The following is a 143,692-nucleotide window of genomic DNA, read 5'->3' on the forward strand; positions in this document are numbered from 1 at the left end:
TTTCTTCATATATTCCTCATGATTGAGGTTCACTGAGCCTCTTGGGTTTTTGAGTTTATAGTTTTCACATCAAATTTGGATAATTTTTTATCATTTCCATTTTTCTTCAAATATTTTTGTATCTTCCATGTGTTAGCTTTTGGAATATATGTAATGCAGTCTACAATAATTATATTAATTACTTTTCTAATTCTAACATCTGCCTCAGTTCTAGGCCTCTTTCAGTTTATTGTTGTTGTTGTTTTTTTCTCATTTTAAGTCCTATTTGTTTTTTTGCCTGCCTGATTGGATGCCAGATTTTCTGAATTTCATCCTGTTGGGTCCTGGGTGTTTCTGTATTCTTGTAAATATTCTAAAGTTTTGTTCTGGGATGTAATTGAGTTTCTTGAAAACACTTTGATCTTCTTGAGTCTTGCTATTGGTGGGTTAACTTATATGCTGAGTACATAATGAGAAACACTGGGCTGGAGGAAGCACAAGCTGGAATCAAGATTGCTGTGAGAAATATCAATAACCTCAGATACGCAGATGACACCATCCTTATGGCAGAAAGCGAAGAAGAACTAAAGAGCCTCTTGACAAAAGTGAAAGAGGAGAGTGAAAAAGTTGACTTAAAGCTCAACATTCAGAAAATTAAGATCATGGCATCTGGTCCCATCACTTCATGGCAAAGATATGGGGAAACAATGGAAACAGTAATATACTTTACTTGTTTGGGCTCCAAAATCACTGCACATGGTGACTGCAGCCATGAAATTAAAAGCCACTTGCTCCTTGGAAGAAAAGTTATGATCAACCTAGACAGCAGGGAACCCTCTTACACTGTTGGTGGGAATGCAAATTAGTACAAGCCGCTATGGAGAACAGTGTGGAGATTCCTTAAAAAACTGGAAATAGAACTGCCATACGACCCAGCAATCCCACTCCCGGGCATACACATACACACTGAGGAAACCAGATCTGAAAGAGACACGTGTACCCCAATGTTCATCGCAGCACTGTTTATAATAGCCAGGACATGGAAGCAACCTAGATGCCCATCAGCAGATGAATGGATAAGGAAGCTGTGGTACATATACACTATGGAATATTACTCAGCCATTAAAAAGAATTCATTTGAATCAATTCTAATGAGATGGATGAAACTGGAGCCCATTATACAGAGTGAAGTAAGCCAGAAAGATAAAGACCAATACAGTATACTAATGCATATATATGGAATTTTAAAAGATGGTAGCAATAACCCTATATGCAAAACAGAAAAAGAGACACAGATGTACAGAACAGACTTTGGGACTCTGTAGGAGAAGGCGAGGGTGGGATGTTCTGAGAGAATAGCATTGAAACAAGTATACTATCAAGGGTGAAACAGATCACCAGCCCAGGTTGGATGCATGAGACAAGTGCTCAGGGCTGGTGCACTGGGAAGACCCAGAGGGATGGGATGGAGAGGGAGGTGGGAGGGGGGATCGGGATGGGGAACACATGTAAATCCATGGCTGATTCACGTCAATGTATGGCAAAAACCACTACAATATTGTAAAGTAATTAGCCTCCAACTAATAAAAACAAATGGAAAAAAAATCTAGACCGCATATTAAAAGGCAGAGACATTACTTTGCCAACAAAGGTCCATCTAGTCAAAGCTATTGCCTTTCCAGTAGTCGTGTATGGATGTGAGTTGGACCATAAAGAAAGTTGAGCAGCCAAGAATTGATGCTTTTGAACTGTGGTGTTAGAGAAGACTATTGAGAGTCCCTTGGACTGCAAGGAGATCCAACCAGTCCATCCTAAAGGAAATCAGTCCTGAATATTCATTGGAAGGACTGATGCTGAAGCTCCAATACTTCAGCCACCTGATGTGAAGAACTGACTCATTTGAAAAGACCCTGATGCTGGGAAAGATTGAGGGCAGGAGGAGAAGGGGATGACAGAGGATGAGATGGTTGGATGGCATCACTGACTCAATGGACATGAGTTTGAATAAGCTCCGGGAGTTGGTGATGATCAGTGAGGCCCTGCGTGCTGCAGTCCATGAGGTCGCAAAGAGCTGGACACGACTGAGCGACAGAACTGAATGAAACTGAAGAGCCTCATTTTAGTCCAGGGCACTTGCTCTTCATGACTAAGACAGGTGCTGGTACCCCGGGCCTCCTGAGGCTTTCCAGTTGGGCTGGAACAGGCTCTATTCCCAGACATGGGCATCCTGGTCACTGTCCCTCTAACCCTTCTTCTCCGGGTTGTGGGTAGTTTTCTCACATACATCTGCTGATCAGAAATCAGCTCAATACCTCATGGTAAGCTTGTGCAGACCTCCAGGGTTCTCAGCTCTGGTACAACACCCTATAAAATGTAGTTGCATTGGTTTCCCTAACCTCTAAACCCTTCTTCTCAACTCAGGGGGTCTGCTGGGGCTCTGGCTGAGGCCTCTTTCTGTGGGGTGGCCTGAAAGTCCAAGGCTCTTTGGGGGGGCTCCCCACGTTTCTCCACCACTCCCCAGGGATCACTGTCCATCATTGCTTGATTCCAGGGTCTTGAAAACAGTTATTTTCCATCTTTGGTCTGGTCTTTGTTTTTGTTTCAGGAGGAAGGGAGTGGTGAGGGCTTTCCTGTGTTTCTGTCTTCTCGATCCCCAAGACTCATCTTCCCCACCTTCCGCACTCCAGAGTCTGCCTCAGTGCCAGGCACTGCAGCAGGTACTGAAAACACGTTGAGTGCCTGCACACACGAATGTGCAGACTTAACCCGGGAGTCACAAACAAGGAGAAGCCTAGGGAGGACAGCCACAGCCACGCACACTTCTGTGTGTGTAGGTCTTGCTTCTTCTCGATGCAAATCTTGAGGCCAAGGAGCCTGTTGAATGTATTCTTAGAACATCCTTAGGGCCTGACAACTTTGTCTTGTGTACTTTAGTCTTTTAATAAATACTGGGTCAATGGAAAGACAAACAGGAGACACACATTTGTCAACGAATTTGGGTTGAGGTGAGAGTATCACAAACTTGTATCTAAGCTCCACAGCACTGTGTCTGTATTCTCCGCCTGGTACTGTGCCTTCAAAATACCAGTCTCCACCCATGACAAAAGGGTGACTTGAAGGATGCAGCAGTGCACTGCCGCAGTAACGTGATCACATGATGTCTTAGGCTTTTCAAGGTTCTCAGATTGTTCGGGGATGGAAAGAGCACGGGCTAGAGAAAGTGAAAGCAGAAATGTTGGCTGCCACTGAAAACTGGTCACAAACAAAATTATGATGCAAGTCAATTGGAAAATACAAGTCAGTCTCCACAAATGGAAAACTTAGGGCAGAGCCTGGTGGGTAGTCATGCTTACAACATCACCTGAATTTGGGAGACTGGGGCTGACATATACACATGGTTGTATATAAAATAGACAACTAATAGATAACGGCTGTATGCACAGGGAGTTCTGCTCACACTCTGTGGTGGCCAATGTGAGAAAAGAATCTAAAAAAGGAGGGGATTCATGTATATGTATAACTGATTCATTTTGCTGTATGCCTGAAACTAATACAACATTGTAAATCAACTATACTCCAATTTAAAAAAAAGCAAACAGTTACTATAAGCCCAGCCTTTTAGAAAAAACTCACTCATCTCAGGGACAATCTTTCATGCAGAATCCATGACAAGGCTGAAAGCAGGGGCTTTGAATCAAGGGTCCAGGTGTAAATGTGGGGAAGCAGGTGGGAGCAGGTGTTGGGGAGCAGGTGGTGGAGAGCAGGTGTGGGAGCAGGTATGGGAACAGGTGTGGGGAGCAGGTGTGGGAGCAGGTGTGGGGAGCAGGTGTGGGAGCAGGTGTGGGAACAGGTGTGGGGAGCAGGTGTGGGAGCAGGTGTGGGGAGCAGGTGTGGGAGCAGGTGTGGGGAGCAGGTGTGGGGAGCAGGTGGTGGAAAGCAAGTGTGGGGAGCAGGTGTGGGAAATAGGTGTGGGGAGCAGATGGTGGAAAGCAGGTGTGGGGAGCAGGTGTGGGGAGCAGATGGTGGAAAGCAGGTGTGGAAAGCAGGTGTGGGGAGCAGATGGTGGAAAGCAGGTGTGGGGAGCAGGTGTGGGGAGCAAGTGTGGGAGCAGGTGTGGGAAGCAGGTGGTGGAAAGCAGGTGTGGGGAGCAGGTGTGGGAGCAGGTGTGGGGAGCAGGTGTGGGAAATAGGTGTGGGGAGTAGATGGTGGAAAGCAGGTGTGGGAGCTGGTGTGGGAGCAGGTGTTGGCTTCAAAGGAGGGGAGCTCATGATCAACCAGGAGGACACGGTATGTGTGCTGCCCTGATGGGCAGCTGTACCTTTCAGTTGGAGGAGGATGCACTGGGACACAGGACACAAACGACCCCTCTGGCTGGACCAAAGGAGAAGTCTTGAGGACAGGAGGGTGGCCTGCTTGGGGGAGGAACTTCTCAGTGTATCTCGCCTTATGGACTTTTTTGCCTGTTTCCAGTCTGTTACAGAATGGTTCACCAGCACAGAGTTTCAGATGGTCTGTAGAGCGCACTGTGATGAAACCAAGCTCGTGGCAACGTGGTGAGCCAGGAAGAGCCTGACCCCCTCTGAGGTTTGGAAACTCATCATCCCAGAGTCTGCAAGCCTGAGGAGTATGACATTTGATTTTTAAGCCCTGGGCACTTCCTAGGTTACTTTGCAATGAAATCTGTGTGCGTACGTGTGTGTGTGTGTGTATATGTGTGTGTGTACAGTCACTCAGTTGTATCTGACTCTTTGAGACCCTATAGACTGTAACCTGCCAGGCTCCTCTGTCAAGGGGGTTTCCCAAGCAAAAATACTGGAGTGGGTAGCGTTTTCCTTCTCCAGGGGATCTTCCAGATCCACAGATCGAACCCAGGTCTCCTTTGCCTCCTGCATTGGTGGGTGGATTCTTTCCCACTGTGCCACCTGGACATACCCTGGATGGAGGTCAATACCTGAGTCTAAAATATTTTATAGCTAGTTTTATTGTTAAATGAATTCTATTTGGTGATAGATACTCTATTTTTAAATAGTCTCAGCTTATTGCTGCCTCTGTATGTGTCCTCAGTCCCTTGAAGAAACTGTGGCAGGCACTGAGCTCGAGAGAGAGACCCCAAAGTCTCCAGGAAAGAACAAACAGCAAATCTGGCTCCAATATGTGCTGACCAAATCCGCTGCCCGCACCGCCCTCTTGTGGTCACGCAGCAGATGAAAAACTTCAAAGGCAAGCTACAAGGAGGTTGTGATTTTGCACAAACGGAAACACTACATTCTCCATCAGGGAAAGCAGCGCCGCTGGGCACCTTTTTTTTCCATGCTGTGCATGCACACACAAGTGTAAGCAGGAGAGATGCTTCATCAGGATTACCTTCCTCTGTCAAAAAGAAATAGCATGAACATGGCATTATTACTACTTTTGAAAAAATGACAGAATGGTAGGTCATCACTCAGGCTGTCCAAAACCACAGGATGTCCAAGCTGGAAGGAATTTCTGAGATGATCTTGTTCAAATCCTTCCTTTGAAAAAATTAGAGAATTTAAAGTCTAGAGATGTGGGTATCTTCCCTGAGATCACACAGTGACCTGCTGGCGGTCTCGGGAGTGAAGCAGAGAGTGGTTCAGACAGGCAGACAGCTCGGTCCCTTCTCTGCCGCAGCACAAGACACGGGGGCGGTGCAGTCCAGGGACGGGGCCCAGGCATGGGTGCTGGGGGCCGGTCCCACAGGTAGGTGGTCACTTTCGCATCTGTGTCCATCTCTCTTCCTGACCTGACAGCATCTCCCCCGCCAGCCTAGCCTCAAGCAGAGCCTGTATGCCGGGACCCAACAGGAGAGACCCGAATGTCCAGGCAAAGGCCAGGACCTGGGTCCCTGGTCTTCTCGGGAAGTCTTCTCTTAGCTCTTCTGACCACTTGTCCTAATCAGAAGGTGGCTACTCTGTGGCCTCATGAGGCCATGAGTTCTGGTGCTTTTTTTTCACTTCGTCTTTAAAAATGTATTTTATTAAATTGTAGTAAAATATGAGTGCCTTTATAAAATGTGTCATCTTAACCAACTTTAACCACGCAGTCCACTGGCATTGAGTGTATTCACAAGGTTGAACCACCATCACCACCATCCTTCTCTAGAACCTTCTCACCATCCCAGCCTGAGACTCTGTCCCCATTGGACACTAAATCCCTGTCTTCCTCCACGACTCCCATTTGACTTTCTATCTCCATGAATTTGACTATTGCAGGGACCGCCTCAGAAGCATGCAGTGTTGGTCCTTTTGTGACTGTTTTAGTTCAGCGAGCATAAGGTCCTCAGGCTTCAAGGTTCTGTGTTGTGGCCTGTACCCAAGTGGCCTTCCCTTTCAGGCTGTGTAATATTCCATCATGTGCAGGGACCACCACTTGCTTTTCCATTTTTCTGCTGCTGGACACGTGGGTTGTTTCCACGGTTCCTGGCAGGAGAGCCACCATCTCATGAACTGCCAGCGACAGGAAGCCGGGCAATCACATCCACCTCTGGGAGGGGGTGTGTGTCCCCTCCCAGCCAGGCATCCAGGAGCCCCTCCCCTGAGTCACAGGTATGCTGATGCAGCCTGGATTCCCTCCTTCTTGCCTGGGAGCTCACCCATCCCGGCGTCTGGCATGGGCTGTACAGCCCGGGATCAGATGCTGTTTGAAATTTGGAATTGGATTAAAAAAAAAAAAAAATCCAGAACCTGTAAAGAACTTTTCACATGATCTGAAATCACAGAATAAGTGTCGATTTGCTGAAAAATGTACTTCTCCAATGGGCGGTTACTAAATGCACAAGACAGAGGTCATCAGAGCGGGTGGGGTGGGGTGATGGCTCCCCCTGCACAGTCTGCAGCTCATGGGGCATGTGCCCCATTCCAGGCACTCCCGCAAAGCCCCGTCTTTGTCCTGGTGACCGAAACCCTCCTGTACCTGTGCCGTTGCTCCCCTCTCCCCGCCCGCCCATCCTGAACGTAAGCGTAGAGCAGGGACCCGCAGCCTTCACGCCAGCCAGGCCCCCTCCCCGTGTCAGGATCACAGCCCGCGGCCAAAGTGAATGAGACTTGCCAAAGGCCAAAGGCCAAAGTGAGTTGCCCTTGCTGCAGTTCTTCCACACTTCCTGGCGCTAAGCAAACGTCCCTTTTAAATCCTGCACCCGGCTCACCCTTTCCTATGGGTGTTCCTTCCACACCCCTGAGTGCTCAGGAGAGAAAGGTCAAGCTCAGCCTGCCTCTGGTTTTACTGGGCATCCTTGGTCCAGAGAGGGCAGACCTGTGCCAGCCAAGTGCATGTGTCCAAACGCGGGCACAGCCCAGGACACACGGACAGCAGCTCCCAGGCAGCCCTGGTCCTCGCCCCTCTGGCTGCAGGCACCGGTGCTTTCAGCTCCCCAGAATCCAACAGGCAAAGCCCTAGGGGGTGGCCTGACGTTCAGACGAGCTGCTCAAATAGCAAGTTAAGTGCAGTGAGACAAAGTCACATACGGTTAAGTAAAATCCTCACAGGGAACCATAAAGCTGTTCTTCTCTTTATGAACTTCTGAAGCATATTGCTTCAGAAAATGAAAGTGTCATAAAAGATGGATTTCCATGGAAAACCTAGGGATGTGCTACATGAAACGGTCACTGAGAAATCATCTGGAGGACGAGCTATTTCCCTGACTTCAAGTTTTGATGTTGTTTGAAACTGCAGCCTCCGTTAACGATGACTATATTTTTTTTGCTACCTAGATGATATTCTCCTTAAATCTTTGAAAACTAATTTTTAAAACTGGGAATGTGTTCTCATAGCAATTCGTTAATTTCTAATAAACTCAGTATGGGCTCTTTTGTAGTTGGTGGAGTTCTTTTGAATATGAGCCTTTTATTTGCACTCCTTTGAGCTCTTGGAAAATTGCAAATTGCTAAATTTAAGCTTAAATGAATTTCTTCTTTACAATCCTTCAGAAGGTACCGATACCTTAGCAAACAATGTCACATCTAATTAAAAATAAATAATTTAAAATCATGCAGGAAAAGATATAGAGCTTCAAATCCTAGAGCATTCTTTAAAAAAACAAAATCTCTGGTTTAACTGAAGGCTCTCTTCAGACTTTACGTTTGGGTAACTTTGAGTGTATCTCCCTGAAAGGGTTTCCTCAATGAAAAAAGGCTTTCAATCCTACCTTCCTATCTCCACAGGAGTGTTTCTAACACAGCACGGTGATATTTTTTTTGATGAAAATGTCATCCCAAATCTCTAGGTTTTCCTGAATTTGTCTAGATAAAAGAGAAGGACAAAAATATTTTCCATCTGTAATTTTTTTTGAAGTTATAAGGCATTTTTTAAAACCTGCATTAAATTAGCAACAGAAATCACATTCTCTGTCTCCAAACATTTGTAAAATTGAGAATGATTTCATTTCTGTAATTCTGGAACGTATAACTCTTTTACAACATGTGTGCCCACATTGACACAGATACACAAACACAGTCATTGCGGAGTAGAGCGTGTTTCTAATATATATACCCACAGTGTTTAAAAGTGAGTGCTTTTGGCTCATCGACTTGTTACACAATAAAGGTTTTATGGGGAAAAAAATCAGGCTTCGGATTATTGCTTCTTTACCGAGCCGTGTTATAGAAAGTGTATCTTACAATGAGAAAACAATACAGCAGGAGTGAAAAGTTTCCTGAAACTAATTTGGTGCAATATTCCAGTGGACATTCTCTGCTTAGGGTAAAAACGCAGATTCGACCCCATCCAGCCTAAGCTCTGCCTTTAAGTGGTCCTGGATGTGTAGAGAATTGATTGTCCAGGCACGAGGAAGCCAGCCTCCCTGCTTGGGCTCCGGTGCGTTGCTCTGTCTTCGCAATTTCCTGGAGCTGTCTTCTTGAAGCAGGCGATGCACTCTCTTATTTTATCATGCAAGGTCTCCCAACAGATTTATAGCAGTGGACACACCTGCGGGGAACCACCCCCCGCCCCCACCCCCCCACCAGTCTCCAACCAAACACATCTGAAAACCTTGCCATGTCGCCTCTATCTTTAAGGGAAAACAAGTTGCGTCCTTTTTCTTCTGGATTCATTACAAGCATGGACTGCCCGAACTCAGTCTCCACACTGCTCCTGCTTGTAAAACTCTGCAGGTGCGCCGGCTGTCATCTAGTCCAGCAACAGAAACCGATTCCCAGGTCTCCCTGTAATTGGCAGGGCTTTCTTTGGCTCCTTTAATCAGTTGCTAACACCTCGCTGTTTAACATCACAGTGAGCATAGCTACAAACAAGGAAGGACACACTCCTGAAATAATAATAATAATTTTTAAAAAGCCCTCTGCTTAGTAACAAACATAAAATCCATCATTATTCAACGCAGAGGAATTATATGGTTTCATTGTAACAAAATAGCAGTTCTCTTCCTGATGCTTTATTTTGCTTGTGGAAACTCTCCTTTTTGACAAAGCAAGTTCCCTGTACAAAGAAACATTGTATCTTTTGTTTATTTTCATCCCTCTGATCTGACACAAACTAAGGAACAATCTTTTACTCAAGAGCAATTAGTCCTGTCCCTGTTTCAGAAAATGGTTGAACACATGGGCTTAGAGAAGAGAATATTCCTTCAAAAATTACTAGCCATTAAGTCGTAAAGACAACTTAGAGGTTATTTTCCTCTAGCAAATAACCATAATTTCCTTGAAATCTAGTGCTTTATGTAATTAAAGTTATTTATTTAAGGATTTAAATTTGCTTTAGCATTTTAAATGGCCTTAGTGTCTGTGTAAAATTCAATATTTTGAGCCTGGTCGGTGTTGGGTTCGACTACACATATAATTTTACCACTGCTCTGTAATGCAGGCCGTTCTTCTTGTAATAATAGTTTAAAATGCTAGCCTGCCAAGGGGAAGAATCAGGAGATAATTTGAGCTATACCCCGGCTGAGGCTTCTCTTATCCTGGACTCCTCCAGAGTCTCCTAAATGAGTCTGCAAGTCTGATTTCTAACGGCAAGGCAGCGAGAGGGTCTCGAGCATGTTTATTGATACAGAATGTTCGAGATCGACAGCCAGAGCTTCGCCTATGATCAAGCGACTTTCTGTGTGAGTCTTATGGAATGTGGCATTCCAGACTTTAAAGGGAAGGGGAGATCGCCATGGTAACGGCACAGGGGGGTTGGGGCTGGGGATCCCCCTGGGAGCTTAAAGGCCAGCAGAATTTTAAGCATTTGCAACTTAAAAAAAGAAGAGGAGGAAAGCTCCATCACTCTGCCAAGTCTGTCTATAGAAATGGATACGGTTAGAGGGTTCCTCGGAAAGATCCAAATAAACACAGCCCGAGCCTGCGTGATGTGAGCTGGAAAGGACACATGCTAAGAAAAACTACAGATCCTGGTCTCCTCTATCGAAGATGGAGCCGCTGTGGCTGCCTAACCTCCAAGAAGGAGCAGAGCTTGGGAAAGAGGCCAGTAACTGGTCCAGGCGGGGGGCCCGTCTGCCCTGGCCCCCTCCTGTCCCCCAGCTGAAGCACGCAGCACCTCCTGACACTGATGGAGACCCAGGCTGAGGACCCCGCCGCCTGGCCAGGGCACGGCACCGAGTCTCGCAGAGCCCGGCCGAGTGCAGCCAGCGGCTGGTTCGCGGCTTCGGTTGCTGATGTGTAGAAACAGTTTCGATTACCAGAGAAATCTCCTAGGATCGCAGAAAATAAACATAAGTGAGTGGAGTATAAAAGTGAGTGTAAACCAATGTGATTTGTGGTCGTTGCATCTGAGGGAGGAGAAAAGATAACAGATTTACAAATGGGGCTCAGACACAGTAGGAACTGAAATTTAGTATAGCCCCCACCAAGGCCATTCTGAAAAGCAAGAGTCCAGTGGTATCTGGCGGTCTGAATCAGCGGTGTTGGCTCCAGAGGGCCCCGTGGTCTGGGCAGCCCTCGCCTCTGCAGGGTCATGGGTGAAGGTCAGCCGGGTGGGAAGTGAGGGCCTGGCTGCCAGTTCCCTGGATGGCATGGTCAGGGTGCAGCTGGTCTGCACACCTGGGGGATGAGCGCAGCCCAGCTTTCCACTGGGTGCTGAGCACCCACATCCCACCCCTAACGCCACTGCGTCTGTTGCGCCAGGACTCTCATAGGCACAGGCCCCCACCCTTGCAAGCGAACACATCCCCATAGAGATGCTGAGCTGGGATCAGGGCTCCAGCGATCGGCTTCTTGGAGGAATGCAGCTGGGGGCTGGGGGAGTGAGGGGCTGGGGTGGTTGCGAGGGGTGGGGCGGGAGGTTCTGGCACCCCTAGCAGGGCAGCTGGAGTCCAGGCTTGCCTGCCCTCCTGGTGGCCTCAGGTGATGTAAGCTGCCTGTCAGTCTTCAGTTTATTGTCTGCAAAATGGACCTTATTGTATTTTACCCCCTCCATGGAGGACCCATCAAGGAGAAGCACAAAGGCAGGTGTGAATGGAGGTGACGGGTGGGGACAGAGGGCTGGGGGAGAGGGGAGAGAGTTCAGTAAATGGCCTAGAGTTGTCGTAAAAGTGCATCAAAAAGTATGGAGAGTGTAATGGAGGAAAGAAAGGTCGTTCCTCACCGAGGAGACACCAGAGACAGCCTTTGATAATCTCTCTCCTTCCTTCCTTCCGGGCTTGCAAATGGGTTCATGATATAAAACCTCAATATTTTGATAAAATGTACACAACAGATATACACACCACCTTACTCATTTGTAAGTGTATGTTCCATGGCCTTAAGGGCATTCACACTGTTGTACAACCATCCCCACCACCATCTCCAGAGCTTTGTCATCTTCCCAATCGGAAACTCGGCCCCGCTGAACACGACCCCCTGTCCCCTCCCCTCTCCCCTGGCCCCTGGCAGCCACCATTCTTTCTCTCTCCATGAACTTGACTGTTTTAGGTACTTCACATTCAGTGGAATCAGACAGATTTGTCCTTTTGTGAATGGCTTCTTTCACCAAGTATAACATCCTCAAGGCTCATCCATGTTGCCGCCTGCATCAAAATGTCTTTCCTTTTTAAGGCTGAGTGGTATTCTATTGTGTGGACAGACCACATTTAATTTATTGATCCATTCAACTGTAGATGGATTTTGGATCACTTCCAGCTCTTGGCTAGAGTGAATAATGCTGCTGGGAACATGGGTGCACACCCATCTGCTTAAATCCCCGTTTTAAATACTTTTGGCTCACACCCATGATTGGGACTGCTAGATCCTATGGTAACTCTATGCCTACTGCTCTGAGGAACTGCCATATTATTTCCCATGGGGCCTGCACCGTTCTGCGTTCTCACCAGCAGTGCACTAGTGTTCCAATTTCTCCACTTTTTTGCCAACACTTTGGTGTTTGTTTATAACAGCCATCCTAATAGACATGAAGTAAAAGTTATGAAGATTTGCATTTCCTGAATGATCAGTGACTTGGAGCTTCTTTTCATGTGCTTGTTGGCCACTTGCATATCTTCTTTGGAAAAGCATCCATTTAAGTCTCTTGTTCATTTTTAAATTGGATTGTTTGTTTTTGTTGTTGTTTGGTGTACCTAGATTTATAGTGGCTTCTTCTCACCTTATACACGGGGAACATCTTTCTTTCCCCGTAGATAAATGAACATCTATTTTCATGGTTTCCAGCTTATTTTTCTGCCTCCTCATGGTGCCTTCACCCATGAAACAGGGGGTCATGTAGTGGTTAAAAACACAGACATTGCCACAGACCTCACCCCACCCCTTACCAGCTGTGAATTCCTGGGCAAATGGCCTCCTGTGTACGTCGGTTTTCTCATGGGTAGGACGGAGATTCAGCAAGCGTGTGTGGATTAAAAGAGCCAATCTCCGTTAAATACTCAGAATCCTGCTCGGAGCACAGACGATGCCATGGGAGAGGCAGCCGTGTTGCTTGTCGTTTGCTGCTGCTGTTCCCCACTCCTCGCAGTGGGTCTCAGTTCCAGCTGAAATGCAACCCAGAATCTCAGGCCGAGGGCGGATTCCTGGGTGTGCTGACGCCCAGCTCAGGGACCGAGGGAGGCTGATGCCAACACACGCCTGGAGATGCCTCCCTTCTTCCCATCAGCTCCTCCCGTCCTTACACGCACTGCCCTCCTGGTGACTGTTCTCTCCCCCTGTAGCTGGGAGAACCCTAGGAAGGTCGAGTTGCTCACCCAGAGTCACTGAGCTTCCAGCGGCGTGGCCAGGACGCGACGCTGAGAGTCACATGCCGTCGGAGCCGTGTCGTTAGGCAGCCCTGCAGTGGTAGCAGCTTGTCCTGACCTTGAATTCACTGTGATAAACCAGAATTTTTGTCTTGATTGTGGTGGTGTGGTTTAGTTGCTAAGTCGTGTCTGACTCTTTTGAGACCCTGTGTTGTAAGTATGTGCATGCATGTTAAGTCGCTTTAGTTGTGTCCGACTCTTTGTGACCCTAGGGACCGAGGGACTGCAACCCGCCCCAGACTCCTCTGTCCTTGGAGTTCTCCAGGCAAGGATACTGGAGTGGATTGCCATGCCCTCCTCCAGGGGATCTTCCTGACTCAGAGACTGAACTCGCATCTCTTACATCTCCTGCATTGACAGGTCTCTTTACCACTAGCTGGCACCACCTGGGAAACCCATGTCATGTGTATATATTTGTCAAAAGAAAAAAGATGACTTTTACTAAATGCACACTGTGTTTTAATGAAAAAAAAATAGGCTACACAATTTCCCTGAGTTTGCAAGAACTCTTTCTTTTAGTTTGAACGCATATAGTGACATTTACTGTGCTGTTCGCTTGGTAAGAGATCTTCACCTTGCAGACGTGGAAACATCAGCATGTACGCAGCCAGCATGGCCGTTCCTGGGAAGACACGAGGCTGTCCAGGATTCCACATGCTGGCGCCAGAGGCTCCAGGCTGGGCTTTGCTGCATCACAGGACCTTCCTTTGCAGGTCTGTCTTGGAGCAAACACCTGCCAGAGAGCTGGGAGGCTGCGTCCTCCTGATTGCCTTCATTCTGAGCACTGTCCCTGAACCCAGAGGCCTGTCTCATCTGCCTCTAGATGCTACCCTTCTGTGAGAATAAAAAAGTATCATCTGACTCTGACTCGGTTCACACTGCTTTAACCCGAGAGGTCTCTGTGCTGCAGCTAGGTTCCGGAGGCCTTCGTGATGGCAGGCTTGCTTTTGGGGGAATGGCCTTTGCAGAGAAGAGTCACGTGTGTGATCACACACATGTGTTAGAAACAAAAACAGGTTGGCAAAGCGCTCTCCTGGTGGCCCTGTCATCGTCGTTGAGAGGCTGTATTCACACCCCTACGCTGGCCGGCTAGGCCCGGCCGCGGTGCGGAGCTGGCCCCTGCTCCCACCACCATCACAGCCTCCGCCGGGCCTCTCAGCCCAGGCCCCGGCCCGCTCAGCGTCTCCTGCCTTCTCTCCGCCCTGATCGCCTCTGGTCCGCCCCAGCCCTGCTCTGTGCCGGCTTCTCCCCAAACCCCTTCTGCTCCTCTCCCTTCATCCTGTAACCTTTCTCCTTTCTTCAGGCGCTAAGGCATTGGTGGTTCATCGGCAGCCTCCTCGCCTCCCTCCCCGGGGCCTAGTCCACTTCCGTCTAAGTGGAAATCCTCTGCTCTAAGTTCCGCAAAGGGACGTGCAACTCAACCTGGGTGGGCATTCAAGGACGTGGGGCTGTGAAATGCATGTTGGCAGGAGAGAGAATACTTGGGTGGCTTTTGAAGGCAATTTTGTTGAATTAGGATTGCTGGCGTTAAACACACGCACGCATTCATTTACTGGCCCCATTCTAAATTTGTTAAATTTAGACAAATTCAATTATAAATATGACGGAGGAGAACTGTGTTTCTTTGCGTATTAAATATTTTAAAACGAAATCTCATTTTTTTGATGAGATTATAGTTACAATCTCTGGTTATAGTTTCTTGATTCAAAAATAGGCTAGGGACTTTGGAAGGTGATGGAATTGTTTTATGTCTTGACTGTGCTGGTGGTCACGCAGCTTTATGCGTTTGTCAAAACCAGAAAGGATTACTTTTACTGAGTAAAGTATGCCTTAATAGAAAAATGGAGAAACAGTAGGTTACAAAATGAAGAGTTCAATGGATTTGGCAGATATTTGAGCCCCAGGACACCAACAAACCAGCGGCAACATTTTTTCATTTCATTAACTGACTCAGTGGCTATTCTGGAACCTTGGAAAGGACCAACGTTCAGTTCTAAACACAGACCAGACTGGGAGTGCACACTCTTCTCCTCTTTTCTCCTCCCTTTCCTGGCATCCATCCTCTCTCCTTCTGGGGAACTCATCCTCCCCTCAATGAACCAGTGGCTCTGGAGGGGCTAACCTTCCATGCAGGGGGACCTCAGGCCAGGGGGATGGGCATAAGACCCAGCAAGGCTGGTCAAAATGCTTCCCCTGGAGGTGAGAGGGGGCTGGTCTTCTGGGAGGGTGCAGTCACAGCTCTGAGCCAGCAGATTGCTGGTGGCCAAAGCCCTTTCCAGGTGAAAGGAGACAAGATGCAGGTGAAGGAGAAGGAACTCCTGAAAGAGTCCCACACAGAACCTCAGATCTGGTCCAAAGCAGAGGTGGTGGGGGTGGGATGGGCAGGGTGTGTCAGAGAAAGGAGGAGCTTCTAACAACTTCGGGGACAGGGAAGGTGGACTGAGAAGCAAAAAGGATGATGAAAGCGTGCTTTCCCCAGAAGAGAGCAGGTGTGATGTGCAAGAGGGGGGAGAGTCGACTCGCATGGCTTGCCCAGCTCCTCCTAGCTCTGTGTCTGTGCCAACTGTGTGGATGTGGAGCCTCGGGGAGCAGGTGCTGGGGTGACAAGACTAGAGCCAGCTGCTCAGCGAGGGGAGAGGTGGCCACACGGAGGCTGCAGGCCAATAGCGGACACGGCGGAGCCTGAGCTCCCCCACGCCCGATAGCGGACACAGCGGAGCCCGAGGTCCCCCTATAGTGGACACAGTGGAGCCCGAGCTCCCCTGCAGAAAGGTGAATCTGTAGTAAAGAAAATAAGCTTCTGAAATGTTATCTCAAAATGCAAATTAAAATAAGAAAATTATGAAACAGAAAATGACAAAGAAAACAGAGAATGAAGATCCATGAGACCTATGTTTTAAAAAAAAGGAAAATCAAAGTTATAATTGAAGAAAACTTTCCTAAGCCCTTTGAAAATACCTGAATAGGCAAATTTTGAAAATTGATCAACTCATGACCCAAAATGTTGCATATATTTGAACGAAAATTTTGAAGGAAAAAGAAAGTTTTAGAGGAAACAACAGAATGATGAGCATGGAACTTAGAGTTGATTGCACCATGTTTCTAAATAAAGAAGACTAAATATCCTATGAATAAAATTCCTCCTAAATTAATTCAAATTAAAATTCTCACAAAGTTTCTCTAATTTCACAAAAATAGATGCCTCTGAAAAAAAGTTATGTAAAAATGGGGGAAAAGGAAAGAGAAGAAGGGAAAAGAAAGTTAAGATTGGGAAGAAAAAGGACTTTACAGCAATTTTCAACTCATGATCATTAAGTAGATTTTAGTCCTTATAAAAGACTCAGCAGTCATGAGATTTGTTCATGCCTGTTCCAAACACTCAGAACTGCTGATTTAAACCTAAAATACTGAGCCAAGATAAAAGCAAGAAAGGCAAATCTCCAGCTCCCAGAAGTAAGGAGGAAAATCTCAGCTAAAAGCAGGAGTTTTGGCCTCATGTTCCACAGGGGGCGTGGGTTGGCATTTTTACAGCGACAGAGGCCACACGTGATCCTAAGCAGCGAGAATCTGAACTGCTCTTCTTATCTGAACCTAGGAGACAGAAACTAGAAAGTTCTTCTCCGCACATGAACGAAGAGCCAAGAAATCCCTGTGTTTTGGCTCCACGTCATACCCTAGGAGAAAACTTCCTTTAACAAGCTGTAAGATGAGAAGAAACTCAGCCTGCGCTGCGCTAGGCGTGAAACCCAGATTCACGTCTTCTCCCGGGGTATGAAGCGCCACGCTGAAATGAGTCCACAGGTGACAGTTGACTACAGATAAGGCCAGAGTCACCTGAGATGGATCACGGAATCCACTTCACAAAATGGGAGAAGTCACACCCTAAGAACTAGACTTAACGGAATAATATGAATGAAACTTTGAACCAGAAATGCTCTAAATATTCAAGGACTCAAAAAAGGTAAGAACATTTGAAACAAGAACAGGTGATAATGAAACAGAAAAAAATAATGGAAATACAATCAAGTAGAAACTTTAGGTTAGTGAATTTTTTAAAGTTCCAATAGTAGACATAATGTAGCTGAAGAAAGAAATAACAAACTGGAAAAGAGTCTAAAAACTCATCAGCACACAGCATGGGAAAATAGAGAAGTGGACATACAAGTAAGAAACTGGGAAACTTAGAGAATAAAATGTTGTTGTTCTTCCATCACTAAGTTGTGTCCAACTCTTTGTGACTGCAGTCCCCATGGACTGCAGCACACCAGGCTCCTCTATCCTCCACTATCTCCAGGAGTTTGCTCAAGTTCATGTCCATTGAGTTGGTGATGCTAGCCAAGTATCTCATCCTCTGCCGCCCTCTTCTCCTTTTGCTTCAATCTTTACCAGTTTCAGGGTCTAACCCAATGAGTTGGCTCTTCGCATCAGGTGGCCAAAGTATTGGAGCTTCAGCATCAGTCCTTCCAATGAATATTCAGGCTTGATTTCCTTTAGGATGGACTGGTTGGATCTCCTTGCAGTCCAAGGGACTCTCAAGAGTCTTCTCCAACACCACAGTTCAAAAGCATCAATTCTTCAGCACTCAGCCTTCTTTATGGTCCAGCTCTCACATCCATACATGACTACTGGAAAAACTGTAACTTTGACTACATGGGCCTTTGTAGGCAATTAAGATGCTTAAACATATATCCAATAAGACTCCTAGAAAGAGAGAATGTTGAAACTTGGGCACAAATAGTATACATAGAGATAACACCTGAAATTTTTCCAGACTTGAAAGAAAACATGAGTGCTGTGATTTTAAAGTATCCTCAGGAAGGATAAATATCATAGACAGGATAAATAAAAGCAAATTTAAATGAGGACAGAACATAAACTTCAAATATCAAGGATAAGGGGGAAAAAAATCTGAAAAGCTACCAGGGATAAAAAGACAGTTTATGAAAGATGTAAGTGATTGAAAGACACTCAGTGAAGGAATAATAGTGTGACAGTTGTCAAGGTCTTATTATTGACCAGATGTCAGAACACAGAGAAATAATACCCTTAACCATGATGTCGGTTGACTGATCTGGGACAGACAGACTGAAGGAATAGAATAGGTAATCCAGAAAGAGAGAAGAGATGCAAATATTTGACAAAGAAGGTATCACAAAGCAGGGATTGGGTAAGGGTAAGAGTTGGTCGCTCCGTGGTGTCTGCCTCTTTGGGACCCCAGGGACTGTAGCCCGCCAGGCTCCCCTGTCCATGGGGTTCTCCAGGCAGAACCCTGGAGTGGGCTGCCACTCCCTCCTCCAGTGGATCCTCCTGACCCAGGGATCGAACCCCAGTCCCCTGCATTGCAGGCAGATCCTTCACAGTCTGAGTCATCCAGCGAATGGTGCTCATAGAAGTCATCAGCTACTTAGAAAAACCCATTCAGCATCTCCCTTATACAGTCATCATCTTTAAGGTTAAGGAGTTCATTTTAAAAATAAGGGCAGTACAAAATGTGATGTAAGTTAAAAATATGTTTAACTTTGCTGATGTTCAAAGAAATGCAGATCAAAGCAATGTTATCATAATCAAAGTTTATTTTTAACGTTAATGTCCAATGCTGAGAGCAGGGTGGGGGGAATGGCAGTTATTTTCCTAGGTTTTGGCAGAGGTGGGGTTAGAAATTGATAAAACACTTTAGGAAAGTGATCAGGAGGTACATATTCACACTGATCAAGTGTCCATTGTCTTTGACCCAGACCTGCCATGCTGAGTCATCTCCTTTAGAGAAATAATCAAAAACAGAGACAATGATTTATGCCTGAAGATATTCATTACCACCTCATTTATAATAATGACATCTGAAAATAACCACAGTGTCCGTCATCAGAAATACATCTCCAAATAAATCATGAAAATTAAGTGATGAAATGTTGCATAGGCAGTATGAACAATTTCCTAAGAGTTTTGAATAAAAGAAAATGTACCTGGGATAAAGTTAAGTGGAAAAAAAGTAGGTGATGATACTGCACATAGAAAGGACCATGAGCACACAGCTCTTAATAGTTAGGGTGGTCATCTCTGAGCTTAAATTTTTGAAGACTCTTATTTTTTTAATCTTTTTACATTTTTATGCATTTTCCAAGTTTTCTACCGCAAGGCTGCTTTATAGTAAGCACAGAAAAATAGTGAATGTTGAAGAAAATTAAAGCCCCTGATAGGAGATTGACCTGAAGAATGGCTCAGAATGTTGCCTTCAGACCCTGTGTTGCTGGTGTCAGAAACTTTTCTCTAGTTAGATAGATCCTGTGTGATTTTGAGGACAGCAGTTCCCTGTTCTGGAACCCATCACTTGGTGAGAAGGTTCTAGAATAATAAGTGTAGTTATCCATGAGTTCTCTGCCCTTGACCAAGGTCACCTATCACCTTCTCTCCTTTCCACACAGAACTCAGCCTCACCTCCAAGAATTGGGGCCGTCACAGGGGGCTGCCAAGAGGGAGACCAATTAGTACAAAGCAAGCATTTCTCCGCTACGAAAATGGATGGAGGCCACCAGAGCCCGCGTCTGCAGGCAGAAAATCCGAGGTTTCCTACACCCTGGGCAGCCATGACCAGAGATAGAAGAGACGGGAGGACCCACTGCCTCCTGGGCCAGGGCTGACCGGGCAATCAGACCTCAGCATTTATTTATGGAGCTAATTTCGCATGTGTTGCTCCCATTTCCGCCTGCAGATAAAAAGCAGAGATAATAGACTTGACGCTGGCCATGGCTGCGGCAGGAGCCCCGTGTCGGGACCGCCTTAAAGCAGGATTCCAGAGAGCCTGGTTCTGAATTTGGTCAAAGAACGCACTCCACGGCAACCTCACAGACTCCCTTCTCGTCACTGCGTCCTCCTGCAACAGGTCTGCAGAGGGGATGTCTGCCGCACTTCCACCACATGTGGGAAGCACTTTTGAAAGGATAAATAAGGCCGTGATGTGCTTTCCTATTAAGAGCTCTTGGCCACCATCATTCCCCGCTAGGTCTCCAGTTCCTCTCTGAGGAAGCATCAAAGCTTTCCTGAATCTTTGTCCCACCACAGTTTGATCAACCAGCTCCTTTCCTGAGTGTGACTGTCTCAGAGATCATTAACAGTTAATAGGGAGAAAGCCCCCTCCTCAACTGTGTCGCAATTTCTCCTACAAATAGTGTCCCTTTAAGAGTGTTCGTAGAGCTTGGCACACACCCCCGCACAGGACAGATGCTGCCCGCCGCTCTGTGGGACCATTGGGAGTTTGGTCATGTAGTTTGTTCTCACAAAATTTCTTCACCTGTCATTGGACTTAATTTTATTAGCATTAAGGTAAATACTTAAAAAGAAAACCCAAGAAACTCACACCTTAAAAATCAGTGGAGTAGTAGCTGATGAAAGAAGTAACTATAAAATTAATTTTGTGCTAATTGAAAAGAGAATGGTCTTCCCTCCCCCTGCCTCAAAAGTAACTACTGTCTCTTCAATCCTGAAATTAAAATACCAGAGACAGAAACAGATTACCTAATATGTTTTGAGATTTAAACTTAATTTTGTTATTTTAAGAATTTAGAAGAGTATTTTTCCTGCTCAAACAATCATATATCCACCTCCCCTAGAAGTTTTCAGAAGTCCCCTCATACCAATGGTATTGCCTTTTTCAGTTAAAACATACTCAGAAGAAGCATGAAATGACTAGTTAATTCAAACATACTCTATTAATCAGTTCTACAGTGAAGACTTTTAATACCGATGAAAACACACTTTGTGGAACAAACAGACTCCTTCTCCACTACATCTCTCGGGGCGTGGGATCAGATCCAATAACTTGAGAAAATAAATATGACGAGTCTCCTACAGACCTTAAAAGCTGATTTGTGTGAGCTTTGCTGCATTGAAAAGTAAAATTAAATGGGCTTCAGACATAGAGTAGCCTTGTGATTTGAAGCAGGCAAGAAAAACGTGCAAGTCTGAAAGACTGAACAAGGATGGCAGGCCAGCAAACAGTTAATCGCAGTTTGCAGGGAGACAGGTTTAGGTGATTGAAAAAGGATACTCTCCTCTCATGTTGGTGCATTTCACCCCGAAGCCAAGGAAAGCACAGATGGAGGAGGGACCCTTCATCTTTTACACTTGCCCACTAGCCTTCCAAAACGCATAGGCGTGTCTAACTCATTTTTCTGTATTAGCTACGTCTTTAAACAGTTGTTAATCATTTTATGGTGGTTATTGTTATAAGCAGACTCTTATCTTTAAAATGACGAAGGAATTAAAAGAAACAGCTGCTTGGAAATTTGGTTGTGAGTATTTTGTAGTGAAGTGTCGCCTTGGCTGAAAGCAATCCGCTCTGGGCTCTCTGTTCATCTAGGGGAGGAAGCAGGACCTCTGAGCACTTGCTACCTGTGGCATGTAAGACACCTCCATCCCACGCACTTCCCAGGTGGCACTAGTGATAAAGAATCCACCTGCCAACGCGGGAGAGAAGCAGGCACAAGAGACGCGAGTTCAATCCCTGGGTCGGGAAGATCCCCCGGAGAAGGGAATGGCACCCCACTCCAGTATTCTTGCCTGGAAAATCCCATGGATGGAGGAGCCTGGCGGGCTACCATCCTTGCGGCTGCAAAGAGTAGGACACGACCGAGCAAGTGAGCACCATCCCACACCCAGGTAAAAATCCTCCCAAGTCTAAGTCTGATGCACATACACGGATGAAGGAGCAAGGGTCCACAGCGAGAGCCACCCAGCCTTTGGGACGGGGAGAGCCTCACAAATCCCGAACCAAGGGCCAAGCTGGCTCCCAGTCAGCGCAGGGAAGAGCGCCAGCGCCGTAGCTTGGCACCCCCACCAGCCCCTCGGCCCAGCTTTAGATTTAAATGCGTGCTCCAGAGTCCAGGGGCGTCCAGCGATCTGGGGGCTGACGAGCTGTTGCCGGGGGGCTGCTCTGACTCCTCCCTCCCTCCCACCTCCTAGAACAGCCCCTGACGGGAGCGGGCAGGGTGAGGCAGCAGGCGGGGCGCTGCCCAGGGCAGGGCAGAAACAGGGCAGGTCCCCCCTCAGAGCAAAGGAAAGGGATGGGCACCGCACCCCTCTTGGCTTCTCCCTGCAGTGATTTATCTGACTCTTGTCCAAGTTCTTTTTCCAGGAGTGGGGCCAGGGGTGGCGGTCTTACCTCGCACCGAGGTTCCACATCGGGGCATCTGCTAGATAGCCACCTACTCCAGAGAGTCACCGAGCACTTCATTTGGAGGCAGACACGTGCGTTCACGGGTGGCTTTAAACCGAGGAGAAGGTGATTTATCTCCAAGTGTACACCCAAGCTGCTGTCATAGCCCACCCCACGACGGGATGATGTAACTAACCTCTCCTGTCCCAGTGATATCACAGCCCCGTTCGCACTCTCTGGCATCCACTTTAAAGATGCAGTTGGTGCCACGGTACCCTTCTTAGAAGGTGAATCATCAGCCAGGGCAGGGCAATGACATTCTCCAGCTTATCAAGATGTCACTTATGTTTTACTGTTGAAGGACCTTTCTTCATCATTTAAAAGTTTAATGACACACAGCATACATTCGAAAGAGGACAGGTATAAATAAAGGTAAACATATCTCCGAAGCCAGCCATCAGAACTAACAGTGCCCAGAAGTCCCTCACACAGCCTGCTTCCAGGCCTTAACTGCGCCCGACACCACCCCCCCAAAAAAAAAACTCCACAATCAAAACTGTTAATAACACAGGTTAGTCTGGCCACAGATTTGTTTTTATACTTTGTAGGAATGAAATCACAGAGCATATATGTTTTGTGTCTGGCTTCACTCACTCACTCGGTATTTGTGGGGTTTGTATGTGCAGAGGTAGATTATTCTTTCTCATGGTGTATATCGCATGCCTGTGTGAATACGCCACCATATAGACATTAAGCTGTGTGGTGCTCTCAACACCAACATGAGTGTACATGTGAGTAGGTACCAGACAGGAGCAATAGTAAAGGCCCTGATGTAACTAAACTTCTTCACTGTTAATGTTTATATGGTGTTGTTCAGTCACTAAGTCATGTCCAACTCTTTGCAAACCCATGGACTGCAGCACGCCAGGCCTCCCTGTCCTTCACTATCTCCCAGAGTTTGCTCAAAACTTCATGTCCACTGAGTCGGTGATGCCATCCAACCATCTCATCCTCTGTCTCCCTCTTCTCCTTCCTGCCTTCAATCTTTCCCAGCATCTGAGTCTTTTCCAATGAGTCAGTTCTTTGCATCAGGTGGCCAAAGTATTGCAGCTTCAGCTTCAACATCAGTCCTTCCAATGAATATTCAGGCTTGATTTCCTTTATGGAAATGGAGGGACTGGTTGGATCTCCTTGCAGTCCAAGCGACTCTCAAGATTCTTCTCCAACACCACAATTCGAAAGCAACAGTTCTTTGGCTCTCAGCCATCTTTATGGCACAACTTTCATATCCATACATGACTACTGGAAAAATCACAGCTCTGACTGTATGGAACTTTGTTGGCAAGGTGATATCTCTACTTTGAAATGTACTGTATAGATTTGTCATAGCTTTCCTTCCAAGGAGCAAGTGTCTTTTAATTTCATGGCTGCAGTCACCATCCACAGTGATTTTGGAGCCCAAGAAAACCTAAAATCTGTCACTGTTTCATTTTTTCCCCATCTATTTGCCATGAAGTGATGGGACTGGATGCCATGATCTTAGTTTTTTGAATGCTGAATTTTAAGCCAGCTTTTTCACTCTCTTCTTTTACCCTCATCAAGAAGCTCATTTATCCTCATCCAGAAGTTCCTCTTTACTTTCTGCCGTAAGGGTGGTGTCATCTGCATATCTGAGGTTGTTAATATTTCTCCCAGCAATCATGATTCCAGCCTGTGGTTCATCCAGCCTGGCATATTTTCAAATTCTTTGTGAAATAGCTGAAAAATATTTCCATTGAGTTTATATCACTGAATGCATTGACTTTATAAAGTTTTTTATATTCAGATAAATCTGGTGCTTTTTATTGAGGCAAAATGATGACGGATACGTAATGCAATTGACTTAGATCATATCTTTATTTTCAAAAGACTATCAGTCAGTTCAGTTCAGTTCATTTCAGTTGCTCAGTCATGTCTGACTCTTTGCGACCCCCATGGACTGTAGCACACCAGGCCTCCCTGTCCATCACCAGCTCCCGGAGTTTACTCAAACTCATGTCCATTGAGTCGGTGATGCCATCCAACCATCTCATCCTCTGTTGTCCCCTTCTTCTCCTGCCCTCAATCTTTCCCAGCATCAAGACCTTTTCAAATGGTCAGCTCTTCGCATCAGGTGGCCAAAGTATTGTAGTTTCAGCTTCAGCATCAGTCCTTCCAATGAACACTCAGGTCTTATTTCCTTTCAAATGGACTGGTTTTATCTCCTTGCAGTCCAAAGGACTCTCATGAGTCTTCTCCAACACTACAGTTCAAAAGCATCAATTCTTTGGCACTCAGCTTTCTTTATAGTCCAAGTCTCACATCCATATATGACTACTGGAAAAACCATAGCCTTGACTAGATGGACCTTTGTTGACAAAGTAATGTCTCTGCTTTTTAATATGCTGTCTAGTTTGGTCATGGTTTTTCTTCCAAGGAGCAGTCAGTCACTCAGTCGTGTCCGACTCCTTGCGACCCCATGAATCGCAGCACGCCAGGCCTCCCTGTCCATCACCAACTCCTGGAGTTTACTCAAACTCATGTCCATCGAGTCAGTGATGCCATCCAGCTATCTCATCCTCTGTCGTCCCCTTCTCCTCCTGCCCCTAATCCCTCCCAGCATCAGGGTCTTTTCCAATGAGTCAACTCTTCACATGAGATGGCCAAAATATTGGAGTTTCAGCTTCAGCATCAGTCCTTCCAATGAACACCCAGGACTGACCTCCTTTAGGATGGACTGGTTGGATCTCCTTGCAGTCCAAGGGACTCTCAAGAGTCTTCTCCAACACCATAGTTCAAAAGCATCAATTTTTTGGCACTCATTTTTATTTCATGGCTGCAGTCACCATCTGCAGTGATTTTGGGGTCCAAAAAAATAGAGTCTGCCACTGTTTCCTCTGTTTCTCCATCTATTTCCACTGTTTCTCCATCTATAGTCAGAAGACCATATGTGCCTATTTTTCCTTTTGTGGTTTAAACCAGCATTCATTTGTTACTTCATAGTTCGTTTGGGTCAGGAATCCAGGCACAGCTTAGCTGGGTTCTCTTAGCTGAGCTGCATTCTCAGCGAGAGTGCAGAGTCCTCCTCTCAGCCCCTCCAAGTTGCTGGTGGAATTCAGTTCAGTGGTAGGACTGAGTCCTCAGCTCCTGTGGGCAACAGTTCACAAGAGCTTCTTCAGAGTCATCAGGAACATCTCTGACCTCTGGACCATCTTTTCCAGGGATCAGCTGATGAGGTCAGGCTGTTCAGGATAATGGCCCCACCCATCCGCAGAAGGTAGGAATAGCATCAGCATTGAGGCTGTACTGGAATTCTCCCTACTTCACCTTTCTGTCTTCATTTGGCGCTCTGTATGGCAGTTTCAGAGTAGTCAGAGTCTTATTTGCTGGCTCAGGGCTCCAAAATACTGAGATCCAGATTTTTGCTTTTTCAGTTCTTCTCTCTCCCTTCCTGCTGCTCCAAGAGTTTTTCCACTCTTTCTATTTAGAGGAATTCCTTTCTTTCAAAGCAGGGTTGCTGGCAGTCAATCCCTTTAGCTTTCCTTTGTCTGAGTGTGTGTTTTTCCCCTCTTCATTTCTAAAGGGTAGCTTTTGTCAGATACAGAATTTGCAGTTGAGTTCTTTTAGTTCAGCACTTGAAAAAATGTTGTACCATGTCCTTCTGGCCTCCATGAATTCTGTCCAGATACCCGCTGTCATTCACACTCTTTTTCCCTGGGTAAAACAGCATTTCTATCTCACTAATTTCAAGATTTTTGCTTTGTCTTAGTTTTCTGAAGTTTGGTTATGACATGTTTTGGCATTGGGTTTTTGAATCTATCTTATTTGGGTTTTTCTCAACTTCTTGAATCTGTAAACTTATATGTTTTGCCAAATTTGGGGAATTATTCAGCCATTATTTCTTTGAACACTTTTAGGGCTTTCCTCTCTCTTTTCTCCTCCTTAGAGACAAAAATGTTAGATCTTCGGTTGTAAGCCCATAGGTCCTGAGGCTCTCTTTTTTAGTCTGTTTTTTTTCTCCAATGTTTGGATGGAGGTAATTTCTACTGCTCTCTCTTCAAGTTCACTGATTCTTTCTTTTTCACTCTCCATTGTGCTATTGAGTCCATACACTGAGTTTCTAATTTTACTGTTTCAGTTATATTTTTTAAGCAGCCATTATTATGGATTGTATCTTTGTTTTAAATAGATTGCTGTTGTTGTTCAGTTGCTAAGACCTACTCTTTGCCACCCCATGGACTGCAGTATGCCAGATTCCTCTATCTCCACTATCTCCTGGAGTCTGCTCAAATTCTTGTCCACTGAGTCAGTGATGCCATCTGCTGCCCCATTCTCCCTTGGCTTTCAGTCTTTCCCAGCATCAGGATCTTTTCCATTGAGTCAGCTCTTCCCATCAGGTGGCCAAAGTATTGGAGCTTCTGCTTCAGCATCAGTCCTTCCAGTGAATATTCAAGGGTTGATTTCCTTTAGGATTGACTGGTTTGGTCTCCTTGCAGTCCAAGGGACTCTCAAGAGTCTTCTCTAGCACCACAATTTGAAAGCATCAATTCTTCAGCACTTAGCCTTCTTTATGGTCCAACTGTCATATCCATACATGACTACTGGAAAAATCATAACTTTGACTATATGGACCTTTGTTGGCAAAGTGATGTCTCTGCTTTTTAATATGTTGTCTAGGTTTATGAAAGTTTTCTTTCCAAGGAGTAAGCATCTTTTTATTTCATGGCTGCAGTCACCATCTAGAGAGATCCAGGAGCCCAAGAAAATAAAATCTGTCACTGCTTCCACTTTTTCCCTATCTATTTGCCATGAAGTGATGGGACCAGATGCCATGATCTTAGTTTTTTGAATGTTGAGTTTTAAGTCAGCTTTTTCACTCTCCTCTTTCACCCTCATCAAGAGGCTCTTTAGTTCCTCTTTGCTTTCTGCCATTAGAGTGGTATCATCTGCATAATCTGAGGTTGTTGATATTTCTCCTGGCAATCTTGATTCCAGCTTGTGATTCATCCAGCCAGCATTTTGCATGATGTACTCTATATATAAGTCAAATCAACTGGGTGACAACTTATAGCCTTGTACTCCTTTCCCAATACGGAACCAATCTGTTGTTTCATGTCGTTTTAACTGTTGCTCTTTGACCCACATACAGCTTTTGCAAAAGACAGGTAAAGTGGTCTATTACTCCCATGTCTTTAAGAATTTCCCACAGTTTCTTGTGATCCACACAATCAAAGGCTTTAGTGTAGTCAATAAAGCAGAAGTAGATATTTTTCTGGAACTCCCTTTCTTTCTCCATGATTCAACGAATGTTGGCAATTTTATCTCTGGTTCCTCTGACTCTTTGGAACCCTGCTTGTACATCTGGAAGTTTTCAGTTCATGTAGTGATGAAGCTTATCCTGAAGGATTTTGAGCATGACCTGGCTAGCATGTGAAATGAGTGCAATTGTACAGTCATTGGAATATTCTTTGGCATTGCTCTTCTTTGGGATTGGAATGAAAGCTTACCTTTTCCAGTCCTGTGGCCACCGCTGAGTTAAATAGACTACATATGACTTTTAAAATGGTGTATTTCTAACCATGTCCTTCCAAGTCATATTTCAAACCTTACCTAAGGCAGAAATACCTTTGAGTGAACATTGTACACTTTTAAAGCTGCAAAACCAGACCTCCATAAATAGTTAACTCACATGCACTGGTCCACCCTGAAGTGAGGAGGCCCCCTATATCCACAGGTTACTCAATCCATGATTTCCATGTTTGAACCTTTGGGGGCTTCTGCTCAGACACAGGTCCTGCCACCACAGGGCTTGAGGTCTGCCTGGTGATCAGATCAGGTGTGAGGCTTTCCTCACTATCACTAGGGTTGGTTCTAATCTAAGGATCCTAAAAGTAAAGCCTGGAGTCCTGGGGAAACCCACTTTTGGCGATTGGGTGCCTCCTCCTCAAAACAAATAAGACAAACTTCCTTCAGTTGTCTGTGTCCCTACTTTAGCTGAAGCCTGTGGATCTTAAGGCGAACACGGCAGATGCTTCATGACTCAATTTCTGGGTACTAAGCCTGACAGGTGTAGGTTCTGCTTTCTGGGGAGGCTGAGCCCCTGGCCCACCTCATCTGGGTGGGCCTCGGCTGGGCCCCACCAATGAATGTTGCTGGTCTCCCCCATCTGAGCCAACGGGACGGTGGTCAGAACAGTCATCCCCTCTCTCTGCTGTGTCAGAGCCTGGGCCACCTCCATCCCTTCTCTGCTGAAGCCCCCCTTGCACCCCTCCAGTGGGTCTAAGAGACAGGAAGGTGACCCCAGGGGCTTCTTAACTTGTCTGTGTTCTCTGTATTAGGCCTGTAATAAGTTTCCTGGGGCGACCATGAGGAAGTATCACAAACCTGGTGGTTTCAAATGCCAACTAAATGTTGGCTCTTGCCAAGGGCTCACCGAGTGGCTCAGCGGTAAAGAATCTGTCTGCAGTGCGGGAGACCCAGGAGATGCGGGTCTGATTCCAGGGTCGGGGAAATCCCCAGGAGAAGGGAATGGCTACCCCCTCCAGTATTCTTGCCTGGGAAACCCATGGACAGAGGAGACCTCACAGACGTGAGGTCACAAAGAGTGGACATGCCTTAGTGACTAAACAGCAACAACAACAGTGATCCGCCTCCACAAGGACTGAGTCACTGGCCACCACAGTCTCTGACCTTCAGCGTACCCTGAAGGGTTTGAGGTAGATACGAGGAATGAGGTGATCCCAAAGGAATGCATTCACTCACAGTTCTAGGCACCAGAACTCCAGGGCCTAGGTGTCAGGAGGGCCATGCCCCCTGAGGCTCCAGAGAAGGATTCTTCCTGCCTCTTCCGACTTCCAGAGGCTCCAAGTGCCTCTTTTCGTGGCTGCATTGCTCCTATCTCTTCTTCTGTCTTCACATGGACTTCTCTTCTCTCTGTGTCTCTCCTCTTCTGTATGAGATGAGATGGTTGGATGGCATCACCGACTCAATGGACATGAGTTTGAGCAAGCTCCAGGAGATAGTGAAGGACAGGGAAGCCTGGCATGCTGCAGTCCATGGGGTTGCAAAGAGTCGACACAAGTGAGTGACTGAACTGAACTGAATAATCAAGGGTGGTCTCATCTTGAAATCTTTGTCTTAATCTGCATAGTCCCCCTTTCCAAATAAGGTTGTGTTCACAGGTTCCAGAGTTTAGGGCATGGATATACTTTTTGGGGGCAACCATCCACCTTACTCTAAGACCCAATCATACCGAAGGAAAGACTTGACCTCTGGAGCCAGAAGGCCAGTTCTGAAGGCCCTCCTCAGATAGTCCTGTTTTCTCTGGAATTTCATGTTTCTGGTTTAGTTTGTTCCAGACCCCTTCCAAGAACAATAGAAAAGGCCCCCAGGCAGGAAAGATGGCCTGTTTCATTCTGACAGTCCCCCCACCCCACCATGTAGCAGGAAGTTTTCACCATCTCCTAAGGCTGATATGATACAGTCCAATGATTAAAAAAAAAAAAGTTGTGTTTTTTTTTAAAGTCATCTGGAAATCAGAACAAGAAAGTTCTCCACTTAACTCTGCCACATCTGGGTGTGAGTGATTCATGAAGACACAGCCTCGTTCTGGTTTTCATTTCGAATGATGTTTACAAGGAGTTTAAAGCGGTTGCCTCTCAAAGGGTCCTCTTTAATATATGGCCACTTGCTTCTCACAGAGCCTAGCTTCTCCGCTTAAAAGCAGAATAAGATTTTCCACAACCATATCTTAGGAAACATTGAAAGGATTAACAAAACTCCTATTTGCAAATCAATTTCAGATCTACTGGTCTGAGAGTGGAAGACGTTGTTATTTCATTTGCTAATTAAAACCATTTCCCTAAAATTCTGCTTTCCTCCCTAATTTGAATAACAAAGAGACACAGAGATAGAACCACATCTGTTGACTCTTCTCAAATATTTCTGAATACGGGGTGGAGGGAAAACATGAGACATCAAGAGCGTGACGCACAGACACGGACAGACATGGAGGAGGCGTAGACATGCTGATGGCAGGCGGTCCGAGCCCCAGGAGCAGAAGTGTCCGTTTCAGCTCTGCAGGCTTCAGTGCAGACCCAGGACTTGTGTTCCCTCTTCCTCTTTTGTCAGGATCAAATCAGCACTAACCCGGCCCACGTTCATTTTAAAGTATTCTTTTTTCTCCCCTCCATCCTCAACTTCAACATCAACTCCAAAAACAAATGTTGATTACATTAGAATGTCTAAGGATCAAACAGAAAGGGAAACAGATGGACGTGCAACAATTCATATTAATCCCAGTTTAAACCTAAATATGTAAATGGTCTTGCTGAATACAACATTTGTAAGATTTTTTTTAATGGAAACAATGCAAGTGGTGATTCCATATAGCCAAAGAAGCCAACAGATGTAGCTTTTCCACTTCCCATTTCAGCCATTTGGCATCTTAAGACACCAGTGCCCTTTCTGATGCTTTTCTTTGCCTTGACCTCAGCCACATCTGAGTACAGCTAGGAAGCACCATAGACCCGAGCGTGCCTGCAGCCTCTCAGCTCCTCATTCCTGGGCCAGGACCCACCTTCCCTGAGGCCAGGGTCTCCGAGTAAACGGCCTCAGCCAGAGGGCTCTTGCTTGTAACTTGCTTGTTCATGTTTGGAAACCTGAGTAAGAAACCCCGCTCAGAACAGCTCTCTGGAGGGGCAGCTATGGACGTGAGGCATGTGAACCAGCTCTCCGGCTTCTTTCCATTAGAGAACCATCCGAACAGACGGGGAGAGCTGGACATTTGGGAGATCAAGGGGGCAGGCTGGAGCTTATGCTGGTGCCCATAGACACTCTCCCTCTTTCAGACAGTGGCAGGGAGTCACACGCCCCCACTCAGCGTCCACTAAAAAGATGCACAACTGGAGACTTGTGAGTTAAGTTTTATTTGGGGCAAAATGAGGACTGTAGCCGGGAAGTAGCACCTCAGATAGCTCTGAGAGACTGCTCCCAAGAGGCAGTGCAAGGAAGGTCAGTATAGAAGGTTTTGGTGAAGGTGGAGTTCAGTAAGTACTCATTAGAAAAGGTTTTCTGCCAATCCCAAGGATCTGATGTCACCATGAAGGGATTTAGTGCTTCTCTAGATATGAGGAGATGCAAGGATGGAGATCATAAAATCTGTTCCTAAAAACATCCAACTATCTAAAGACCTGTCCCACCAGATTCCCTGGAGCACACAGTGCCTCAGTTCATCCTGAACTTCCTCAGGGGCTGCTGAAAGTCAACAGCTATAGGAGCATGGGGTTCAATCTCTGCAGAGGCAGACGGCAAACGCCTTTGTTGTTCAGTGGTTGGCAATTTGTAGTCGACATCACCTAGCGCTGGGTGAGGTGGGGGGACCACCCCCCCCCGCCCCCTTGCCCAGGAACTGTCCCATCCTTGGTTCCTATACACATGGCTTCAATGCACCCTGTGTGACCCCTTCTTTCAACCCTGCAGCCAGTGAGTCACTGGTCACAATGAGGCCTCCTGGATATGGACACCAGTGGTCATCTCTGTGCTTTCATTCAGAGCTATGTGCCAGCTATTTTCCTGGGCCCTTTACCTAGAACTTCTCATAAAGTCCTTGACACACACACACTTCTGCATGGCAGGAGGAGGAGCAGGAGGAAGAACATGGGGAGGAGTGGGATGGGGAGGAGGAGGATGGGGAGGAGCGGGAGGATCTCATAATTTAAAGATGAGGAAGCTGTGGCTCACAGCAGCTGGGCAGTCTGTGTGGGAAGCTGACAGTAACCAGGATTTGGACGAGCCTCCCTCTCTTTCCTGGCCCGCTCACTCTCCTGTTTCTTCCCTCTGTCCCTACATCCCCGTTTCATCAGACTCACATAACCTTCCTCTCCCCCAGGCTCTCTGAGTACCTTCCTGGCCAGCACCCCTATTCCCAGCATTTCCTAATGTAAGTCCTCCATCCATTGTCACCAGAAGCAGGTCCATCTCAACCTCTTTAAACGGTCGAGCTCAGAGCCTTGGTCCAGCTTCACGTCCCTCCTCAACCTGACCCCTTCCTGCATCCTGGCTGCTTCCCTTCAGCTCCCGATAGCAACTTCCTTCCCAGGGAGATCGTCCTAATCACTATCCCCGGGACAGCTCTCCTACCCCTTCTCAGGCATCTGGTCCCAAAGGAGAACCCAACGCCAGTCCCCGCTCCCGGAGGAGGGCTTTCCCACATACTCTCCTCCTGCGCCCATCCTGCCCACCCCGCTCCCTGAGAACCCATCTCTGGAGGCCTGTCCCCCAGTGCTCCAGGACGAAGGGGGCTCTGGGCATCCGTCCTGCCTCACTGGGCCACGCCAGAGGTCCTGTGTGACTCTCGGACTCTTCTCTGCGCTTAGTCTGAGCCTTGGTGAGCTCATGGAGTGGGCTCCCTTCTCTGTCTCCCCGTAGCCGTTTCTCAGCACGCTCTTCGACTATTAGACCCCCAGGCCCTCAGCATCACAACGCAGCTTTGCTGCCCTTCATCTGTGTCCTCCTTGATGTAAGGGGAATCTCTCTGGGATGCTTGTCTCTCCTTCTATCTGTCCTGGAGGTTTGAAACTGTGCTTCCAGAGCCTCTGAGTCCTCTGAGGTCCCCTGAGATGCTGGTATGGGATCCTTACTGTGGAGGTCTGTACCTCCACCGCTGACATCCTACATCCAACCAGAGCAGGAAGTCATCTTCTCCACTCCTGTCACTGAGCCATTGCCAACCTCCCTGGGTCCTTGCCTGGTCCAAGGCCTGGCCCTGCCTCTTCCTCTCTGCCTGGTCCTTGGGCAAGCACGTCGGTTGCGCTGCTGCCTCCCTTTCCTCACCTGCACATGGAGAGCATCGGCCCTGCCTTGAGGGTGCAGTGAGGATGGAGGGACGTGGAGAACCCTGAGCTGAAGCTTCGTGAGAGGACGAGCCACAGAGGGTGGCCTTGCTTCCTGCATCCCTCCCACCCTTAAGAGCTCACAGCCTCTTGGAGGTTATGGCACATCCTCGGCAAGAGTTCGGAGTGAGCTGCAGGCCAAGTCTGCCTCCTTGCTTCCTCTGGGGGAGCTAGAACCAGCCGCTCTGGCTGAGGGCACTCAGCAGTGGTTGAATCCTCGGGGAGGCAGAACGAGTGGTTACTGAGTGCTTGTTCTGCACCGGGTGCTGCCCACCTGGGCATCATGCACAAGCCCAGGTGGCCCCAGAGGCCACACCCCTCATCTCTGATGATGCTCATCCTCTGACACCATGCTGGGATCGGAGTGCTTCCCGCGGCCTGCCTCTCCAGATCCTGCTGGGCCACCATCTGGACCACTGTTGTCCTCTTTCAAAGAGCTGAACACGTGCCCTTGGACCAGGGTCAGCTGGCAATCTGATGGTGCGAAGTTGAGATACAGTTGGAGATGTGAGTATGGGTGGTGGGCTGAACAAGATTATGTGTGTAACAGTGGATCGTTCTTGGGGTTTAAGGAACAAGATTCAGACTTCAGATAAAAATCACTGGCAAAGCAAGTCTGCAAGAAAGCAAGTCCACGAGCTTATGAAGAAAGATGACTTCATCAGGTTTGGGGTGTGACTGACGGGTGGTGGTGTTGAGCAGGGATCCATTGCTGAGGACGATGGTGAGGGAGGTGAGTCAGCCTGAGGCTGCTAGAGCAGGTGCCCTCACGCGGTGGAACTGATCCAGGACAATCTGAAAGAATCCTGGCTCTGGTGTGCTTGCTTCTCTGTCATACTGTTCTGTTTTTCTTGGAGAAAAGATTTCTTGACTTTTATCTTCCAAATATTCTGTTGAAATGTTTATTTCAGTAATCATGTGTTGGTACTAGTTTTTTAATCATTCACACGTTTATTTACTTTTGCAATCAATCAACATTTTGTTGCTGTTTAGTCACTCAGTCATGTCTGACTCTTTGCGACCCCATGGACTGTAGCCCGCCAGGTTCCTCTGTCCATGGGATTTCCCAGCAAGAATACTGGAGTAGGTTGCCATTTCCTCCTCCAGGGGATCTTTCCCACCCAGGGATCAAACCCACATCTCATGTCTCCTGCATTGGCAGGCAGGTTCTTTACCACTAGTGCCACCTGGGAAGCCCCATGCTTGAGAGTTAGGAGCCTTCTATTCAAACTGATTCCAGCTGTTATTGGTTTCGTGAGCCTGGGGAAATAACTGGATCTTTTGAAGCCTTTTAGTAAAAGGATCTCAACCAGCCCATCTGATCTTACATGTTATGATGGCAAGTGGTGTCTTGGGGAAGGGATGGCATGGCAGGGGGAGCCGGGCATCCTGCCCACTCTGGCCTCAAAGATGCTTTCCTTTCCAGGGACCCCCTGTTTCTATCTACAAGGTGTTGTATTAATAACCAAGGCTTCCACGAAAGAAGGCTCATCATAACTTTAAAAAAGGGAGGCAGGAAATCATAATTTACTTCTGATTGCATCCTGCTCTGTTATCAAACTCTCACACTGGCTCTTCAAAGCAGACTTTGAAGAGAACTGTTTTTGAACATTTTTATTTGTCCAAAATGGAAAGAATGACCTCATTAAGGCCAGAGCTGTGATTTCACTTTAGGTTCAGGGGAGGATAAACTAGCTCCTTGGTAACAAAGCCGGTGGACATTGGCAGAACCTTTCTCATTCAGTTCTACAAAACGCTCTCGGTTCTGCATTGTAGACTTTAAAAAGAATGTGTCTGGGACATCGTTTCAAGTCGAGGACAGTGTGGTGAGCATGGACAGAAGGCGAGTGTTTGGTGCACTTGCTGGGGGTGTGGAGTGGTGCGTGTGGTAAGAGGCTTTTTCCCCTCTAGGGAGCACCCACCTTGTCTCAGAGATAAGATTGCCTCGCAGCTGTGTATCAGTGGTCATCACAGTGACCTTAATAATCACAGCAGCCAACACTGATTGGACACATACTTTGTCCCAGTCTCTGTCCACGGCCTTTTCCCAGGCTCGCAGGATGCCTGGCACTTGGGACTCAATCAACAATGTGAATTGCCTTCCTTGAGGCTTTGCTCGTGTGCCGTGTCCTAGAAGGGGCGACCCTGACTTGACAGTGACTGAAAAGACCTCAGATCTCCTCCGGGCCCTGGAAGCAGCTCCAACACTGGCCCCGAGGCCGACTCAGCACTACTGTTTCAGACAGGTATTACCACCATGGACGTCTTAGCTCCAAAGCCAGGCTCTGGGGCACTGGGCCTGCGTCTGCCTTTGCAGCTTAAAGAGGGCTTGACCCCCTGCTAGGAGGGCCCAGGGTGCTGCCTGGTGGCAAAAACCACACAGATCGCATGCACCCGGGCCTCCTAAAGGCCCAGGCGGCTCAGAAATCCCTGTCCAGCAACCACCGGAACATGTCAGGTTTGGAAAAGACCTGTTTTTCTTGCACCAGACCCCAAGTGACACAGGTTTTCATGCCCAGTTTGCTTCTGTTATTATTCTCAATGCACTGTCAACTCCTCCTAAATTTGGTAAGGTTTATTGAGTTGTATTCCTCAGTTCTACACAGCTGACAGCAGCTCCTGAATGTCAAAGCTGGAGCAATGCCGAGTGATTGTTTTTATTAATTTTAAAAACATTTTATTTTGACTGCACTGGGTCTCAGCTTCCACACGCAGGGTCTTTCAGTGAGGCATGTGGATTCTCCAGTTGTGGCATATGGGTTCAGAAGTTGTAGCACTTGAGCTTAACGGCCCTACAGCACGTGGGATCTTGGTTCCCAGACCAGGGATTGACCTCCATCCTCTGCATTGCAAGGAGGAGTCTTAACCACTCGACCACCAGGGAAGTCCCCAGAGTGATTTTTTAATTGACAACAAATTTTTACATTTCTCTGGGGCAAGAAATATACAGCTTCCTTTACCCCAGGTCCTACATTGTTTTAGTAAATATTTCCTAAATTATTTCTCTAATGTGCCTGGAGTTTGGTATACTTAGGAGAAGGCTCTGGGGCAAATGTGTAAACAGTGTTGGAAGGATAAGGCATTTCTCCGCAACCCTTGTGTCTAGAATCACTGCTGGTATAAATCCAGGGCATCAAGGACAAGCCCAGCCAGATCTTTTTGGAGCAGATTTTGATTGTGAAAGAATAATTATTGATCTTAATGAGGTTTCACTACAGTCCATGAAAGCCATTATCATATTTGGTCAGAGGCCTCCTGGGAGGGCCTGGAGATGGTGACTCTTGGGAGGAAAATGAAAGCAAATATAGCAATTAAGCAAATCCAATTGTCTGGCACAACAGGGGCTCCCCAGGCCAGACTTCAACCAGTGAAGCGAACAGCATTAATGGGGCTGCAGACACCAAGCCACTTGGCCTCATGAACTTGGGCTTAACCTAGGTGATTAATCCAGAAGGAGCCTGTTTCTTGTGGCTGCCGTACAAGTTGCCACAAGCTCACAGGCTTTCAATAGCACACTTCTATTATCTTATAGTTCTAGAAGTAAGAAGTCAGAAGTGGGTCTCATGTGGCTAAAATCAAGGAGTCAACAGGGCACTGATCCTTCTGGAGGTTCAAGGGGAGAGACCATTTCTTCATCTTTTCCAGTTTCTAAAGCATTCTTTGACTCATGACCTCATCACATCATTCAACTTCTGCTTCTGATGTCCTGTCGCCATCTCTCTGACTCAGACCATCCTGCCTCTCTCTTTAAGGATTCCTGTGATTACACTGGACTCACCCAAATAATCCAGGATAACTTCCCTATCACAAGACCCTTAACTTAATCACATCTGCAAAGTCCCCTTTATTGTGTGAGGTAAAGAGTTCACTGGTCCTGGGGATTAAGACATGGGCATGTTAGGGGGCTATTATTCTGCAAGGGAATTCCAGAAAAACACCTACTTCTGCTTCATGGACTACGCTAAAGCCTTTATGTGGATCACAACAAAGTGGAAAATTCTTCAAGAGATGGGAATACCAGACCACCTTAGTGCCTCCTGAGAAATCTGTATGCAGGTCAAGAAGCAACAGTTAGAACCAGACATGGAACAAGAGATTTGTTCCAAACTGGAAAAGAAGTATAAGGCTGTATGCTGTCACCCTGTTTATTTACTTCTATGCAGAGAACATCATGAGAAATGCTGGGCTGTATGAAACACAAGCTGGAATCAAGATTGCTGGGAGAAATATCATTAACCTCAGATATGCAGATGATACCACCCTTGTGGAAGAAAGTGAAGAGGAACTAAAGAGCCTCTTGATGAAGGTGAGAGAGGAGAATCAAAAAGCTAGCTTAAAACTCAACATTTAAAATACTAAGATCATGGCATCTGGTCCCATCACTTCATGGCAAATAGATAGGGAAACAGTGAAAGACTTTATTTTCTTGGGCTCCAAAATCACTGCAGATGGTGACTGCAGCCATAAAATTAAAAGATGCTTGCTCCTTGGAAGAAAAGTTTTCACAAACCTAGACAAGGTACTAAAAAGCAGAGATATTACTTTGCCGACAAATGTCCAAAGCTATGTTTTTTCCAGTAGTCATGTACAGATGCGAGAGCTGGACCATAAAGAAGGCTGAGCACTGAAGAACTGATGCTTTGAGCTGTGGTATTGGAGAAGACTCTTCAGAGTCTCTTGGACAGCAAGAAGATCCAAGCAGTCAATCCTAAAGGAAATCAGTCCTGAATATTCATTCAATATTCATTGGAAGGACTGATGCTAAAGCTGAAGCTCCAATACTTTGGCCACCTGATGCAAAGAGCTGACTCATTGGAAAAGACTCATGATGCTGAGAAAGATTGAGGGCAAGAGGAGAAGGGGGTGACAGAGGATGAGATGGTTGGATGGCATCACCAACTCAATGGACATGAGCTTTTGCAAGCTCTGGGAGATGGTGAAGGACAGGGAAGCCTGGCCTGCTGCAGTCCATGGGTTTGCAAAGAATTGGACACAACTAAGTGACTGAACAACAATTCTGCTTCATTGGAATGCTGGTCTAAATCAGAGGATGGTGATGCTCCTTCTGGAAGGGAAATCATGGGAAATGATGTTCTGTGTTGGTTGTGGGGCCCAGCCGGGATCACCTGTGAAGAGGAAACAAGGTGATTAAAGGAAAAGCCTGGAAATCTTAGGTAGCACATGTGAGAATGAAAATGAGAACATGATCTAACGCCTACATTAGGTTTCACTCTTCTGCTTTCTTTTCTTACTCATTGCAAAAGTGTGTTGGAGTATATACCATCATCATCCCAATTTACTGAAAAAGAAATTGAGGCTACAAAACATTAAATTACTTGCCCAAGATCACAACTCTGCATGCCTGTCATAAGTGGTGGAGTCTGAATACAAATTGAGGCATGAATGCTCATTTTCCTTTTATGATGAGTTTAGATTTTCAGAATCATGAAAGCATAAGTTCTATCTAATGCAATAAGACAAGAAAAAGAAATAAAGGTATATAGTATAGGAAAAAGAAATACATCTTAGTTTGTAGATGACATGACTGTCAATGTAGAAAATACAAATACACCTACAAAAAAATAGACCCTCCTGGAACTAGTAAGGTATTAATTACAACAAGGTTGCAGGATACAAGGAAGTCAATTTCTTTCCTATAAACCCACCAATGATCAAGTGGAATTGAGAACATAATACCACTTATATTAGCACTCCCCAAATATGAAATACTTAGATATAAAACTAACACAACATGTACAAGATCTATATGAAGAAAACTTGATCACAGAAATCAAAGAACTAAATACATGGAGAGAAAGTCCATGTTCACAAAGAGGAAGACTCAATATTGTGATGATGTCAATTATTTCCAAGTAGATCTATGAGTTCAAAGCAATCTTAGTGAAAATCTTAGCAAGTTACTTGGTGGATATTAGGAACAGATTTTAGAGTTTATCCATAGAGACGAAAAACCCAGAATAGTCAGTATAATACAGAAGAAGGACTAAGTCAGAGGGCTAACACTACTAAATTTTAAGACTTAATGGAAGACTTTCAGAATCATGAAAGCATAAGTTCTACAAACCAAGACAGTGTCTAATTGGTGAAAGAAAAGACAAATAGATCAATGGAATAGAATAAAGAACACAGGTAGGCTCCACAAATATAGTCAATTGATCTTTGATCAAGGGGTAAAGGCAGTAAGATGGAGCAAAGATTATCTTTTCAACAAATGGTTCTAGAACAATTGGACATCTACATGCAAAAAAACTGAATCTAAGGTTTGTGTAAGGCACAGACCTTATACCCCTCACAAAAATTAACTCAAAATGGATCATAGACCTAAACGTAAAATGTAAAACTTTGAAACTCCTAGGAGATAAAATAAGAGAAAACTGAGATGACCTTAGGTGTGGTGATGACTTTTTAGGTACAATACTAAAAGCACCATTCATGAAAAAAAAAGAATTGATATGCTGGACTTCATTAAAATTAAAAACTTCAGCCCTGCTAGTGTGTTAGTCACTCAGTCATGTCTCTTTGTGACCCCATGGACTGTAGCCCGCCAGGCTCCTCTGTCTATGGGGTTCTCCAGGCAAGAATACTGGAGTGGGTTGCCATTCCCTTCTCCAGGAGATCTTCCCAACCCAGGGACTGAACCTGGGTTTCCTACATTGCAGGCGGATTCTCTGCCAGCTGAGCCACCAGGGGAACTCAAGGACAAACGTTAAAGGAACGAGAAGACAAACTGTAGACAAGAGGAAAATACTTGCAAAAGAAACATAGAGGATTGTTTTCCAAATTGTACAAAGAACACTTAAAATGCAACACTAAAAATACAGTCAGCCGAGTTTAAAAATGGACCAAGATGTTAATAGACATCTCACTAAAGATGTACTGATGACAAATAAGTAGGGATACACCCATAATAGGTCACCAGGTGAATGCAAATTAAAACAATGAGATACTACTACATACCTATCAGAAAGGCCAAAATCTGAACCCTGGCAACAACAAATATTGCCGAGAATATGGAAGAGCAAGAACTCTGATTTACTGCTGGTGAGAATGAAAAGTGATACAGCCACTTTGAAGACAGTTTTATTTTCTTACAAACCTAAGCATACTCTAGCCATAGGATTCAGCCAACATTCTCCTTGATATTTACTCAAAGCAGTTGAAAACTCATGTTCAGACAAAAATTAGCACACAGATATGTATAGCAGCTTTATTCATAATTGTCAAAGTGAAGTGACATGGAGGAAACTTAAATGCTTATTACTAAACAGAGGAAGTTAATCTGAGAAAACTATACACTGTATGATTCCAACTTTATGTTATTCTGGAAAAAGCAAAACTTGGAGACTATTAAAGGACCAGTGGCTGCCAGGGGGCAGAGGAGGCATGAATAGGAGGAACATAGCTGATCTTTAGGGCGGTGAAAATACTTTGTATGATATTATGTATATAATGATGGATACACTTGTCCAAACCCACAGAATGTGCAACACCAAAAGTGAGCCTTATATAAAGTATGGACCTTGGGTAATTACGATGTACAAGCATAGGTCCACTGAAGATGGTATCTGCAGCCACGAAATTAAAAGATGCTTGCTCCTTAGAAGAAAGCTATGACAAACCTAGACAGCATATTCAAAAGCAGAGACATCACTTTGCTGACAAAGGTCTGCATAGTCACTGGTGGTTTAGTCACTAAGTCTTGTCCGACTCTCTCCTCCACGTGGACTGTAGCCCACCAGGCTCCTCTGTCCTTGGGATCCTCCAGGCAAGAATACTGGAGTGGGTTGCCATTTCCTCCTCCTAGAGCATCTTCCTGACCCAGGGATCGAACCCAGGTCTCCTGTGCTGCAGGCAGATTCTTTTACCGACTGAGCTACCAGGGAAGCCGTCTAGTCAAAGCTATGGTTTTTCCAATAGTCATGTATGGATGTGAGAGCTGAACCATAAACAAGGCTGAGTGATGAAGAATTGATGCTTTCGTACTGTAGTGCTAGAGAAGACTTTTGAGAGCCTTGCTGTCGAAGACAGCAAGAAGATCAAACCAGTCAATCCTAATGGAAATCAGTCCTGAATATTCATTGGAAGGACTGATGCTGAAGCTGAAACTCCAGTACTTTGGCCACCTGATGTGAAGAGCTCACTCACTGGAAAAGACCCTGATGCTGGGAAAGATTGAGGGTGGGATGAGAAGGGGGTGACACAGGATGAGATGGTTGGATGGCATCATGGACACAATGAACATGAGTTTGAACAAACTACAGGAGATGGCGAAGGAAGGGAAGCCTGGCGTGCTGCAGTCCATTGAGGTCGCAAAGAGTTGGACACGTCCTAGTGACTGAACAACCACCACAAAGCATAGGTCCATCCATGTTGTAACACAAGTACCACCACTCCGGCGGGGAATGTGGATAGTGGGAGCGGCTGTGCTTAGGGTGGAGGGCACAATGTATATGGAAATTCTCTTCCTCTCGATCTTATTGTAAACATAAAACTGCCCCAAAAATAAACTTGAAAAAATAAAAGAATTGGGAAAGTATCCTTTTATTTTTCGTGATGCTTTCCAAGGGGAAGTCCTTACTGGAAGCAGCCATCAGGGTTAGACCGTCAGACACTGGAATGAAGCATTTTGCCTGTGATGCAAAGATCTTTCACCCATGATTCATGATGCCAACAATTTCCTGCTGATTCCTCTAAGTTTAAATCAATTTGACAATACGCATTCTCTGTTTCATGTGTTCTTCAGATCCAGTCTCTTCACAGGACCACGCTTCATGATGTAAGCCACAGACAATGCAAGTCTGTGAAGGATGATCAATGTGCCATGTGTCAGAGAAAGGATCAAAGGTTGTGTGTGTGCGTGCTCTAATATGGTAGGATGTCCTTCCAAAAGTCCAGGACTCGGAGGCTCCCTTCCCTACAGGGAAGAGGAGGGGGGAGCCAGCTCCTCTGAACAAAGGAGAAAGACTCAAAGGAAAATGTACATCATATGAAATATCTTTATGACCCACAAGATAAGGAATGTCAGAATGAAGAAAAGAAAGGTGCCAAAGGATGAGTGTGAATTGCCATGGGACCGGCATCACACGCCTCTCTCTGTTCATCTGGAAAGAAGGGAAGATGCTTCATGGCTCCTGGGTCTGTGCAGATCCCCAGCTCAGAGCTGCCCTCAGCATCCGACAAACGTGGATTTCAGGATAAATCCACAAATGTGCGGGCCAGCTGTCCCACTCAAGGCAGACTCTGCACGTGAGAGTTCTGCCTCTCTGGGCTCTGGATTCATCACAGCAGCACTGAGCTAACCCTGTCCCGGTGCAGAAGCCCGGGTCACTTGAGTCAGCACCCGGCAAGGGGCCTTGAGGCAGAGGTGGACAGATAGGACCCTTCCCCGAGGCTGCCTCCAAGAGAAGTGTCATGGCCAAGAAGAGTGAGGGTCAGCCCTGAGTGGTCATCACTCAGACTGAGAATGGGACCAAGCAAGAGGTTGTGGGTTGAGAGAACACAGGAGCAATTCAGGGGGCTAGACGCGGCGAGCGCCAAGACGTTCTGGCTGAGCGGGGTCACCTGATCCCCGAGGAGGAGGGTGCCTGCTTAATTTATTGTCCAGAAAGTGACACTTCTGAGAGCAAATGGCAGTGTTCTAAGAGTCGCGCTGGGATCTGTGATTCACACCCCCTGCAAGGTGGTAGCCCAGGATGAGCATTGGGGTGGAAGGGGAGGGCAGAGACTGGGGACCTCTCTGAATGTGCCCATCTCAGTCACCATGCAGGCAGAGAGAGACAGGACTCATCCACCTGGGTCCTGGGATAGGACGAGGGGTGGGTGGATAGGATGCACTTCATGATGATAGATTTGACACGGGAAAGAACTCTCGCTTGGAAAGCTCCCACCTTTGACAATTTACAAATTAGTTTCCCCCAAGCCTTGGAAGACTAACAAGATTACTCTGACAAAGAGACTCATGAGATGCAAGTTGAATATAAGCTCTGGTAACAAGTGATGTAAAAGACAAGCTAGATGCTTCTGTTGATCACAAACAGCCATGAACGGGTGAGGCCACCGCACGGCCTGTCTCATGTATGCCTGTAACAGTGCCCAGCTGAGGGACAGCGGCAGGGAGACATGGCTGGGGAGAGCTTTCAGGGGAATGTGCTTCCATCTGGGGCTTCCCAGGAGGCTCACGGGTAAAGAATCCGCCAGCTAGTGCTGGAGACGCAGGAGACCCAGGAGTCGTGGGTTTGATTCCTGGCTCAGGAAGATCCCCTGGAATAGGAAATGGCAACCCACTCCAGTATTCTTGCCTGGAAGTTTCCATGGAGAGGGGAGTCTGGCAGGCTACAGTCCGTAGGTTGCAAAGAGTCAGACACAATTGAGTGATGGAACGACTGAGCTTGCACAAACTATTTCTACTTGGGTTGTAAAGTTGCCGGGGACCACTACTCTGACTCTACAGTGAGAAGATGTTGGATAATCCACAAGATCATCATGTTCCTTTAGTCCCTAGTGAACTGAATTCAAAAGGCCACAGAGAAACTAAATCCCAAGTGTGAGGAGAGCTGGGCCACGTGGGTTTACCAGAGCATAAAAAAATGTGGTCATCACACAAGCAGGCAAAAAGAAACAGTTAATGAAAGTTAGTGATTTCTTAAACTCAGAACATGGGTGCATTAGGTTGAATGTGTGTACTCAGTCACTCCGTCATGCCCAACTCTTTGTGATCCCACGGACTGTAGCCCGCCAGGCTCCCCTTTCCCAGGCAAGAATACTGGGGTGGGTTGCCGTTTCCTCCTCCAGGAGATCTTTCCAACACAGGGAGTGAACCCTCAGCTCTTGCATCTCCTGCATTGGCAGGCAGATTCTTTACCTGCTGAGCCACATGGGAAGCCCCAGTGGTGGTCCCCAAAAGCTGTGTCCATGTCCTGATCCCTGGAACCTGTTTTCTTACTCAGAAAAGAGGTTTTTGCAGATGTGAGTTGAGACTCTTGAGATGAAATCATCCCAGATTATTCAAGTGAGCCTTCGATCTGATGGCAAGTTACCCTCTAAGAGACACAGAGAGAAGACAGACGCAGAGACACAGAGGTGGTATGAAGACAGACGCTGGTGTGCGGCAGCCATAAATGGAGGATGCCAGCAGCTTCCAGAGGCTCCAAGAGGCAAAGAAACAGCCTCCCCTGGGGCCTAAGGAGGACTTCTGTCCTCTAGAACTGACAGGGAAAAATTCCTGTTGTTTCAAACCAGCAGGCATGGTAATTCGTTAAGCCAGTGCTAATCAGCTAATACAATGGCTCAGAAGGCAGCTCAGCATCCCTGGTAATTCCAGACGCAAGGGGAGTCAGCACTTGCTCCCCAGCATTTTCCTGTGAGCCTTTACCAAGTTCTTTCTAGATAGGTCGGGGGAAGGAGGGAGGGGGCGCTTCGCTGGCAGTCCAGTGGTTAAGACTCCATGCTCCCAATGTGGGGGGCACGCGTTTGATCTCTGGTGGTTTTTCCAGTGGTCATGTATGGATGTGAGAGCTGGACTATAAAGAAAGCTGAGCGCCAAAGAATTGATGTTTTTGAACTGTGGTGTTGGAGAAGACTCTTGAGAGTCCCTTGGACTGCAAGGAGATCCAACCAGTCCATCCTAAAGGAGATCAGTCCTGAATATTCATTGGAAGGACTGATGTTGAAGCTGAAACTCCAATACTTTGGCCACCTGATGCGAAGAGCTGACTCATTGGAAAAGACCCTGATGCTGGGAAAGATTGAGGGCAGGAGGAGAAGGGGACGACAGAGGATGAGATGGTTGGATGGCATCACTGACTCAATGGACATGAGTTTGGGTGGACTCCAGGAGTTGGTGATGGATGGGGAGGCCTGGCGTGCTGTGGTTCATGGGGTCGCAAAGAGTTGGACATTGAACTGAAATGAACAGGGAACTAAGATCCCACATATCATGTGGTCAATAAATAAATAACATGTAAATTGCAATTTGAACCCTCCCAATTTAAAAAATAAAATTGAAAGAAAGATCAGGGGCAGAGAAGGAGACCTTGGGGAGTCTCAGTGGTGCACAGGCATGAAACCCTTCCTGCTTCCTTTTCTATGATGAAGCAAAAGACAAGCCGGGGGGAGGGTCGGCCCCCAGGGCCCAGGAGAAGATGCTCTGCCTCAGACAGGGGAAGAAGCAAAAGCTGTCTCCTCCTCCATGGGACGGGCTGGACCAGCTTGGTAGGAAGAGGGTCAGGAAACTCCCACCCAAGACCCTCCCTCACACTAACAAGGGAGGATCTGGCAGTCAGGAGTGCTGAGAAAGCCTCATGCCTGAGACTTCGGTGCAGACCTAAGATAGACCTAAGCAAGAGAAGAGAAACCTCTCTGAATCCTGCCTGCAGGGTCTGCAACCACAGACAACCACCAGGAGAGGGTCAAGAAAGTTCCTCTTTGTGGAGCAGAAGTTCAGGGAAAACAGAGCTGAGGGCACAGTGCAAAGATGGAAGAAAATTCCACAACGTTGCAGGCCGAAAGTAAAGACAGGGAGGAAGCACCCTTCAGGGAAGGGAGTTTAGCATGCCTAACTCCATGCCTAACGCAACTACTGAACAGAAAGACTCAGATCCCCTACCAGCAAGTCTCTCAGAAGATACATGCCCATTCCTAGGCATAGCTGTTGTTCAGTCACTAAATCGCGTCCAACTCTTTGAGACCCCATGAACTGCAGGATGCCAGGCTTCCCTGTCCTTCTCCATCTCCTTGAGTTTGCTCAGACTCCAGCCATCTCATCCTCTGTTGCCCCCTTATTGTAAATAAATACTGTTAAGGTCAGTCTCTACTATTCCTTCTCATACAATGTCCCAAATTTAAAAATATGTCTTAAAATTTTTTATTTATTAAAAAAAAAACCCTTTTTTGACATACACAGAAAGATTAAAAGACATGACTCATTGTCAAAAGATAGATAATCAGAAAACCAGACCCAGAGATGATCTAGATATTAGAACTATCAGATTGTTGTTCAGTTGCTAAGTCACATCTGACTCTTGGTGACCCCATGGACTGCAGCTCGCCAGGCTTCCCTGTCCTTCACTATCTCCCAGAGTTTGCTCAAACTCATGTCTGTTGAGTCAGTGATGCCATCCAACCAGCTAATCCTCTGTGACTGTAGTCAATATAATAAGGAACTTATTTAGGTGGCTCAGATGGTAAAGCATCTGCCTACATTGCAGGAGACCTAGGTTCGATCCCTGGGTCAGGAAGACCCCCCAGAGAAGGAAATGGCAACCCACTCCAGTATTCTTGCCTGGAAAATCCCATACTGGAGTGGGCTGCCATTCCCTTCCCCCAAATAAGGTAGAGGATAAGGTAAATAGCATGTCAGAACACATGAGAAATTTTGGCAGAATAAAACCATAAATAGCAGTCAAATGGAAATGCAAGAAAGAAAAATGTTAGCCTACCATATTAGAGATGAAGAATTCCTTCAACAAGCTTATTGGAAATTTGGACATAACAGATTAAAAAAATCTGGAGTTAGCAGATTAAAAAAATTCCGTTAGACTTGAAGTTAGGTCAATAAAAATTATCCAAGCTGACACACCATATACACACCGAGAGCAAGAAAAAACAAAACAAAAAAATGAAACGGAGCATCCATGAGCTGTGGGGAAATAAAAAGCAATCTAGCATACATGATTTTAGTTCCAATATGAGAAGGGAAGGATCAAAAGAAATCAGCAAGAGAAAGATTTGTGTGTCAGAATTTGATAATGCACCACAATAAAAAAAAACAATAAACTAAAAATCAAAGACTGGTTCAAGCTTGGGAAAGGAGTACGTCAAGGCTGTGTATATTGTCACCCTGCTTATTTAACTTATATGCAGAGTACATCATTTGAAATTCTGGGCTGAATGAAGCACAAGCTGGAATTAAGATTGCTGGGAGAAATATCAATAACCTCAGATATGCAGATGATACCATCCTAATGGCAGAAATCGAAGAAGAACTAAAGAGCCTCTTGATGAAGGTGAAAAAGGAGAGTGAAAAAGCTGGTTTAAAACTCAACATTTAAAAAACTAAGATCATGGCATCCGGTCCCATCACTTCATGGCAAATAGATGGGGAAAAAAATGGAAACAGTGAGAGACTTTATTTTCTTGGGCTCCAAAAATCACTGCAGATGGTGACTGCAGCCATGAAATTAAAAAATGCTTGCTCCTTGGAAGAAAAGCTATGACCAACCTAGACAGCATATTAAAAAGCAGAGACATTACTTTGCCAACAAAGGTCCGTCTAGTCAAAGCTATGGTTTTTCCAGTAGTCATGTACAGATGTGAGAGTTGGACCATAAAGAAGGCTGAGCACCAAAGAATTGATGCTTTCAAATTGTGGTGTTAGAGAAGACTCTTGAGAGTCCCTTGGACAGCAAGGAGATCAAACCAGTCCATCCTAAAGGAAATCAGTCCTGAATATTCATTGGAAGGACTGATGCTGAAGCTGAAGCTCCAATACTTTGGCCACCTGATGCGAAGAGCTGACTCATTGGAAAAGACCCTGATGCTGGGAAAGATTGAGGGCAAGAGGAGAAGGGGGTGACAGAGGATGAGATGGCTGGATGGCATCACTGACTCAGTGGACATGAGTTTGAGCAAACTCAGGGAGATAGTGAAGGACAGGGAAGCCTGGTGTGCTGCAGTTCATGGGGTTGCAAAGAGTTGGACATGACTGACTGAAAAACAACAGCAAAAAAAATCAAAGAAGCTCAAAGTACCTCAAGCAGAGTAAAAACAATTCATGACAGGAAACACATCATTTTATTGTTGCTGTTTAGTCGCCAAGTTTTGTCCAACTCCTCTTGACCCCATGGACTGCAGCACACCAGGCTTCCCTGTCCGTCACCATCTCCCGTAGTTTGCCCAAGTTCAGCATCAGTCCTTCCAATGAATATTTAGGGTTGATCTCCTTTAGGATGGACTGGTTGGATCTCCTTGCAGTCCAAGGGACTCTCAAGAGTCTTCTCCAACACCACAGTTCAAAAGCATCAATTCTTCGGCACTCAGCTTCTTTTATAGTCCAACTCTCACATCCATACATGACCACTGGAAAAGCCACAGCCTTGACTATATGGACCTTTGTCAGAAAATTGATGTCTCTAGTTTTTAACACGCTGTCTAGGTTCATCATAGCTATGCTGCCAAGAAGCAACCGGTTTCTAATTTCATGACTGCAGTCACCACCTGCAGTGATTTTAGAGCCCAAGAAGAGGAAATCTGTCACTCCTTCTACCTTTTCCCTTTCCATTTGCATGAAGTGATGGGACTGGATGCCATGATCTTAGTTTTTTTAATATTGAGTTTTAAGCCAGCTTTTTCACTCTCCTCTTCCACCCTCATCAAGAGGCTCTTTAATTCCTCTTCACTTTCTGCCATTAGAGTGGTATCATGTGTGTATCTGAGGTTATTGATATTTTCCTGGAAATCTTGATTCCATCTCGTAAGTCATCCAACTCAGGATTTCACGTGATGTGCTCTGCACATAAGTTAAATAAACAAGATGACAATAAACAGCCTTCTTATACTGCTTTCTCAGTCCTGAACCAATCAATTGTTCAACACAGGGTTCTAACTGTTGCTTCTTGATCCACATACAGGTTTCTCAGGAGACAGGTAAGATGGTCTGGTATTCCCATCTCTTTAAGAGTTTTCCACAGTTTGTTATGATCCACACAGTCAAAGGCTTTAGTGTAGTCAATGAAACAGAGGTAGATGTTTTTCTGGAATTCCCTTGCTTTCTCTATGATCCAGCAAATGTTGGCAATTTGATCTCTGGTTCCTCTGCCTTTTCTAAACCCAGCTTGAACATCTGGAAGTTCTTGGTTCATGTAATGTTCAATCGCCGGTGGTTTGAACATTCTTTGGCACTGTCCTTCTTGGGAACTGAGATGAGGATTGGTCTTTTCCAGTCATAGCTGAATATTTAAAAACCAAAGATAAAGACAAGATCTTGAAAGAAGCTGGAGGAAAAAAATATCCTCTGTACACAGAGGAACAAAGACAAGAGTTCAGGAGACCCTTGGTCAGAGACTTTATTTTATTTTATGTTTTTTGGTCAGAGACTTTAAAAGCCAGATGGCAGTGGAGTGGCACCTTTGAGAGACGAGAGTCAGGAGCTGCCGTCCACCCAGAAGTTTATAGACTGTGCAAATACTGAATATCTTTCAAAGGAGAAAGCAGAACAGACATTTTTAAGACCAATAACAACTGAGTCAATTCTTTCCTCATCTTATTTCACTACAAAAAAATGATTAAAGAAAGTTCTTCCGGCAGAAAGTGTGATACCAATGATACCAGACGTATATCTGAGTATATACCAATGAATTAGGAGTGCCAGAACTGGTACAAATGAGTAAACAGAAAATTATATTTTAATCTCTTCCAAAGGTAAACAACTGTCTAAAACAAAAAACAGTAATGATATGGTAGGACTTTTCACACATATGGAAGTAAAAGGTATGATAACAAAAGCAGTGAGTAGGAGGGAAAAGTGGAAATAAACTATTTTAAGTTTCATGCAGTAGTGTGTGAAGGGAAAAGTAGTATTTGGAGACAGACTATGGTAAGTTAAAGGTGCATATTGTAAAGCCTAGGAAAACAACAGAGAGAGTGGGGAGAAAGGAAAATAAGCCAGCTATAAAGCAAAATTGAATATACACCAATATTTAATTAATCTGAAAGAAGACTCAACAGGAAAAAAGGAACAAAGTAACAGAAAAGAAAACAAGACATAAGATACGGATTTAAATTCAGCTATGTGAATAGTTACATTAAATGTAGATTCTCCATTTAAAAGACAGAGATTGTAAAATTGGAAGAAAACAAGATAACTATATATTTAAAAGAAAAAAGAACAACCTTTTAAGTATATCGCCATAGAAAGGTTAAAAGTAAAGAGATAGAAAAAAAATATATATCATGCAAACACCAGTCAAAAGAAAGCTGAAGTGGTTATATGAATATTAGAAAGACTAAGATTTAGAGCAAGGACTATTACAAAGAAAAAGGGGGACCTTGTAAATGGACACATTAGCCAGTCCATCAAGAAAACATAATCTTAATTGTGTCTCTCCCTACTAACTGAGCCTCAAAATATGTACAGCAAAAGCTGAAAGAAGTAAAGTGAAAAATGGACAAACCCACAATGATAGCAAGAGATTTCAACACTCCTCTCTCAGTAGCTGATACCAACAAAATATATAAAAAATTAATAAGGCTGTAGAAGATTTGAAAAGATCAATCAATTTGAACTAACTGACATGCTTTAGTACACGGCAACCAATGTTATTTTCAAGTGTCTACTGAATATTTACCAAGATAGAACATACAGCCATAAAACCAGTCTCAACAAAATTTAAAAGATTGAAGTTGTATGAATATATATATATATATTTTAAGTGTAATGTGCCTATCCCAGAAACCAACAACAGAACAACATCTGGAAACCCCAATATTTGACTATTAAACAGCAAATAATCCAGTCAAAGAAGATACACATGATAAATTAGAAAATAATTTGAATACTCGAAAAGGAAAATATGTTAAAACTTGTAGGATGAAGGTACAGCAATGCTTCAGGCAACTTAAATCATTAACTACTTATATTAGAAAAGAAGGGGGGGCTCCCTGGTGTTCCAGTGGCTAAGACGCCGCAATCCCCTTGCAAGGAGCCTAGGCTCAACTCCTGGTTAAGGAACTAGATCCTATACGTCACAACTAAGAGTTAGCATGCAGGAACTAAAGACTTTACATGCTGCAATGAAGACTGAAGATCCCTCATGCCACAACTAAGACCTGGGCAGCTAAATAAATAAAAACATAAATACTGAAAAGAGGAAACTTCTCAAATCAACTCCCCAAGCTTCCAACTTAGAACACTATAAAAAGAAGAGCAAATTAAAGCCATAGCAAGCAGAAGGAAATAACACAGAAACAGAGAAACAAAAGAAAAGAATCAATAGAAGCATTAAATTGATAACCACTTATACAGACTGAAGAAGAAAAAAGAGGGTATTAAGGATAAGACAGCATAGAAATTAAAGGGACAATTAGAGAAAGTTATTAACAACTTCACAGATATTACAAGGTAGATGAAATGAAACAATTTCTTTAAAGGCACAAGCTGCCAAAATTCTCCCAAGAAGAAACAGATAACCTGAATAATCCTACCTCTGTTAGAGAAATTAAATTCATAGTGAATTGAATTTCTTTGGATTCTACAAAGAAAAGTACAGACTTAGATGTCTTCATGAACTTATATTACCAAACATTTAAGAAAGAAATGGGGCTTCCCAGGTGGTACTAGTGGTAAAGAATCTGTCTGTCAATGCAGGAGATGCAAGAGACGTGGGTTCAATCCTGGGTTGAGAAGATCCCCTGGAGTAGGAAATGGCATCCCACTCCAGTATTCTTGCCTGGGAAATTCCATGGGCAGAAAAGCCTGGCAGAAAGAGTTGGACATGACTGAGCACAGCAAGAAAGAAATAATATCCATTCTACACAATCTCTTCCAGAAAATACAAGTGGAGGGAACAACTGCCAACTTATTTTATGAGGCCAATATTATCTTCATGTCCAAACCAAGGAAAGATGTTACAAAGAGAAACAGCCACATTAGACATAAAAAACTCTTAACAAAATATTAGCAAACTAAATCCAGCAATATATAAAAAGAAAGAGTAATCATGTTTAAGCAGACTTCACCTGAGAGATGCAAAATTGGTTCGACATATATAATCAGTGCATGTAATTTGCTGTACCAACAGACTGAAAAAGAGAAAACAATATGATAACTCAACAGATGAAGAAAGAGAATTTGGCAAAATCCAACACCTATTCATTACAAAAACTTTAAGAAAACTAAAAGTAGAAGGGAATTTCTTCAACCTGATAAAGAGAACCAATGAAAAGCCTACATTAAATATTATACTTGATGGCAAGAATCTGACTATTTCTCTCCTGCATTTGGGAAAAGGTAAGGGTTTCTGCTCACACATTTTTTTTTTCTTTTCAGAATTGTATGGTGGTCCTACCCAGTGCAATAAGACAAGAAAACAGAATAAAAGGCACATAATAAGAAAGAATGGATGCAAACATTTTATTCATAGACAACATGACTGTCTACGTAGACATGCAAAATAGAGAATAAAATTTACCCTTAGAGACAGTTAGCACATTCACAACGCTGAGCAGTCATTCAGTTCAGTTCAGTTCAGTCGCTCAGTCATGTCCAACTCTTTGCTACCCCATGAATACCACTACCTAATTCCAGAATATTGTTATCAACCCAAACGGTAAACCTATACACATTAAAGTCACTTCCTATTCCCCCCCGTTTTAAATGTTCCTGGGGTTTGTTTTAATTAGGTGAGCTAAGGCACATAGAAACAGATGTGACTGTCAGGAAGCAGGAACTTTTTATACTTACAGATCCAAGGAAAGAGATAGCAGGGCTGCTGGAGAAAATGCCAGGGTGGTCAGGAGGTAGATGAGAGGGGGACGTGTGGGTGGGAGACTGTATCATGGTCTGTGTGTGGCTGGCAAGCACGGTGGGCCAGCAAGTTGAGCAGACTTCAGGTTGGAGTGTGAAACACTTTGCGCAGCTGGGTCTGTGAAGATGGACCTGAGTTGTTGGTTAACTGGTCCTGGGGTACTTTAGGGAAGGAACTGTGTTCCAGACAGATGAGCTGGGTTGGTTTACATATCAAAGGGGATGTCCTAAGGCAAGCTGTTTGCTATCTCCAGGAATCAGCTGACTCTGGGAGGGGCAGTCCCTCTCCGGGCCCAGGAGGCCCCAAGAAGTCAAAGCATTATAAAATACAGAAAATGGAAAACATGATTAATACATCCCCTCCTCCTAACCCCTGGCAACTACTAATCTAATTTCTGTCTCTATGGATTTGCCTCTTCTGGACATTTCATATAAATGGAACCATACAATATGTGATTTTTTTTCCCCCTGGCTTATTTCATTTTATATAGTGTTGTTAAGGTCCATCCATTTTGTGGCATACATCAGTTATCATTCCTTATTTTTAAAAATTTTGTTACATGATGTTGAAAGGTTACTTTCCATTTACAGTTATTACCAAACATTGGCTGTATTTCCCAAGCTGTGCAGTACATCCTTGAGCCCATCTTACACCCAATAGTTTGTACCTCCCACTCTCCCACCCCTAAATCTCCCCTCACCAGCCCCACGGGTAACTACTAGTTCGTTCTCTAGATCTGTGAGTCTGCTTCTATTTTGTTATATTCACTAGTTTGTTATATTTTTTAGATTCTACATATAAGTGATATCCAACAGGTACTTCATTCTTTTTAAAGACTGAATAATATTCCATTGTATGGCTACACCGCGTTTTGTAAATCTGTCCATCCATCAGTGGACATTTGTGCTGTTTCCATGTTTTGGCAATTTTGAATAACTGTTATAAACATTTGTGTACAGGCTTTGCTGAACACCTATTTTCAATTATTTGGGATATTTAGTACCCAAGGGTGGCATTGCTGGGTCATGTGATCATTCTATATTTAACCTATTGAGGAATCACCAAACTGTCATTCTGGGTTGCTGAGCCATTTTACACCCTGATCAGCAAGGTGTGAGACTTCCAGTGTCTCCATATCCTTGTCTATTCTTGGTATTTTCTGGGTTTTTGTTGTTGTTTATAGCCATCCACAGCTGAAATTTCATACATTGTTGGTGGGAATGCAAAATGATCCTGCCACTTTGGAAAACAGTTGAGCAGTTTCTTCTTAAGTATCTACTTATATAGGATTCAAGAATCCCACTCCTAGGTATTTACCTGAGAGAGAAGAAAAAGGACTTAAATGCAGCTTTATTCACATTACCAAAAGCCAGATACAACCCCCACGTCCATCAGCTGATAGATGGATGAACAGACTATAGTGTCTCCATGACAGAATACTCAGCATGCATGCATTGTGGATGGATCTAAAAGGCAGTGTTAAGTGTAAAAAGCCAGACACAAAGGGTTATGTCCTGTACAACTTCGTTTTTATGACTTTCTGGAAAAAGCAAAACAGGCACATAAATTAGATCTGTGGGTGCTGGTGGCTGGGGAGGAAGAGGTGATTGACTGCAAGGGGCATAAGGGAATTTCCAGAGTGATGGAAATGTTTGCACCAAAGAGGTGGTTCCACATTTGTCAAAAGGCATCACATTTTAAATTCAAAATGGGTGCAGTTTATTGAGACAGGTGATTGGTGGGCGACATGGTCTGCAACCATGAGGTTGCCGAGTTGGACACAATTGAGCGACTAAGCACACACACTTATGCCTTCAAAAAAGGAGAAAGAGACCCCATTCTTCATTTCATAACTTAGAACCACTTTCCTGCCTGAGTACATGCAATATAGTTGCTTGTTGGCTGGGGGTCTCAGTGTCTCAAAACACACAGCGGAGGAGTCAGGGGAGGACGTGGGGAGGGCAGCTGGACCATCCTCCAACCGCCCCAGCAACAAGAGCTGGCAGGCTGGCTTCTGTTCCTGCTTTGTTTTCTTTCTTAATCGGCGTAACCAGCATCTTTATCACCTTCTCGCCTCCTCCTTCACCTTGCTCTTCATCAGTCTGATCAGTAAGAAAACATCTAGTTATTTGAGGCTCTCCCGCATTGCTGTTATTTGAATATTAGTATATCCAAAAACTTTTCCTGTGGGATTTAAAAAACACAATATTCCAGAGTTTTTACACAAAGACTGTAAAAATGGAAAAGGAGTGCAAACATTTTCCTCTTTAACTGCAGACCTCTGTACAGCCAAAAATATAATCGATTATGATCCAAGCTGTTCAGCCATGAGCCAGCAAGCCACAGATTTCAAAACGGATCCAGAGTATAGAAGTCACACCCAAAAGTTGTACCATGTATGGGCAAAATACTTCCCGTGTGGCCCAGGGAAATAAAGGTGACACCTCCCTCCTTTATTATCAGTGTTCATGAATTGTTCCTCAGTGGGGGAAGGGGGGAGCATCCATCAGAAAAAGAAAACAAAACTCACTTTCCTCTATATCCAGAGTTCAGAGAGCATCTCCTTGGAGTCAGGTGTGAGGGCCTCTTTGAAGAGGAGGAAGGGAAAGTCAGCAGAGCCAGGAGGGGGAAGGCAAATTAGAGGGAGAAACCTGGAGTGGGTCTCAGGACCCTACCAGCTTCTGACCCGAATTCCACCCAAAAGGAGGGGAAAGGGAGGTATTCTTGGCTGTTATTTACCCATCTTCCCTAAAGTACAAGATAAAGAAATGAAGCAGGAACAGAGAGTCAAGCAAAATAATTAAAAATGCCTAAAAAAATGTGTAGCCTGGGGAAGTTCATCTTGCCCTTTATCCCTACATAAACACACACACACAAACACACATTTTCTTCTTTAAACAAGGGCAGCCAATCGCTCCGTCTCCCGGTCACTTGGGAGAGCCCTGCAACCCACTTCCTCACCGCTCTGGTGACCTCTATAAAAGAGAAATTTGCCATACACCCTGAAGTGTTTCCCCTAGAAAACTTCTTTGATGAGTTTTTATATTTAAGATATAATCAGAGTTTTAACGCACACATTTAATTCCACATGTGTTCTCTAAAACATTCTAGGTTGAATTTGTTATGTTTATTTAGATAAGTGTTCAGGACCTTATCGAATTTTCAACTTGCGCATTTCAAGTTTTCTGAAGAACATTTTGAAACACGTATACAGTTTTAATTTAAGATCTGCTAAAACTCAAAAGTGTCATGTGGAAGGGAGACCGTAATTTCTAATTATAAAGTATTCGGGACGATAAATTCACATGACCTTTTCAGGAAAGTTTATGTCCAGGCCACAGGAGGGCAAGGACTTTACGAGGGGTCAGGGCATGTGTGGTCACCAAGGCTCCCCTGCACATTACTTAGATTAAAGAAAATCAGAGTCCCTACGTTCTGCAAGTATCCACCCTGCCCCCTGCCTTTCTAAAACTCCACAATGCATCCAAGTGTGACAAGAAGCTTAAATTCCCAAACTTGGATTTCAGTTTCTGAAAACAGAGCCTGGACACTGTCATGTTCAGGGAACCTCAGGAATCTTTCACCCCAACATGTTGTTTCACAGAGGGGCAACTGAGTCCCTCTGAGAGGAAGACCCTAAGCTAAGTCCCTAATCCAAGGACTAACCTTGGCCCTAACGCTGGTCAATGACAGGACATCGAATCCTGACTTCCTCACAATCAAATCCTGAAGCCTCTCTCTTAAATCCCTCCTCACCCTCCCCACCTCATGGCTTGCCTTTTCCTGGTTCCCTGGTCCCTCGGTTCCTGGTCCCTCGGTTCCCTTGTCTCTTGGATCCCAGTCCCTTGGTTCTCCAGTCCCTTGGTTCCCTGGTTCCTTGGTTCCTAGGTCAGCTGATTGGGCTATTTCAACAGTTTCCCAGTTGGCTATCACCTCCCATGTGGCTGTCAACTTCTCTCAAAATAAAAGTTGGTCATCACATCTTTCCTTAGAACACTGTTTTGGTTTCCATTGCCTTCAGAAGGAAATCCAACCTTGGTAACTGGTCTTCTGAGACTCTGGAGAGCCTGGCCCCAACCTTCATCCATGGTGCCACTGCACCCCGCATTGTACACGCCTTGCTCATGGGTCCAGTGTCTCTTCCGGGGGAACCTACCCACTCTCAGGGCCCCCAGCCACATGGTGGAGTGCAGCCAGATGGGGTTCCATGCTCACCTTTTATGCTGAAGCAAGAGGAGAAAACTGTGTCAAATCAGCGATGCCACCCCAGGGGCATACGACTCTGGAGTGTGATGCCTGTCACCCTGAGGCAGAAGGGGGAGGCCCCTTCTGCCTTGCACCAAGACAGAGTGAGGCCCACACACAGAGGGAAGCACAGCTGAGGGTGGAGAGGGAACAGAGAGATACAACATCACTGAAACCCCTGGATCCAGCTAAACCTGCAGCCCACTGGAGCCTGAGCTCCCCCAGTAGTGAGCAAATTCTTTTTCTGTTAAGCAGGTACAGGCTGTATGTGTATTACTTGCAACCAAGAGAGCACCGGCCACTGATCTTCTGAGCTCCCAATTGCAGGAGCCCGCCCACAGTGGGGACACCCATGCCTCCTTCACCCCGTGAGTCTTGCACATCCTCACGTCTCCTGGTGGACTCACTCACCCTTGGCTGATGTCTTTCCCAGCCCCCCTGACCTGCTGTGCTCGCCCTTCTCAGCCGGGGTCCACCACTCCACCACACCCCTCGATGTGCGGCATCGTTAAGTCTCTGTTATGTGGTTCCTACTCCCCTTCTTAGCTCCGATACTAAGCACAGAGTCAGTGATGGTTAAAAGGCCTGAACCAATACTCTTCTGTCTCCTGTCCATTTCTCTCCGCAGTGTGCAACAAAGTGCATGTTTTTATTAGAGCGTGACCACAAGTCATGTTATCTCTGCACCCATCAGAGTCAACAGGATCTGCTGGGCTCCACTGGAAAGTGCAAAGTCTGAAGAGCAGGGTTCGATGGTGAGGGGGAAGGAGAGGGCAGAAGATTTAAGTAACAGATTTTAAGATTAAACACCAACAAGACAGGACAGTGAGAACTCAAAGAAACTATTTAAAAAGGGTGGGGATGGGGAGAGAAAACAGCCTTCCTGAGTCATGAATTAAAGTGAAGCTCATTAAAGTTTGGTGCTTTCAAACTGTGGTGTTGGAGAAGGCTCCTGAGAGTCCCTTGGACTGCAAGAAGATCAAACCAGTCAATCCTAAAGGAAATCAGTCCTGAATATTCTTTGGAAGGACTGATGCTGAAGCTGAAGCGCCAATCCTCTGGCCACCTGATTCGAACAGCCAGCTCATTAGAAAAGACCCTGATGCTGGGAAAGATTGAGGGCAAGAAGAGAAGGGGATGACAGAGGATGAGATGGTTGGATAGCATCAACAACTCAGTGGACATAAGTCTGAGCAAACTCAGGGAGGGAAGCACGGCATGCTGCAGTTCATGGGGTCGCAAAGAGTTGGACATAACTTAGTGACTGAACAACAACTCCTAGAACCACATTGGATCATAGCTTCTCCCAGTCCACCATGGTTGGGAAGCTCTTGTGCAGTGACAAGATTCCAGCAAGACCAGGAGTCACAGAAAGCTCCTTGCTCTCTGGTGAAAAAGATGCACCACGTTTACCTTGTCCAAGTCTTGCTCCAGCCCTTAGTTAAGCTATTTCTTCAAGGAGAGACCAAAAACTGGATGCCAGTGATGCTCACTGCCCCTGGGTCACTTGATGCTTCTGTGTCTTTTCAATGGTCAGGGTCAGCAGATGCATGATGTAAGAGGAAGTACAAAGTAAGCTCATATTGATATTTCCAGCAAATTTAGTAAGACACGCTCTTCTTTCATTGTATATTTATATCTCTTCTTTTAGGCTGGAAATCTTGACTCCCAAAGATGTAAACATAATAACTTGCTTCAGCTCACAGTTTCAGAATGACAACAGCGATACTGTTACTAGGAATATGAATACCGAAAACAGATTCAGACTTGATTCGCTTCTTTCCTCTCTCCTTTGCAGTGTACCCCTCCAGGACTGCATGCAGTAAAGTCGCAGCGTTTAAAGTGATCTTTAATTATTCCTGCCTGCTTGGGTAAGCCACCAAGATGATACAAAATTAGGTACATCTGTCTGATTTTGCATTTGACTTTTTAGGGATTTCTATTTTTTCCTCATTTTGGTTCAATTTTTAAATAATTATGTGGAACATTTATATGCTTCCAAAGTAGAATTTACAGAACAAGGTTTATGCAGAGGAGACTGGCTTCTGCCCCAGAGTCCTACACTCTCTTCTCTCTTTCCATAATTTTCAGGCCACTGTTGATCTTTCCAGTGTTGTTTTTCAATTGAAATTTGGTATATATATTCCATGTGAAAAAAAAAATCATAGTGTGAGTTAGTTGTTGATTTGATCTTAAAGGCATTCCTAAATGTGTGGCAAAGGCCCGCGTTATCTCACATTACGAGTGAGTGTTGTCAAGAAAGCTAGGCCCCCTGGGGAGGGCCCTGGTGTTTGTCTTCCACACCCCAGTCCAGAGTGGGGATGTCTTGGGGTTCTTTGGCAGAGAACAGGGCCCACACTGTGGCTGGTTTATGTGGGAAACAACTTATTAGGGACTATGACATAATTGCAGTGGAACTGAGGACAGATTCTAGGTAGAGTGTTTTGGACGGACTTGCAAACTGCAGTGCAGGCGTGGAGCCCTTGCCTCTCGGTACCAGGAAAACTGGTTCCAGAACTGGGCTGGAATCAGGGAGCAACTGCCACTGCCATCTCTGCCAGTCCCCCCGGGCTGCTGGGTTCCGCTCCAGAAAATTCCCTCCCCTCTAGATGTGACCAGACACTGCATTACCAAGAGCAATCAAACACCTCCACCCTGGACAGGGGCAAGCAGAGCCGCAGCCGTCTTCCCTCCCACACCCGGTAAGATGACATCTTGCAGACCAGGGCTGCCCGAGGTCGCGAGAGGTCATTTGCAGCCTTTCATCCCCTGCGATTCAGGAAGGTAGTAGAACAAGGATGCAAGGGAGAGTGAGCACCCACCCACCACACCCACCACGCACAGGGAACCATGCTTTTAAGCCTTGTGCTAAGACTGGGAAAATCCCCTGGAGGAGGAAATGGCACCCCACTCTATGATTCTTGCCTGGAGAATCCCATGGACAGAGGAGCCTGGTGGGCTGCAATCCATAGGGTCACAAAGAGTCAGACACGACTAAAGCAACTTAGCACGCATGTGTACAAGGCAAGGGTACAAGTGTTATAATGCGGGCTTGTCCTGTGCCCTCCTGAGCGACTTTTCAAGGGGAAATTTTTAAACCGGATTTTCCTACAGGAGAATCTTACCTGTAGGCAACAGTGTTACTTGGACATCAGTTGTCAGTCCCTCACAAGCCCACTCCACCTCCTGCTGCAGCTTAGGTAGATGACTGGGTCACAGACCCCAACTTCCAGACATTATTCTCAGGCCCAAGCGCAGTGAGACAGACAGCCGGGTGGAGCAGGCTACCAGGCCGACTCCTCTGCTCCTGACTGCTCCTTAGACCGCCAGGTTCAAGGGCAGGGGGAGGGTGGAGGGATGTCTCTGGACTTATTTAAGCTGGGCGGAAGCGGTGCTCTGGAGCTGGCTCCCCACACTGAAGTGACGCAGGGAGATTAAGAGCAGCAAGTCCTTACTGTCTCAGAAGGCGAACGTCCCCTCTTAGAGGAGCTAAGCCTCGGGGAGGCTGCGGCCCTGCGAGGCCAGATCGCTCCCTGGGCCTTTCTTGCCCTCTCTTTTGTTCCTTAAGTTTTTTATTTAGACTTTTTAAAAGAGACAGGGAAATTGCTGCTCTGGATAATGTGAGGGCCATAGCAGAGCTGGAGAAGGGGGCGGGCGGTCAGGCGAGGCGGACGGGGCGAGGCGGACGGGGCGCGGCGACTCCCAGGACGCTGCAGTCCTAGGACCCTGCGGCCCGCGGGCCCGCCCAGGAGAAGCTGCAAGCTCACAGCGCGGGGACGCGGCAGCGTTGTGCAGGGCCTCACCCCGCTGCTCTGCCCCGCAATCGCCGGCTGTGGGAGCCGCCCTGAGCCGCCCGGCCGCAAGCGCAGCCCTCGCCCTCGGGTTTCCTAACGCTGGGGTCGCGGCCCGCCTAGGAGCAGCCGAGGCCGAGCTCCCCCGGCCCCGAGTTCAACCGCAATAAAAGGGCCCAGCGCGCCCTTGATCACGCGGCTCGCCTGACAGTCCGCTCAGGCCCGGGGCCTAATTGAGCCCGGCTCACCTGGGAATAGGTTCAAAGGCATCCAGGCCGTAAACCACCTCCAGACCCCGAGCCAGAGCCGCCTGGCGAACAAAGAGCCCCCGAACCACTTCAAACGCGCCCGCGCTCGGCGTCCAGATGGCGCGGGGCCGGGGGCCCCCGCCCGGGTCGCCAGCCGAAGCCGGGCCGGGCCCCGCGCCGCGGCCGCTCGGGCTGCCCGCAGGCGCCCAGTGTAGGGGAGGCCGGGCGCCTCCCCAGACCGCCCTCCGTCCCCGGCCGATTCGCAGATGGGGAGCCCCGGGGCGGGGGCCCGGCCCCGCGGCCTAGCCGGCGCCTTCGCCGGGCTGTCTACCCCGGGGTGGGCCAGGCAGGTGGGCTCGGTGGGCACAGGGCGCTCCCGCGGAGGCGCGCGCTGGTGCTGAGGTTTCAACGTACTTAGAAGGACCGCCTGCGAAGGGCGTCGGGGACCGGGGCTCCTCCGCAAGTTGGGGTGAGACAATACCCCATATAACAGCTGGGCAAAGCGGGCCGCGCGTCTCCACCGATCCCCGGGGCGCGGCCGTAGGTAGCCGCGTCTTCGAGGCACCCGAGTGTCAGCCCGCCGGCGGACGGGGCCACTGGTCCCGCACGTCCCCCTCCCCTGGCCGAACGTGCGGGCCACCTCGCCAACTCGCTGTGCGCCCGGGGACAGGCAAGGCTCACACTGGCCCGGGCGTCCCCGGGGGCTCCCCGCCGCGTCCTCACCTCCTGAGAGCGCATCTAGGGTAGGACTTGCCTCCCGCACCCCTCGCGCCGCGGGAGAGACCCCGCAGCCCGGCGGGGCCCGATCTCCCGTTAAGGAGCAGACAAAGTGGGATCGGCTGAGCACGCGACGCGGCCGGAGAGCGGTCAGAGCCCAGGGTGGAGGCGCGGGCGGCGCGCGCGAAGACCCGGCAGTCCCCGGTGCCCGCCGCGGCCCGGGCCGAAGGGGGAGGCAAAACTGAAAGTGCCGCGCCGGGGGGCGGGGGCGGCCGGCGGAGGCCCCAGAACTCGTCCTGCCCCCGGTCGCGGCGACCAATCAGCGCGCCGCCCTCGCTACTGACAACTATTTAGCAACCCAGCCCGGCTAGGGTTTCCAAAAAAGTTAGAATAACTTCCTCTCCCGGAGACCTCGGTTTTGCACAAGCCGGCCTTGAAATCAGAGCCTTTCGAGCAACTCGGGGAGCGTGTGCTCGGCGACCGCGGGCTTGGCCAGAGGCGCGCGCTCTGCGCCCGGCGCCCCCAGCCCCTCGCGCGCCGGGCGGGCGCCATGGAGGAGGGCTCTAGCTCGCCCGTGTCCCCCGTGGACAGCCTGGGCACCAGCGAGGAGGAGCTCGAGCGGCAGCCCAAGCGCTTCGGCCGGAAACGGCGCTACAGCAAGAAGTCGAGCGAAGATGGCAGCCCGACCCCCGGCAAGCGCGGCAAGAAGGGCAGCCCGAGCGCGCAGTCCTTCGAGGAGCTGCAGAGCCAGCGCATCCTGGCCAACGTGCGCGAGCGCCAGCGCACCCAATCGCTCAACGAGGCCTTCGCCGCGCTGCGCAAGATCATCCCCACGCTGCCCTCGGACAAGCTCAGCAAGATCCAGACGCTCAAGCTGGCCGCCAGGTACATAGACTTCCTCTACCAGGTCCTGCAGAGCGACGAGATGGACAATAAGATGACCAGCTGCAGCTACGTGGCCCACGAGCGCCTCAGCTACGCCTTCTCCGTGTGGCGCATGGAGGGCGCGTGGTCCATGTCCGCCTCCCACTAGCGCCGCGCCACCCACGTCCGGACCGGCGCGCCAGGGTAGGTGCTGCGCGCGCGATGGACGCAGGCCCGCGGGCCGCGGCTGCGAGGATGGGGTGCGCCTTTCGTCCTAGCCAGAGATGGGGGTTGGTCGGGAAGCTGCCAGGTCTCAGGGTCAACCCTGTGGTTTGGGGCGAGCTCCCAGACAGGGCGTCGGTCGGGAACGGGCGGACTGGTGACAGTCGTTATTTTCTGTCGTTGGTGCTGTGGGAGTGGTGGGTAAGGGTCTGTGGTTGACCGTCGGGGGAGAACTGCCTGGAGCCGGCCAGGGGCAAAGGGCTGAGGACCAGTTGTTCTTTGCGTCCCTCGGAGCGGAGGCCGCCCGTGAAGTTGCCGGGCCGGACGGTGGCTTCGCCCGGTTCCCGGGGAGAGGCAGCGCGCTTTCGTCGTGCGGACACCCAGTTCTCCTTGGCTGCTCCTGCAGGTACCCCGGCCCGCGCCTCGGGGACCCGGTCGTCGGCGCCCTGGCTGCCCCGGTGGGCGCAGAGTTGCGGACCGACGGCGCCTCGGTTGGCCTGGCGAAGGCGGGAGGACCCTGCCCCGCGCGGGAGGTGCCGCCGCCAGTGCAGCCGGGAGCCGAGGAGCGTCCGCATCGGAAAGGCAGAGTACAGGGCCGAGGCGGAGGCGCGGAGCCCCGAGCGTGGAGGCCGAAGGCAGACATCGCCGCGGGGAAGCCCGGCTGCCGGCAGGCAGGTGGAGTGGACCTCGGAGCTGGCGGGCTCTGGCCCCAGCTCTAACCCTCGAGAGTCTGGGTGGGGGCCGAGCACTCGGTCCGAAGGGTCCAGGCTGGGAAACAGGTTTGCTGGGGAGGCGAGGCGGTGCCGCGGGGGCTTGCGCGGGAGCCGGCGAAGGAGTGCAGCCGCCGAGCCCGGCGAGTTCCCGCTTTCTCTAGGGGAGCGCTCGGGGCGTCCCGCGCCGGCCCCTTTCACCAGGCACCTCGGGAGACCCTCAGACCGTCCCTATCCGCGGAGATGCTGTCCTGTCCCGTGCAGAAGGCACTGTGACCGTGACTCTTTCTCGGGATGGAAGGAAGGGCTGGCGATTTTTGGTGGGGAGAGGGCCGAGTTAAAAATCCGCCCTTCTTGGTCTGTTGGGCTTTCTCACTCATCTTGCAGTGTTTTTCTTCACGTCTCCACTTCACACAGAAGGAATTTAGATTAATCACGGGCATGCAGCCGCCCACTCTCCCAAGCATATCCACTTCTTTCCTATGTGCTCTATAGTATCTGCACATGTTTTTGCTGTGGGGCGGAAAGGCTTCTCTAGCACAGGTGGATTTTATTTTATTTTCAGTTTTCATTTCTGTGCCACTGAACATTCATTTGTGAAATAGGCCCCTAAGATAATAATCATTTTATAGGCTTTTTCTTTTTTAAAAGAATTTTTAGTGGAGAGTCACTTATGGGGATCTTGTCCGATCTCTGCTGAAAGCAGATGGAAAATGTCTTAATCACATATTTTCCCAGGAAAGAAAGTTTGGATTGGCGAGTACTAAAATGCTACAGTGGGATAATACATTAATTCTGGTTTTTGCTGCCTAAATTATGAGCGTCCATTAGTTAATTCCATTTACCCTTTCCACCATGCATAGTTTATAGCACATCTGAAATAAGAACAAACAGATGAGGAAGGTCATCTTTTTAAAATGTACACATATATAGCCTTGTTTAAGGAAAATGTCAACACAATTATCATTAAGGCTTCCCTCCAGAAAATTATTGAAAGCAAAAGCAAGAGGTATTACCTTAATGCAAGAATTTCTTAGGATCATTTAAGATTCACTTAAAAAGAATTGTATTCTTGAAACTTAACAGACATAGATCACAATTAAACAATATATAAAATTAAAGGTATTATTTGTAATGAATAAATGAAAAGCGTTAAAGAGTTTGCTTGGGGAAAAAAATCTGCAAAATGTAAGAGAGAAACACAGTTAGCTGGAGAGCAAATGATCTTTGTGGGACCCACTATTTACTTTTATATACTTGAGTGTAACTGTTTAGGTCTGATAAAGCAGTTTCCTTAGTAGAGATGCCCACTGTGTACAGCACGAGAAGGGAAATGTGAAAATTGCTGACACACGGATGATTCTGGACTTGCCGTGTTTTTACTATCAGGCGTGTTCAACACACTTTTGCTTTCTTTCCGTTTTTAACCCGTTAGTCTGTATGAGTGTAAATACAGGCATAATTGGTTTTACTTCCTGCAAATGTTGCTTCATAGGTTATGTTAATGTTAAAACATAGGTGTATGTATTAGTAAAGAATTTCTAGACCTTCCCATCAGTGGTAGGAGATTTTAGTGTCTGTTGAGATACATGAAAAAGTCTGTGTTTAGATGAGTAGCAATGCTATTAAATGCCGAAACTGTCCCTTAGTACAAAGAGACACAGGAAATGTTGGAGTTTGGCTGGTGCTAACATTTATCCTGACCTTCTTCTTTGGCCTGGTGTTTAAACATGCAAATATACAATAAATCAGGTGTCTTTGGACAGTCATCTGCGTTCATCTAAGCAGGAAATCTCTAAAGGAGTTTTCTGTTTTCTCATAAATGCCTGAGTCCTAGTGCATGGTCAGAGGCACCTGGCTGAGGTGGTTCCTGACGGGGCGTTTTTCCTGCTCCCTGCTTCGTGGATAGAGAAGACGTCTCTCTGACTTCAGCACTGTGTGCAGGCTTCCCACAGGTCCCTACTCCAACAGACGAGCTTTGTTTCCCTGAGAACTTTCAGTTACTTTGGAGAACAGAGGGTGACCCTCTAACCCTCCAATACGTGTAAGCCTTTTCCTCTCTTCAGAAAACTGACTTCTTGGAGGTACCTGTCAACGGCTACATTCGGAATTCTAGCTGGTCTCGAAAGAAAATGAATTGCCTATGGAGAATGGAAATGCAGAATCCTAATCGACCTTTTGATTGGTCCTGGGAAGAAGTAGAATGAATGACCCAGCTACTTGAAATATAAGCAATGTTTTGTTATAAAACACCCATTGAAAAGATCCGATGTAGGGGCTGACCTCCCCTTCTGGATATTGTTCCCTTAAATGTCTGTAGTTACTCTTTCCATCTTGCAGGAAGCAGGTCTCGCTGCCCATCTGGCCAGAGTGGGGGCTGGAGGCTTGGGCCTTTGAGAGTGACTGTTTGAGGTCATTTGAAATGTAGCTCTTTATTGAGGTTTTCTGAGGGATATACTCTTTTCAGATAAGTCTTGAGCCTGAAAGAATTGAATTTCCATGCTCGTTGCTTCTCTATATTTTGGACAGACGGCAGAGATGCCAGATCCCTTTCGCCTGGCAGAAAGATCATGAAGTAAACTCTTTCTGAGCGGAGTACTATAACTCATAACTGCAGTTTAAATCTGGGCTTTAAAAAAACAAATATTTTAATAAGCCAATTTTAAAGGCTGAACTTTTATGACAGGTTTTAAGCTTAGTATTTATATTAATCTATTCTCACTGGTGTCTTTAAAAACCCTGTGAATGTGTGCTGGAATGTCTGTTTATGTTTGTGTCTTGTCCTGGGAAAGGATAAATATGCTGCAAAAAGCAAACCAAAAACAAAACCTTCTGCGAGAAAGAGTTCATGGATGAGGCAATAAAATTCAAAGAAGAGATGACTAAGTTCGCGTAGCCAAGATAGAGAGAGCTATAAAGTAGACATAGAATCTAAGGGATACGGACATGGATGCATTCAAAAGTAAAGCCAAGAAGAAACACTAAGAGCAGAAACTGCTTACAAACATATTTTACATGGCCACCTGAGTCTGCATGTGTGATAAAACTGTACAGAATGAAATATGCACACGTGTGTATGCGCACGTGCGTGCACACACACACACACACACACACGGGTACGTGTAAAACTGGTGAAATCTGTATAAGATCTGGAGAGTGTATCAGTGTGAGTCTCCTGATTGTGATATTGTATATAGTTTTTTGAGATGTTACCACTGGGGGAAACGCAATGAAGAAAGTAAAAGAATCTCTGTGTACTATTTCCTGCAACCTAGTGTGAATCAAACATTGTCTCAAAATAAAAAGTTTGAAAGAAAAGATATTCCAGGGGACTTCCCTGGCAGTCCAGAGGTTAACACTTTGCCTTCCAATGCAGGGGGATGTAGATTCCACCCCTGGTCTGGAAGTTAAGATCCCATGTGCTTCATGGTCAAAACACCGATGTAACAACAGAAATAATATTGTAACAAGTTCAATTAAGATTGTAAAAAATGCCCCACATAAAAGCACTTTAAAACAAAAGAAAAGATACACCACAAGAATTTTAGAAGTTTCATTCAAGTGAGCAAATTATATAAGGAAGGGTTATGCCCATCTCAGAGTAATAAGTCAAAAATATGCTTTGAGCAAAAATAACACTTTTTTCCTGATATCCTTTGCATTACTGCACTTTTCAGAATATAAAGGGACTGCTCATATTTTCAACTATTTAGAAGTGGTTCCTTATCATTCAGAAACAAAGAGTAAAATCCTAGAGATCTGGAAGAGAAATACCAATCTATATATTTATTCTTATGCTAATCAAGAATATATTTTTCAGAGGAATTTTAGGAAATATTCATCAAAACTGACACAACATTTCCTTGAAAGATACTAAGTCTGAAACTGACAACATTTGCTTGTAAGATACTGTCTACATTGACTTGCATTTCTCTCTCACACACACAACTGTTCTAAAGCCAATGATTTATGAAAATTATTCATCCAAGAAGTGGAGAGATTGAAATCTTAGTATTTGGAGTCTTACACAGTTGAAGGGTGGGGAGAGAGAGAGAGAAACACAGAGACCCAGAGAGAGAGACAGACAGAGAAAGATAAAAACAGGTATCAAATCCTAAACTCAGTTATGTTTATTTTACATTAGGATTTGTTTGTTGTTAATAGGGACGTATTTGGTGTTTAGGTTCAGTAGTAAGTCTTTGAATGCAATTTAGTTATATTAAATGAGCCTTAATTTAATGTTTGTTTTGGAGTGAGACACGGTGACATTAACACTATGATTTTCATGCTGATGTCAACTAAGGCACGGTGGGATTTTTCTTCCGTGATTGCTAGCAGTTGTCACGCTAAGAGCAGACTCAAATCAGAAATTGGAAAAGTCAACATGTAACTTTATTCCAACATAAGAGAAATGTTTCATGGTTAGCTGAAAAGAGAGTCATTTTGAATCAAAACAATGTCTTACGTGCTTTGAATATCTGTATTATTTTATCCACAACTCTCTCGTTCAGAACAATATGACCCTGTGATTATGTGTAAGAAGGGACCTGACCGGGAGAGTTGAGGCATGGTGTCTGTGGAGGCTGTTAGTTATTGCTCAATTTCTTCCCATCACTTTGTTTTCCTGTTATTTGATCAGGGAAAGACTAAGATGACCCAGCTTCTCGTGACAGCTCCTGTGGAATGGTCATTTCACTTTTCCCATCCTAAGAGCAGTGCCTCTAAAACGGAGCACGTCTCTCCTTTCTTTAGACCAGAATTTCCCCTCGATTGAATGAAGGGCGGGGTTGAATCCAACGAGCTTTAAGTTATCAGTTTCGGTTGTTCGGAAAAATACTCCTTTCTTTTTAGCTTATATTCAGCCTTGAAAATAGCCACCTGCATCTTTGGGGTGGGGGGAATGGTCAACTGAGTTGTCTGACAGTAAATCCCGTTTTCTTGCTGTTTATGATAAGGAGTTTGCATTTGGTTTTCTGGACATGCAGATCTGGCATGTGACTGGCAGGAAAGATTTGGGCAAAGACCTTAATACTAATTAACCCTTTGATAGTGACCAAACATCCGACCCCAACCCTGGGGCCTGAGGTTTGTGGTGGGGTCACAGCCAGAGCCTCTCTGCAGAGTCAGGCAGAACAACTCAGAAGGAAACCCGAGGGTGGGCGTTCAGCCTTGTGCTTGGAGAAGGGAGGCATGGGGAGCCTTTTTCCAACTCCCCGTGGAGAACAGATGCCCCAGCTTTTGTTGTTCCCGCAGTCTTCTGTCGCTGTACAAATAAAATGTCACACTGGCCTTGCTGTTACATTCTCTCTGAGAGTCTCCCTCTCTTTAGAGAGTCAGGAGACGTTCGCCTGCTCCAGAGACAAGTGAGGGCTTCTTGAGGGGCAGCTTGTAAAATAAACAAACTTCCTGAAAGAAAACACAGGCCCGTAGTTTACCGCGGTGGGTTTCTTTGTGTGTTCCACTTTGATTTAACATCCTGGAAGTCAGAACGCGAGCAGGCAGCGTGCTCTTTCAATCGGGAGACCCAGAAATGGACGTTGAGCTGCTATTTCCTTTCATTAATCTCAGCCCCTTAAGTAGATTCATTTGCAGGGAGTGCAGTGGGATCAGAAGTCAAAAGCCGTTTGCTTTGTTTGACTTTCTGGCCCTGTGGGTGCAGAAGTGCCTGCTCCCTGCTCATCTGCTTTTAGAACTCGGACGCTCAAGTCCATGGAGGAAGAACAAGGCGAGCTCACCTGCAGTGTTAGCAGGATCGATCCTTACTGGATCACTTCCGGAAGGCCGGGCATATTGAAAGCCCTGTTCTTAATGAGACCACCTTGACCAATACACAGGTGCTTATTGTTTCTTTGGGAAATGCCTGCCTTACTGAAAACTGGAGAGGAAAGGAGGGAGGAAGAACCGTTATTTTCTGTTTCAAGTTGAGCATCACCACATCTCTGTTCACAGGCATCTGTGCGTGCTACGTCGCTTCAGTCGTGTCTCTTGGCAGCTCAATGGGCTATAGCCCGCCAGGCTCCTCTGTCCATGGGATTCTCCAGGCAGGGATACTGCCGTGGGTTGCCGTGCCCTCCTCCAGGGGATCTTCCCGACCCAGGGATGGAACCATTCTGTTCACGTAATTGGGTTCAATTGACAAATAATGTCTTCCCTGAAGATTAATTTTCCTGAATTTAAATCATTCCAAACTGCGGACTATGCGCGGGGGCCTAAACTATTCAAAATCTTCAGAATGCACACAGCCAAGTGGTTGTCCTCCTTCAAGGCATCTCTGTGCGCTGGTGGAACCCGAGAAAGACGTGGTCCTTGGTGCATTTTCTTTTGTCTCGTGAGCGTTTCTTCTTCAGCTCCTCTCCCTCCCCGACCCTCACAGCCCCACACCCTTCCTTGTGCTTATTCTTTAGCTGAAATTATCACGGTTATTGACTGGAGTCCACATAAGGTTTTACATCATAGCAGGTGATAGAGGAGGAATGCAGAGCCCATCATCACCTCCCACAATATCACGCACAGGCACAGGGAATTAGTGCACGTCTCAGGTTCTCCGAGTTGAGTGGTCCCGGGTGCTCTGGAAGTTCAGTGGGCTCAGCAACAGATGTGCAGTCAGACCCTGGTGCCCCCTGCTACACACACCCGTGTGCCTGGCGATTCCTTCTCCTTCGTGACCGTCACTAATGTTTTCTAGGAAAATTGCTTCACTGACACTGGAAGTCCCCCTAATGGATATCTGTACCCCAGGAAGCGTGCTGTGTCCTGTTTTGTTGATTTCTCTTGTGTAAAATGACCTGCTTCAGCTGGCCAGAGCTGCGTGGACCACATGGTGACTCCACCAGCGGGTGCATCCGGGGCTGGAATTTCATGGAGCCCGTTTCAGAGCTGCACGAGATCTTCATGTACATCCCTTTCATGTCAAGAGTCCACGGTCAGGTATCTAAGGGCAGAATTAAGTCAAGGCTGTTTTGCTGGGTGTTAAATTATTGCCAGTTCCAGAAGTCTCTTTAAGACAGTTTTTTGAGGCTAGAGATTTTCTTTTAATTAAATAGTAAGCAAAAAGCAGGGACTATGATATGTTTATCCGCTCATTTCAAAGATTGCTATTACCTACATCCACTTTTGTTTTATTACATTGAAGAATTGATTTGATAATTCAGTGTTTGTATGCATCTCCAGTCATGCTGCAGACATGAATCAGTCACTTAAAGCTGTATAATATGACAAGGGTGACTTTTTCAGGAGTGGCAACGTAAAAGAGAAAGTGAAGGCATGAACAGGAAAAGTGGTGTGTGGAGAATTGCACACAAAAATAGGGTGATCAAGGGGATTGAGGCCCCTTAATAAGGAAACGGAAGCTGGACCTCCTTCTGCTGGTCCCTGCAGACCCGTCGTCACCCCCAAGGCTCCCTCAGGAACCCAGAGGACAGTGGTTTATCAGAGCCACACCCTCCTGGTCTTCCCAGGAGGTGACACTTTGTAAAATCCAGTAGGGCTCCCTCAACCCTGCTAGGATGCCACCCCGGGCCAGAGGTTGCAGGGCCTCTAAATGAGGACCTGAGGAGCCTTCACCTGCCACGTGCCCCCAGGGCTCAGAATCACCCCGAGACGGCATCAGAGGTGGCCCCCGACTGCAGGGCCCCGCCCCCGACTCTGGGTGCCCGAGAAAGCGGAGGTCCCTGACAGCTTGGTGGCCAGGGTGGTTCCTCCACCGAGGGGTGGGGACCCCAGGTGGGGGTCTCCGCATTGCGGATCTCCGCAGTGCTCAGCTGGATGGGACGGGTCTTGGACCTGCTCCTGATCCACCCTCAGGTCACGCAGACGGATGCCTGAGCGTGAGCCCAGTGTGGCTCAGTCTTTGCCAAGGTTAACAGGAGGCAGCGGGAACTCAGCATTTATTTCCCTCTCCCGGGGATCCAGCCCCTCCGTCAAATTTCACTTTCAAGCTCCCCCTCATCTAAAGACACTTGCCCACCTCCGAGGGTTGCAGGGGAAACAGACAAGCCTGGCTTTGCCGAGAGAAGCCGAGCGACCACACTGTGAAGTGTCCTTCTGCTGGAGTGGCCAAGCTCCTAACGGTGATAAAGTGTTATTTGCACGGACGACAGAGCTCACCCTCCTGGCCTGTCCTCAGCAGTGTGTGGACGTGCAGATTCTATGAGGCACGCTCTTGGACAACCAGCTTGTGCTGTGCATTTTTTGAAAGTTACAGAGAGTGTCATTCAGCGTTAATTACGTGATTTCACTTTTTCTAACCAGAAAGAGGCAAAAGGGATGTGAGGACACAGAAAGCAAAGCTGGGTGTCTCCATCAGACTCTGAGCTCTCTTCGGCTTGACGCTTCATAGGGTGAGGCAGTCATTCATGAATTCTGAGGCTTTTAAATGTCTGTGACTGTATGTGGTCACCGTGTCTCTCCACAACGCATTTTGCTCTTCAGTGAAAATACCGTTTCTGGAATAAACCATCTGTAATTCTTCCCTTTAGAAAGAACTTCTCTGACATGGTCTTTTTCTATCTGGGGAGACTATAATTAGAGAGCAAAGGCTTTGCTCTTGTGGGAGCAGGTTAGGTCTCCAAGTGAATCTATTGGGGGAAGCCCGTTGTCTTGTGTCTAAGGGAGGGAGAGTCTGAGTAGGACTTGCCTGGATTTGAACATGCAGTGGGCACTTTCCTGCTCTCAGCCCTGCAGTTCTGGGCTGAGGCATGTCATATCTTCACTGGGACTCAGTCTTCTTGTCTGTAAAAAGGTGGAGTAAGTTGCAGACAGCTCTGTGGTTATCAGAATTCCAAGAGTCAGTAGGACCCAGTCATTTCCCCCTGGGTGTATACACCAAAGAATTGAAAGCAGGTGTTCAGACTGAAGTGTTCACTGATGTTCATAGCAGTGCTGTGTACAGCAGCCAGAGGTGAGGGCGATACGGACGTCCACCAGCTGAGGGGGTCAGTATGATGCGCTCTGTCTGTTGAGTTGGGTATTACTCGGCCTAGGGAACGGTGCTGTGACTCAGGCTGTTCATGCAACATGGGCGGAACTTGAAAACATTTTATGCTGAGTTAAAGAACTCAGACACAAAAGACCAGAAAGTGTGTGACTCCATTTGTATGAAATATCCGGAATAAGCAAAAGCCGATTCGTGGTTGCCGGGGGACCAGGGCTGGGTGGGGGCGGACTGGGATGGGACCGCTTCACGGGTGTGGGATGACTGTTTGGGGTGATGGAAAAGGTCTGGAACTTGATAGTGATGATGTTTGCACAACTGAGTGAAATTCTATTGGACTGTATACTTTAAAATGGTTGAAATGATAAATTGTATATTATGTGTATTTTAGCACCAAAAAAACCCCCTGTGAGTCAGACCCTGGGCCTCTCTGGTGACCAACAGGCCTCGAGGGTGGAGGTGGGCGAGACTGTCTGCTTTTGTCCACTTTCTCGAGATGTTATCCGCTGGTCCACGTGGTTCAGGCCTTATCAGGGGCTTCTCATCTCGCCAGCTTGTGCAGCCTAAAAGCGTTTTCCTTTCGAAATCTCTCTGTTACGTCTTCATTGAGAAAGTTCCTCAAACAATTCTGACAACACACTTGGCAGCCTGTCGATTGTACCTCCAGAAGCTTCTGCTTGGGGGCCGGGCGCTGGGGCGGGGGGCAGGGGGCAGGGGAGAGAGTGGCCGCAGGGTTCTGCCCTGCTGGCCGGTGACCCAGTGGACCAGAGCAGAAGCATCGTCCACACCCGTGCGAGTGGCTGGCCCGGGAGCCCTGGAGCCCATCATGCCCAGCAGTGGGCTTCCCAAAGCCCGGGGCCCACCCACTCATCAGACCATTTCAGTCCAGTTCGCAGGCTCAGCGACCCTCAAAGGAGATGGATTCTGTGGCCGCTCTGACGTGAAAATTCCTGAGAAGGGGCTTCAGGCCCTGAGCTGCTCTTATGGAGGAATCCCTCTCTTTCTCCAAAGTCTCCTTTCTCGGGGCCGGGACCCTGGCCCAGTGCAGAGTGGACGTGTGACCAGCCTCATGGGGGCTGCCTGCAGAGAGAGGGACAAGGGCAGAAGGGGGAAGGACGTTGTTCAGGGCCGGCTGGGGTGCCTTCTCTCCCTCCCTCACTGATGTGCCTGCTGTCCTCCCTGGAGTGTTGGCCTGGTGTCCATGGGGTGCGGTGCCCAGGGGGACGTGGCGAGACCCCGGTTCAAGTGCTCCGAGCAGAGGTGCCTGGACAGCAGAGCAGTGTCCCCGGGCACAGTGGTGCCAGGCTGCCAACGGGCATGGTGCCCTCATGAATGTGTTCACCCCTCATCTGCTTCCTGGCCACTGCCCCGGGGACCTGCCGAGAGGGCTGGAGGGCGCGTGCTCACCTGGGGCTTCCTCTGCCGGGATTCGGGTCCATTCCTAAGGACACCACCACCTTCATGGTGCCGCCCAGGCCACACGTTGACTTGCTGGCTGAGACTCCACAGGTGGTGCTGGGCTCATGGGCTGTGTTTGGAGAATCCAGACAAGAGGGCCCTGGAGAGCTGGAAGCTGATGGAGAAGACTCTTCCAAGAGGGGTGCAAGCAGAGATGCTGCTGCTGTTCCCCTCTTCCTGGTACCCTACACCCTCCTCCCCCGCAAAAAGAAAGAAAGCCCCCAGGGGGAAGGAGGGAGGCAGACAGATTCCCCCCAGCTGCTCTTCGAGGACTCACATGGGGACACACGGCAGGACCCCGGCTGCCCGCCGGCTCCCTGAGCTAAGTGGTTTGGTTCCTGACAAGAACCCGGGTGCCCCCCACAAGCCAGACACATCCGGGGACCCCGATGCCTCTGTGCGGCTCGTTTCCTCCCGCAGGTGCAAGCACGGAGCCCGGATGCAGAGGGCGTGTGCTGACTCACGAGGACACCGTGCACGCGTGCAGTCCAGCGCCTCTGTGCCCGGGGACGCTGCTCTGCTGGTCCCCACCTCTGCTCTGAGCGACGGAGCGGCGGGCTCGCCGTGTTCCCCCGTGGGCCACTCACTGTGGGCACTGGGCCAACAGTCCAGGGAGGGCCCTGTCCAGGTTTGGGGATCTCCATCCTTCCTCCAGCTGGGTTTCAGAAATATCAGTCCAGTCCAGTTCAGTTCAGTCGCTCAGTCGTGTCCGACTCTTTGCGGCCTCATGGACCACAGCGTGCCAGGCCTCCCTGTCCATCACCAACTCCTAGAGTCCACCCAAACCATGTCCATCTCGTCGGTGATCCCATAGACTCAGAAATATCAGGTTGGCCAGAACGTTCGTTTGGGCGTTTCCACAAGACATTACAGAAAAGCCTGAGTGAAATGTCTGGCTGGCCCCGTACCCTCAGGGGGCACCCTTGGGAGCACACAGACGGGGAGCGCCCTCCACCCACCTTGTTCTCTCCCCGTGCCCGGAGCTGGCCAGGTGCCACCCAGCCTCTCCGTGAAGACGTCTGCCACAAAGCTAGCGGGAAATCGGGCCTCCTGGTGAATCCGGGCGGACACAGTGAGTGTGGTTTGTCCCACCAAGGTCTGTGGTTCTGTTTGGCGGGAATCGCTGCCATGCATGCCCCCGCACCCCAGGGTGCATCCACCCCAGAGTCTGACGGGGCACGGAGGGGACTGAAGGGGCGCTGCTGACGGAGGCTTCACAGCCTGGCTCCTGCGTTCAGAGCTTCATCTGAAGAACAGCAAACACAAGTCACACAAAGAAAAAGTCTGAAAAATTAAACTTCAAGTGCCAAAGAGCTGGGATATCCAGAGTTATGAAAGGAACTAGGAAGTATTTGCAATCTGTTTCATAATGAATAAGTATTCTTAACAAGACCAAGAACCCTTAAAGAGCCACAAGAGAAAACATAATTACCCAGCAGAAAATAAGGGCAAAATATATGAATTTATAAAAGAACAAATTCAGTTGGCCAGTACACGTAAAAGTGTTGAACCTCAACAGTAGCCAAGAAACTCGAAATAGGAGGACATGACTTTATATTAAAGTGGATTTTCTGTTTTTTATATATTTTGCTATATACTATATATTTTAAAATTTATTATGTAATTTATTATTATTTATTTATTGTATAATAATACATATATAATTATGCTGATAATTCCCATTATTGAGGAAACTGTGAGGGCCTCTTGTCCCTGCCAGGGAGAAAAGTTGTAAAATCTTTCTAAAGAGGTTTTGACAGTAGGTAAAAAAAGACTGAAAAATTGGAAAGTGGCTTGGATGGAGCAAATCCACTTTCAGGAGTTATCTTCAGTGAATCACTGCGGCTCTGCCTTGCAACAGAGACACTCTTATCAGCTTTGCTAATGCAAGGGAAATGTTTAAAGTGTCCTGGGACGCTGTTGAATAGTGGTTTGTGCCTACACTGGACCACTGTACAGTCAGCAAATTTTGTGGTGTCAGCGGAGATGTAGGGCGTCCCTGGTGGCTCAGCTGGTAAAGAGTCCGCCTACGATGGAGGACACCTGGGTTCCATCCCTGGGTTGGGAAGATCCCCTGGAGAAGGAAACGGCCCCACTCTAGTATTCCTGCCTGGAGAATTCCATGGACTGTATAGTCCATGGGGTCCCAAAGAGTTGGGCACGACTGAGCGACTTTCGCTTCGCTTCACCTCTCAGCAGAGATGTAATAATGGGAGGGAAACAGGTATAACACCCAATGTGATCTCAGGTTGGAGATTCCCTATGTTTGCTCGCATGGGTGTCCTTGTCCAGAGAAAGGTTAAGGACAGATGTCTGTGGACTAGAATCTATGGAAGAACCTTGAACTCTCCTCCTTATTTTTATTGCTTTCCTTTATTTTCCAAATTTTCTGCAAATACCGTGCATCACTTCCGCGGTTTGAGAAAAGCCACTGGGATTTGCTGAGAGAGAGAGGAGTGCTCATCCCAAGCACCCCTTCCTCCGGACTCTGTTCGCCCTCCCACCCCAGTCCCCGGGTGAAGCCCTCTGCCCTCCACAGACCCGCCCTCACTGCAGCTTCCTCTCAGCTTCGGTTCCTCCGGAAGTAACTCCGAGATAGTTTCTGCGTCTTTTGTGACCCGCTCACCCTTCCGTCCCCGTCCGCTGTGTTTGCACCGCAGTGCCTTTCATGCCGCGATCATCCGATGTCTTCTCCCAGAACCCGTCAGCCTGGCCCAGCCCGGCTCCCTAACGGAACCCCGGGCCGGCTTGTGTGGGGCAGGGGGCGGACATCTTTCTGTTTTCCGCCCTTTATCTCCCAGGCAGATCGGCACAGGCGCTTAGCTCATCCTCTGCCCCTGTGGTCACCCCCGCCCTCGGTTTGGGTTCAGCCTCCTCATTCGTCTTTCTTTTCTGTTCTTCTCTCTGTACTGGGGGATATCTGCTCTTAATCAGGAACCACTTCAAATTTGTATAATAGAAGCAAGTGGAGAAGATACAGTGAACAGGCGGTCCCCCTAACGCAGACTCAGAGGGGCCCAGAGAGGACCACTTTCCCTTCTGGGGTCTCTTGTGATCACCGGTCACTGGGACTCGAGACTGAAATTGCTCATCCCTCGCTCCTGGCCTTCAGAGACAAACCTCACACATTCAGGACCCAAGGAGAGGTTGGTGGTACTGGTGGGTTTCCACCCCCTCCCATCTGGGCAAGTCAGGTTCTCTCGAACCCTGGACCCTGGTCATTTACAGCCTCCTCTAGGGTCTGAATTGTACCTGCAACCTCCCAACCAAGGGTCCCCAGGCTGAGCCTGGCTCTGAGCCTCACATTTCCTTCCCGATTCTGAACTGTCATTGAATTTTCTCTGAACCTGTCATCTTTCACACCCGGCGCTGCGTTGATGCATACTTCTGGCACATCCTGGAACCACCCTTGCCAGATGGCCCGATCCTGTGCAGGACGATGATTGAAATGTTTGTAAGTTTCCATCACTGCCGGGTGAGGTGGCTGTGAGGTGTCCAGGAGGGGAAGCCCGGGGCAGGCCCTCTCCTGCGGGCCGCCCGTCCTCAGCAGCTCTCCCACGAGCATGCGGGTGCAACGGGCTGTGCTTGAATTCTCAATCTGAAACCACGCATGCCTTTGCTGTAGAGACATAAAGAAACCAAGAGGTTAACGGCCGGGTTAGTCCCCGCCGTGGGCCTCCTGCATGAATCAGAGCCGACTGGGGAACAGGAGTGACTCAGAGCGATGGCTTTTTGTCTTCTGGCTGTGCAAATAAACAGAGCAGGAAGGCTTGAATGGGGCGCCAGGAGCCCAGGGCAGGAGGCAGCGCCCAGCTCCTGAGGGTCGGCCTGGGCGAGGGGACAAGGGGCCCAGGACATCAGAACCCAGGCCGGGGCCAGGACCGCATGGGATGTGTCAGGGAGGTCTGCGGGAGGCGGGAGCCAGCCTGGGCTGCCTTGCAGAGACGCAGGGCCCAGGGCCCGCCCTGCCTGGGGTCCACCCGCCCCTGGGTGCCTCCGGCCTGGCCCGCTTGGGTGCAGACGGAACACTGCTCCTTGCCCTGCACCCCACCCTTGAGAACTGCCTTCCGGGCACCGCCCCTTGAGCAGTCCCTTCTCTGGGCTCCTGTGCTCTAAGGGATGGGTCCATGGGGGTCAGAGGCCCCCAGGGTGCAGCTGGGTGAGACCAGGCTTGGGGGTGGCTCAGGGGGTGCCTCCCACTCACAGTCCCGGCTGCATGGGGGTGTGAGGGCGCCCCTGCTCCAGACTGGTGTCGGGCAGAACCACACAGCCCAAGAGAAGCCCAGGGAGCCGGGGGGGGGGGGGGGGCGAGGGGGCGCGGGAGGGCCCTCTGTTTCCTACCAAGTGCACAAAGAAATCACGCTGCGACTGTGACACAAAAGTGCATTTTCGGTGCAACAGGATAAAGTGCTGGTGATGTGCAGTTCCCCAGCTGCTGGCTGGGGGCCTCAGGCTTGTGGACGACAAAGCATCGGCCTCATCCTTCCTAGGAGCCAGTGATGGTTTGTGGGGGGCTGTGACGTTGGAAGGGACACAGCTCCTGAGCCGCTCTCTGCGGAGGGAGAGAGATGGGGGAGGGACAGAGAGCTGCCCCAGTGCGTCCTAGCCGGGGAGCGGGGTGGGGGGTGTTGTGGGAAAGACACACATTCGGATCTGGGGGGCGTGAGTGGTGAGTTGGGGTGTGACTGGTGATTTTTGATGATATGGGGAAGACACACATCCGGATCTGGGGGTGGGTAGTTGATGAATTTTGGGTGTGACTGGTGATTTTCGAGAATTGAAATGCTCTACACTGTGTGACATCTCCTCTGAGCTCAGTCCACTCTCACACACACACACTCACCAGGCTCTCTGCAGTGACTTTGAGGGTCAGGGCACACCAAGGAGAACCCCGCCCCTCTCCTGGAGTGGGCTGGCTGCAGAAGGAGGGAGGTGAGTCTGGATAGCCGTGGAGAAGGCAGAAGTCGCGTTTACTGTAGAGTCTGCAGGACGCCCTGTGTGCCCAGGTGCATGGAGTGGGCACTGGGCAAGCTGCCAGCAAACAGCCTCCAGAGACGGAGGGCAGGGTGGACAGGCTGGCTGCCAGGTGTGGGCTCCGGGTCATCCTGCCACACCTGGGACGTGCCTCGAACCCAGGGCTGAAACACAGTAGCATCCTCACCAGAAAGAAGCTGACGAGCCGGCTGGGCAGCCGGAGGCGGGGCACCTCCCCTTCCAAGGTCTCTGGGTCCCCTGGATGATGTGGGAAGGAGGGCCAGGGGCGACCCAGAGGTGGGTTGTGTTAGAAGGTGGAGGAGCCAGAGGTGGCGGCCCGCAGGCCTGAGGCAGGAGGTGGGCTTGCTTCCCGCCTGAGTGAGGCTCTTTATGTGGAGTGAGAGGATGGCTGAAGGAAGGAACGCAGGTAGCGGAAGCCCGGGGCAGCAGCTGGCACTGCTGGACCACCTCCCTGACAGGCATGCACCAGCACGGCACAGCGCAGACCACGTCCCTGAGACGCAAGCCCGAGTACGAGGGCTTCGCTGGCCGCACCAGCCTGAGGCTCCCGGGGGACTCAGGGGCCTGGGCGTCGTCTGGAGCATGTCCTGTTTAGATTGGGGCTCGGTGGAGCCCCTGGGCCTTCTCTGGCGTGGGGCCAAGAGCCGGTGGGCTACAAGCCCCCAAACTGCCATCAGCCGAGAGCTGACCCCTCATCCCAGCACACGCTGGGCAAAGCTCCGGTCCAATGGGCTTCGCGGCAGGGATGAGGCTGCAGGTCTCAGCCAGGGGAGGGGGAGGCCAAGTCATACAGCACCTGGGGTCGCCTCCCCTCTGTGTCACTCCATCCTGCCATCGCCGGCTGGCCCATAGGAGCCCCTGGCTGGTCCCCCCAGGACAGAAGGTGCTGTCCTCTGGGGTGGGTGTGGCTCGGTCTGCGAGGCGAGCTGTGTTCTGAGCTGGCTGAGTCTCCGGGCTCCAGGCCCCCGCGCCGTCCTCGGTCACTCACACGTGGAGATATGGCTGGCTGGGTTCAGCGTGGGTGGGACACAGGCTTGGTGAGCCCCTGCCTGCCCATCCTGCACCCGTCAGTCCCCACGACAGTCCAGCCTCCGGGCGGGGAGGACGCAGGGACAAAAAAGGATCAGAGGCGGTGTCTTAGCATGGCCGCGGTGGGACGCCCCGCACCCTGGTCTCTGCCCGCTCTGACGCTGGGGATGGGGGCACTGTGCGGTCAGGCAGGTGGGGTGGACCATGCTGACCGTGGCCAGTCAGATGGCGTGGAGTGGGGAATGCAGACGTCTGAAGGTTGAGTTGTTCCCTGCAGAGGCCAGGGAGGACTCCATGGAGAGGCTGCCCCGCGGACACGGCTCACTGAGGAGGGGGCATCGTGGGCTCGAGGGCACAGAATGGAAACCAGGCAAGTGCGCGAGGCGCTCTCTGGAGGAAGGGAGTTAGCGAGAAGTGCTGGCACCGGCTGCTGTGGCCGCGGCTTGTTTACCCCGTGGAGACGGAATCTTCTCCTTCCAAAAAGAACAATCTGGGCTCTGGCAGTAAAACTTTGAGGAGACAGGCTAGGCAGGCAGAAATAGGCCGATGGGACTCCATCCACTGGAAGGACTTCTGTGCATGACCGGACTCAACGAGCAGAGTGAACAAGCAGCTGCGGATGGCAGACGGTATGTGCCAATTGTGTGTCTGAGAAAATGCGTGCAAGTCCAGGATATGTGAAGGACTTCCGACCTTGATGGCAACGATAGAGATCTGATTTTAAAATGGGCAAAATACCTGAATAGACATTTCTCCAAAGTTAACACACAGGGGCTCCCCTGGTGGTCCAGTGGTTAAGACTTCACCTTCCAACACAGGGATGCGGGTTTGACCCCTGATGGGGGAGCCGAGATCTCACATGCCTCAGGGTCAAAAAAACAAAAAAAATCATAAAACAGAAGTTGTATGGTAACAAACTCAATGAAGACTTTAAAAATTGTCAGCATCAAAAAACAAAAAAGTAGAAATGAAAAAGATGGTATACAAATGGCTGACAAGCACAGGAAAAGAAACTCAACGCTACTCGTCATGTGATAAGTGTAAATTAAACCCGCAGTCAGATACCGCCTCACACCTGTTATGGTGCCTGCTTCCATGAAGCAGAAAAGCAGCCAGCGTTGGTGAGGATGTGGGGAAACGTGCCCCGTTGGTGGCACGTAAGATGGAGCAGCGGCTGTGGAAACGGTGTGGAGGTTCTTCAGAAGCTTGCAGGATGGCCCTGTGATCTAGCAGCTCCTTTTCTGAGTAAAGCACCTGAAAGGATTGAAAGCAGAGTCTTTCAAGAGAGATTCGCGCACCACGTTCATAGCAGCATCGTTGACAGTGAAGCAGTGGAGACCGCCTGAGTATTTGCTGAGGGCTGAACGGATGAGCAAAACGGAGTGTATCTCTTGGGTGGGATGTCGCTCAGCCTTGAGAGGGGAGGGCCTGCTGACACAGGCTCCGCTGTGGGTGGCCTTGGAGGATATCAGGCCAGGAGAAATGAGCCAGACACATAAAGACAAATGCTGTGTGATTCCGCTCATACGAGGTCTCTGGCATGGTCGGAGTCCTAGAGGCAGACGCTGGGCAGAGGAGGAGATAGGAGAGATGCTGCTTCGCGGGTACAAAGGTTCAGTTTTTCAAGAGGAGAAAGTTCCAGAGGTTGGTTGCACAACTGTGTGATATTTAAATGCTACTGAACTATATCCCTAAAATGGGAAAGATGGTAAGTTTTATGCTGCATTTTCCCCCCACATTTATTTAAAACATTGAAGTAGAGTTTGTTTATAGTATGTTTGTTAGTTTCAGGTGTAAAGCATAGATTCAGTTATACACATACATGTATGTGTGTGTGTGTATGATCTATTGGAAAAGGAAATGGCAACCCACTTCAGTGTTCTTGACTGGGAAATCCCATGGACAGAGGACCTGACTGGCTGCGATCCATGGAGTAGCAAACGAGTTGGACACAGCTTAGTGACTAAACGACAACATACAGTCTATATTCATGTATAAAGCTGAATCACTGTGTTGTATGCCCACACTAGCAAGATATTGTAGACACACACACACACATATGTATCCCTGGAGTATGCATCTGTATATCCTTGGAGTGGAAGCTTCAGTACTTTGGCCACCTGATGTGAAGAGCCAACTCATTGGAAAAGACCCTGATGCTGGGAAAGATTGAAGGCAAAAGGAGAAGAGGGAGGCAGAGGATGAGATGGTTGGATGGCATCACCGACTTGATGGACATGAGTTTGAGCAAACTCCGGGAGATAGTGGAGGACAGGGGAGCCTGGCGTGCTGCAGTCCATGGGGTCGCAAAGAGTTGGATATAACTTAGTGAGTGAGTAACACTAATATATCCTTCAAATTTTCTTCCTTTATAAGTTATTGTAAAATGCTGAGTATAATTCTCTATGCTATGCAGTAGGTCCTTGCTGGTTACCTATTTTATATATGGTAATGTGTAATGATATGTATTTTTCATTACAATCTAAAGGAAGAGTTTCAGGATGTGTTCCTGCCATGCTAATGGGAAGAGGGACAGATCTGGGATGGTGGGGTGTGCCTGGGGCAAGTGGCCTTGCCGAGGCAGCAGGTGTGTTGGGCCCAGCAGGCGCCGGTTCACCTTGTGAGCAGTCTTCCCGTCCTGCAGCTCCAAACGTGAGGTCTGGAATGTGTTGCCTGGAGCACACGTTCTTGGGCTAGTCCAGAGGCGCTGGCATTCAGAGCCCTGTCTCCACGTTGTGCACACATTTATTGAGCCCTGGCTATTCGGAGACTAAAGGTGATAGTGACTGGGTTTGTCCCATGGAGGACGCCCCACCCAGTTGGGGAGACAGACGTGTAAGCCCCCACTGGTGATGCTGGATTTTGTGAGAGTGGCTTGCAAACCAGGCAGCGGTGGGATCGTCTCCTGGGAAGGCCAGACAGAGGCGTGGCACTCTGTAGGCTCGGCCCTTCATTCGGGCAGAAATTGGTTGAGCTCCAGCTATGTGCTGGGCTCCGATTAGAGGCTGGGATTCAGGGCAGGGAAAGACGGTTCTTGCCTCCATGGAGCTTGGCCTGATGGGCAGGGGACAGCAGGCAGGACACACACCAGGAAGCAGACTTCAAGTCATTGCCGCAGGGGCTGTGCAGGAAGGCATAGCTGGGGACACAGGGAAGGGGTGACAGGAGGCTGGTGTTACCCTGATCACTCATGGCTTCTCTGAAGAGGCAGCTTGAGCAGAGGGTTGCATGAGGCAAGGGGGTCCCGCCAAGGTTGAGGGTTAGCAGAGCTGAGCAGGGCGTCGCCAGAGGGACCTGGGTGAAGGGGACGGCAGGCGTGGGGTGTGAGAGCATCCAGGGTGTGGGATGTGCTTGGGGGCGGGGCAGGGCCGGCTGGGGGAGGGAGGGGTGGGAGAGACAGCTGGAATCCACACCTGCATGTCCCCCCCCCAACAGCTATGTGCTACCAAGTCCCCCCCAACTCCCGGAAGGGCAGAAGCCAAACTCGACCCAGAGTCCCATTTGTCTTCGAAAGACTTGATTAGTGAGCCTGTAAGGAATGTTCTGGAATGTCTCAGGGCCAAAAAAGAAAATAATGAAATGTGTTTTTTTCACATCTCGCTCAGGAGAGCCTGGAAACCTAGGCTTCTCTGGTCTACGGTCCCTGTCTCTAAACCTGCCCTGAAAACGGGGACTCTGCGTCACCCCAAAGCTGGGCTGTAAGTTGCTCTAATGTTGCTGATAATCACTGGCTGTTCTTCAGCAGGCTGAGACGTGATCTGTTTCTTGGAGAACTTAGGAGCCCTTCTGGGAGCTGAGGGGGCCGGGCAGGCTGGTGAGCGGTGGGCACCATCTTCCCAGAAGACGGGTTTCCTGCGGCATGGCAGGCTGAGACCTGGCGGGGGCGGTTAGCAGCCTCCGTTGTTCAAGGGAAGCAAGGATGTGGGGCCATGGCTGTCTCCAGGCCCTTGGTGGACTCCTCCTGCGTTACTGAGCCCAGTGGAATGGAAACCTCATTTGCTCAAAGCTCCTGCCTTTCCTCTTGTGGTTATCTTAATTGCAAGCGCAGTGTTCCTCTTCAGTCCCATGTTACTGGGGCTTAAAGTGTCCAATTTAGTTATTTAATGTTCGCCTTTTGCAAAAGAATGGAAAAAATGTTAGGATACGGCCCGACGAGACATTGCGATGTCCCTTGCCTGCAAACAGAAGGCTGAACTTTTGCCGTGATTTGTGTCCTGGTTGGACACCAGCCCACTGACTTTCTCCCTGGTGGATGCCAGTCTCCACCAACTGCCATCAAGGTCCATTTCCAACTGCCTCAAGGTAGTTTTCTAAAAAAAAAAAAACATGCATTCTGGCCCTTTGCTCCTCTCCTGGAGTATCTGCAGAGGCCGCCTCTCTGACAAGGTCAAGGTGGGCATCGTTTGGATGCTTGCTGGGGTTCAGGTAGAGGGGTATCTGCCCTGGGCTCCCGTGCATCTGAGCCATCCCAGTGCAGGGGCACGTGTTCCTTTGTTACTGGGACGTGCTCCCTCTCTCTGCCACACTGGACCCCTCCCTGCGGAGCACCTGTGCTCACGTAACCTCTGTCTGGGACTTGGTGCCGAATGCATGAAAGTGCAAAAATCAGTGAAGGACGACAGGGCATCCTCAACCTGACACGATCCCCTGTCTTACAACCAGAGGACTCGGGAAACAATGCAGAACTGTCCTTGGCTTTCCCGTCCCTTCCACGGCTTGACTCAAGCGGGCAGACCCCAGCCGGGGACAGGGGACGTCTGGACACTGTCACGGCCTCAGGCCACAGTGGAGCCAGCTCTCTGTCTTCTTTCTGGGGTAGGACACAGCGGACACTTGGCCCTTCAAGGAGCCCTGATGACGGATGAGAGGGAAGGTCCAGCTGCAGGGCTTAGCCAAGGCTCAGAAGGCCGCTTCCCAGCCTCCTCCAGCGGTGCTACCCCCTGGGACAAACCCCAGCAGCCTTCTCCCTGGGGGTAGAACAGACGGACTCAAAAGATCAAAGTAGGGCAATGAAAAGTTTGTGTGATGGCGGCCAAGCCTTCCAACCCAGGGTGCAACCTGGGTGCTCTGTTTTCGCGTGGCTGGCGTTTGTTACTTGTTAGGAAATTGAAGAATTGCACATCACCTTGAGACGGGGACTGGCTTGCAGTGAGCTGGACGTTTAGGAGTAGAGGGGCGCCAAGAAAATGCTGTGAACTTGAGCTTCCTGACCTGGGTCACGGGAGTGCCATAAATCAGCCGGACCAACTCCCATGGTGACTCCCTCAGCCCGCTTTCTGGGGGTCATGGGTGTCTGCACATTTCTACCCTGTCCCCAAGCACCAAACAATAAATAAACAGATGCAAACGTCACCTCGCAGATCTTTGGCAAAGACCGCTGGAATTGCAAAGCTTGGTCCCAAGTGCACATTTGCTTCAGAAGATTCTGATGCAATAGAGAAAAGTCAGGGAAAGATAAGGGGACCCACCTCTCATGGGGCTCCCCTGTCTCGCAAGGCTGGAGGGAGGCGCCAGGATGCCAGGAGGCAGGGGTGCTCCCAAGGCCCACAGGCCAGGGCTCAAGTCCAAAATTACTCATTGCCTGTGGTGAGGGGCGGGCAGAACTTAGCCCCAGCCACCCGCCCTGCCTCGGCCCCCTGGGTGACTGTGCGATGACCAGGGGTCCCTCCGGAGATGCAGCAGCTGCGGAGCCCTCACTAGAGGGGAGTCGAGGGTCAAGGTGGATATACAGGCAGCTCTGCACTGGGGACCAGGCGGCTCTGAGTGGCTCTTAACTTCCTCCTAAAGAATTTCAAAATTGAGAGGAGCAGAGCCTGGGAAAAGAATGGCTGTCAGATGTTTCATGAAGAGCCTCCGAGACGTCAGGCTCCAGGTGAGCTCTGTCCAAGTGATTCCTTCTGCTTTGGAGCATCCTTCGGACAGGAAGGGGGCACCCCCGTGTGCCCACTCCCCTGGGGACTGAGGAAGAGTCTCCCTCTGGGGACCACCTCCATCACCCGGCAACTAGTTAAGAAAAAGAAAAAACATCTCAGTGTTTGTCGTATCTATAAACGAAAACCTGTTGGAGATTTAAAAAACAGACAGACCCACCTCCTTTTAGATCCCATTCCATGTGAAGTGTAGGACAAATAAATCCAGCAGTATTTCCAAAGACTGAGGCCGACTAGAAGGAGGTTTTATTTATGGACTGGAAGGTCCATTGAACCCTGGGGTCTCGGGGCCACTGGCTTCCCCAGTGGCTCAGCGGTAAAAGAATCCACCTGCGATGCAGGAGACATGGGTTCGATCCCTGGGTCAGGAAGGTCCCCTGGAGGAAGAAATGGCAACTCACTCTAGTATTCTTGCCAGGAAAACCCCAGACAGGAGAGCCTGGCGGGCTACAGTCCACAGGGTCACAGTCAGACATGACTGAAGCAGCTGAGTGTGCACGCACACCAGGTTTCTGGACACAGTGTCAATATGTGTCAGAAGCACTGACGTTGTTCCTGATTCTCCCCTGAGTCACTCCATCCAGTCCATCACGGTCAAAAAAGAAAACAAATATAATCATCTCAATAGATGCTGAAGGTGCATCTGGGAAAATGTTATGCATTTCTGATATTAAAGTCTCTTTTTCTGGTATTTCAAGTCTCCAGAAGCTACAATAAGATTCGTCCTCACCCTCACCAAGCGTACCTATTCCAGAAGCTATTGTGGCCGTCACTGCCTTAGCAGGAAGGTCAAGAGCATCCTCAGCAGCATTCTGTGTGGCAACACTGCCTGGCACATGGACTGGAACCTGTGAAACAGGGAAAAGAAATAGAGACAGGATGATTGGAAAGCAGAACAGCAACAGTGTTGTTATTCCAAGAAGACACAATTATCTACCTGGGACCTTGCCCCGCCCCTCTGCCCCCAGCAACAAAAAAAGAAACCGATTCAGAACCATTAGAACCAAACAAACATTTAGAATGGAGGCCAGTTACTAAGTGAAGATGTTAAGAATGTCCTCATACACACTAGAGATAAATAATCAGATTATATCATGAAACAAAAAGATTCCATTCAGAGAAACAAAAACTAGATAATACCGCTTATATCCTTCTTGAGAAAAGTGAAGGACTTTTTTGAACAAGAGCTGAGAAATTTTTGTGTGTGCCTTCCTGGTAAGAACCACGACTGTGCTGCGTCTGTTTATTGCGGTTTTTTAACTCTTGGTACTTAACATGGGCTTCGCTGGTGGCTGGGTTCAGAGGTAAAGAATCTGCCTGCAATGTAGGAGATTCTGGAGACACACGTTCCCTGGCCTGAGAAGGTCCTCTGGAGGAGGAAATGACAACTCACTCCAGTATTCTTGCCTGGAGAATCCCGTGGAGAGAGGAGCCTGGCGGGCTACTGTCCATGGGGTTTCAGAGGGTTGAATGCAACTGAGCACAGCATACCACCTGTTTTAACACACACGTGTGGGTTTTTCTCTCCACACCCATCCTGATGGATCAGTGGCTCTGTGCTAGTCTTGATAAGGCACATCTCTTAGCTGGGGAATCCAACACAAAATTTTTTTGAATGAGAAGCTCCGCTTGCTGTGAGGCTGTTTGGAAACACATACAATCGTGAAGGTGCCTTTTCTTTCCCAATATAATTAATATTTTTAATATAATCTTTAATTCAAGAAAGTTGTTGTCAGGGAAACACAGAAGATGAAGACAGCAGACACAGCCAAGAGATTTTTGACGAGGAAGAGTGTGGAGGATGGGCTGGTGTGGCACGGGCTGGGGTCTCCGAGCGAGCCCTGGGCTAGAATCACAGAAGGGGTTGAAGACCAGAAGGAAACGGCATGAAGCAGAGCTGTAGGGAAAGCTCAGAGGCAGCCCAGGATCTGTGGTCCCCCGGCGCAGGCAGAGGGGCCGCTATTCAGAGTGTGATTCCAGAAAGGCGGGGCTTGCCAGGTCTCTGTAGGAACAGCCACGGGGTTGTGCAGAGCCAGATTCTCTGCCAGTGAGCACGGCCCCCAGCTCTAGGCGGGCACGCTCCCCAGCTTCACCCCACCTCCTACACAAGCCGGCGGCTCAGCAGTGAAGACCTGGGCGTCTGCAGGACGCAGGCCCCACGGCCGGCCTTTATCGGGCTCCGTCTGGACCCCCTGCACCAGCCCACTCGTGTGTTCGGAGTTGCAGTTACACAGTGACAGTCACACAGACAGGGGGCTCTGTGCTTTCATCTGCAGAGCCCACGTGCCCACCCCTGCAGGAGCCACTTTTCTTCTGCATGCTTCGTTAAATGTTAGTGCTGGAGGCCGCAGTGAGCATTTGCTGACGACACATACCCAGGGAGGGCGTGTCAGCGTCTGGAAGGACTGGGACAGCCAGGATAAGCCTGAGGCCGTGACTGTGAAGAGACTCCTAACTGTGTAATACCAGGGGCGCTGGATGCGCTGCAGGGAAGGCGGGAGGGCGTCGCTGTTGTGGGTGCACCTGCATGGATGTGTGCCGGCTGGGACTGTGTCTTGCTGGGGGTCGAGCGTCTTGGGGAGGCGCAGGGCTGGTGTGCCCATGATGACGTCGACCAGCAGGCTCCCCTGGGATGAGGTGAGGTTGTGGGGGTGGGGGGAGGTAAGAAATGGATGCCCTGTCGATGGGGTGACTGCCCCTGCCCATTGCCCGGGGTCAGCCTGGTTCAGCCCTGGTCAGTGACAGTGCCCGTCGCTCTCAGGAGTGTCTCAGTTTAGCTGATGTGCCCTGTGGTCATCCTGTCAGTGAGCACATGTGCACACACATGTGAAAACACACGTGTGTGCAAACATGTGTGCACACATATGCACACAAACACAAATGTACATGCACACACAAATGTGCGCACACACATACAAACACACACAAATGGGCACAGACACAAATTCGCACACACACAAATGCCCACACAAATGTACATGCACACATGTGCGTGCACACACGCGCATACAACACACACAAATGTACATGCACACATGTGTGTGCACGCGCATACACGTACAAACACACAAATGTGCACACACATAACAAACACACACAAATGCAGGTGCACACACGTGCACGCACACACATGCATGTACAAACACAAATGTGCGTGCACACACACACACAAATGGGCAGAGACACAAATTTGCACAGACACACAAACGCACACATGCACAGACATGCACACACACATGCACACGCACAGCCTCCTTCCAGGGCTGACGACCTGTTCTCTGGTGCTTGCCGCTCCCGGGAATGTTTGCTAGAATCGCTCCTCACTTTCTACAACACTCTGTCCTCTTTCCACCCTGCTCCCCCTCCTCATCCCTACCTGCCCAGAAGCGTGTGCCGAAATTCCACCCCTCCCGCCCCCCAATCCTAGTGTGCTGCCCACCCTGTAACAGCAGGGACCTGGCGCCAAGTCCGGTGTTAGCAAGACCCCATCCAGAGTCATGCCCCAGGCCCCGGGCTGTGCTCACCACAGCCACACTGAACGAGTCCCTGGTCAGGCTGCCCTGGTGGGAAGCCTGCTGAACACGTGGAGGGAGGGCTGGGCTGGGGGTCAGGAAGGGCTCCCTCAGGCCAGCAGCCCTGGACCAGGCACCCAGGGAGAGGGCACTCCACTCCCATGAGGGGGAGCAGAGATCTGTCACCTCCTTTCACAGGGCTCTTGTTTGCTCAAGACAGTGCAGGTCTCCACGTGGAAGGTCAAGGTGGGCTGAGGGGCAGCGACCCGGTGGGGAGTGACTGGAGGCCCGGAGGGAGCGAAGCCCCTAGGCAGAGTGTGTGCCCTGTGGGCAGAGAAGGACCTCAGCAGAGTGGGGGCAGCCGGTGCCTTAGGGCAGGGGCAGCCATGGGGCACTGTGACCACTTGTTACCACTGTTGAGTGGGCGGCGGGCCCTCGCCCTCCAGCCAGTGAGCCCGGAGCATGCCCATCCCCATGGGGGCCGGGGGTCCAGAGGGCAGTCAGCACCCCTGCCCCTCTGCTCCTCCCTCACCCATGCATGCCCTCACTCGCTGGTGCCCACAGCCCACCTCTGTCGCAAGGAGGATTCCTGGGATCCTACCTGGGCTGGGCTGGGAGGACGTGCCCCCGTGGCGCGGGCTGCTGCCCAGAGCTGGGCTGGGAGGCGTGCCCCTGTGGCGCGGGCTGCTGCCTAGAGCTGGGCTGGGAGGCGTGCCCCCCTGGCGCGGGCTGCTGCCCAGAGCTGGGCTGGGAGGCGTGCCCCCCTGGTGCAGGCTGCTGCCCAGAGCTGGGCTGGGAGGCGTGCCCCCCTGGTGCAGGCTGCTGCCCAGAGCTGGGCTGGGAGGCGTGCCCCCCTGGCGCGGGCTGCTGCCCAGAGCTGGGCTGGGAGGCGTGCCCCCCTGGTGCGGGCTGCTGCCCAGAGCTGGGCTAGGCTCGCCTCCCTGGCCGCGGGCTCTGGTCCCCCTCCAGTCAGCTGCGTGCAGCAGGTGTTTCCTGTGCATCACCTGTGCCTGCCATCTGTGCAGACCCGGTGGGATCCTGCGTCTGCATGTGCTTGTGTCAGGGTGCTTTCTGGGGGCTGCTCGGCCCTTGGTGGGGACCCTGGGCATCACAGGGCTGGGGGGAACAGTGCCCACACGAGCGGAGCTGGGCTTCCTGTCCACGTGCACCGCCGGCCCCACTGCAACCCGTGAATCAGGTATCCTCTGTCTGTGTCTCATACACATATGTGTGTGTGCACACACACATGCTGATGTACACACACACACACATGCTGACACACACACGCTGACATACAACACACACAGGCTGACACACACTGACACACACACGCTGACACATACATACACTGTCACACATGCTGACACACACACGTGCACACACGTGTGCTGACATACACACGCTGACATACACACACTCATACACACACAGGCACACACTCAGACATACTCTCATAAACACACGCTGACACACACACACGCTGACACACACACGTGCACACATGTGTGCTGACACACACACGCTGACATACACACACTCATACACATACACACACAGGCACACACTCAGACACACACACTCTCATACACACACATGCTGACACACACGCGCACTGACATACACACGCTGACACACACACTTACATATACACATACACAGACACTGTCAAACACATACACACACAGACACACACACACTCTCATACATTTACACACACACACACATGCTCACACACACACACACACAGTCACACACTCTCATACACACACATGCTCACACAGACACGCTTTCTCATACACACTCACATGCACACATACATGCACACTCTGATACACACAGAGAGACATGCTAGCACAGACACACGCACTCACATATACACAGGCAAACAGTCACGCAGACACACACAGAGACACAGACACACAAACTCTTTCATACACACACATGCTCACACAGACACACTCTCCCTCACACACACAGACACACACACTCTTTCACACACACACACAGAGACATACACATACACTCTCACACACACACACTCTTTCATACACACACACAGAGACACACATACACTGTCTTTCACACACACACAGTCTCTCATACACACACACACTCACACAGACACACACATACACTCTCTCTCACACACACACAGAGTCTCTCATACACACACAGACACACACACTCTTTCATTCACATAGAGACACACACATACACTCTCCCTCACACACACACACTCATACACACACACACACACTCTCTCTCTCGCGCACACACAGACTCACACCGTCTTGTTCACGATCACACAGTGAGGATTTAGGTTCAGGCCCCTCTGACCTTGACCCCAGTCCGCACCAACCCCCTCCCCTCTTCCTCCGAGGGCTGTCTCCTGCCTCTCCCAGCAGCAGGCGGGTCCCACGCGCCCAGGGCGCCGAGCGGGACACGCCCCCGCTCCGTGCCCTCCTGGGAGCCCGGGGCCCCTTGGCACCAGTGCCGCCGTCCACCTGCACTGACTGACCTTCTCCGAGCTGCCGGGACCTGAAACCAGATAACGGCTGGAAAACACATCAGGACGTTTTTCCACTTCTGTGCCGTGGCCCAAACAGAAACGCAGAAGCCCCAAGGCCCTCCCTGTGCCAGGGTGCCCGGCCTCAGAAAACAGACAGTGCTCAGAAGCATGTGCAAATTTCATTTGGCTGAATGTTGACTCATGTTATTATGATTTCAGAGCTTCTTAGGCCGACTCTGATTGGCCTTGGGGGCGGCAGCCCCCAGGACCCCAGCTCGGCTCTCTCCCTGCTCCAGTCCCTCGGCCAGGGAGTTAATGACCTGTAAAAGCACTTAAGTTCATGATGAGAACTCCTTGGGAGGAGCAAATTTGTTTGTAGCTCACGCATTCACTTTGTTTTGTGTGAGGGAGCTTTCGGGAAGCGAGTTTGCTTGAATCTCTGAGAAGTGATAACTCAGTTTTAAGAGTTCTCCAAGGACAGAGCTTCTCTTAGCAATTAGAATATGCTTCCTGAGGAGCCCTTCAGAAACTGGGGCACTGGGGACAGTCCCAACTGCCGAGAGCCAGAGCAGGTGACAGCTGGGGGGACAGGTAGACCGGTCCAGCTGTGCGCCCAGGGAGATGTGTGTCCAGGGGCCTTGGGATTTAATAGCAGAGCTTCTCGTGATGGGCCAAGGGCATCGTCCAGTGTGGTCCAAGTCTCAGAACCTGAGACGGTTGCAGCTGCCCCCCAAGTGCAGGAGTCTGCCCGTCCTCAGACCCCGAGCCCAAGGGTGTTCAGACAGGGCTGGACAGCGTGGCCCCTAGGGACTCAGCCCAGGGGGCATCTGGGGCAAGATGGATGTAAACATCTCTTTGATGATTTTTTCTTTCCAGCATCTGTTTTTCTGCTAATTCAAGAGACCTAGGGTTCCTGGGGCTCCATTTTCTGCCTGTGATGCCTGCTGTCCCTTGGAGGAGAGCGTGGCATTGCTGAGAATCCTGTTTTACTGTGAGGATGGAGCTGGGGGCTGCTTCCTTGACCCCTGAAGTCGCCCTGTGCCTGTCCGTCCTCGCCAAGAAGCAGGGGAGCCGTGAGCACAGGCGGGGGAGCACGGACGGTGACCACGTCCTTCTTCAGTTCTCTGCGGGCCTAAATCCGCCTCCCGCTCCCTCCGGCAGTGGCTCATCTCTGAGGGGCCGGGCTGGCTCTCCTGAGTTAAACAGGAGAAATGGGGGGGGGAGCCAGGAGCCAAGGGGCAGGATGGAGACAGGACAGAATGAGGCTGGCCCTTCCTTACTACGTACCCGCCTTCTGCTCCAGCAGAAAGAAAAGGCCGGGGTTTTGAAGGCAGAGCGGGGAAGCCGTTCAGCACTGGAGCAGAAGAGTTTTCTAGAGGCCTGGCCAAGGAGGAGCTCTGATGCAAGAGGGGAGAGGGGCAGCGGCACCCCAGCTCCTGGGGCCTCCAGAGGGGCACCAGGGCGGAGGGCGCCGGATCTCGGGAGTGGATGGCTGAGGGCTGCGTGTGGCTGGTCTCCCAGCTGTGAGGTGGACGGAACCGGCTTTTCTCTGATTGTGCATCTGCGAAGCATCAGGAAGCGATGGCCGATAAGGGCCGCTCCGCGAAGCCAGGGCCGTGGGCGGCACGTCTGGCTTCAGTCCATCTGGATCCACAGCGTCAACTGCTCCTGGCCTCCCCCACCCCAGTGTTTATCTGGGTTCCTTCTAGCCTCTTGCTTCCCTTCAGGAATCTGCTGGTTAAACCAGCCTCCTCCTCAAGAACGGTGTATGTGTGTGTGCTCTCAGTGCTGAGCATCTTCTGGGAAAATTGAGGATTCTGCAGCTCTAACCAGGCCTTCAAACAGGTTTATCAAATGCTACCTGTGCCCCCGGGGCTTTCCTGCTGGCTCCGTGGTGAAAAATCCACCTGCCAAAGCAGGAGACACGGATTTAATCCCTGGGTCAGGAAGATCCCCTGGAGAAGGGAACGGCAACCCTATCCAGTATTCCTTGCCTGGAGAATCCCATGGACAGAGGAGCCTGGAGGGCTGCAGTCCACAGGATCACAAAGAGTTGAACACAACTGCGGGACTGAACAGTGACAACAGGCTGTGCCCCCACGGGGACAGGCGAGGGAGCTCTCACATCTCCCTTGAGATTCTCAAAAATCAGCAGACCCCCAGGGCCATGGAGACCTCAAGCTAGGTGCCCACATCCTCCTGGGAGACGTGAGGTCCAGCCTGGGGACAAGCCGTGAGCAAGGTCATCAGATGGTCAGTGGCGAAGGGGAGGTGGGAGGGCTTAGCCGATGGAAGCCTCCTCTGCGAAGCTGCCTGACCCGTGAGGGCAGCCCTAGCCTCGAGGCTCTGAAGCTCCTCCTAGAGTGGGCTGCCCCCGCTTTTTACAGATGACGGCTGAGATGGAGGGCTGGAAGTCCGGCAGATGCAGTCGGCACAGTTGGGCCAAGCGGGGCCTCCCCACGGGGCTGGGGTATCAGTGGGGGAGCTGCTGGGGGCGGGGTGGGGATGTGCTCCCTGCAGCCAGCTCCCAGGGGCCTGCGTTGAGCACTCGGCTTCCCTCGCCACATCCACCTCCCCCGAGCGGGGCGGATAAAGGGGCAGAGGGGCCACGGCGTCATCCACTGAGTTTTCCCCCGTGAGAAAAGACATGGTGGCCTAGGGTACACGTGAAGCTGCACCCCTGAGATGCTTGGGGTGCTTGGGGGCGGCTTCTCGTGCCTTCAGTGCTCAGACCCCTCCAGGGTCTCCTTCTCGGAGACCCTTCTCCGTCTCTGCAGGAGACCCTGTGCCATCTCCTTCTCGGACCCCGTGAGGTCTGGTCCCCAGAGGCCCGCCTTGCTCCCCGGCTATCTGCAGGGCTGCAGGTACCCCCCCCCCCGCGTGGTGTCCTCTCATCGCCCCAAGCTTCATTGACCTGCAGGGGTGCCCTGCCAAGGCCCTGACACCCGCCGCCTGGCGTGGCCAGGTCTGTTTCATCTGGGTGAAGTGACAGAAGGTGAAAAGCTGAGTTTACTTTGCACAGTTAACCAAGGGACGAATTCAGGCGGGAGGTTTATTGGTGACTCTCCCGCCGTGGCTGTGTGGCGCCCTCAGGATCCACTGTGTCAGCCCCCAGCCCAGCAGGGACATCAGGGTCTGGGGGCGGTGCCTCCCGGCTGCCCTGTAAGTAGGTGCCAGTCGGCAGGTGAAGTTCTGTTTGAAGAACTTGAGGGTGGTGAGGAGACTTCACCATGGAGATCTCCGGGAATCCCACAGACCAGGTCGTCAGTGCCCGCTGTGGCCCTGGGGAGGCGGAGGGCATGTTACTGAACACTGAAGGATCACTTCCTGAGGAAACCAAGGTGATTTTGCATTTTCTAAGTATGTTTGTGATCTTCACTGTCTGAACTTCAGTTCAGTTCAGTTCAGTCACTCAGTTGTGTCCGACTCTTTGTGACCCCACGGACTGCAGCACACCAGGCTTCCCTGTCCTTCACCACTCCTGGAGCTTGCTCAAACTCATGTCCATCAAGTCGGTGATGCCATCCAACCATCTCATCCTCTGTCGTCCCCTTCTCCTCCTGCTTCAATCTTTCCCAGCATCAGGGTCTTTTCCAGTAAGTTGGTTCTTCACATCAGGGGCCAAAGTATTGGAGCTTTGGCTTCAGCATCAGTCCTTCCAATGAATATTCAGTACTGATTTCCTTTAGGATGGACTGGTTGGATCTCCTTGCAGTCCAAGGGACTCTCAAGAGTCTTCTCCAACACCACAGTTCAAAAGCATCAATTCTTCAGTGCTCAGCTTTCTTTATGGTCCAACTCTCACATCAATACATGACTACTGGAAAAACCATAGCTTTGACTAGACGGACTTTGATTGGACATCTTATTGGGAAAACCATTAGCTTTTGTAAATCCCCGCTAAGACAGCCACTGTTTTGTGAATTTTATTCTAAAGACTGACAGAACGTCCCCATGCTTCCCACCTGCCTAGACCCTCTTCTGGGATCTGAGTCCCCAGCTGTTAGTGAAATGACATTAACCTCTAAAGCCCTGTAAATATCCAAGGTCACAGCTTTACTTAGTGTTAATTCTGTCTTCAACTCAACGATTAAAATTCTTGAAACTCAGGCTGAACTATATTGCGGGGAGGAACTGGTTTCCTTCCACATCCTTTTGGTTCACTGAAACGCTTTCATTTATGCTTCTCTAGTCCCCAGGACAAGGTATGGGAGAGAACCCAAGTTCCTTCCCAGGGTATGCCGCCGGGTTCCTGGGTCTTTGAGGATGAGCACAGTGTATGCAGTGATCCCTCATCCAACCCCGACTTCAGCTCACTCAGGATGTGAGAGAGCTAACTTTTGGGTTGTTTTCTGGAGCCAGGGGGATGTTGGGTGTGTGTGCGGCACCCAGGCTGCCGTGCTGTGCTGGGCTCTGGGAGGTGCCCCTGAGCTGAATGGGGCTAGCGGGCAGGGGAGGTAGGAGAGTCGAATGTCGGGTCGGCGGGAGCTCTGTCTCCAGCGCAGAGAAGCTTCACCACGGAGGACATCCCGAGTGAGATGCCCAGCTACACCTCCTGGTCGTGATGGGAGTGAATCGACCAGGGCAACAACCAGGAAGAAGTGGGGAGGCACTCCAGTGCCCTGAGATACTGGATTTGGAATTAATGAGTTAGCAGCGTCCCGTGGAGCTGTCTTCCAAGCTCAGCAAGGAGCCTTCACAAAACCCTGGGGCATCATGGAGGGGTGGCTATCCCCTCCGCCAGGACGAGCCTCCAAAGTAACGGCGGAGCTGTCACAGCAGCACACCTGCCCCCAAGAGCCAGGTGACCCATCTCCTGGAGCGGGGAGAAGAAAGCGGGGCGGCACCTGGGAGCCCAGCACTAACCCTCCTCACTTCCCTCCCAGCCACCACATCCCAGCTAAACAGGGCGTGAGTCAGTGCGTGAGGCCCCGCTGAGGTGGGGTTTATCTACTTCATTGTGTTTACCTTGGTGTTTTGCCATGATGGCCGATCTTTGTCGTTGTGGTGGTTGTTGTTCAGTTGCTCAGTCATGTCTAACTCTTTGCAACCCCAAGGACTGAAGCAAGCCAGGCTTCCCTCCTTCACTATCTCCATGAGTTTGCTCAAACTTGTCCATTGAGTCGGTGATGCATCCAACCATCTCATCCTCTGTCGCCCCTTCTCCTCCTGCCTCAGTCTTTCCCAGCATCAGGGTCTTTTCCAATGAGTCGGCTCTTCCCATCAGGGGGCCAAAGTATTGGAGCTTCAGCTTCAGCATCAGTCCTTCCAATGAATATTCAGAATTGGTTTCCTTTAGGATGGACTGGTTTGTTCTCCTTGCTGTCCAAGGGACTCTCAAGAGTCTTCTCCAGCACCGCAATTTGAAAGCATCAATTCTTTGGTCCTCAGCCTTCTTTATGGTCCAGCCCTCACATCCATACACGACTACTGGAAAAACCATGTGCTGTGCTGTGCTTAGTCACTCAGTTGTGTCCAACTCTTTGCGACCCCATGGACTGCAGCCCACCAGGCTCCTCTGTCCATGGGGATTCTCCAGGTGAAAAACCATAGCTTTGACTATATGGACCTTTGTCAGCAATATCTCTGTCTAGGTTTGTCATAGCTTTTCTTCCAAGAAGCAAGCATCTTTTAATTTCATGGCTGCAGTCACCATCTGCAGTGATTTTGGAGCCCAAGAAAATAAAGTCTGTCACTGTTTCCATTTTTTCCCCATCTATTTGCCATGAAGTGATGGGACCAGATGCCATGATCTTAGTTTTTTGAATGTTGAGTTTTAAGTCAGTTTTTTCACTCTCCTCTTTCACCTTCATCAAGAGGCTCTTTAGTTCCTCTTTGCTTTCTGCCATGAGGGTGGTATCATCTGCATATTGGAGGTTGTTTATATTTTTCCCGGCAATCTTGATTCCAGCTTGGCTGACCTCAATGACTGTTTTCTAAAGGTTGCATTCTTTCACACATTCATCCAGTATCTGGTTCTCTGTACTTTTGCCTTCATAGGCATGATTCAGCCACTTGTGAACCTTCAGGACTCTGAGGCCCACACTTAGAGAAAGTAGTTTAATCAGGGACTTCCCTGTAGCTCAGATGGTAAAGAATCTGCCTGTGATGCAGGAGACCCGGGTTCGATCCCTGGATCAGGAAGATCCCCTGGAGAAGGAAATGGCAACCCACTCCGGTATTCTTGCCTGGAGAATCCTGTGGACAGAGGAGCCTGGCAGGCTACAGTCCATGGGGTCACAAAGAGTCAGACACGACTGAGTGACTCACACACACACACAGTGCAGTCAGATGATCAGATGGTCTCCCAAGTGACTGTCTGCAAACTACTGTTTGTGTTTTGGACAAGCCTTTGTGTAAAACCTTGCCTTGGCCCTTGGGGTGGACTCAGTGGGGGCTCTCCCCGCTCCACTCCTCGGACCCGTGGCTGGGCCGGGCCAGGTGACTGGCACCAGCTGCGGAGCTCCTGGAGGAAGCGGGAGCAGCGTGGATGTGTGCAGGAGGCAGTGTGGACCGCTTAGGGTCTGTCCCGAGTGGCTGGGGGGCTGCGTGCCCCCACGGGGCAGCCACGAGCCAGCAGAGACTCCACCAGCCTGAGTCCTGAGTGGCCGTGTGGCATCGAGCCCCAGCCGGCCTGGGGGAGCAGGAAGGCCCGACGGAGGACCCGGCACCACCCCGGGAAAGGCGGCACGCGTCTGTGGCAGCAGCCTCACCATCCTCGCCCCGACCGGACCCGCCTGTGACACGAGGGAGGACAGTCCAACCACGCAGGGGTCGGTCTCTCTCGGGTGCTGGAGCCTTAGACGGGTTTACTGCACTTTGTGAAGTGGGTGTGTGCTTGGGAAAACTGTCTAAATGAACTCATTTCAGATTCATTTGGGAGGGCAGCTCCATTTCTAAGGGCACTTTTCACTCAAGTTCTTCACAAATCATAAAACTTTTTCAGAGTGTAACCATGGCTTCCTTTGTTTGTTTACTGGAGGTGAGACCCCAGATTTCCTGAAGTAACTCCTGTTAGGTGTTGAAAGTGTTTCGGTCTTTCTGTGCTTTCTCTAAGCATTATTCAAATTCTTGTTTCTGGTTCAAGGTGTATTCACTGATTTTCAGAATCCTGCCTCCATTTCAGGTTTTGTTAAAGCTTTCTTCAGTCTCTTAACTTCCCTCCTCTGTATGTGATGGCTGGGTAGTGTTTTATTTTAAAGTGGATTCAACCTGAATTCTTTAAAACTGCGCAGAACATCTGCATTGCATCTATTTATTGACAAAGCTTGATTAAAGAGCGTCTAGAGGGGAAGGTGGATTGCTGGGTCTAAGTCTCAAAGTAGAAGCTGAATTCCTTTATAAACACTGACATACACACAGCTTTCCTTATTCATGGGTCTGTCTCGGCAAAAGAAATTACTGTAGGATATTAGGCTGGAGTCCGAATGGTAAATAAACACATTAAAAGTGGGCTGACTATGGAAGGGTGATTCCCTTTAAGGAGCAGTAGCCTTTGGTTTGTTCAGAAACATGAGATCACACTTTCAGAGATTCACCTACTCTGCTTTGACCCTAACTCTGCAGTCTCATCCCCTATCTCTGGGTCTTGGCACTGCTGTCATTCTAATAAAAGTAGTCTTTTCCAGCTTGCAAATTCAGGAATATGGTTGCAATCAATGAAAGAATACAGAGGAATATTTGGGGAGTACACAGGTCTGTGTGGCACGTGGACATCTGTGATTTCCACGAGTGACTGTCAGGCTGACTTGACCAGACAGGAAGAGATGGGAAGTGTTAGCATGAGTGATTGGAAAGGTACTTTTAAGAAGCGGGCATCCTGTGTCCTCCTTGGGCAGACTCCAGGGTGCAGAGTTGCCCCTTCTCCATCTGTTGTCCATGCCCAGTCACCCCAGGGCTCCTGGCCTCAGCGGAGGAGCCGTGGAGGCACCCTGAGCCATCACGCTCAGGGGAGTAGTGGGGTCTGATTGAAGCCGGCCCTGAATTCCTGCCAACATTTGTGTGGTGGGCCATTAGGAGCAACGTGAGTGCATGATCTCAACCCCCACACCATTAAGTCAGCAGCAAACTGGGGACAGAGGTGAGCCCTCTCGGAGAGGAGTGTGGCGGTATGTGTATGTATTTGTATGTGATGTTTGTATGTGTGTATCCAGTGCATATATACATAGGTAGGTGGACTGTGGTGGCGTGTGTGTACACACAAATGCACGCATGATCCAAGTACCGAAGGCCTAGAAGGCCCCTGGCCCTGCTCCCTGCCCCTGTGGCCTCCAGCTGCTGGGTCTGCAGCAGAGCCGCACACACGCTCTGCACACGACAGATCCTTGCTGTAAGCGGTTGCATTTCAGAGAAACGTCTGTTTGCGTTCGTCCCATCCAATCAGGCCCCTCGAGCTGCTCAGCCCGTGCCGTACGCTCATCCCGAATCCGGGGGAGCCGGTGTGTGTGACCCCAAAACCGGGTTCAGTCCCTGGAATGCCAGCCGGCTCATTCATTAACGTTCCTCGCAGACACAAAGCGGGCATCTGTCATACAGCAGGTGTGCACTCACCTGGGCAGATAGAACCAGCCCGTTTTATAGATGAGAGAGACAGGACCGGGCTCCAGGCTCACAGACCCCCCGCCCCGGCCTTGCAGGATGTCCCCTGGTCAGGCCTGGTCACACCCCCGGGCAGAGGTCAGCAGCCCCCCACGTCAGGGCACCCAGGGAGGAGTTTTGTTTGTTTTCAAATGCTTCACTGCAACAGCCCTCAGCTTAGGAAGAGGTTCCGAAGAGCCAGCCGTTCCACGAAGCCTTTAAAAAAGAGGGGACCCCGGGGTCACCCCGCGACCTAGGACAGGCCATGCCGCTGAGGTCTGATGGCAGAAGCGTGTGTACCCAGCGGTCATTTCTCATTCCTGTCACTTTCTGTGGAAAGACACTGGGTAGGAAAATACAGAATAATTCGGGGTTTTCTTTTTTTCCTATTCCAAAATATTTTAAAAACACAGTCTATTCCGTAGGATTTGAGTCTTCTGTAATTTATAAATGTAGGATTTCAGTCCAGGAAAATTGAATTTTTAAAAATTGAGCAATAATGAGCATATTTCTGTGTCTCCATCCTTGGCCCCAGGGGCCGTGAGCTGTCCGGGACAAGGGCGTGACCCAGATCTATCTCGTGGAAGCCAAGGTCGAGAAGGCCCCCTGCCCGGCATCGGTCCCCCAGAACCCACCCTTCCTAGACCGGGCCGCTCAGCCCCTCAGTCAGCAGCGGGCAGTGACCGGTGGCCTGGTACGAGTCTCCCACTCAGGGAAGTCAGTCAGACAAAGACTAGTACCACATGATAGCACTTACTGTGGAATCTGAAAAAAAAATGATACAAATGAACTTATTTCCAAAAGAGAAGCAGACTCATAGACATGGACAACAACCTTCTGGTTACCAAAGAGGAAAGTCTGGCAGGGGTAAATTGGGAGTTTGGGATTAACAGATACACACAGGCCCGTAGTAACATGTACACGTGAAATACGCAGTCAACAAGGACCCACTGCCTAGCGCAGGGAACTATAGTCAATATCTCGTAAGACCCTATAATGGAAGAGAATCTGAGAAAGAATGAATATATCTGTGTATCGCTGAATCACTTTGCTGTCCAACTGAAACTAACACAATGTGGTAAATCATGCAATTTAAAGAGTCTGCCGCCCACTTGCACAAGTCCTTCTAGGTTCAGTGGACTTTTGTCTGTGCAGCAGACAAAAGAGCCCTTAAATTTGTGTATTGTGAAATTATAAGTTTGATTCTCAAATCCTAATCGTTGGGAATTGTGCTCTTGGTTGGAAGGAGAGTGATGGATGACTTTGTTTTGGAGAAATTATCTAACACATTTCCCAGAGGCAGCACCAGCTCCAGGTTCTTTGAAGATCAGCAGAGTAACTGTGACTGATAGCTCAGCTGGTAAAGAATCTACCTACAATGCAGGAGACCCCGTTCGATTCCTGGGTTGGGAATATCCCCTGGAGAAGGGAAAGGCTACCCACTCCAGTATTCTGGCCTGGAGAATTCCATGGAGTGTATAGTCGCAGAGTCGGACACAACTGAGCGACTTTCACAATCACACACATATACACGTATCTGGGGGCTGGGACCCCCGGCTGGTCCTGCTCAGCTGACAGCAGAGCCCCCTGTTAACACCCCGAGGACCCCACTTCTTGCTGCCAGGAACTCGAGTGTCGGTACAAGCGAGGGTGTCCGCTTCCCCCGCCAGCAGGAGACCATGGTCATGAGCAGCATATGGAGGCCAGGGGATAAGACAGGGTGGGAGCCACGGGCCTGGGGTCACCCTCTTGCTGGGGGATTGGGGGCTTCCTGGGAAGAGCGGCCAGTCCAGAACCCCCAGTTCTCAGCGTCTGCGCTGCCCTGCCTCTCTGCATTTGCCCTGAGATGAACGCCGGTCCTGCAGGCCCATCAGGTGTCTTTCCGTCAGAGTCAGTGACCACCGGGGGCAGGGGACCGGGCTCCGCAGGAGGGGCTGTCATCATGCACACCTTTCCTTGGGACCCCAGGCCTGGCCTCCACCTAGAGGGGCAGTGCTGACCGCTCACAGCCGCCCAGCCGGGCCGGGCCAGGGTCACTTACTCACCCTGCCCTGCTTCTCTGAGCTGACCTTACCCAAACACCTGAGGGCCTTTTGCGCTCAAGTGAGGGCTGGTTTATTTCTGTCCTGTTTCTCTCTCTTTCATGGCCGTGCCCAGAGGCATGCAGGATCTTAGTTCCTCGACCAGGGGTTGAACCTGTGCCCCCTGTGCCCCCTGGCCCCTGCAGTGGAAGCGAGATATCTTAACCATAGGATTGCCAGGGAAATCCCCGATCGATTTCCAAGTATGATGTTTCCCAGCAGAGATCAGTTGTATTCAGGTGGTGCTAAAGCTTGAGAATAGGAAATGGACTCAAAGCAGCTGAGTCCGGAGCTTGGGAAGCAGAAGGGGTGGGTTGGCCAAGCCCCCGGCTGCACCCCAGCAACCTAGGGTATCCGTGTGCGCAGAAGGACACCCTCCTGCCAGGAACTCCTGTGACCTGTTCGTTTGTCCACACCAGTCGCCAGACTCAGGGCTCCTGGAGACGGGGCCAACTGGGGACCCGGTCACATATGAGTCTTCTGCCGCTTACCAAGGTTTTGTGTTTTCCTGGGTTTGCACGTTTATGCACATAATATTTCAAACGTAGCAGGTTTTTTTCTTGGTGGTTGGAAGAAAGAGTGACCAGTAAAATAGATTTACGGTGCAGTTATTTCTGTAAACCATTTTGCATTTTAAAAACTGCCTGCATTTCTGAGATTCGTTTGGTAACTGAAGGCTGGCAGTAGTCAGGTAGAGGTCGTCATCACAGCCTAGGTGTTCCTGGAAACAGTTTTCTGTCCCCCCTTTTCATCATTCATGGGAAATGTTCTTTAGCGTTTTCCAGGCTGTGCTCCCCTGAAAGGGACGGGGCAGCCGCCTCTTCAAACAGCGGGGGTCTCGGTTTCCTTCCCAGCTCTGGCGCCTCTGCTCTGACCCCAGCTGTTCACACGGTGTGTTTACGTGGAAGATGTGGGACCGAGGGCAGAACTGCGTTTGGAGAGCCAGCTCCTGGCACGCCCCGTTCCTTCCAGCGTGCAGAAGTCTGCTCCCAGCCAGACAGGCTCACCTGGGGACCCCGGTGAAAATCTAAGCTCTCTGCTGCAATGCGGTCCTCCCGCCAGGAGGGGGCACTGCTGGCCAGCTGCGCACACTTGTTCAGTCTCTCAGTCGTGTCCGACTCTGCGACCCCATGGACTGCAGCACGCCAGGCTTCCCTGTCCATCACCAGCTCCCGGAGCCTACTCAAACTCATGTCCATTGAGTCAGTGATGCCATCCAACCATCTCATCCTCTGTCGTCCCCTTGTCCTCCTGCCTTCAATCTTTCCCAGCATCAGGGTCTTTTCCAATGAGTCAGTTCTTTGCATCAGATGGCCAAAGGATTGGAGCTTCAGCTTCAGTATCAGTCCTTCCAATGAATATTCAGGACTGATTTCCTTTAGGATGGACTGGTTGGATCTCTTTGCAGTCCAAGAGACTCGAAGAATCTTCTTGAAAAGATTTCTTACAGAAGATTCAAGCTCAGCCCCAACTGTTCCCTGAACATGTGACCCTAATGGCCTGTGTCCCCTGGTTCTGTCCCTGACAGGGTGCCCAGGGATGGAGCAAGGCGCCTGGTTTGGGATCCAGAGGCCTGGGTTCAAATCCTGGCAAAGCAAGGTGCCCTCATCACTTCCAAGGGGAGGGTCTTGCTCCCAAGTCTGGGGCCCCAGCCCTCTCCTGGGGCTGGAGCCGCACGTCCTGCTGGCTGTACTTGAGCTTCAGGGAGTCCTGAGACCAGCCGCTGCTCACAGACCAGACCTCGTCTTGTTTCCCACAAAGGCGCCTTCTCCCGTGACCCCCGTTTAGTGCCTGGGATCACGGCCCCTCCTGGGGCCTGCACCGTAGCCCTGGCTGCCTCACCTCTGGCTGACTCTCTGCAGCTGCTGGGTCTCCCCGGAGTCCTCGACCCCTTCCTCCTGGACGGCAGCAGGGGCCCTGCCAGGCTTCTTCCCACCAGGCCTCCTTGGGGCCTCCCAACTCATCTTGCAGGGTGCTCCTCCCTGTCTACTCACTCCCCACTGCACCGTGGGGTCCTGCCCACCTCTGACCCCCAGAGCTCCCTTTCCATCACCCCAAATCTTCCCCTCCCTCCAGCCCACCCGTCTGTGCCTGTATACCCTCGCCTTCGCCCACAAGACCCTCCCCCTTTCCGCCCAAGACCAGGCTTCCTGAAGACCCAGCGCCAGCCCCTGACTGTGAAGAGCTCCCCGAAGCCTGGAAACTTAACCTTTGCTTTCTCTGTGCTTTTACCATGTGTCTTTATAGGTTTACTTCTATTATAACATTTATGTGCATGCGTGTTCAGTGACTTCAGTCGTGTCCAACTCTTTGCGACCCCGTGGACTATAGCCCAGCAGGCTCCTCTGTCCATGGGATTCTCCAGGCAAGAATACTGGAGTGGGTTGCCATGCCCTCCTCCAGGGGATCTTCCCCAACCCAGGGATCAAACCCATGTCTCTTATGTCTCCTGCACTGGTAGGCAGGTTCTTTACCATTAGCGCCACCTGGGAAACCCCTAACATTTCTTCTATTTTTGTATAATCATTGATATTTATATGTTTGTATTTTTAAAGTGAGGGCTTCCCGGGTAGCTCAAACAGTAAAGAATCTGCCTGCAAGGCAGGAGACCTGGGTTTGATCCCCAGGTCAGGAAGATCCCCTGGAGGAGGGCATGGCAACCCACTCCAGTATTCTTGCCTGGAGAATTCCATGGACAGAGGAGTCTGGCGGGTTACAGTCTATGGAGTCGCAAAAAGTCGGAAATAACTGAGTGATTTTTACTGAAATAATTGGAGACCTTTATGTACCTTTATTATACCTGCATTAGAACACACTGCAGTTTGTGATAATAATGTCTGTCTGTCCCCAAGCGAACTGTGAGCTGGTTGGAAGCAGGGACCAAGTGCTGCTGACTGTTACACACCAGTGTCAGCAGGACACCTGACGTCAGAAGACCTTCAGTTGGTGTTCTCTCGAGCTGGGGCCGCTGTCACTAGGACCCTTGTGTTTCCACACACTCATTTGTCAAACACGTAAAGATGTTGATTAAGTCGGTGCCCCCAGGTCTGGACCCGAGTGAAGGGTGTCGTGGGAATGAAGTTGGCTGTGGGTGGGGGAGGGTTTCTGACCCAGGGCTTAGCTGACCCGAGTTCTGTGGGTGATTCTACACCCGCCTGATGACCTGGGGTAAGTCACCCCCAGGGTCCCTCTGGTCATCTCTGAAATGATGTCCCTGGACAACCATCTCTAAAGGCACTTGCTGCACCTCCAGGCTGAAAGGGGGCGCCTACAGGGTGGGAGTCTGTTCCCCTCTCTTCCACTTGTGAATTTTATCCAGAAGCTGGATGCAGTGGCATCTGAAGAACTGCTGGTTTACTGGTTAAAGTAGTTCCAGGTCGGGAGGCCGTGTACCAGGAAGAGACTGCGCCCTCCTTGTCTGCTGACTTAACTCCCTCTCTGTCTTTGAAACGTGGGAGGACCCTCGGCAGCGTCTCATGACTCATGGAGAAGAAATGGGACGGCCTCCCTCGGAGGCAGGCTGCACGGGGTAGCGCTGAGGGTGGGTTGGCGGGGACCTGGGGCCTTCCTGCTGCAGCTCCCGGGGGAGCTGGGCTGGCCCTGCAGAGGCACGGGCTGCCACGGTGGGCTCCACAAGGCGGGCCTCTCCAGGCCTGGACGCTGGGGAGCAGCCAGCGGGAGGGAGCTGCCGGGGCGCCCAGAGGCAAGCTCGCCCCCTCCCCAGCCTGTTCTCAGGGAGATCTCCCCTTGGCAGACAGGCCACTTCAGACACAGTCAGCCTGAGTCACTGAGGCCAAGTCCAGGGAGGGGATGAGGGGGAGAGACAGAGAGAGAGCATACGCTAGCTCTGGTTCTAAGTGGATGTGAAGTTCTCGCTTCCTGCAGGAGCTAGGCCAACAGCTTGCCTGCAAGCCCCCAAGGAGCCATAGAAGTGCCCTGGCATCATAAATATGGCCATTCCAAAGGGGAATCCTCTTTCTCACGGGTGGTGGATAGGCTGGGCTCAGTCATCTGAGTCCCGGAGTTTGGAGAGAGGGGTCCTCACCCACCTTCACCCTCCCAGTGACCCCAGACCCTGAACAGGGCAGGGGCCCCAGGCAAATGGGGTCTGCAAGCAGGGAGCGTGTCTGGGAGGCAGAGGGGACAGAGAACCCCCGGGGGGTCCGAGGCCACCAGCACAGATGGGCACAGTCCCTCTGGAGCCCACAGCCTGTGCTGGGGTCAGAGCGGCGGTCCTGAGTGTCACCCTGGAGCTGGACACACAGCTCCTGGAATCTTTGCAGTCCCAGCAGCCCTGAGCAGAGTGCCCAGGGCCCGAGCATCTCTGTGGAGGAGCAGGAGCCCGGCCCCCACACCAGGAGTCCTAAGCGCTTTGAGGTGTGGTCAGGGCATCCCGCCAACCCAGCCATTCTGAGGTGAGCAGGCCTGTCCAGAGGGGATGGGCCGGCCGCTGGCAGAGAAACTCGGGGTCTTACCTCTGGCCCCATATGCCGCCTCCTGGCTGATAGCTGAGCTAAGGAGACTCACATGGCCGTGGCCTCTGACAGAGCGCCCAGGGGCCTGCAGAGAGAGACCGGGGCGTCCTGCCTCTTAAAGCCACTGCCTGGTTCGGGGACTACTTGCAGCCCCTTCGAGGGTAGGGAGGACGAGGAGAGGGACCGAGGTGCATCCAGGGGAAGCTGGACACAGTGCAGCGTTCTCACAGGCCAGGTGCTTTTTGATCTCCATTTGTGGGAAGAGGAAGTGGGCTTTGCTTTTGTCCCTCCTTGGCCCACCGTCATCTCATAGGAAGGTGTCTGAAAATCGAGGGTCGGGCCTGCAGAGAGTGGCTTCCGGCCCGCTCCTGCCCTGCTAGGCGTGGGTTCCCAAGCAGTTGCGGGATCAGGTCCGTTCTGTCATTCCCATGGCTGTTTCTCTACACTTCTGCCCCTCTGGCCTTCCAGCCAGCACAGGTGCCCAGAGGTCACAGGGAAGAGGGGCCCGAATGGGCATGATGCCCCGCCTCTGAGCCACCCTCGCTGGACCCCTGGCTTCTCTGATGGCCCAAAGGGGCAGTGCTGTTTACCACCTGCCTGCTTTGCCGTTAGCCAGGCCTGATCGGAGCACGATGCCTGAATCCCTGGCTTCCCATTCTCTCCAGTGGAAGCAGAGCCCCTATCTCCTCTCACCCCTGGACAAACGTGTCACAGAGACGGCCTTGGGGCAGGCACGCCACCCTGGGGCTGAGCTTTGTTCTGGCCTCCCGCTGACACCGTGCATCCCAGTCGGGCCAGAGCCTGCTGCACCCAGGGCCCCACGGTCTCTTAGAGGCCTTACCCAGCGGGAAGAAGAGAACCTGGGCAGCTGAGTGGGTGACCCTCAGACCCCCCAGGGGCCTGTCACTGGCACCCCTGCTGCCTGCCTGTTCAAGGGGGTGATCATTGAGGTACAATCACAACAGGACGCTGGTTGGCTGCATGGCTGTGCCCACTGGGTGTCATGGGTGGGCCCCGGGGGTCTCTGTGTCTGGAACTCTCAGGCAGGATTTCAGTGGTGGGCATGACCTCGAGGCCTGGATGCCCACAGTGGGTCCCGCGCCCAACAGGGAGCATCATGATGCCCAAGTTCTTGCTCTCCAAGCAGCCGTGTGCCCCTCGCACGTCTCTGCCCATCCCAACCGCGGTCTAATCTCTGAACAGGGATGGAGGTGATACAGGCTGGGCACCCCCACCCACTTCTCCCTGCCTGAGGAGCTCACCAAAGAACAGCGGTTTTGCCGGAGTGCAGGTGCCGAGTCCTTGGTTCGGGGCGAGGCCTGCCCTCTGCACTTCTCACAGGCTTCCGTGTGCTGGTGCCACCGCTGCTGGCCTTGAGAGACACTTAGGATGCTCAGGAGTCCGAGTGCTTTATGTTGGGGCAGCGCTGCAGGGAGCCCGGAATGTCATACCCGGGCGACCGATACACCTGGGCTTTCAAACTGTGGTGCTGGGAAAGACTCTTGAGAATCTCTTGGACAGGAAGGAGATCCAACCAGTCCATCCTAAAGGAAATCAAGCCTGAATATTCATCGGAAGGACTGATGCTGAAGCTGAAACTCCAATCCATTGGCCACCTGCTGCGAAGAACAGACTCACTGGAAAAGACCCTGATCCTGGGAAAGATTGAGGGCAGGAGAAGGGGACGACAGAGGATGAAATGGTTGGATGGCATCACTGACTCGGGTTTGGGTGGACTCCGACAGTTGGTGATGGACAGGGAGGCCTGGCGTGCTGTGGTTCTTGGGGTCACAGAGAGTCGGACATGACTGAGTGACTGAACAACACCACACCTGTATGACCGTCTCCTCTGCTGTGGGTCTGATTTCTTCATTGGAGTCCATCTTTCAGCAGGTATTTATTGAGCACCTACTGTATGCCAGGTGCCACACTAGACCCTAGGGACCTGGCTGGAGAAAAGACGGTGCCCGGCCCTCTCGGGACTACAAGAGCATTGAGCACAGCGTCTTATCTGTTTGTCTGGTGTGCAGTGGGGAGGCTCATAGGTCAGTTGTCGTCCTGCCTGCGGAGACAGAGCCCAGACTGCTTTTCATCCGGATGGGAGGTGTTTTCTAGCAGTGTTTCCCGGAAGTGGCATCGGAGAGGGGCACTTTCTGAGGACTTCAGAGCCTCACGTTTCTTTTCCTTCCTGGGGGTCTGCGGATTCTCGGGGAGCAGTGCTCCAGGGACACCACCGTTCTCCGTCGAACCTCTGGGTGTCCTGCAACGGTCAGTTAGCAAGTGGTGTGAGCATGGGGCCGTCACCCCAGTCCGGCCGGGTCTCCCTGTTTCTGCTGGAGGCCTGTAGGAGTTTCTCTCCAGTCTTAGGATCCAGAACTTCCTGTGTGCTGTGGCTCGGTTGCCTGTCTCATTGGGTGTCCTTTCCAGAGTTGGATGTTCCTTCCAATCTGAAGCCACCGGTCTTTCCTGAGCACCGGGACCCTCCCCTCTGGATCTTGTGTGTGATTGCCTCCGCTCCCTCTTTTGCACATGCCTTGTCTTTTGGCTCAGATGCTGGGAGACGCCAGAGGTCAGTCTCCAGTTTAGGAACGGTTTCTCGTCCGTGTCTGTGTTGCTATTTTGCTTCTATTCTTTCCGTGATTTCCTGGACCTCTTCCCTCGTCTCCTGTTGCTCCTTCTCTTTCAAAGCAGAGTGCCCCTGTTTCATCCTCACGCACTCCTCTGGCTTCTCCCGAGATGATAATTTCTGCTTGTTTGAGGGTTTGGTCCCTGTTCACAGGGCCGTGTGTGTGTGTGTGTGCGCGCATGTGTGTGTGAGTGGTGCTCAGCAAGGCCGTTTCTGCTCTGTGGCCCTCAGTCCCCTGTTGTGAATTGTCATTTGTTTTCTACCCGTATTGATGGCGCATTTTGTTGGTTCTCTCCCTCCAAACCACTCTTGGGAGCTGTGTTCAGATGGTCAGGAGGCTGGGTCCAGGCTTGGTGAGGGGCCGGAGGGCCCAGCTGAAGGACAGTGCTAGACAGATGCCCCAGAGGCAGGAGGACCGACCTGTGCAGACTGGGTGAGACCCGCCAGGGTGGGGGCAGCTGTCAGCTTCTTCACCACTGGGCCCATTGCTGCTCGTCTCCCCTGGGACCCTCCCCACCCCCACCCCAGTGTCCGTGGGAGCCCAGGAGTTGAGGGTCTTTGTTTTAGGCGCAGCGAATGGGAGGAGGAAAGAGTTGTGGCAGCAAGAGCAGCTTGGCCCCTTCCGTGGATGCTGGGGTCTATGGAGGTGAAGGTGCCTCTAATTTTCACATGGAAGGGGCAGTGGGAGCTGGGGCAGTGCCCTGGACATCTGCTCTGTGCTGCGGCCCACAGCCACAGCCCCTGACTTTGGGGAGAAGCTTCTGGCCTCCTGACCCTCACTTCTGGCCTTCAGTGTCCCACTGGCAGCCTTTTTTGGCAGCCCCAACAAAAGTCAAGGTATTTTGTCCCTTTCCTTCTAGTTGCAGAGTCTTAGCTGCACTTCCTCTAAAAAAGTTGCCATTGTCTACCCTGAGCTCTAGTTGTTTATCAGCACGTTTCTCCTCCCTTGATGGACTTCTTGGATCCATGCCTGGGCTTTTTAAACAACTAGCAGCCTTCCTGGCACATGAAAGGTGCTCAGTGCCTGTTGGAAAGATGGATGGATAGATGGACGGGTGGATGGATGGAAGGGTGGAAGGGTGGATGATGGAAGAGTGGATGGGGGATAGATGGAAGGGAGAGTGAATGGAAGGAAGGAGGGAAGGATGATGGATGATGGATGGTGGATGGATGGATGACTGGTTGGATGGATGGATGGATGGATGGATGGATGGATGGTGGATGGATGATGGATGGATGGATGACTGGGTGGACAGATGGTGGGTGGATGGTGGACGGATGGATGACTGGATGGATGGTGGATGGATGACTGGAGGATGGTGGGTGGATGTGTGGATGGAAAGATGATGGATAGGTGGTTGGATGGATAGATGGATGGATGAATGATTGATGAATGGATGGGTGGATGGATGGAAGGATGGATGAATGGATGGATGGTGGGTGGATGGATGAATGGATGGATGGTGGGTGGATGGATGGGTGGGTGGATGGATGGATGGTGGGTGGCTGGATGGGTGGATGGATGGTGGATGGAAGGATAGATGGATGGTGGGTGGATGGATGGTGGATTGACAGGTGGATAGAAAGAAGGAAGAAATGAAGAAAGGAAAGGAGGGAGGGGGGAAGAAGGAAGGGAACGTGGGTGGAGGGATGGGGGGGGTGGGGATCCGTGAATGAACAGAAGGCCCTAGGATGAGCGCTTCCCCTTTAAGCCTACCCGCCTCTATTTCTGGAGACCTTTGGGCACGCCCCTCCCCGGGGCGGCCCTCGGGACACAGAATGGAGTAAGACCCTCCACTGCGTCTCAGCGCCCTGTGGTCTGGCCTGGTGAGAGAGGAGGGCGCCCACGCTCTCAGCACAGCCGCCCCCTGGCCTCTCCCCCTGCCCCCTTCTGGACCCGGCAGACTGAGGCCGGCTGAGCTGTGCATGGGATGCGTGCGCACGGCTTCAGGTGGCTGTCCCACACAGGAGGCAGTCGGGGCCCCAGCTGTCTCACATTTGTGGCTGAGAGCACCGCCCACGTCAGCAGACACACCAGGGTCAGGGTGACATCAAGGAGCTGGCCCGGAGGCCCTCGGTCAGGAAGACTAATGAACCTGCCGCCAGCTCCTGCCCGGGCCCCCCGGGGCATGTGGAGCGAACCCCAAAACCCACACTGCTCGGGGCGGCCCTGCCGTCCTGGCTTCCACGGATGATGCTGTTTCCCCTTGGAGAGCTGGCGAGGCTCATATATCAAAACCTGTTCTAATGACTTCCTCCCGCGGAGGAAGGCTTCCATTTAGCTTTCTCTAGCTGCCCCCCTTATTAATTATCTAATTACAACCACATTCTCCGAGAGAGCAGCCTTTGACTTTCTGCCCAGGACCACTTTAAACGGCTGACATATTTGGAGTGCTCAGAACTTGGAAAAAAGGAGTGCGTGTGTGTCTCCAGGCGCTGGGGTTCAGGGAGGCAGGGTCTTCAGGCTCGCAGGGGTTTGTCCAGATACCGTCGAGGGTCCTAGAGCCCCCTGAGCTGCAGGGCCTCAGCGTGAGGCTCCATGGGAGGGCGGGGCACGTCCCCGCTGCTGCTGCCCACTGCCCAGCGGGGTCAGGCCACACACACACGCACACACACACACACGCACGAGTGAAGTGTGTCAGCCCTCCAGCCACACCCAGGCCCCTTTTCTGGTTGAGACGCCTCACTTGACTAGTGCAAGGTGAGAATAGTGGGGGAACCCAGTGAGATGTATGTAGCACCTCCCTATACATTTTTTTGCAACTGCCTGTGAATGTACGGTTACTTCAAAAGCACAGGTTAGTGACTGACCCGGTGGTCCACTGGTTTAGAATCGGTCTTGCAATGCAGGGGACTCAGGTTTAGTCCCTGGTCGGGGAACTGAGGGTCCCCCACGCCACGGGGCAACTCAGCCCACCCAACACAACTGCTGAGCCCGTGTGCTGCAGCTAAGACCTAAGCAGCGTAAGTAAATAAGCGCGTTTTTTAAAAAGCTCGGGTTTAAACAATCATCTGCCCTTGCCAGCCCCGACCCCACGGCGGCCCCGTTGCTCTGCATCCTCACTCTCCCCCCTCCACTGCCGGCTTTGCTCTCACCGTGACCCTGAAGCTCCAACAGTCACCTTCCAGGGTGGGGACTGCTCTTTCCACGGGAGCCCGCCTGGGGGCGGCTCCTCCACGGGGCGGCAGCAGCCTGCGGGGCCCCATGCTGGACGAGGCTCTGGTGGGCGCGAGAGGCAGGGCATCCGGCCCTGGGGGTCTGGGAGTGACTGCAGAGGGTGCAGGTGGGGAGAGAGGGAGCCCTCCGGGCCGGGCCTGGGTCCCCGGGGGCAGCGGCCTGCAGGCAGTGGCCCCCTGTCCAGCTCCTGCCGGGAGGGTGTGGGGGCAGGCAGGTATCAGAGCAGCTTGCACCTGTCACGGCCCGTCGGGGGGCCCACGGGGGTGAAACGGCCACGCAGCCCCCGACTCGAGGGCGGCAGCGGCTTCTCAGCCTCCCTGTACCTTGTCTTCCAGACTCTCCTGAGGGGCTGAATGCAGCTGGCATTGGGGAACGTCCGAGTCTGCAACTTCTGAAACCCGAACGACCTCCAGGAAGCCCCTCGCCCCGTCATCTCGGCGCTCCCGCATGGCGGCGTCCAGATGAGGGCCCAGAGGCAGCCCCCCCGGACCACGCGGCCTCCGCCCCCGAGACGCCCCGAGACGCCCCCGCCCAGGAAGCGGCGCTCAGGGTCCATCTCGCCGGATAGCTCACGGCACTATTCTCGCCGCTGTTTGAGAGTGTTCACAGGCCCAGCCCTGGGTTCTATTTTTTTTTTATTTTTATTTTTTGAGGGGGCGGGGATTGAATCTGAAAATCGCTGAATTCAGGAACACATTTATGAGGATTTTGATTTTGTATTTCCCTCTAAGTGCCTTTTTTTTTAGTGTATATTTTTAAAAAAAATAAACCAGAAATGCCTTCCTGTACATTCTGTTTCAACTGGACCAAGGCTCTTAGCAAAGGAACCTTGAGCTACACCCCCCACCCCCTGCCCCAGCCTCTGCATGACTGTTTCAAGTTAGCCTGGAATTCTCACCTCTCCTTTTCTCTTCCTCCATGATTCACTCAGCTAATCATTTTTTTTTAATATTTTCTGTTTCAGTGTATATGTTGCTTATTTGTTTTATTTATTGAGATGTCTTTAACGAGCTCAGTGACTGCAGTGTGGCTGTGTATACTGCTCCCCTCCCAGGAACAATAAAGACGTCCCTGCAGCCCCCGTCTTCCGTCTCTTTTCTCCACACCGCAGCCTGAGCACAGCCTGAGAAACTTGGAACCGGTTGCAGAAATAACAATCGCGTCACTTTAAAGGGGACCAGCGGGATGTGAGGGGTGTTAGGCTGTGCGTGACCATAGGACTTTCTAGAACTGCCAGTACTGGTGTGGTTGAGCGTGTTCAGTGGGCCCAGGTCTGGGAAAGCTGGTGAGGTTGGCCTCAGCCCCTCCATGTGCCCATCTGCTACCCCAACCCCGTCAGTCACCCATCCTGTGTCCTACCCCCGCGGTCCGAGGTCAGGGCCAGCCCTGCAGAGCCTTCCCGGGTGGAATTCCTTGCTTCGCCTGCACACGACCTCCATGCCCGCTTAGGTTTGTCTCCCGGTGGGCCACAGTCTGCTTGGCATGCCTTCAGTTTCCCTGATGACGAATTTCACGGCAGCTGTCCCGTCCCCTGCAGCCCGGGTCGTGCGGCTGGGCGAGGGTGAGGATGTGATGCCTGTGCGTACAGGTAAGGAGGGATCCCTGGGGCAGAGGCCCCATGAAGGCCACGATCTGTGGCGAAGAAGGAGACTCTGGCCGGGCTCTGGTCTGGGCGGGCAGGGGGGGGGTGCAGACGCGCTCCATGTGGGGCAGGAAGTCCCACTCCCCTCCTGCTGGCCTCCTTACTGTGTCCACGGGCATCAGTAGGAGCTGGGGTGACGCCCAGGTAGAGGGCTTCCGGCCAGGGAGCTGCAAGTCACCTGCTCACCACCCAGAGGCTCCAGAAGCTTGGCTTGTGGGAGACAGCTGGTACCTGGGTCAGCTGGATGGAGCTGTCCACGGGTGAGAGGCCACACAGACCCCGTGCCACCTCAAGACAGGCTTCTGGAGAGTGGGGCTGTGCCAGAACGTGGTGGACCCTGAACCTTCTCACCCCACTCTTGACTTCTGTTCCCAAGCCCACCAGAAAGGCGTAGCTCCAGAAATGCCAGCCTGTCCTCAGCTTCCATCACCTTGCTGGCCCCTAGGTGACCTTGGTGCAGTGCCCTGCGGCACGAGCCCCAGTGGCCGCTGGGTGCAGCAAACACCGACAGACAGATGCATACGCATACACATGCATGCACCTGGACTCCTTGCTGAGACCTTGGAAGGCAGAGCTGCTGCCTTGGCAATGAAGTCCAGACATGCTCTGTGCTGTCCCACAGGGTCCTCGAGGCCTTTGGAGGTCATGAAGACTGCAAAGGTCATGGTCGTTCTCTGGGGGCTGATTAGAGGAATGTCAGATCAAATCATCCAAAACTGATGGACAGGGTGGCCACAGAGAATGTTCTTGATTTCTGAGTCGCAAAGCCTATGCCCCTCCTCCTAGAGCTGGAGGGGTGTCTTGCATCCTTGCAGACTGACCAGCCCCTCAGTCTCTACTTCCAGTGACCAGGCCCTATGAGCCTCCCACACCCAAGCCCAAGATCGAGGGCCTGACCACAGAGGGGGCAAGGAACAAGGAGTGCCCGTCCCGGTGAGGTACCCACGCGGGACAGTCAGGAGACCCCAAGGCCAAAGTCTGAGCAGAGAGCCCAGGTCACACCTGGGGACCCACAAAACCCAGCTCTTTGCCCCTGGATCCCTCCCCTGCCTGGACACGTGCTCAGGGGCAGCCTGCCTCTCCAGGTCCAGGCCTCGTGACGAGAATAGTGATACCCCAGTTAGCACCTTGATAGCCACTCTTTACCCACTGTGTTGTCTTTGAGGGCTCACCTATCCATGTCTCCCTCCCTTTGCCTAATCAGGCAGAGTTCCTTAAATTAACATTGCCATCCTTGAGTTTTCCATGGAAATGTGGAAAGAGATAGTAATACCTAGGCCATGAGAAGCATCTTTCAATAGCACAAGTGGTGTCCATCTGGGTCTCTGGAACTGACAAAAGCCAAAGGGACCTTTCCAGGGGGCCCTGAACACACATCACAGAAAAGCCTCCGGTAAAACTGCTGCACTTCTGGGTTCCACTTACCAACAGCTGGAGGAGGTCATCTAGGCAGCTCGTTCTCCCAGCACCACTTCAGGTCTCGAGCAAGGAGAGGACCTGCTGGACTGACTCCTCCCTGCCTGAAAGTAAACATCACCGTTAGCAGTTGAGCCAGGCTGCCTGGCTGACAGCAGAATCATTGCCTGAAAGAGAGGCCCTCTAGCTCTTGGTGAGTGTCCACTCCACTGCAGGTACGTGTCCAGCCTCTCCAGCCTCCAGTTCTGTGGTCACCTCTCCCTTCAAAGCAAAATGTCCAGCTTAGAGCAAAAAAAAAAAAAAAAACCAAATACAGGCACAAATCCTTCACAAGATGAGCCCCTACTTTAAAATGCCCCTTTGGGCAGACGCCATGACCCCACCCCCAGCCCGGGCCCACCCTGTAGCCCTTCTGACCTCAGGAGTCTTTGCAAAGTTCCCCGCAGTGTGGGAGTCCCTTCCGAGGGGCAGCCAGAGGGGTGAGCAATCAGACCCTTTCTTGCTGTGTTCAGAGTGGCTGGGGAGACTCCCGGCCTCACTGAGTCCTTTCTCGGTCCCTTCAGGTCAGTTTAAATCAACAAAACTCAGAGCTTCAAAGATCAGGGCTTGATTCAAGGGAGGAAACCGCACGATTGCAGGGGCCATAGAAACTCAATGTTCCCCAGAGCCCCACATGCCCAGGGAGTGGAAAAAGGAGGTGGCCCACTGCAACTGCCGGCCCCTTACCGCCAGACCTGAAACCACCTTCGGGTGTTTTCACACAAGAAGACGTTTCCAGCTGGGAGGTGGTGGCTTGGGCACATCTTCTCGGGCAACGACAAAATCCAAGGGCATTTAGAGATGACCTTGCCAGAATCCTGAGACACCACATCAGAAGGGCAAGGAGAGGGTGGAGCTTTGAAGTCCCAACATCCCCACTGTTCTAGATTTCGCTGTAGAACGTGTGCCCTTCGGTGGTCACTTTTGCTCTTGCGCCTGCGTGAACAGAGCAGGCGGGTGATGAGTTTCTAGGGACTGTGACTCCTCGGTGTTGCTGGAAGGGCTGAGCTGCGACGCTCCCAGCCGTCTCTCTGGGCTGGATGTTGGATGTGTCTTGCTTCCCACGCTCTGGTCCAGCTCTGCTCACTGAGACATCCCAGGCCGCGAGGTCTCCAGACATCATTCGTGGGAAGAGAGGCTCAGAATCGGCGCCAGGTGGACTTGGGCTGGTGACCCCTCTGATAAGGCTCTGGCTGCCGCACCCACGAATGTGTAAAGAGAGAAGGTCCGCAGGTGTTCCTGACCTCGGAGGTGGCCGAGCACCCAGCCACTCCCCGCTCCACACCTTCTGGACGCCCTCTGTCACACACAAGGGACAGACTCCGCCCAGAGCACCCCGTGGTGTGGCCTGGGTGACAGTGTACCCCGTGAGTGGACAGGGACCCGTCTTGGGTTCCTAGATGGGCTTCAGTGCCCAGCTGCACTCAGCACTCACCTCTTGCCATCTGGTGTCCGCACCACTCTGCATGCCTCACCCAGGGGTGTGAGTTTTTCCTGGCCTTGCCATGCAACCCACATCACCTGCTGGGAAGGTGGCCGTTTGAGTGAGAGGCGACCAGTGCTCTGAGCACCCAGCCCGGGGAGGTGGCTGGCGTCGGGCGAGTGGACGTCCTGACCCAGGAAGCGGGGAGCTGTCTGTGCTCCCCGCAGGGTGCAGCCGGCCGAGACCAGGGGCTGGCCGTCGGCTCTTGTGTTCCAGGCTTGAGATTGGAGGACAGAGGCGGGTGCCGTGGCCCCGACCCTCCCCGCCCAGAATAAGGTCCCCCTCCCCCGAGCTTCGGAGAAGACAGTCTGCCCACCAAGCCGTGAACGGCTGGGGCCCAAAAGAGACAGGGGTGGTTTCGGTTCCGTTTGCATTGGTGATTTCTCTCTCCTTTTGGTTGTTCCATAGCTGTTGCCTGCAGCGTGTCACACCACGTCCCCGGAGCAAGTAGGCACAGTCACCGTCGGAAACTGGCTTGGCAGTCTCAGTCTCCCCAGCTGTGAATTGGGGATAAAACCACACTGCTGCCTTTCTTGAGGCTTTGTGACAACCAGCCAGGCCATCTGTGTAAAACCGTCTCCAGCCTCGGCTCCCCGTCGGTAGATTGCCAGCAAGATCCTGGAGAGAGCAGACATGGGGCACCGCCACACTCTGCTGACCCAAGGCCATGAGTTTTGTGTGTTTCTCTGGCTTGTCTTTTAACCAGGTGATTGGCGTTAGGGCAGGGACCAGGCGGGAGGGAGGCTGGGTCACCCTTCACACATGCCTGTTCCCACCCTCTCCGCGGAGACAGTCAGGGAGGATGTTTTCTCTGCACGACCCCAGCTCCCCACGGTTCTTTAGTTTCTGTTTCAAAACACCGAGCGCGCAGTCAGCGGAAGCTCAGCTGAGCCAGTGGGCTGGGTCCCCGACTCTCAAACCAGCTGAGAGTGAAGTTTCAGCCAGGGAGGGGACGGGCCAGGGGAGACAGCCCGCCCCCCACATTCCCACCCCTCCTCCACCCGCCTGGTCCCCCCAGGAGGTCATGCAGAGTGAATCGTGGGTGTTGGGGGCGGGCAGAGGCCGAGAGACCCTTGGCTTAGTCAGACATCTGAATGATCTCAGAAGAAGGGCCCTGGAAGAAGGCGCTTTGGAGGAGGGGTGCTTTCCTGGAGGGGCCCCGGCTAAGCTTAAGAAGGTCAAAGAATGGCTCTGTGCCCGGGAGGGTCAGGTCCCCAGGGTGGGCGGGACGTTGCCTGGTCTCAGGGCCCAGGAACAGACACGGGGGAGGTAGCCAGGTGACCGCCCGTCGCCCCTGGCTCTGAGCAGAAGGTGATCGGAGGAGGTGCTCATGGCAGCTCCCAGAGAAGGAGGGCCTCTCCTCTGAGCCGCCCTACCCCATCGGGTTCCAAGCCATGGGCTTCTAAGGGGAGCCCTTCAGCAAATGGCCCCCCCAGACGAGTGCCCCCCAACGCATGGTTCCCGCAGGGCCCCATCACCTGGGAACCTGGATGCTTCAGGAAAACACTTGTGGGTCCCAGAAGAGACAGGAAGGCGGCTCAGTGAAGCCTGGGACTCCTGCTGGGGACACCCTGCTGGGGACAATCACCCTTCAGGGCAGAGTAGGGGGTGCAGAGAAGGGACCCGAAGATCCACCAGCTATGACAGAGGAGCAGCGTGCCTGAACACTGATCCAACCTCTCCCCAAACCCCGTCCTTCCTCCCAAAGTGAGACTAGCACAGTCTTTGCTGTTTCCCTCCTTTTAAGCGGAACTCCCTGACATGAAGGTGATCACACGGGAGCCCGTCTCCTGGCAAGGGCAGCCCAGACGTGTGCTCTCACTGCGGATTGTCGGGGGGCTATGTTGACACCCACCTTCTCAACGCCCAGAGACTGGAAGAACCTCCAGGAGAGCGTCAGGAGCTGAGTTCAGCCTGGGTCTGCGAATGGGAAGGTGAACGACACTCACCTCCAACTGACCTGCTAAAAATGCACATCCTCTCGGAGTCAAGGTCCCCAAAACCTGTGCTTGATTGAGCTCTTCTCCATCTGTGGTGACATTCCGTCTGTTGCAGCCCTCAGGAGGGTGGGGACTGCATGGTACCAGGCAAGGTGACCCATGAGTCGTGCCAAGGCCTCAGGGAGGGGGAGGGGGTGATGGGTCTGTCCTGAGACTCTCATCTTCTTGTGTCCTGGCCAGATGAAAGCCCCCCATCTCCCAACAGTGGGGGTGCGGGTGTTAAATATTTACTCTGCACACAGTGTTTTTTCTCACATATTTTTTTTTAAATAGACCTTCCATAAAACAGGATGTTGCTTCTTCAGTCTTATTACTGCTTTATTTTAGTTCCGATTTCGAAAACACATCATTTGGACGCCAAGATGAACAAAACCTGGCTCTTCATGATGTTGGGAATTGACCCAACAATTCACAGATTTAAAAAAAAAAAACAAAACTAATCACGCTGGAAAGAGTTGCACATTCTGTCCGTTGGAGGATCTGCTGACCCTGCAGACCTGGTTCCTCCCACTGTCCGCTTGGGGAGCTGTGAGAATTAATAAAAAACAAAGTGAAAGCTCTCTGCCTTCGCCTTGATGTCCTCTGCGCTGATAGTGCCTTCCTGCCCACAGCTCCTCTGGGTACAGAGACATCTCTCTGTGCAGCCACCGCGGTCCCCACCCCCGTCCCCCCGCCCAGGCCATCTGGAACGGGGTGGATGCTGGACCAAGCGCAGCTGGCTGCTCGGATGCCAAGGGCACGTGGCCTGGGTGGCTGTGGTCAAGAAGATGGGCCTAGCAGCGTCCTCCTGGGAACTGGGATGCAGACGGGTCTTGGTGGCAGCAGGAGCTGAGGCCACAAGCCTACATCTCAAGAGTCAGAGCTGGGATGAATATGCAGTAACTTTGGCCCCCAAAGAAGCTGGAAAGGGAAAGGGACCAAACCTACAAGGGAGGAGAGAGAGCTGGCTGGCAGGGGAGCCCTGGAGAGAAGTGGGGATGATCACCCCACCCCAGGAGCAAGTAGAGAGGGGGCCATCTAATCCTCGATGTCCTCACCTTCCAGACCACGTGTTCTGTGGTCCAGACGTCTCTCAGGGCCTCGCTCACTTCCTCCTACATGCATGCTAAGTCGCTTCTGTTGTGTCTGACTCTTGGCGACCCTTTCAGCCACAGCCCACCAGGCTCCTCCGTCCATAGGAGTCTCCAGGCAAGAACACTGGAGTGGGTTGCCCTTGTCCAGGGGAATCTTCCAGACCCAAGGATCAAACCTGCCTCTCTTATGTCTCCTGCAGTCTTTTCCAGTCCTGCTGAGAGATGAGCTGTGTGGAACCCTGTCCTGACTGCGTGACCTCGGGGCTCAGATATCTCTCAGCCTCTGCCCCGGGTCTCCCGGTCACTTGTCCTGGACCCCTGGTCCCTTCTGGTTTGTGCTCTCAAATGCACGGGAGGGAGTTCACAACCCCCAGGCAATCCTCGACCCACAGGACGGGAGTCTGAGAAGAAGCATTCCCCTTCCGCGGCTCGGGGGACGGCTCTGCTCAGCACGCCCTCGGCAGCGTGGAGCCCCCGTCCACCGCTCCCCCAGCACAGCCAGGCACCCTTGGCTCAGTTTCCCCTCCTCCCCGGTTTCCTTGTCCTGGTGCCCCCGTCTCTCGTTCCCTGGGAACTTCATAGAATAAGCCACTTGGGCAAAAATGTGTCGTCTCAGACTCCGCTTTGCAGGGGAAACCAAGCAAGGACAGCCCTTCTCCAGAGGTGATGTAAATGAATCTCTCTTGCTGGGCACAGAAACCCCCACCCAGAAGGTGCTTTACAAAGCAGTTTGACACTTCAACTTCCAGGAACGTGACAAACTCGGTGACTCAAACCAAATTCCTGCTGATAACCAATGCGCTGGAAAAACAGTATTTTAAAATCTTCTTAAAAGCAAGGAAGAGCAAACAAGATGCTAAGAAATCAACAAGCTGAAACGTTGGGGGAAATGGGGCCCTGAGAGACAAACAGCGTGGCAGTGGCTTGTGGCCTGAGGGTATTTGGAGACTCAGGGCAACGTGGGCTGCATTGGTTTACGTGATGCAGAAACCTCTCAAAATGGGAAGTTGAATAAAAGAGCCTGTCTACATGGATCTGAGATGTCCACATGGACCCCTGCTTTCCCCAGATCACACTGAGGGGCTTTAAGGATTGGGGACTTGGAGCGGAGTAGAGAGGAAGACACGCCTGTGAGAAGTGTGAACACAAGCCAACCCTGATGTGTGTGTACCTTAAATTTGTATTACTTTGTGGCCAGAACAAAATAAAAATGGAATTCTGAAAACATGTCCAAGGGACATGGAAATAGGAGAAAGATAACAGGGAAATGAAGAGCAGTGAGAACAAACAGAAACTGTCCCCAAATGCGGATTTAAGGTAAAGCAGTGTTGAGAGGAAAATTTATAGCCCTAATGGCTTATGTATGAAAAGAAGAAAAACCTCCAATCAGCCTCTGAACTCCCACCTGAAAAACCCATAAAAGCAACAAAAGAATTCAGAACAAACAGAAGTAAGAAGTTAATAAAGAGAAATCAGCATCTTTCAAAACATAGCAGTAGAGAAACTCGTAAACAAACGGATGGTACTCTGAAATAATTGGTAAAATTGGCACTCCTCCAGCAATACTAGCAGAAAAAAAAGACAAACATTGCTAATAATAAAATGAAGGGTTTTACTATAGAGAGTTTAGACATTTAGAGGGTGGTAAGCAAATCAGTTTTCATTCCAATCCCAAAGAAAGGCAATGCCAAAGAATGCTCAAACTACCACACAATTGCACTCATCTCACACGCTAGTAAAGTAATGCTCAAAATTCTCCAAGCCAGGCTTCAGCAATATGTGAACTGTGAACTTCCAGATGTTCAAGCTGGTTTTAGAAAAGGCAGAGGAACCAGAGATCAAATTGCCAACATCCGCTGGATCATCGAAAAAGCAAGAGAGTTCCAGAAAAACATCTATTTCTGCTTTATTGACTATGCCAAAGTCTTTGACTGTGTGGATCACAATAAACTGTAGAAAATTCTGAAAGAGATGGGAATACCCAGACCACCTGACCCACCTCTTGAGAAATCTATATGCAGGTCAGGAAGCAACAGTTAGAACTGGACATGGACCAACAGACTGGTTCCAAATAGGAAAAGGAGTACATCAAGGCTGTATATCGTCACCCTGCTTATTTAACTTACATGCAGAGTACATCATGAGAAACGCTGGGCTGGAAGAAGCACAAGCTGGAGTTAAGACTGCCTGGAGAAATATCAATAACACCAGATATGCAGATGACACCACCTTTATGGCAGAAAGTGTAGAAGAACTAAAAAGCCTCTTGATGAAAGTGAAAGAGGAGAGACTGAAAAAGTTGGCTTAAAGCTCAACTTTCAGAAAACTAAGATCATGGCATCCAGTCCCATCACTTCATGGGAAATAGACGGGGAAACAGTGGAAGCAGTGTCAGACTTTAATTTTTTGGGGTCCAAAATCACTGCAGATGGTGATTGCAGCCATGAAATTAAAAGACGCTTACTCCTTGGAAGGAAAGTTATAACCAACCTAGATAGCATATTAAAAAGCAAAGACATTACTTTGCCAACAAAAGTCCATCTAGTCAAGGCTATGGTTTTTCCAGTGGTCATGTATGGATGTGAGAGTTGGACTGTGAAGAAAGCTGAGCGTTGAAGAATTAATGTTTTTGAACTGTGGTATTGGAGAAGACTCTTGAGAGTCCCTTGGACTGCAAGGAGATCCAACCAGTCCATCCTAAAGGAGATCAGTCCTGGGTGTTCATTGGAAGGACTGATGCTGAAGCTGAAACTCCAATACTTTGGCCACCTGATGCGAAGAGTTGACTCATTGGAAAAGACCCTGATGCTGGGAGGGATTGGGGGCAGGAGGAGAAGGGGACGACAGAGGATGAGATGGCTGGATGGCATCACCGACTCAATGGACATGAGTTTGAACAAACTCCGGGAGTTGGTGATGGACAGGGAGGCCTGGTGTGCTGCTATTCATGGGGTCACAAAGAGTCAGATATGACTGAGCAACTGAACTGAACTGAACTGAACTGAAGCAAATCCTGGGCTTCCCTGGTAGCTCAGATGGTAAAGAATCTGCCTACAGTGCAGGAGACCTGGGTTTGATCCCTGGTGGGGAAGATCCCCTGGAGAAGGGAATGGCAACCCACTCCAGTATTCTTGGACCAAGGAGCCTGATGGGCTATAGTCCATGGGGTCACAAAGAGTTGCACACGACTGAGCAAATACAATAAACACCTCTATGTACATTTGCCAGTTTAGATGAAAGGGACAAATTCCCCAGACAAAAAAGTACTGCAATTCACCTAATAAGAAATAGGACTCTCTGGCCCAGGTGGCTTCACTGAGGATGCTACTGTTTAAAAAGAATTATCATTAACAAAATTCTAGCAAACAGAATCCAACAACATATTAAAAAAAATCATACATCATGACCAAGTGGGCTTTATCCCAGGAATGCAAGGATTCTTTAATATCCACAAATCAATCAATGTAATACACCACATTAACAAATTGAAATTGAAAGATAAAAACCATATGATTATCTCAATAGATGCAGAGAAAGCCTTTGACAAAATTCAACACTCATTTATGATTAAAACTCTCCAGAAAGCAGGAATAGAAGGAACATACCTCAACATAATAAAAGCTATATATGACAAACCCACAGCAAGCATTACCCTCAATGGTGAAAAACTGAAAGCATTTCCCCTAAAATCAGGAACAAGACAAGGGTGCCCACTCTCACCACTACTATTCAACATAGTTTTGGAAGTTTTGGCCACAGCAGTCAGAGCAGAAAAAGAAATAAAAGGAATCCAGATAGGAAAAGAAGAAGTGAAACTCTGTTTGTAGATGACATGATCCTCTACATAGAAAATCCTAAAGACTCTACCAGAAAATTACTAGAGCTAATCAACAAATATAGTAAAGTTGCAGGATATAAAATTAACACACAGAAATCTCTTGCATTCCTATACACTAACAATGAGAAAACAGAAAGAGAAATTAAGGAACACAATGCCATTCACCATTGCAACAAAAAGAATAAAATACTTAGGAGTATATCTACCTAAAGAAACAAAAGGCCTATACATAGAAAACTATAAAACACTGATGAAAGAAATCAAAGAGGACACAAACAGATGGAGAAACATACCGTGTTCATGGATTGGAAGAATCAATATTGTGAAAATAGCTATACTACCCAAAGCAATCTATAGATTCAATGCAATCCCTATCAAGCTACCAACGGTATTTTTCACAAAACTAGAACAAATAATTTCACAATTTGTATGGAAATACAAAAAACCTCGAATAGCCAAAGTAATCTTGAGAAAGAAGAATGGAACTGGAGGAATCAACCTGCCTGACTTCAGACTATACTACAAAGCCACAGTCATCAAGACAGTATGGTACTGGCACAAAGACAGAAATATAGATCAATGGAACAGAATAGAAAGCCCAGAGATAAATCCACGAACCTATGGACACCTTATCTTCAACAAAGGAGGCAAGGAATATACAATGGAAAAAAGACAACCTCTTTAACAAGTGGTGCTGGGAAAACTGGTCAACCACTTGTAAAAGAATGAAACTAGAACACTTTCTAACACCATACACAAAAATAAACTCAAAATGGATTAAAGATCTAAATGTAAGACCAGAAACTATAAAACTCCTAGAGGAGAACATAGGCAAAACACACTCCAACATAAATCACAGCAGGATCCTCTATGACCCACATCCCAGAATTTTAGAAACAAAAGCAAAAATAAACAAATGAGACCTCATGAAACTTAAAAGCTTTTGCACAACAAAGGAAACTATAAGCAAGGTGAAAAGACAGCCCTCAGATTGGGAGAAAATAATAGCAAACGAAGCAACAGACAAAGGATTAATCTCAAAAATATACAAGCAACTCCTACAGCTCAATTCCAGAAAAATAAATGACCCAATCAAAAAATGGGCCAAAGAACTAAACAGACATTTCCCCAAAGAAGACATACAGATGGCTAACAAACACATGAAAATATGCTCAACATCACTCATTATCAGAGAAATGCAAATCAAAACCACAATGAGGTACCATTACACGCCAGTCAGGATGGCTGCTATCCAAAAGTCTACAAGCAATAAATGCTGGAGAGGGTGTGGAGAAAAGGGAACCCTCTTACACTGTTGGTGGGAATGCAAACTAGTACAGCCGCTATGGAGAACAGTGTGGAGATTCCTTAAAAAACTGGAAATAGAACTGCCATATGACCCAGCAATCCCACTCCTGGGCATACACACCGAGGAAACCAGATCCGAAAGAGACACGTGCACCCCAATGTTCATCGCAGCACTGTTTATAATAGCCAGGACATGGAAGCAACCTAGATGCCCATCAGCAGACAAATGGATAAGGAAGCTGTGGTACATATACACCGTGGAATATTACTCAGCCATGAAAGAGAATTCATTTGAATCAGTTCTAATGAGATGGATGAAACTGGAGCCCATTATACAGAGTAAAGTAAGCCAGAAAGATAAAGACCAATACAGTATACTAACACATATATATGGAATTTAGAAAGATGGTAATGATAACCCTATATGCAAAACAGAAAAAGAGACACAGATGTACAGAACAGACTTTTGGACTCTGTGGGAGAAGGCGAGGGTGGGATGTTTCGAGAGAACAGCATCGAAACATGTATATTATCTAGGGTGAAACAGATCACCAGCCCAGGTTGGATGCATGAGACAAGTGCTCGGGCCTGGTGCACTGGGAAGACCCAGAGGGATTGGGTGGAGAGGGAGGTGGGAGGGGGGATCAGGATGGGGAATACATGTAAATCCATGGCTGATTCATGTCAATGTATGATAAAAACCACTACAATATTGTAAAGTAATTAACCTCCAACTAATAAAAATAAATGGAAAAAATAATAAATAAATAAAAAGAATTATCACCAATTTTACACAATCTCTTTCAGAAAACAGAAGAGGAGGAAAACTTCCCAATTCATTCCATGAAGTTAGTAACACCCTGATGCCAAAACTGGAGAAAGACATTACAAAAAATAGAAAGTCATAGACCAATATCTCTCATAAATATAGATGCAGAAATCCTTAACAAAATGTTGGCAAATAAATTCAACAGCATATAAACATAAATATACACTACAGCTGGAATCAAGATTGCTGGGAGAAATATCAATAACCTCAGATATGGAGATGACACCACCCTTATGACAGAAAGTGAAGAGGAGCTAAAGAGCCTCTTGATGAAAGTGAAAGAGAGAGTGAAAAAGTTGGCTTAAAACTCAACATTCAAAAAACTAAGATCATGGCATCTGGTTCCATCACTTCATGGCAAATAGGGAAACAATGGAAACAGTGACAGACTTTATTTTGGGGGGCTCCAAAATCACTGCAGATGGTGATTGCAGCCATGAAATTAAAAGACACTTGTTCCTTGGAAGAAAAGCTATGACCAACCTAGACAGCATATTAAAAAGCAGAGACATTACTTTGCCCACAAAGGTCCATCTAGTCAAGGCTATGGTTTTTCCAGTGGTCATGTATGGATGTGAGAGTTGGACCATAAAGAAAGCTGAGCACCGAAGAATTGATGCTTTTGAACTGTGGTATTGGAGAAGACTCTTGAGAGTCCCTTGGACTGCAAGGAGATCCAACCAGTCAATCCTAAAGGAAATCAGTCCTGAATATTCATTGGAAGGACTGATGCTGAAGCTGAAATTCCAATCATTTGTCCACCTGATTCGAAGCACTGACTCTTTGGAAAAGACCTTGATCCTGGGAAAGACTGAAGGCAAGAGGAGAAGGGGACAACAGAGGACGAGATGGCATCACCAACTCAATGGACATGAGTTTGAGCAAGCTCTGGGAGTTGTTGATGGACAGGGAAGCTTGATGTGCAGCAGTCCATGGGGTCACAAAGAGTTGGACACCACTGAGCAACTGAACTGAACTGATGACCAAGTAGGATCTATTCTGGATATGCAAGGAAGTTAATCAATATAACCCATCATAATAAAAGACTAAAAAGGAAAAATCAAATGATTTTATTATCTGATGCACAAAAAACCATTTGAAAGTATTCAAAATCCATGATAAAAAATCATTATAATAAGTAAACAAATTTCTCAGAAAAGGGGGACTTCCTCAACTTAATAAAGAGCATGCCCACTCTTATCACTCTAACTTAACATAGAGCTGGAAATTTTAGCGAGTTCAGTAAGTCAATAAAAGGAAATAAAATGCACACAATTGAGAAGAATAAATAAAACTGTTGCTATTTGAAGATGACCTAGTTGTCTACATAGAAAATCCTAAGGAGTCTATTTTTTAAAATTCCAAAGACTTGTGTGTGCATTCAGCAAGGCAACAGGATATAAGATGAACATACAAAAATCAACTGCATTTATACATATTACCAATGAACACACAAAACCCCCGATTTAAAACACAACACCATTTACAATTAATCTCTGAAATGGAAATTCTTAGGTATATAAATCTAACAACACATGGACAGGACTTGCGTGCTGAAAACCATGCAATGCGGGTGAAAGAAATCAATGCTGACCTAAATAAATGGAGAGACATACCATAAAGACATACCTTTATGTGGTGCAAGAGTCAACACAACTGAGATCCCAGTTCTCCCCAAATTGGCATACAGGTGGAAAGCAACCCCCACAAAAACCCCAGCAGGAATTTTTATAGCTAGAGACAAAATTATTATGAAATTTATGTGGAAAGCAAAGTAACTAATAGCTAAAATAATTTGCAGCAGAAGAAAGTAGAAGGAATCAATCAATCCTATTCCAAGACTCACTGTTTAGCTTCAGTAATCAATATGATATGATTTTGGCAAAGGGACAGACATATAGGTCAGTGGAACAGAATGGAGAACACAGAAATAGACCCATGAAAATATGCTCATCTGGTTTTTGATAAAGGACAAAAACAATTCAATGGAGGAAAGATATAGACTTTTTACCAAATGTAGCAACTGGACATTAAAAGGCAAAAAAATGAACTTCAACCTAAGTGTTTCTCTTTGTAAAATATTAACTCAAAACGGATCACACACTAAACATAAAATCTAAAACTGTAAACTTTTTGGGGAAAAAAAGAAGAGCAGGACTTCACATCTTGGGCTTGGCAAAAAGTTCTTAGAGTTGAGACCTCAAATACAGCCTAAAAAACGAAAACTAATAAGCTGAACTTCTTCAAAATTTAAAAACATTTGCTGTGAAAGACTGTGTTAAGAGAATAACAAAAACAAATGACAGACTAGAAGAACAGTTATAAACCACTTACCTGACAAAGACTGGTATCTAGAATATGTAAAGAACTTCCAAATCTCAACAGTAAGAAAAAATCAAGCAATTCAACTAGGAAATGAACAAAAGATGTGGACAGACATTTCACCAAAGAGAACACACAGCACACAAATAAGCACATGAAAAATGTTCAACCTCATTAGCCACCAGAGAAATGCAGGTTACAATCCAAAGTATAACCACACACCTATCAGAATGCCTAAAATACACATTAGTGACAACACCAAATGCTGGTGAAGATGTGGGGAAATTGAATTATTCATGGCTCGTGGAAATGTGAAATGATACAGCTGCTCTGGAAAAGTACTTTGGAAGTTTCTCAAAACATTAAACATGCAACTACTATATGACCCAGCAGTTTCACTCCTGGGCATTTATCCCAGAAAATGAAAACTTAGGCTCACACAAGAACTGCACATGAATGTTTGTAGCAGATTACCTTGAAATAGCCCCAAACTGGCAACAACCTGGATTTCCTTCAACAGGTGAGTAGTTAAGCTGTGGTCAACCCACACAGTGTGGAACATCACTCAGCAATACATAGGAATGAACTACTGATACACACAATAGCCTGGATGGATCCCCAGGGAATTATGGTCAGTGAAATAGCCAGTTCCAAAAGATTACATGCTGTACAGTTCTATTTATGTAACATACTTGAAATGACAAAATTATGGAAATGGAGAGCAGAATCGCAGTTGCCAGGGATCAGGAAGAGGAGGCAGAAAGGGAGTGGGTGTAGCTTTATGCAAAGCATCGAGGTGAGGGGTCCTCATGGTGACGGCATGTGGACTGACCGAGTGATGGGAGGCTTCGTATCGTGCCTGTGTCAGGATGGGTTTCCTGGCTGTGATACTGCACTGCAGCTTTCAGCTTGGTTGGTAAAGAATCTGCCTCCAATGCAGGAGACCCTGGTTCGATTTCTGGTTCGGGAAGATTCCCCTGGAGAAGTGATAGGCTACCTGTGCCAGTATTCTTGGTCTTCCCTGGTGGCTCAGCTGGTAAAGAATCTGCCTGCAATGCGGGAGACCTGGGTTTGATCCCCGGGTTGGGAAGATCCCCTGGAGAAGGGGAAAGCAGCCCACTCCAGTATTGTGGCTGGAAATTCCATGGACTGTATAGTCCATGGGGTCGCAAAGAGTCGGACACGACTGAGCGACTTTTACTTTCACCTTTGGGGGAGACTGGGTGACGTATACATGGAATCTCTATATCATTCCTTACAACTGCATGGGAATCAACAATTGTCTCGAAATAAACATTTTAATTAAAAATAAAAATACATCAAAGTAAAATGGAATGAAGCGGATACTCTCCAGTGTGAAGAAGGCACCTCTGCATGCTGTGATGTTGGAAAGAGTGGTGATTGACTTGGGTGAGCGTGGGGACCTTGTGGGGAGTCACAGTGCACCTGCAGCTGATCACTGCCTTGCTTCGGGTGTCCCCCCTCCTCATGTGAGAGATGAAAGAAGGCATGTTTTTAAAAGCCTCCACGATCTTCCAGAAGATTTCCTTCCATGTTGGAAGCATAATCTGTGCTTGTTGATGTCATGGTGATGTCTGCCTTGAGGTCTGTATTGCTGATGTCCTAAGCTATGCATCTTCATTTAAGCTCATTTGTGATGCCCAAGAGGACAATGGTCAGAGCCTGCATCTTCTGCCTTTACTGTCGCTGTGCTCATTAACTACAGTGTGAGCCCCAGGAGGGTCTGATTGTTGTCTGACTTGTTCCCTGCTGGCTCTCCGGACCCTAGCGCGGTGCTCAGCCTGCAGGGTCTGCTCGGTGAAGTATTGAACCGATTGAGGGGCAAGCCTGTTTTGGTTTTGGTCCAGTGTGCCAGCCAGGACTGCTGATCCAAAGCAGAGGGCTCAGCCCTTCATGGGAGAGCCTCCCTGCACCCATGTGAATATTCACTCCACTTGCTGATTGTGCTAAGTCACTCAGTCATGTCCGACTCTTTGTGACCCCACGGACTGTAGCCGGCCAGGCTCCTCTGTCCATGGGATTCTCCAGGCAAGAATGCTGGAGTGGGTTGCCATGCCCTCCTCCAGGGGATCTTCCCGACCCAGGGATCGAACCTGCGTCTCTTATGTCTCCTGCACTGGCAGGCGGGTTCTTTACCACTAGCGCCACCCTGAGAAGGCCAAACCAGGCGACTGATTCCTGTTTCATTTCTCCCAGCATGTGTTTGCTCTAACAAATCACAGCTGAATGAAAAGTGCACACACAGGTGAACACAAGTCCTGGGAGGCACAGAGCAGTTCCGGTCACACCTTTTCTCCCCAGGGTCCCCCTCGAGGTGCAGGGTCCTCTTAGAAGTACTTTCTGTGTGTCTGTTCTCCACCTCCTTCATTGTCCCCTTTTTCCATGGTGTCAGCCCTTCTCACGCTGCCCATCAAGCTGCCCCCTCCTTTTAAGGCAAAGTCTGATATTTACCTAGCATTTCTGTGTTAGTCAAGGTTCTCCAGAGCAGTGGTACCAACAGCAGAGACAGTCAGACAGACAGACATAGAGATATATAAGAGGAGATCTATCATAGGAATTGGGCTTCCCAGGTGGTTCAGTAGTAAAGAATCTGCCTGCAATGCGGGACACACGGGTTCAATCCCTGGATCAGGAAGATCACCTGGAGAAGGAAATGGCAACCCACTCCAAAATTCTTGCCTGGGAGAATTCCATGGACAGAGGAGCCTGGAAGGCTATAGTCCATGGGGTCACAAAAGAATTGGACACAACTTAGTGATTAAGCAACAATTACAGGAATTAGCTCCCATGAATTCTCAGAGGCTGAGAAGAACGTTATTTGCTGGAGAACCAGGAAAGCTGGTGATATCATGCAGGCCAAGTAGAAGGCCAGACAACACAGGCAGCTGATTTCTGAGTGGCAGAGGATGGGGTCTCAGCTCACGCAAACAGCAGCTTCACCCTTCCTCCACCTGATTGCTTCATCCGAGTCTCAAGAGCTTGCATGACACCCACGTCCACTGGGAGGGTGATCTTTACCCAGTTCACCACTCCAAAGGCTTATCTTTTTGGAAAGTGCCCTCTCAGACAAGTCCAGAAATACGTCTTACCAGCTATCTGGGCATCCCTTAGCCCAATCAAGTTGAAATATAAGATTAACCGCCACAGTTTCATTACATATTGAGCATTTAAGTGTCTTGGGACTGTTAGGGTTTTTTTAGTATCAACATAGGTTTCTCTTTTTTTAATTGAAGTTTAGTTGCTGTACCATATGAGTCCTACCTGTACAATAGAGAGTGATTCACGATTTTAAAGGTTATGCTACATTGACAGTTACTATAAAATGTTGACTGTGTTATGCAGAGTGAAGTAAGTCAGAAAAGAGAAAAACAAATAGCGCATATACGGAATCTAGAAACAAGGTACTGAAGAACCTATTTGCAGGGCAGGAATGGAGACTCAGATGTAGAGACCTGACTTATGGACGTGGCGGGGGCAGGAGAGCGTGGTGCGAATTGAGAGAGCAGCATTGGAATATGTACGTCACCACGTGTCAAACAGAGGGCTGGGGGCATGGCTGTATAGATAGATATCGAACAGCCATAGAGATAGCCATGTAACCCAGGGAACTCAGCCTGGTCCTCTGTGACGACCTAGAGGGGTGGGATGGGGTGGGAGGTGGGAGGGAGGTTCAAGAGGGAGGGGACATGTGTATACCTGTGGCTGATTCATGCTGATGAGTGGCAGAAACCAACACATCGTAAAGCAACTATCCTCCGTACAGATAAATACGGTTTAAAACATGCTGAAACCATGTTAGCTGTAGTCCACGTGACGTAAGTATATCCTTGCGGCTTCTTTCATACCTGATAGTGCATCTTACTCCCCTGTCCCTACACTGCCCTTCCCCTCCTCTTTAACTATGATTTTAAAAATTACGACAATCATTCCTGAGCTGGTGCTTTGGTTACAGACTGGTAAAGGTCTCATCGAATGGAGCACGCTCCCCTGTGGGTTCTCACGCCCCCCGTGACGTGAAGAGTTCAGCCCCCGGCAGTCCACACCACTGCTTGGCGACCCCAAGCCCGGCCAACTCCCTGGCACGGCGACTCAGTGCTTCCCGGAGGCTGCGACTGCTCCCGTCTTCTGCCTGAGCGGGCTTCTGTGGACTGGGAGGCCTCATGGTCCCCGCCCACGGGTGGGACAGCTGAACACACACAGGCTGTTTACCTGCCAGGATGGGCAGAATCAGGAGTCAGAGTTCTTGCTCTTGACCTCCCTGTTTCCCAGTCTGTTTCTCACACACACACACTCACACACACACACGCACACACACACTCACACCCTGCAGTTATGAAAGATACAGCCACCATTCAGCCCTTCACAAGTTTGAGGGAGAAGATTACCTCTGCTAGTTCTTATCTGCCCTCAGTCTGTGCCCAGGGGTCGAGGGTGAAGGGCCCTCGTGGAGTGTGATGTTTCTCGTGTCCCACAGGAGGCCCCGGAGGGCCTGTGCCCCGGGATGTCTATAGGTGAGAGGGATGCTCCCAGCCCTGAACTGAGAGCCATGGAGGGGGGTCCATCAACCACAACGAGGGTCCATCCGGTCTTTGGATGGAGGGGAGTCCATCTGACTCACAAAGGAGCCCCAGGTTGTGGGCCCTCCAAGGACCAACCAGGAGGCCATCAGCTCTGAGCCGGGGTGCCCCGTCACGTCAGGGCCTGCGGCCACTCAGCACTTGGAGAGAGAATGTACGTCTCAGCGTCCTCCTGGGCTCTCACGTGTTCCAGGTCGGAGGCGGGAGACAGACGGTTCTGCCCTATCCCGTCCCCACTGCATTGGGGGATGAATGGCTCTGTTCTCCGTCCCCCAGGCTTTCAAGCCAAAGCTGGGTCAGCCAACGCAGCCTTGCGTGGTCGGATCCAGCTGGGAGAGGAGACGTCCAGGCCGCGGTGGTGGTGGGTCGGGGAGCCCGGCAGCCTCCACGGCCCTGGCTTCTGCTGTTTTCCTGGGAACTGAAACCCCAGAATGCTGGCAGGTCCATCCGTCTCCCGCAGGGCGACCCCCGCAGGAAGCATGCCAGCCAGATGTCCCTGCCAGCTTTCCTCGGGAACACACACCCTGAGCCCATGCACGTGCGCGCGCACACACACGCACTCGCACACCCACATTAATCAGAGCTCTGTCTCCATTATCTCCCTGACCTCCCGCCAAAGCTGCCTGATTAAGGCGGTTTCCATCGCATGCGGACCACGGATGCTTTCTGAGGGCTGGGAGGGTTTCGTCAGTTGGGTTCTTTCCAGCATGAGTCACTGTCCGCCTCTTCTCCGTAATTAGTGTTCTGGGAGTTGCTGGTGTAACTCTGGTGAAGTCCAGAGAAATTAATCAAAGTGCATCTTACACTCAAAACGCAGTCAGAACCGCCGTCCGGCCAAATTCCCCCCAGCACTGGCACACAGTCAGCTTGCGCTTCCCTCCGCTCCCTTTTTTAAAATTAGTTTGCAATTTCCCACATGCTCCTCCTCGCCTTCCTCCCTCAATCTGGGCACTTTCCTCTTCAGTATTTTGTTCTGGGAGGCTTTTTCATTGTTTTCCCAACCACCGGCAGTTTTTCAACCACTGCATACCATCCATCTCAATAAAATGGTTCTCACGGAAGCCGGGCCCAGGAGGAGCTGGGTACATGCCTCTCCTTTGACTCGGCCCTGCTGTGTCCACGCGCTCCAGGACTGCCCTGCTTGTGGCCACGTCAGATGCGAGACACAAGAGGCCTCCATGAACCGCCAGACTGCACTTGTACCCAACCATGCGCCAGGCTGGCAGGTGTCAGAACATGGGGTGTTTCTAGTGTGATGTCCAACCACCAAGTCCCAAACCCCCATTTCAATGCAAGCAGAGGATGGCAAGACCGTGTATGCAAATAGAACTCTGACCCACAGCCTGCAGCAACCAGCCCCGGAGACCAACCCCTTCTCTGTACTAACCAGCCAGGAGACCAACCCCCTCTCTGTACTAACCAGCCAGGAGACCAACCCATTCTCTGCACTAACCAGCCAGACCACCAACCCCTTCTTTGCACCAACCAGCCAGGAGGCAGCTGCTCTGAGTCAGGCTGTCTTATGTAGGAAGTCAGACAACTATCTCTAGGAACCGGTCCAGGAAGTGAGACAATAACCCCTGTAATAACTGGCCCCGAACAACCAGGACTTGATTAATAACTGACGGCATCTCTAATTTCTGTCCCCGTTTCCAGTTTCTCAGAGCAAGCCAGATCTGCACCCTAACAAATGATGGGGGGGCGCCCCACTGCTAGTCGGCCCAGCCCCACTTCCCTGGGTCCCCACCTCCGAGCGGGGCCCTGGGGAGCCGTCCCTCTGTCCACCGTCCAGCTCCCCTGGCCTCGGCCTGCCCAGGGGCTCTGTCAGACCAGGTTGTGGTGGCCGAGTCCCTCGCTAGAGCCAGCTCTGCGGGCGCAGGCTCTGTCCCCATCTGGGTGGTCTTCATTCAGTCCACATACTTCTCGCCCACGAGAGTCCCAGGCAGCATGCCTGGCACTCTGCAGTCGCCGGCGGTCCCTCGCAGGATCCATTGTATGTCCCAGGCTGGATTGCTCCCCTATATTGTGGGGTCCCTCTAACCTGGTGGCTGATGTTTCTGGAAGGCAAGCTGTGACTTTGTAGGAGAGCTTTCTTGGTGGCATGGGGCCAGAAAGAGGGGATTCAGGCTCCCCAGACTGAGTTCTCAGGCAGCTCGGGCCTCCCAAGCCCCCTGCACACGTGTGCCCACGTGTGACCAGACCCTGCCCCGGCCCCGGCCGCAGCCCTCCCACGTCGCACAGGCTCAGCACACCTGCTTGTCACCTGCTGGTGCTCAGTCCAGCCCCTCTGCAGGGAGGGCCCCCTGCCTTTCCCCGGCCATTCCTTACACCCTAGCAGACTCAGCCTAGGCACCCCCTCCTCCAGGAAACGTGCTTGAGCTCGGTGGGACCCCTGCCTCGCAAGGGTCCACAGCCCCTGCACGCTCCCGTGTCTGGGCCAGGACACTATTCCTGAAGCCCTTGTTCACCTCCAGGTGAGGGTAACATGGCCCATGCCACGCTGGCACCCTCAGCCCCATCTGAGCTGGGACAGCAGGAGGTCACCCGTGGGGGTCAAAGGCACCCCCATCCAGGGGAGACGGTGCAGCTTTTAGACAGGGGCCAGGCCGGGATTCAACTTATAGACACAACTCTGGTGGGTGGTGCGGTGGGTGGTGGATGGAGAGATGGAGCTGGAGAAGTGCTGGAAGAAACAATGGTGAGTCCTGGGGCTGGCCCAGGGCAGGGGAGGGTAGGGGAAGGTTGAGGGAGGGCAGGAGAGGGTGGGGGAGGGCGGGGGAGGGCGGGGAACCCTGAGTTGCTCAGCACCTGGTCCGCTTTCAGAAGACAGACTCCAGGTGACCTCCAGCTTTCTGCACACAATGGCCTTAAACTGTCCTCGAGGCCTGCTACTTCAAAGGATAAAGTCTGCCTGGCGTCTCGAGAAGGATTTCTGGGATCCGGTGCCATTTGTGTGTGTGCACGACTGGGAGGCGGGTAAGCACACGGCTTGAACGCACCAGGTCACTCTTGAGAGGAAAAGGGTCATAAGGATCCCACGGGGCCAAAGGACAAAGGCCGGAGCGTGGCCACTCACCTGTTTGACCACCTGAGTAGACAGGTGAGCTGCTCTCTGTGGAGGTGTTAACCACGGAAATGGTTAAAAAATGAACTCTCTTTTGAAAGGTGAGACCGTGTCCCTGACCTTGGCTGCAGCCTTCGTTCAGAAGCAGGGAGACGCCTGTGGGCTGCTAACAGGGGCAACACTGACACGGGAAGACCAGGGTGGGAAACTGGCCTCCCTGCCGGTCCCCCTGCCAGTCACATTCCCCCCGAAAGGAATTCCTCAGACTAGACCCCCAGAGGTGCAGCCGCTCAAGCTGGGTGGGAAGGCGCTACTTTGCTAACATCTGCTGCAACGTAGCCCGGCTCTGATGCCTGGAGGCCTGGGCTCTAGGAGCCCCCGGGACCCAGGGATTGAGGCCGAAGGGGAGACCTCTTCTGGTCCTGGGGAAGGAGGTGAGCACCATGCAGGGAACGGGGCGTGAAATGGCAGCCATCGGGACAGACCCCAGGTGCGCCTGTAGCTGGCGAGGGCCTTCATGACCACAGACTCTGCCCTGCAAGGCCTAGGAGGGGTAGTGGGTCCCTGCAGAGCAGGCGTGTGACTGGAACTTGGCACTCCTGATGCTATCGTGGTTCAGCTGGCGTCCGTGACCTACTGGTTCTTGGCCTCATCTGGGTGACAAGATTTAGCCTTGTCTTCCAGAAAGTGGTCCATCTAGGAGATGCTGTGTTATCAGAGAGCTCTTGTCATCAGTCATCAGCAAAAGACGTTCCTCCGTCACCTCTTTTCAAAACCTTGGGTCTTTCCCAATTTTGCTTGAAAAGGAAGCAAAGTTTACCAGTTGGTTGGTCTCTGCTCTCTCTCCTACCCTTGCTGATTCTCACACCGTCTCTAAATAATAATCTTGCACCTGAAATCTTCTTCAGGTTTTCTCATCCCAAGATATATACCTCAAAGAATATTCAGAAAGAAGTTATATACCATGAAAATGATTTGTCCTTGAAAGGATGAGATCAACCAGATAACCCAGCAGAAGGGTCAGGGCCCTTCTGATCTTATTCTAGAGCCATGGTTCTCCCCCAGGGGCCATTTCTCCCCTAGGAACATCTGGCAATATCTGGACATATGTTAGGGTGTCACATCTGGGGGGGGGGGTTCCAGTAGAAGATGCTGCTAAATACCCCAGGTTGCACATGAGGGCACCCCACCCACCAGGAAAAAATGACTTGCTTCAAAATGTCAGTAACAGAGGCTGAGAAACTCCCTTCTAGGTTCTGTCCAAATATCCTCTCATCTGTTTTGTTTGGATGAGCCCTTGGCTTTTGTGACTGATTTCAGCTTCTTCCATATTTTAAATACATTTATTTCTACTCTTCACGCCATGTATGTTTACTTCTGCTAATGTGATCTGTTTCCATTTTTACTATTTTCCCTCCTATTTCCTTAGACCTTCTTGGGATCATACACTGCAGACTCAGTGTGATCATATTCTTATTTTGATAAAGAAATCATTTCAACCCCTCCAGATGCTTCCCTGACCGTAATCCTTCAATTTTTTATGTGTAGTTTTGTTCAGTATCCTCCAGTGTAAGAAGTCATTTTGCATTCTTTGTGTGGTTATAGTTTCATTTTACTCTTCGTTTCCTCGTGGACCCACTGTCTCCGGTTGAAAGCGTCTTTCATCACCACGTGGTTGGGCTCCTTGTTTACACTTTTGTCCTCACTCATGTCTCACTGTCTGTGTCCAGAGAAGTAAGGGCAGGCTCCAGCCTCTGCCTGTGGTCCGTCTAGGAGGGGAAAGGGTCGGAACATGTGTGCCCTTGCGTCCATCAGCTGGGGTAAGCCTCGTCCTATTTCATCTTCTCTGAACGTGTGTTCTTTCTTCTCTATCTGTTACCCGCGCGTAGCCCTTACGAGACTGCGTGTCGTGGGTGGAGACAGGGTTTCCACCCTCCTCTCCTCTCCCTCTGCCGAGCACCCACTGTGACCCAGTCTCACCCAGGTCACATGTACACCCCTGGGGACCCACCGTAGTCCCTGTCCACCTGGACCTACACCCAGGCCAGCACTCCATTCTCAGCCCAGGTCAGGGCCCTGCAGGGAGCAAAGACCGGGGTCCTGAGATACAGGATGGGGACTGCCAAGCCAATACCCTAGAAAGTGTGCAGACCCCCAATTCCCGCCAACGAGCCCCCTCCAGCCTATGAACCATGAGTGCTCCCCCTGCCTGAGAGGATGCCGGGTCCCCTGCTTCCTGACATAGCACAGCCCCTGGGCCCACGCCGTTCCCCTGGTCATCAGAGCAATAAGTAGATTCAGGTTTCAATGGCATCTGACAGGGGCCATGGAACTCGGCCAACATGACCCCCAGGTGCCAGGAGGCCCCGGGGCAGCTGGACCACGTGGTAGATGGGGGAGAGTCCCAGGGAGAGCGAGCTTAGTGACAGGAGTGCTCGGGAGAAGATCCTCGAGGCTGTGTTCTTCCAGAAACTCGGAGAAGTCCTCCAAGAGAAGCAATGGAGACAGGCAGGGGCTGCTGTGGGGACTGGCAGAGGCCACAAAGGAGCTAGAGGCCAGCGGCCTCCCCCCAACCCGGGGGAGCCACCGGGCACCAAACACAGAGCCACATGCGCCTGCTGGAGGGTGTCCTGTGTCGCTGAGCTCGGGCCGGGGGCTGTCCTCTGGGGGTCTGGGGGTGGGGAGAGCCATTCTAGGGCTGGGCTCCCAGACAGCAATGGGGATGGAAGAGTCCCAGGGGATCAGAATCTGGGGCACAAACACGTGGTGAGTGGGGTGCGGAGGGTAGTCAGGAGTGGCTGTCCCTCCAAGAGCTGAAGGATGGCCACCGCCGTCCACAGTCTCCACAGTCCCGCCTACAAACGGCCCTGGGCCTCGTCTTCCCAGAGACCAAGAGCTTCATCCACATGTTTTCTTCTAAGGTGAGGGCTGCTGTCGATCAGGAGCTAACCTCCTCCCACCCACCCTGGGTGCAGGCTGCAAGCTCCCAGCTCCTTTTGGGAGAGAGAAGCCATGTCTCCGATGTTGGTTTTCCCTCCATGCAAACATTGCTCTTGTCCTGCACCTTCCTCAGAGAATTCTGCAGAAACAGCACTCTCCACCAAGCATCAGGGGTGGATTTCACTGACCGTTTTTTTCATTGACCATTTTGTAGGGAAAGGCAGAGGAGAGAACTCCCCAGTCTCTCCAGGTGTGAGTCCCCAAGATCCCCTTCCTGCCTTGTTCTCTGGCACCTCCAAGAGGCGGACCTCTCCCTCCTCCCCGTCTCTCCCCTCCCCTCCCCTCTCCTCCTTCCTGGAGCCTGAGATCGGCTGCTTCCTAGAATCTGGTCCCAGCCCTGCAAAACCCTGGAAGAAACCTCCCCAGCCCCCTGAACCAGCAGCTTTTTATTACTGGTTACTGATGCTGAGTTTGCCCTGGTTTCTCACTGTCCACCCCAGTTGGTTTCAATGTGTCCCCACCAGCTACCTGAACTGTGTCCCTGAGAAAAGGTTGTGTAGATATCACTTTTTCCATCTTGATACAGAAATGGGGAAAACAGATACAAACAAACATGTACCTGCTGCTGTGGGTTGAATAGTACCCTCTCCCCCAGATTCACGTCCTCCCAGAACCAGAGTGCGAGAGGGTCGGCACAGACACAGTTAGGTGAGAATCTAGGATGGCACTGTTCTAGATGCAGGGCATGCATGCTCAGTCGCTCAGTCGCGTCTGACTCTTTGTGACCCCGTGGACTGCAGCCCGCCAGGCTCCTCTTCTGTCCGTGGGATTTCCCAGGTAAGAACACTAGAGTGGGTTGCCATTTCCCTCCTCCAGAGGATCTTCCTGACCCAGGGATCGAACCTGCATCTCCCTCATTTCCTGCATTGCAGGCAGATTCTCCGCCTGCTGAACCGTTGGGGAAGCCCCTCCTTGATGTAGGCTGGGTCCTCAATCCAGTCAACAGGGTCCTTAGCAGGGGAGGTGGGGACCCAGACACAGAGGGAAGGCCGTGTGAAGAGAAGGCAGAAACTGGAGGCTGTACCCCGAGCCAAGGGGCGAACGGCTGGAGCCACGAGAAGCTGGAAGAGACAGGAGGGAAGGAGCCTCCCCTGGGGCTGCAGGAGGGAGGGTGGCCCTGCCGACCCCTGGATCTGGGGACTCTGGCCTCCAGGCTGGAAGACAATGCATTTCTGTTGCTTTGAGTGTCTGGTGTGGCGACTGGTTACAGCAGCCCCAGGAAATGAACATCCCTGAAGACGAGGGAACAGAGACGGTGCTGCTGAGATCCGATCCTCTTCCCTGTGACGGTCCCCTTCGTGATGTCCCAGCTTCGCCCCTGCACTCCTGACCCCTTTGGACCCTGACTGTCTCCCAGTGGATGACACATGGAAGAGCTCCTCCTCCTTCCATGACCTGACAGTTCTGTATGCCTTTCACTGTCACCCAAAAGTCTGAAGATTTAACTCCGGGTCGCTGGCAACCGGCCCAGGCCAGGCCCAGCAGGTGCTCCTGGCCTGAGCGAGGGTCGGTGCCCAGAGGCTCTGCCCCTCTGCAAGCCAGGACAGTCTCCCGGCTTGAGGTAAGGACAGCAAAACTCGCAGTCCAGCTCTGCCCCCAGAGAACCTTCCAGGTCACCCAGCATCAGCCCTGCAGTGGTACCTTCCTGGGGGCTTTGACTGGCTTCCCACGCTGCCCTCCTCCCCACCCGGCCGGCAGCCTCTGGGGAGCTTTGCAGTGAGGTCTGCTAACTCTCTCTCCGGCTACGTAAAGGTCTTTGGAAACAAGAGGCCCCTCAGAGGGGCCAGCTGTCCCTGGGACCGGGTGATTTCTCACGGCCGTCTGGGAGCAGGACCCACTCGGGGCTGAGCACCAGGCGGGGGACATCTGGCCAGCTTCCACGGCTGCCGCGGCCCATCTAAACCTCACCCGGCTCTGCCCGGGGTGCAGGCGTCCGTGGGAGCCTCCATCTGCAGGATGGGGGTCCCCACCTCCCAGGTGGCTGCAAGGGCAGATCCCCCCTCTCCCCAGCTCCCCCGCAGCCTGACTCACTCTGTTTTTCTTTCCTCTCAGGTCAGCCCTGCGGCCAGAATCCTGGCGGCTGCATCTTTCGGGGCCTTTTCCTGTCGTAAAAGACATTCCTGTTCAGTACAAACTTTGTTTCTTTTGTTTCCAGTGATGTTCAAAGAACACATTAAAAAAAAAAAAAAAAAAGTACCTTCCTTTAAAAATAAAAAAAATCAAAAAATAAGAATCAGTCCTAAATTCCCACCAGAGAGAAGGCTCTTGCTGGAACATGATATGCTCTCATCTCAGTTAAAAGACCATATCTGCTTGAGCCTTTTTCTAGATTCCCTGCTTTGTTCTATACCTCTATATGGTCATCTGTATGACAATGTCCAACTCTTGATTTTTGCGGTTTCATAGGAAGCCTTGAAATCAGGTGGCGTAAATCCTCCAACCCTACCCTTTTTATTTTTATTTTTTTAATTATTTGGGTTACTGTAGGTCCTTTGTACTTTCATATAAATTGAAAATCAGCTTTGTGATTTCTACCCCCAGAAAAGTTGCTAGAGTTATTCGCTAGGTAGCTCGGGCCGCACTGGGTCTTTGTCGCCGCACACAGGCCTTCTCCGGCTGTGGCGAGCGGGGGCTGCTCTCGAGTTGGGGTGAGCGGGCCCTGCTTGCAGTGGCTTGTCTTACTGGGGACCATGGGCTCAGTTGCCCCTTGGCATGTGGGATCTTCCTGGGTCAGGGATTGAACCTGTGTCCCTACACTGGCAGGCAGATTCTTAACCACTAGACCACCAGGGAAGTCCAAAGCTGCTGGAATTTTTATTGGGGTTGCACTTAAAACCTGGATCAATTTGAGAACTGACATCTGAAACAGTATTGAATCTGCTGATTCAGGAACATGATCTAACACTCCATTAAGATAGGTCACTTTGAATTTCTGAATTTTTTTTGCTTTTCAACACACCAGTGTTACACATTTTCTGTTAAATGTACTTACAGTATTTCGTTGTCAATGGCACTACTTAAAAAAAAAATTCGATTACCATTTGATTCTTATTAATGTATAGAAGTGCAGTTGATTTTTGAACATTGATCTGCTATTTTGCTACCTGCCAAAATCAACCACTCTTAGTAGCTCTCTTATAGATCTTTTAGGGTTTTCTATACAGACAACCTGTCACTTGTGCATTTAGATGGCTTTTCTTCGTTCTTTCCATTGGTATAAGTTTCTTTTCGCTTCCTCATTGTCACGGTGAAGCCTCCAGCGCCATATTAAACAGAAGTGTGAACACAGACGTTCTTGCCTGGTTCCCAGTCACAGGAAGAAAGTATCTTGTTTTCTTACCATAAATTAACCTTAGCCACAGTTTTTAGTAAGCTTCATTTGCTGAGCTGAAAAGTTCTTTACTAATCTTAGTTTTCTCGGAGATTTCTTTTCAATCATAAAGAGATGCTGAACTTTGTCAATGCTTTCTCTGCATCTACTGAGATGTGACTTTGATATGTCTTTCCTGGCACCCTCCCCAACTAACCTGCCACTCCCTCCCCTGCCCAGATTTTGTTGCAGGGGTCTGTGTGATGTGAGTAATTGTCTGACCCATTGAAGCTGGATTTGGGTGAGGGCCCACATTTCCCGGGGTGGGGGCACCTGCCAGGGAAGACTCTTCAGAATAGACCTGTCCCAGGCTGTGGGCAGGTGCGGCCTCTGATGGATTCACCTTGAGGGCAACAGGAAGAAAGCCTGACTCAAACCTAAGGCTGAGTCCCCATGCCCCCAGTGAGGACAGAGCCACTCAAAGCAGAGCCTCCAGACTGAAAGGGACTTGCCGGGACCCTGCCTGAGCCCCCAGGAGCTGTTTTCCCTTTTGCAAATAAAACCAGGGTGCTCACCCATCCATGGTGGGAAAAATGTCTGGATCCATTCCCACAAGGAAGCCTACTTTAATAATGACTCTGGGAACCGACTCCCCTCAGGCTCCAAGCCTTCTCCTGCCAGGCACACACTTCTGTAAAAGGTGAGGTGTGTGGGTAGAGATGCGCTCATTGGGGGCAAAAACAATGATGGCTCTTGTTTCCTGACTTCCTCTCTCCATCCCTCAATCAATACCAAATAATGTGTTCTTGCTGAGAAAGCATCTGGGCAAAGCAGAGAAAACATCACTAGGAACACTGGGTACTGAACCCAGGTCTTATGCCACCCAATTAAGCAAAAG

The 143,692-nt window shown here is 50.0% G+C and overlaps 1 protein-coding gene and 1 long non-coding RNA gene across 2 annotated transcripts; one reads left to right on the forward strand and one right to left on the reverse strand.

Moving 5' to 3' along the window:
- Positions 1 to 54,280: 54,280 nt before the first annotated feature.
- Positions 54,281 to 61,971, reverse strand: LOC139033840 (uncharacterized). The gene is made up of 2 exons (XR_011486326.1): positions 61,781 to 61,971; positions 54,281 to 54,875 (listed from the first exon to the last, which is right to left on the reverse strand). It is a non-coding gene; the product is annotated as an uncharacterized lncRNA (long non-coding RNA).
- Positions 61,972 to 62,191: 220 nt separating this feature from the next.
- Positions 62,192 to 113,948, forward strand: TWIST2 (twist family bHLH transcription factor 2). Its single transcript, XM_020880631.2, has 2 exons — positions 62,192 to 62,842; positions 113,208 to 113,948. Exon 1 carries the CDS (start codon positions 62,325 to 62,327, stop codon positions 62,805 to 62,807), a length of 483 nt encoding a protein of 160 aa, XP_020736290.1. The 5' UTR covers positions 62,192 to 62,324; the 3' UTR covers positions 62,808 to 62,842; positions 113,208 to 113,948.
- The last annotated feature ends 29,744 nt before the right edge of the window (positions 113,949 to 143,692 follow it).

This window comes from Odocoileus virginianus, unplaced genomic scaffold (assembly GCF_023699985.2).
Source record: "Odocoileus virginianus isolate 20LAN1187 ecotype Illinois unplaced genomic scaffold, Ovbor_1.2 Unplaced_Contig_5, whole genome shotgun sequence".
NCBI lineage: Eukaryota > Metazoa > Chordata > Mammalia > Artiodactyla > Cervidae > Odocoileus > Odocoileus virginianus.

Bases quoted from the DNA above. Each gene is read 5' to 3' on its own strand.
- TWIST2 (XM_020880631.2), top strand. From the start codon at position 62,325: ATGGAGGAGGGCTCTAGCTCGCCCGTGTCCCCCGTGGACAGCCTGGGC.